Raw genomic sequence first — 121,896 nt, 5'->3', positions numbered from 1 at the left:
GTAGGACGTCATGCTCAGCAATAAAATGGCTGGGGTTGGAGAAGTTTGTCAGGGCTGCTGTTGCTCAGGGACTAGCTAGGTATCGGTTGGCTGATGGAGAGCAACTGGGTTTTTTTTATCACTTGGGGTTTTTTTTTTTGGTTTGGTTTGGTTTGTTTTTTTACTTATTAAACTGTCTTTATCTCAACCCATGAGTTTTCTTACTTTAACCCTTCTGATCTCTCCACCATCCCACTGGGCAGGTAGTGAGTGAGCAGCTGTGTGATGCTTAGGTGCCTACCAGGGTATAAGCTCCACTTGGAATATAGGTGCTACTTCTAATAACACAAAACAGAATTTACAGATTTGGTGACTGTATCTGAGTCTTGTGCTGGTAGCAGACACTGTATGCCATACCATTCTCTTCATATATAAAGGCGGAAGAATCAATTAGAAACATTTCTCACAAGAAGTATCAAAAATAATGAAGCAGAAATTGTTTATGTCAAGCTGAAAAAACTAAAAGTTGTATAGCCATCTTTAAACTTAGTGTCTAATTTTTAAAGTGGGTAAAAATACAAGTTGGCCCATCTTTCATTAAGTGTGCTTACAAGTACCTGTTATTCTTCCCCTGACATGAATGTCTCTTAGCAGTCCATTCCGCAGCAAAACAAAGCTTTCTAAATGTTTTTTAATGCTGTTAATGACTTGTGGTCCTGCACCCCAGAGGAGGTAAGGGAGAAGTATGTGCCTCAGAGCATTAGAAAATATCTAAACTAGCTCTGAACAAGCTGCTTAACCACTGGAAGGCAACAACGCTGGAGCACTGCTCCCCTAGGCATCGTGCTGTGCAACCGTACCTTCCTTGGCTGAGCCTGGTCTTGAGGAAAAACAGGTCAGAGCTCCTGCCTTGGGCTGGAAGAATTGCTGCTGTTCAGCAGGAGAGCAGCACTACGTACAAGCGCTGTTGTTTGCACGGACAAATGTGCCTCTCAATTTTTTTCTGAGTAAAACTGAGTACAAGGAAAGGTCTCTATCCGCTGCCAAAGCTTCCAGCTGAAAAATAACGCTATAAACAGTGGTGGTGGAAAGTGTCATTACTTACATCACTCATTTTGAAGTACCCCGAGCCTCTGCGGGAGCAGGGAGTTCACAGTGCCCCAGCAATGACACCTTTAGCCCTAAGTTATCCTTGGGTTTTGTGTAAGGGCACGGGGAAGAGATTTAGTTTGAGCTTTAGAGGGAGGTAATGTGAAAGTTAACTCTGAAGATAGTTTGTAAATGAGGCACTTTAGAGATCTGTGTTGAACAGTTGGTTGTTGGGTTTTTTTTTTAAACAAGAAAGTATTAGGAAGCAACTAACGATCTGTGGAGAACTTCTATCATCTAACACTCCCTAAGACATTACACCTTGGGAGAGTACATACGCTGTATCTCAGGAGATGGTGTAAGATCAGAACTATCGGTGGAGACATTTCTCAGAGAGACAGTTACTTGCTCCAAAAAGGACACGGCAGTAGCAAGCAGACAGAGCGTTTCGTTTCTGAGGATCCTGGTTCCCCGTATTTGGAAATGCAGGTAAGAATGGAAGGTCCCAATCATTGTTTGAGCATCCTGGGCAAAGTATTAACAAGTCAGCATCTCTCCTCAAGTCCTGGAAGTCCTGGCAGTCTGGGGGTTGTAGGATACTTAAGCACAACAGGCATTTGGCTGCTAGGAAAGCAAACGCTGCCTGAGCCACCACAGCAGCCCGCCAGCTGGAAGCATCCCACGAGCCGCCCATTGGCCCACGCGATGTAGCACGGTATTACTTTGATCAGCTTTTATGTACACAAGACTTGTTTGTACTAGAAGAGTGACTTATATGGTGAATACCACCGCTGGGAGTAAAGGATCGTTTGCTTATTTTACCCTGAAAAATACAAGCAAGTAACTGCTAGTTTGATTTAGCCTTAGCAATAGCTTCATTTTCTTTGGTGTAAGCCAATACTCGTGTGTGTCCATTCCCTCCCTTTCTTCTAGCTGCTTTTATTTCCAAAATTCTACATCCTCAAGAAGGGCAAGCTTAGTTCAATTTGCCAGGCTTTTTTAGTAAGAAGCATCTGTTATTTCATTAATTACCTTTCTTCAGGTAATTAATGAAAGCCAATGGCTTTAGCATCTACTATCTTAATTGGTGGATGTCACTGTTAATTCAAGTAACAGATTTCTGTCCTTTATCTAAAAAACTGGAAGAAGTTTATTGTAACTTAAAATAGCTCCTACTCCACATAAGAGTTCAAGGCAACTTCTGGGATTACCTACTACTTTATAGGTTTTTGCCAGCTTGCCTTCTACAACCACCCAGCATTTCTCTTCCTTTATGTAAGTGAACTTCAGAAACTATTTTTGGACAAGGAGTGGAACAATAATTTAAAAAAAAAAAAAAAATCCACAACCACAGGAGTTGCATATTTGTTGTACTGATACATTCCAGGCTTGTGTGGTTTTTACATTTATATAGTTTACATTTTGCTTGACCCATAAATAACACTTGCAAGATTAAGAGGGCCATAGTTTAGAGAGTATTTACATAGCCCCACCATGCATACAGAGCTTTTAATACCTAGTAGACAAAATTAAGCTGTTTTGCACTAAACATTTTTCAATATTTTTCAGCTTAAAACCCCTGACTAAAATACAAGCAATATTTCATCCATAATGCTGCTGTTAAATCCCTAACAATCTAGTTTGATATTGTAACAAACTTCTTCAAATTCAGGGATACAAAAATATTCAGCTTTTAAAATTTTAACTGTACAATATGTACATTAGTATTTGCACTGTTAAATTATGAATACATTTAAGCCTATGAAATACTACATTATAAATATCAATGTTTTTTGATTTAGAATTGCAGCTAATACATTTTAAAACCTGGATAATGCATTTGAAAAGACACAATTGGGGAGCCTAATCCTTTAAGCCCTTATGAAAGTATTTGTTACGTAAGTAGATTCATTGACTTAAATGGGGTTACATGCCTGAGCAAAGGACTCCAGCAGTTGTACCTCTCTTTCACTGCTGGGGGGTGGGGGGCACGGCCTAAAAACCATCATTGCTCATTGGCAGCTAAATCCAATTCCAGCAGCTGAATTAATATCTTCCTTTAAACAGGCACAAAAAAACCCCACCACCCTTACAGAGGGATGGCATTCTTAAAAAGCTGCGGAAGGAAAAACATGAAAGTTAAACGTATAAACCATTTACTGCTGCTTTAGGACACATCAAGGCCTCAAGCATTTCAGCTCCCACATTCTGATTTTTGCCTCCTTAACAGTGGACTCTTTGGAAAAGGAGCGTTTTCCCAAATAAAAAAAAAATTCCAGTTTTTGTAAGGAAACTTCAAGGAGGAAGAGTGAGCTTTATCAATGAAGAAAAAGGGCACAGTACAGGGCCTTCTTTTTCTTGGTGGTTAAGAGGAAAAAGTCAAAGATCGCCCTGCTTGGGTATAGCTACAGCACAGGACTGACAATTGTATTTATTGATCTTTGTTGAATCCCCTCTCTCAGATAATTCGACATAGGTGAATAGCGAGCATAAAATAAAATGTCTACAAAACGTCTGTATCGAGAACTGCAATAACAGTATTTTGACAGCTGAAACATAATATGTAAACCTAGCAATATCTGAGCAGATCATCATTCGGCATGGTGACATTTCTGAATGTTACTTGTACAATGTAAACTCTGGCAGGGTTATCATTTACACTGGCAAAGCATTAAGAACCTTAGCAACTTGCCTAAGTACAATTATTAATATAAAAAGATGTGGTTCAGACTGGAGCTACAGAGTTGACTGGTCTTCCAAACTGTTAAAAACAAATTAAGAAATGATGCAATTTTTTCCTTTGTGTCCCCTCTTCTTCTTTGATTTGGTTGTCCTTTGTCCAAACTGAGAACTAGATAACGCAGTAGTTGGACCAGAAAGGTCATCTGTATAGTATGGATATCTCAGTGATCGTGGCTGTGGAATTGGCTGTCCTAGAAAATATCCTTCCTCTTCAGAATCAGATGACGAGGATGAAGTTGAACACCAGGAGTCATCTTCCTCACCATACAATCCAAAAAATTTATCAACCACCTGATTCCGCAGTGCATAATCAGACCTAGTATGGGCATATTGTCCATACAGCTCCGCATTTTGAATATATGCCCGAATCTCACGTGAGCTTCTATTTTGAATAAATTTTTCATGATCCTGAGGGGAGTAATAACGAAATCTCTCTCTTGGAGAGCATCTTCTTTCTGTGGCCAAGTTAAGTGCATTATCTGAACGAGACTTCCTACTTCTTCTACGATGATGAGAAGGCCGATTTCCACGCTCTTCAAAATGGTAAACGCGCCTACGTGTCCTTTCACTCATTGGAGGCTGACGTATTTCAACATTCTCGTAACTTCCATTATCAATAACGTCATCTGAAAACTTCACTTGCTGCGGTCTAGACTGGGATTTAGATCTTCTCAGTACAGGCATATGCACTGGCTTTTCCTCTGGCAAGACCTTTTCCTGACACAACTCTGAGCTCAGGCTCTTCAGGGACTCTGTGCTCCGGTGGAGCATTGAAGAATTCAGAGTTCCCATGTTGCTCATTTTCTCACAGTCCTCTACCTCCAGTTCTTGGAAAGTTTGCAAAGAGTAGAGAGATGGCCGTGGCTTGCCTTCTCCATCCATTGAAGCCCCTGTGGTGGGAATGGAGACAGGAGGAAAAGAAAATGAGGACTATTAGAGAGGTAAGTATTGTAACAAAATAGTAAACATTCCTTTTCAGTAAAGCAGACCTTATTAGTGGTTTTTGGAACTATTATCAAAAGGACTAGCTTCACAGAAGAACAAGCTTTGTTTTGACTTAAAATGTTTAAGTATTAGCTCTGATTACCAAAGAATTAGCTAACATTAGGACATCAAGAGCAGAAGAAATTTAATGAGTTTAAAAATTGTAAACGCATACAGCTAAGCCTCTAAGAAAAAAGAATTACTTAAAATTATTCTACAGTCCATGCTTGCCATTTTTAAGGCTAAATATTTCATGTTTCTGATATCACTTAATTCAGTATTCCAGCTGTTGCTACAGGAAAGCTAGGCTTACTGCCTCGCAAAGAAGGATCCTTACCCTCCAAAAATCAGCAGCAGTAAGCTCGCCTGGTTTACTCCTGGTTTGTGTCCAACGGCCCTTCACTCCCACAACAGCAATGTCCTCTGCCCTGTGACCTTCCCAGTTGCAACACCTCTAGTTCTTCCTCCTCCTCCTCCTCCTCCGCCCCCTGAACCAAGCTCCCCTCATCAATTCCTTCATTACTGCTTAGGCAATGCAGCATGGGATCGGGCCTGAGCTACACGAGTAGCTACAATAATTCAGGTTACAGAAAGAAAGGAATGGAGATGAGGATAGGACAACTTTTAACATGGGTCTCTCATACCTAACTCCCAGGTTTGGGTTTTTTGTAGGAAAATAGGAAAGGAAGGTTAACACACACACACACACGCACGCACACACTTGGCATATCTGACTTTTATCCCTTTGGCTAATTTCAATCACGTTTGACAAGGAGGTTCACAAAAGTGGATTATCAGTTTCTCCTTAGTCAATGGAGAAAGATAATCTCATAAACCTCATTTCCTAAGGCTAAGAAGTTTATGATCCTTTCAGATTTTCTATATTTTTACAAGCAAATCAGGAAATTACCTAAAGTGTTTTGCAGATTATCTTTAACATCATCCTAGTATGTAATGCAACTTCTTGTACTTAAGGTATGGGAAAAAAAAAAAATCTTCATTTGCTTAAAGCGGTGGTTTGTGTATAACAAATGCATAGTTCAAGACCATTCTTACTCTGTTTAACATTATGGATTTTTTTTTGTTACAAGCAAAGGAAAGGGAATTCAGAAGAAAAGGAGAAGAATTTAAATAGAATTTGAGTAGCAGAAATGTAATCTTGTGGAAGAATATGTGTGTGATAAAAGCCATTGCCTACTTTACATGCATCTCTTGCTAGTAAAGCTTTTTAGAAATCACAGACACGAAAAGTTCAAAATACTCCAACACGCATGCTTTGGTTGACCTCTCCATCAAAACCAGTCATTTTTTCCCCCATTACCTGTTATGTTAGACAAAGCCAAAGAATCCATTGAGTCTCGAACACTTTGCTCTTGCTGTTTCAGGTCAGACAAACATTCAAGCGAACCTCCATACCATGGAGTTTGGTCGTGTTTGTATCCTGACGCCCCGTGTTCCATGTCTAGCTCCTGGATTTTCCTGCTGCTGGCAGGGCCTGGGTGGCTGCCATAGGCAGAGTCACCCAAGCCATCTTGTGACTGGGCCCAGTACATGTCTGACTGATACTTCTTACTTGCTAGGCTTGGATTATTTTTTTTGAAGTCCAACTTGCTCTTGACCATGCTGTCAGAAATCCAGTGTTCGCTTGATCTAATGTCTACTTCAGCGGGCTGCTGGAAGAGGCTTTTATCACCAAACTTCAGAAGAAGTTGAGTCATGTAGTCTTCGTGTTCAGCCCATTCTTCAGGGTCTTCAGGCATTTCCTGCTCTACTCTTCCTTTCCAGAAGTCTTCATTAACAAAGCTTGCCTCTTCCCTTGAAAGGCTTAAGTCATCCAGCTTACGAGAAAGAGTATCGTCAGCATTGCCTGAAAGGCCAGGAAATTTGTAATTGAGGGCCGGTGAGAGGAGGAGAGACTGGCGGCACTGGTCGGCTGACCGGCTGCTTTTTCCCATGCGAACGCTCCTCCTGGAATCTCTAGATCGAGCAGACTGAAATGCAGAATCGGAAGAGTCGGAGGCATGAACATCCTCTCCCAAGCTGCAGGTTTTTGAACAGTAAATCTGCCCTTGCTTTGGAAGGAAAGGGCAGCCAAGCAAAGAGGTCTTGCACTGAGCACAAGAAAAGCAAGTCTCTGTGGCATGCCAGTGTTGTCCATCATAGGTCATCTGAGCATGGTCGACACCTGGAAAGGGAGAAAAACCAATGCTTTGGGTTTCTCAAAAAAATCACTTGCAGAATCCACACTTCTGGAATGTGAAATAATTTCATAGATTGGCTTTCCCTTATATATAAGTAAGTTTAATGCTTAAAAAGGACATACTTACCAATGTGTTCCCCACAGGTCTCACAGTATTCCGCATAGAGAGATTCAAAACAGTTACAGCAGAATGGTCGCCCATCCTTCATGATATATCTCTGTCCACCCAGGATTGTTTCACACTCGAGGCAACAGAAGTGCTTCATGTGCCAGTGGCGACCCTCAGCTTCTGTACACTCATCAGCAAAAATGATCTTTTCAGAGATAAAAAGTAAACTTTTAGTTAAGTGGCCAAAACCTCACCTTGGGAGTTGTTAAAGCATGCAAAATACCCTAACTGTGCAGTTTGCATGCTAAATTTATTTTTATTTAGCTGCCTTTTGAATACAAAGATAGAAACAACACTCTCCCAGAGCAACTGCAGCATTCTGACCTTTTCTATAACAAAAAAACCCAAAAAACAAAAACCTGTAATTTTTAAAGAAAAAAAAAAAGAACATAAGAACTCAACCATTAAAGAAGCTGCTATCACGATGATATTTTGGAGTATTTGTACAGATCCTTTTTCTAATTCAATCTACAAGATTCAGTTCTGAATACAAAGAGGCACGTGCTTTCTAAATACCGTCACATTGCTTGTAATATTGCCAATTTGACAAGAAATGAAACACCTCAGCCTTCAAACATATCCATGTAGCCAAGTCCTGACTTCCTAAATGAATGCAGCTGAAGTTAGTAATTGCCCAAGTGATGCAGTTTGTTAACAACAGGAGTGTAGATTGGCTGTAAAATGTGAATTATTTACCTCATCGCAGGCTGAACATCGAGGTTTGAGAAGTTCAGCGTGGTGCCTGCCACAGTGAATTTTCCCATCTTGGTAGAAGTAGATAAGGTCAACGAGCAGCTCATTACACGTGAAGCACACAAAACATGAGGGATGCCAGCACACACCAGGCCCAGCTCTTGAGGCAAAAACTGCAACTTCACCGCCGTTTACTTTTGTACCACACTAGGAACAAAACCAGAAAGTGAACACGCTTCCCATCCCAAACTACTAGCTTCTAGCATTTAAACTATATTAAAACACCAAATCCAATATGCAGGTTTTAGTCCAAAATTCTGACAAGAGGGAAAAAAATATTCTCAATTTTGGTCTAGACAAACCCTGCATCAACAAACCTTTTGTGAATAGAAGTTTATTTTATACATAATAACATTTTTTAAGCATATGCCTGTTTTTGACCTGTCATTACTTTAGTATGAGTCAGCAACAGGGTTTTTTGGGTAGGAAATATATCAAAGATTCACTTCATTCCCTGTATCAAAGGTTGTGTTTTGCTTAAGCAAGCACTACCTTCTTTCTATTTACATGCATTTTCAAAAATACTCTTTTTTTTGGTGTTCAAACATAGACAGAGATAATCTTACACATAATATTGAGATACTGTAAGTTTTACGTTATTCAGCCCACTAGCTGGCTTGTGGCACCAGTAGTATTACCTGTTCACAAACAGCATGCATCACTGCTCTTGAGAGTAGTTTAATAGTGCCCCGGCCGAGTGCCTCCTTTTTGCGCTGAGAACTGAACATCTGCAGTTCCTTCTTTTCTTCTTCACTTAAAGACTGGCAGTATCTCACCTTCCAGTGAAAATGCAGGAGAACTTATTTTAGATACTGAGCTTTTAAAGTAACAGATTAATAAGTAAGTGCATATATGCAAGAAATTCATCAGGTGTGCTGGCAATCATTAAACTTTTCCAACTTGTCTTCTCTACCGTCTTAACATTTAGCTAATATGGCATGATACAAAAGTAGCACGGAGAGAGATTTTGCATTACAGGATAAAAAACCCACCATACTAAACTAAGAAGTTGTCTAGGCAAGAAATAAGATTTTAAAAAGCCAAACCAAAACCTGCTGCCATCCTAAAATAATGGAATGGACCTAAATCAGCCATAACATTGTCCTTTAGATTTATGGTTAAGTGCCCACATCTAAGTATTGCAGTATACACAAGATCTTAAGTATTGCCACCCCCGCCCCCTTCCCTTACAAAGAGCTTGTTTGTTATTTCCACTTCTACTCCAAATTACACTGCATATCTGAGATGCAAACCTTTTACTATCACAAAGCATCCTTTTTGTGTGCTACAATGCAATTCCAGGAATTTGTAGGTTCCTGGTAATTGGTGGGTGGCTGCAAACACTATAAAACCAACTTGTGTTAAGTTTATTGCAGTGACACCAGCCTCCCTAACAAGCAAAGGCAGTGTCCTTCCAGACAGCTCTTATCTGCACACAAGCCAACCGGACAGCTAAACAATGGACTCAGTGTACACACCATGCTGCTTTATAGGTCAGATGCCACGGTTTAGGCCTGTAATAAATACACGGGTAGGCAATTCTCCACGTAAAAGCCGCCAGGGAGACCTAAGCCCTGACGGTGCATCCTAAATTGTTTATTTACCTCATTATCGTGGGGTGGCAGCTGATAGAGAAGTTGTTTAATTCGGTGTTTCTCTCCAGGGCTGTTAACGTAAGGGACCTTCTCCTCTGGCAAGCAGGCGAAATACAGCTGGACCTGACCAGGAGGAACGGAGAGTTCAGACGAAGGGACACACATTACCCAAGCACCACAACCGTCCTTCAGCTACTGTTTTATCTCGGGTCTCGTTTACGAAGGAAGAAGGTTACGCTACATTAGACCTGTGACAGGGTTTCTGCTGGAAATATGAGACCCAGATGAACCAGCTCAGCAAACCTGAATTGTCTCTGATAAAACTAGCACCCAGCTGCTGAATTGCTTTTCTGGAATGCAATTTGCAGTGACAATTAGGGGGGTATCATAAATTATGCACATTTAATGTTCTCATTATTCCCACCCCCTTCAGGGCTGGTCAACAACCTGGTGGAAATTCCAAGTTTCCCCTCTGCAATTTACCACACAAGGCATGAAGCTTTCCAGAAAACAGCCACTATATAAACAAATTTAATTTGCTCTCTGCATTTTACACATTGTTGAGACAAAAGCTGTTTTGTAGTCTCCTGCTGATCAGGTTCACCCAAAGCATCAGCTTTCATTGCTTCCATGTGGGCTTTGGTAAGAAGGTGGAAACATCCTTCCCTTGGGAGGAGGCTGGATCCAGCCACATTTCAGTCAGATGCAAATTAACTACAAAATGTTCACAGGCTGCATGTTTTTGATGAAGAAATCAATATTAGGTGTACACACCTAACAATCTTCAGTCTTTTTTTTTTTTCTTTTTTTTTTTTTCGGAAGAAAATTATGATAGGAAAGCTGTAATGAACACTATGACAAAGCCCAATGGCAAAAAATATTTTTGTGGAACAGCTACAGATTTATTGTTTTTCCTATGCAGTTTCCAGCTTGTCACGAGGCCTGGGGCTGTAAATAAGAGCTGACTATTGGCAAAAATATTACTTGCCATCCAGATTGAAATAACGCTCAGGTCAACAGCTTATTACTGTGCAAGACAGATGAAAAAGAAGCAGTAATCAGTCACTTGACTCAGGAAGCAATCAAAATTATATGAGAAAGGTTGTACGAAACATGACTTGGTCTTCATTTAACCAAAATTTAAACATCAGAAGTCTACTGTAAGCTCACTTACTACTGACTGTATTTCAAGAAGCTGCAGGAAAAGATAACAACATGCAGTAAGAAGTGAAGCTTTAAAAGGTACTTCACGCCCTTTTCTCAAGTTTATTGCACTGTTCTCAAAATAAGTCATTCTTCTTGGGAAAAAATCTTTAGTGAGTTTAAACTAGCTGGATTATGAGGATATTTTAGGGCATTTAATTGTGCTGGCAGAACGTTAGCTTGCTGTTTGCCTTAAGGTCTGATTCATCAGGATTCTTATATATGCTTAAGTAAGCGATAAAAAGAGTTTCCCTAAAAATAGCGCATTATTTGCCATTCCTGCTGACTTGTTACTTTATTCATGATTAAGAAAATCTCCGCATAGCAAAAAGGAGGCATCTTCTGCACCTTTATAACTATGGACTGTATTAGCTTGCCAGCTGAAGGAGGCTTGCTCTGCCTCCGTTAGCAGACACTACAAAGCCACTCTGTCCATTTAACACTCAAGTCTGAGATCTGGATATTACTGAGTACACAGCTTCAGCACAATCATCAAGTAAATATAGCAATAAATCAAGCAATATTATCAAGTAAATGAATACCATGAGAGGTTCATTTTGATCTCCCACAGCAACTTGCTCATCAGTAATTTCACTTTTATTTCCATTACTGTGATGTTATAAAGAAGAAAGAGGAGAGGGGAAGGAACAGCCCAACCAACCCATGAGTTTCAGCTCCAGAGATCGTACAAGAGAAATCCTGGCATGAACAAATGGCAGGCATACAACTATTTAAACAAGCATAAAATATATTACTACTTGTCACAGTGACAGAACACTTGCGTTTATGTGCGCTGTAGTAACATACATGTTCTAGATGTCAAATGCCTAATTATTTAAAGAGTTGTACAAGTGCAGTGAGGTACTGGCCAAGTAGCACAATACCACAAGGTATGCTATGAGCTTTAGTTTAACATAATAACATATTTCAAAGAGAAAGCAAATTTCTATGCTGCTTTTAGACTTGACAATACATACCTCTGTGGCACACATTCACTGAAAAATATTGACTGGGAACCTTTTTTTGGAACCTAAAACTCCTCAGTATTGAGGATTTTAAGCTCCCTAAACACAGCCTCATTGGAATAGGAAACAAAACAAGAAGAGTTCTAGACGAATTTAAGTTTTCTACATTATAAGAATTTAATTAGACTTGTAGAGGCAGCATATCACTCCCTTAGACAGTCCTTACAAGGCTTATTTTAAAAATGCAGAAGCACAGTTGATACCTGCTCTGGTCTGAGGCCTGGGGGTACCCAGGCATATTCTTCCAAGGCACAGCCAGAGTCATCGTCCGAAGTTGAGCTTCGCTGACACCCGAAAACGAGATTGTTGGCTTTGGGCTCCATCTCCAGTGCCATAAGTGTGAAGCGTTAAATATTTCAGCTGCACCTCATCAAGCAATTGATCTGGAGAAAGAGATTAGCAGAGCTTTAATACACTTGAACATGCAACAACTAATTATCAGTGTAAATGATCTTACAACAGTTCAGTATTCCTTGTGTTGCCCAGAACAATAAATGATTGAAGCATCATTACAACTTGCTACAAGCAATTCAAAAATGCTTAAGAGAGCTATAAAAATAAAACTACTCAAGAAAAAGAAAACTAGACACACACTACCACGTTTGGCAACCACAATGTATTTCAATATTAACGCTTGTCATCTTTTACACTTCTGCTTGTTTCACATCACAGGTTATATGTAGGTGTACCTAGGAAAGACTCATTGAGCAGATACCAACAAAAGGAATGAGCTCTTAAGCTCAACACGAGCTCTTCCAGAAGTCATTACTACCACCAATCTAGTAACACAAAAGACATGACAACCGCTTGTCAAAAACTAAAGAAATTGTTGTGAAAAGATGGTTGTGCAAGTAGCATCCTGTTTTTCACAAGGTAGGCACAGAGCAGTGAGCGTCTGCTGGATTCCTCTGAGAACTCTGTTTAACTGTATCGGAGCGGAAGGGCGTTGGTCCAGTTAAATATCTGAAAGCCAATTAGGCCAGATGAGGCTCTGTAAAATACATCATGATTGTTCTGTTAATTTAAAACCCTACAGGGAGATGCTTCTGTTGATTCATGAAGCCTGCAAAGCTTAATATCAGTGGGATCATTTTGAGTCACAACTGGCAAAGAAGGCTCTCACTAACATCTGTAGCGTTCCGCAGTAGAAAGCTTATTAAGATAAGTATCTTACATTAATTCTAGCAGTTCTTAGGAAATTCAGACAAGGAATTTCAGTGAAATACAGATAATCAAAAGCAAAGAGGATATACCCTACCACGACAGACATCCTGACCACTGGGGTTAGAAACAAGCTTGCTTTTACAGTACCACATTACACATCAGCTGTGCCTTCCCCATTTTTGGCAATTCTTTCACCTATGCATCTAAACACAGATGCCATTTCGTCAGTACTAGATCTGAGCTGTAGAAAATTTTAATCTCCTTGACATATAACCTTGCTGGTGGGTCTTAAAGGGGAGAGCAATCTAAAAACTTCCCATGGGTCCCACATTACATTGCCAGTCTCATCACCACCATATTAGAGAAAATAAGTTGCTGCTAGGTCACAGGTGGTAGAAAGATTTAAGACTGCGTACCCAAGTATTCTGCTAGTTACTCAACAGGAGTTTCTCCTCCTTCAAGCATGAGGCACTGGTTAGTGCCAGGCTCTGTTGATTCAGTACGTAAACCCAAACCTGTTCCATAAAAAGTGGCCACATGCATCCAAAGCTACAAACTCAGTGAAATGACGATATTCAGTATTACACAGTCTATCAATCCCCATTTTCAATACGTCTATACATTCCCACGCCCAATAAAAAGAGATGGGATTACTTAACTCTTCCGCTGGGCTAGTGCTCCAAAAAATTAGCTTGTTAACTTTACTCCAAAAACTTCTGGTTCAAAAACATACACACTATTTTTGGTGCACTGCTAAGATGCCAACACACTTCTATTACACTGCATAGCTGCACTGTAGTAAAAGATTCATTTAACACCTGATGGGGCAAGCAAACCTGCCAACCTCCCCTTTGAGAACAGGCTATTTCTACAAAGCTTGTGAGCTGTCAGGCAAATTTCTGAAATCTTACTCTAGCTGAACAACTGAAGGTTAGCAAAACTGCTTCCGAGCTTAGCATCACCATGTCACAATCTCTGCCAAGGAAGGTGAGAAAAACCAAACTCAATCCTAAACGCTCAATCCTATATATTTAAAATAGAAAGACAGACATCCCAGTACATACTAGATCCCTTAAATTAGCTTCCTTCAGAAAAAAATGATAAGACAAGTGATACAAAACTGTTTCCCTTCTCCACGTACTAGTGGAAATGAAGTCAAGCATCAGGTATGTTTTTGTTACTGCTTGTGTAAAACTGGCGTACGAGGAAGGAGGGACAGAGGAATACTGTGACATAGTTAAGAACTCGCTCTAGCAAAAAAAGGCAACAGTGCTCACTGTTGCAGATAGATGGGGATGCTCAGGTTGGCAGCTTGTGTCCCGCATCATCTATACCCAATTCTTAAGCGTAAAACCACTATGAGTATCACTGAGAAACCCAAGTCCTTCCAAGATGATCTTAGCAGCAGATGAACTGTTTTACAATTTCCCTTCAGAAAGGGGTAGATATCTGGTTTACAGTAATATGCCACTCACTGACACCTAAGCTGCTATTTCCAATTCTTACAGCACTGCAACACGAGAACTTGTGTTGGTCAAATTATCACTTTTCAAGAACTGACTCCTGCCCAATAACCCAGGAATAAAAGCAGTCACTAGGTGAAATACCTTCACCAACACTTCATTAGGCAGCCCGACCTCAACCGCACCACAGAAAGCAGATCTGAAATGTAATTCAGGCAAAGAGACAGGTTCAGCACTGCCAGTCCCCAGGCATTCGAGCAGGGTGTACCCCCGGCTCGCTCACACGATACCCAACGCTCACAAGCGCAAAGGTAATTCAGTAATTGCTTCTTCGTATTGATTGTTCAAAAACCTCTCTCCGTAAAGATCAAAGATTAACTTCTCTGACTTACTTTCTTCTCTTGAAAGACAAGGAAAAAACCCCAGAATCTGAATGCATGAAGACTTGTTAACCTTTCTGAGGATTTTTGAACACTAAGGCTACATGCTACTTCTACGTGGCAAAAAGCAGCGCTGGGTAACATTGGGATTTCAAGTATAACGAAGGTACGTAAGTGCGAGAGCGTTGCCTAATTCCAAAGGAAGACAAGGCATTGGTATGAGAGAGAGACCACGCTGCTTTTCCACGGAGACGGATCCTGCCTGAGTCGCCTCTGACCCATCCATTTCAGACAGAATGCGGTCCAGCTCCAGCAAGAGAAAGCCACAGACTCACAGGCCCATTTCCCGGTGACACAGGGCAGGTTGAAAGTATGGCTAGTAGAGAATAAAGGAAAAATACACCTCCCCTCCAACTGTTAAATGCAACTTTACAGTCAGGGTGCTCCTCCCCAGATAAGGCAATTGGAAATGTTTAAAGTGAGGTTCATAAATCTCAATGAACCGAGATTACTCAAAGGACAGTGTTCACTTTAAAAGAAAAACGCTACCATAGAGCTAATAGTAAGCCAGCTATAAAATGACTGACAGCACACCATATATCAATATGGCCATGTCACAAATATCATGGTGTTGCTGACAGTGAGGTTTCTGAAACAGCCCAGCTTAACAGCAGGCTATCTGCAGAACTGTTTTAGCAATTACTTGTTTAGGAGTTCTCCTTCCTCTCCTGCTCAAGTGTAATTTGGTTTGCTTTTTAAAACTACAGGGTTCTTCCTCCCTGCCCCCCAGCCACACTCATCCTTCAAAGTGATCCGTTTAAAATGATTACATCCTAAGGAAGATTCAAATGAATATAAACAACAGCTGAAAAAATAAATGCTTTCCGAGGGATGAGTAGAAAGGTGGTCTTTCTCCTCCTGCCACGACATCTACAAAACACAGCAAGGATGTTTTGTTTTGCTTTCTTAAAAGTCTGTGGAATGTTTTGAGGTTTCGGCTCTGTTCAAATACTGCCTCTCAAAAAAAAGCTTCATAGCCTACAAGGAGGTATTTCACTGGCAGCTTGACAAGTATGAATAACATAATTGAATTAAACAGCTAAATATCATTTAAAAAGAAAAGCAATTAATACCTTTTTTCCACTGATGTATTAAAACGACCGTATTCTGACAGAGGTCTTAGAAGCAAAGACAAACTACGCTCCTAATTACAACAAACCTATTGGTACACAAAACATTAGGGTATCAGACTTGGAGCAAAGCTGTTGCTGAACCCCATATGAAGTTTATCCCCGTGCTAGGATTTCCAGCTCACTGATTATGTTCACCCCTGACCAGATAGAAGAGGTCGTGATTTGTGAGCACAGTTAGACAAACATCTCCTTGCCCATCCCCTGCTGTTTTACTCTGTCCTGCAGGGCAAATTGTTTAACAACTTTTTTGTTAGAAGGCTTGTTAACAAGGCTATAGGGGATACAAGATGCATATCACATGCATCCATTCACAATGAAGGCTCAACGAGTTAAGATTAGCATGGCCAGCCCATTCACCTGCTTATTTAATCCCTGGTGCACGATAACTACATTAGAAGAGCAAGGGTGTAATACAGCAGCAATAAGCCACCACAAAATAACTATTAATAATTTAAAGACCATTTCCAATACGTCTTACGGGAATGATCAGAAAGCCCCATTCCCTAGCTACAGTACAAATAACCTATTTACGGACAGCTCTGTACTTGGGAAATCTGGATCCGCAGTCGATGAGCAGAATTTGTGTGGGCACCAGCCCACAGCAACTGCTTCAGCTGTTGGGTCCTTCCAGTAAGGAGCTATCCAGAGCAGGGGGGAAAGGAACGAAGCCTGCGTACTTGTTCATTCAGCAGGCCTTTAGATGGACCCTAGAAGCAAGAACTGTTCTCCCTTCCATTGGCCAGCCCACAAGCACTGACAGAAGAATGAACTGCTTTCCTCCTCTAGCATCCTAGCGCAAAGATCACTTTCCCAACTGGAAGCCGGACGATCCTTCTCGGGGTGTTTTCCTTGGACGAGCTATACCGCAAAGACAGGCTACCTGCGTTAACAAAAGGAGGAAGCACGGTGACAAAAGCATCGCCCCACGCCAACACCTCGGATTTGGATGTCTTACGCTCAGCGCTGCGCAGAACACGACCGCAGGCTGCAGTTCAGCAAGAACCAAACCTCTAGCCGAGGAAGCGGTATTCTCACGGATGCTTCCCCCCCTCCTCTCCTTAAGAGGGTGTACAGATTTAGAAAGAAAGAAATCTTGCCTTTTACAGTCTCCCATTGATTTTTTTTTTTTAATTCTATTTTAAACAGCAGCCAGACTTTACTCCAATGTACACATATACTCAGGTTTCACCCCGTCACCTGTTGGCTCCCGAACAACACCCTTCTTTGTTAGGGCTCACAGCCCTCATTTGAGACGAGTTTCCAGAGAAAACACTTCAAGAAAGTGTTCAATAAGTCACAAGACTGGAGTTGTAAAAAAAAAAACAAAACCAAAAAAACCCCAAAACCAACGCAAAAACCTAACGAAATCCCGCGCACAGCCCAGCTTATCCTGACAGACGGGCCGGGACGATGCCTTCTTCAGCAGGCAGAGCTCCCTCAGGGATGGCGGAGGGGGGGGGGGGGGGGGGATATTTCCCGTCCCGCCCAAGTTTCAAGGACGTGACGGTGGGTCAGAGGCTCCCCCAGCCCCCCCCTGGGTCCGAAGGTACCCCGTCCCCCACCCAGCCGCTCCGGCGGAGAGAAGGACACCCCCCCCCCCCCCAAATTAAATTACCTCTTGACAGCACCGGAACGGCGGCGGAGCCGGGAGAAGCGGCTCAGCAGAGGCGATGCCCGCTGAAGACCCGACCCCGCGCTCCCGCTCTTTTAAACCCAGACCCTTTCCCCGCTCCCCCCCCCCCGGGGCGTCTGTAAGGACGGACAGACCCGCTGAGGCGTCCGCAGCTCCCGGCTCCGCCACGGAGAGCGGCTCCTTTCCCTTCCCTTCCCGGGCAGGTCCGGAGGAGCGGCCAGCGCCAGGCACAGCCCCACAGAGGAAAACGGGGGGTGTGTTGTGGAGGGGGGGGCTCCTCCTGCCCTGTCCCGCCTGCTGGGAGCGCGGCGGGAGAGCTACCTGCGCCGCCCCCCCCCCCCCGCCCTCCTCCTCCTCCCCCCCGGGGCTGCCAACCGGGGGTGGGGGTGTGAGCAGCCTCCCCCTGAGCGCCGTCCGCCCCTCACCGTTCCTCCGGCGGGCGGGAGGAATTTCTCCCCCCCCCCCCCCCCCCCGCCATCTTCCCTTCAAAGTGCTGCCCGAGGCGGGGGAGGGAGAGAAGAGGCGGGGGGGGGGGGTAGCCGCTCCTGCCACCCACCCCCAGGCAGGAAGGGTCGCATCTCGGGGGCAAAGCGGCAAAGACACCCCCCCCCCCCCCACGGGGACCCCTTATCTGGGGGGGCCCCGCCGTGCAGGACGGGGACGAGGTACTTCGCAGACACTTATCGCTTCCCCCCAGGAAGGGAATTTGCATGAATTTAAATTCACTCTTCCAAATTTGAATGACTTTGCCCGCGGGGTGCGAAGGGGAGCCGGCCCTGAGGGGTAAAGCCGCAGAGAGAAGCATCCCTGTCCCCATCCCTGTCCCCCCCCATATGCCTGTCCCCCATCCCCCGTGCTCATTAACCATTGCCAGACGCAGCCAGACAGAAAGGCAGGCTGATGGATCCAGACCAAGGCCGGGCTTATCTGATCTCAAGCCGCAAAGCCCATCCTGGGTTAACGACGTTAAAAAACAGCCGATCCCCATCACTAAGCCGACCTGCCGTGAGATGCGCCCAGAGACCTCGCAGTCACTCGCAGAACCAACCGTGGGTGAATGAACGAGGTCCCGCACGGATCCAACCCTGTGAAATCAAAGCTGCAGTCTGCAGCTCCTGCAGCGGGGGGGGGGGGAACCAAAAAAAAAAAAACCACCAAACCAAACCCCCAAACCTGCTTAAACTCCAGCGAATTAACCAGCTCCAATCCTTCCACACCCCATTTCCCTTCCATAAGCAGTTTCGCTGGTTGTACCACCTCCGTTCTTAAACTGCTAAGTTGTTTTGAGGTCAAAGTTGGCCTATCACTTGGATGAACCAGAGATTTTGTCAGAGCTTTTGTCAGTGCCTGCTTTACAAGACCCAGACTGTTTCTATTCTGTTTGTTGGACTGAACAGACCCCATCTGGTGGCCAGCTGAACATCTGCCAACTCCATTCATCATTAATCAAAAATGGAAATGTCAGGAATAATGTTTATTCTTCCCCACTACACGACTGAATTAAATACCAACAATTTGCATATATTGTCTACTCCTTTTCCAGGGGTGCCTGACCTTTTCTCAGTAGTTCCCCGCAGCAAGGGCTCACCGCGTCTGCACAGCACATTGCAAAAAGGAGAATCTCATTTGGGGACTTCTGCAGCACAACCAACTCAGCGGCTGCAGATGAGTTTGCAAAGTTTTCCTGACCTAGAGCCTACCGAAGCCAAAGAAGAGATGCTCCCTGACTTTACCGGGCAGTCAAACTGTCCCCGATCTTGCTAACACTTTCCCTGACACTGAAGTGTTTGAGGGCCTACAGAGATAGTTGGCTGCATTGCTCTTTTTTCCCCAGATTTTTCTGGCTTGAGCACAGAAACTACTATATTGTTCCAGGCAATGCACTTACAGATTATCAGGCCAAAAACAACCATTGCAATCTTCTAGCCTGAACTCATGTGGTCATACGATTTTCCTGAAATTACTGTCTGCACGAACAAAACATTTGATTTTGATTTAAAAGTACCAGCAATGAAAAACCCACTACAACTCCTGTTAAATCCACTACAGCCCTTGTTCAATTGTTTCAAGTAGTCAATAATTTTAAACGTGTTTGTTTTTTTTTTTAAATCTCGGATTGCTGCATTTCAGTGCTCAAATGCTGGATAGTACCATCCCCTTGAACGTTAGGCTTAAGAACCAGCTATCGTAACTCCCCCCAGGCATTCGCAAATTCTGAAAGTCATTCCTTAACTATCTCCTTTGATTCAGGCTACTTTCCACAAGAACAAATGTGTTGCTACGATATTTTTTTTTTTATTTTTACACAACAAATACGACAGCATACATACTTGTTATCCGAAGCATGAACCATGCTACAGAAGTTGCCTTAAAAAAAAAAAAAAGCTAAAAAAAGACAGGCACAAACCAACTTGCCCTTTAAGGCATGTTACAAATTCTTGACTGTGGCTGGGTAGAGCTGATCCTTCAAAGAACCGGATGCTTCAAGGGACCTGTAATGGATATAGGTCCTTTTGCCCTAAGGTATTAGCACAAATTTAGCCTAGGTAACAACTTTCCTGTATTACTGACCAGGCCAGGGGTGTTCTTCTGGCCTCTAAGAAATACCCTCAGCTGTATCAGTGTGGTTTCCCAGTTCGCAATTATCCACATCAGGGAACATCCCCTGAGATAACACTGGTAATTGCTACCTTTGTTGGCAATCACAGAAGAGAGACCAAGGAGCAGAAAACGCATTAACCTCTTGTGCTTCAGAGGTGGCTTCTCTGGGTAGGACAGTGGCATAACACCCACCTCTCAAGCCCAATTAGTTCTGTGGATAAACAGAAGAGTTCATCCTCTACATCATCACCCTTTAATGATCACCACCTCCACTGCAAAAGTTTTAATTAAGGATCATGTCACCTGTTCATTTAAAATAAAAAGTCATGAGTCAGCTATGAAAGGTGAAAGTATGCAGTAAGGTGAATGGAAGCTAGAACAACAACAAAAAAAATATCTGAGTAATAGTTCTTCTAGAGAAGTCAATGAGAAACCTATTCAAAATAAACCAGGTTTCATGTTTTGAAACAAAACCAACCAATAAAGGTTTTGCATGTTTCCGATAGCACACGAGGAGCCCACAGAGCAGGAATTACAACTGCTCCCCAAGGGTTTAGGCACAAATCAAAGCCCACCTAGCGCAGGCGGGTCCAGCCCTTCCGGAATCTGAGGGACAACGACCAGACCAGGTATGGTCCTGCCTGCAGGCTACAGCACAGGGAGCTCTAGGACCTGTTCACAGCACCAAGGTCCTTTCCACCTTCAGTGGTCCCAGGTCTATATGCCCTTGAGGGAGTGAAGAGGCCAGGCTAAGGGATGCGGTTTCACCAGGGTCTGAACTGATCTACTGGAAAACCCACCCCAGTGAAAAAACACCAGTTTAGTTCCTTGGATCTGCCGGTGTTAGCACAAGGGAAAAACCAGGACCAGCTCCTAGGAGGCTGGACTGCCGTGGAGCTGTGGGCTCAGCTGTCCATTTCGCTCCCTCTCTCCTCTGGGCGAACAGGGAGTTGGGGGCCTTGCAAACACAAGGGCAAGGGGGTCTTGCTTGGCTGATGCATAAACGGCCTGACCTCCAAGACCACTTTACGGAACGCTCCAATACAAGTGAAATTTAACTACGTTCACCTTGGTGCGTTCAGATACCCCTACGGACATCCACCCGCATCTCTAGATATTTGAACGTCTTGTCAAACCTGGCCCTAGGCCTCCTCTTGCAGGTTAAGAACATCAGTGTGGAAGTAGGTGCCTTTGTAGGTGGGAACCGTTTGCACAGTTCTACCACTACATATGATCCCTAGGAGACACCTGACACGCTGGATGCCCTTGAAGCAAAGCTGAAGCCTGGAAGGACCCTAATGGGCCACCAGAGCAAGGCCACCCTTCGTGCTGCTCTGTGCCTACAGCCACAGGTGAAACCTCCTCATGCTCTCCCCGTTCAGCACCGATTCCTCCTGCCCACGCGAACAGGGGGAGTTTAGCACCAACAGCGGATCGCCACGTGCTGCTGGAAGCAGAGGGAGACCAGTCCCCTTACTGGTTCATTGGGGCCTCTCGACTGTGTCGCTGGCTGGTGTCTTTCTGTATTGTCTTTTTTGAGGCTGCAAAGAAAGGGCATGGAGGCAGCACCTCATGAGTTCCGATGGCTCCAAAGTCTGAATCTTTTAAATAACATTTAAAAACATAGAGAAAACCAGCTCTGTAGGAGACATGCAGGCAATAGACAAGAGATGATATGCAACAGAGAGGGAGAGCTATAGGGCTTAAAAGGCAGCATGCATGTGAAACGCAACATGTTAAAAAAATATGGGTAAGACAACTTTTGCCCAGCACAGGTTTGTGACTGAGTCAGGGTGCTCGGTTTCCACCCTCCTCTTTGCTGCATTCCCTGTGATCCTAACAGTCTGCCCTCTGCCTGCCTCAATGTCGATGGAGCAGTGACAATGCCCCAAACAACTTTAGAAAGCAAAGGAAAACTTCCAATGGAAATATTAACATCAGATAACAAATCAGGAGACAATCAAGTAGCACTAGACAAGTAATAATAATTAAAAAAAATGCCCATTTTTATTTTCACCCGCCAAACAATGGCATAGGGATCTGCCGAGGCATCCGGCAACCAGGCATCAAGGAAGGCAACAGCACCTGGACAGCTTGTTACAGAGAGCTACACCAGCTACCACGGGCATGCAGACTGGCCAGCATCAGCAACTGCGTGTTGGGAATGAACGTCTAAGAGAGGTTTATTTTATTTCCTTTCCTTTTCTTAACGCGCTCAGAGTTGAAGACCAACACACCTTTTAAAACCGCGATCCTACTTTGCTCCAGCAGCAAAGAATTAAAGTTTCATTAAAATGCCCTTCCTTGTGGGATCGGGCTAGGACTTGCTCCTGAACCAACAGGTCTGTTGCCATATCTGGAAACTCGTAACCCCACAGGCTTTTCTGAAGACAGTAATCTTGATTTTATCATAATTGGCTTCACGCAGCCCACAGTCGCACAGGGCAGAGGTAACCACCCAGGTGCCCACAATACCACTGCAACCGCCAGCTGACGGGCACGAGCAGGGCTCTCCTACCCACATCGACACCCTCAGTTAATTAGCACCCCATTTCCCAGGCTGCACAAGGCACAACGAAATGCATTGCAACAACATGCGCCTGCAATGCTTTGCCAGTAGCAGAGGCTGACGCAGGGTGGAATCGCTGCCTGGGTTTTTAATAACACCCCAGCGCAAACACCATTATGCAATGGGGAAGGTGTTGCAGAGCCAGTGCTAATGCACTGTTTGCTTATTGAGGGACTTTTCAGGCAGGTATTGTGCCAAAGCCTGTGCGGATGATGAATGATGTCACTCTTATCTGTGTCGAGCTCCATTCTCAGGCCTTGCCTCTGAAGAACTCCTCACAATTTATCTAAATTGGTTTGGAAATTGGTTTAGATTAAAAAAGAAAATGGTGCAAGCTGTGTGGCTCTTCTACTATGGTCCACACACATACACACACATGAAGGGATACTCACCCCAGGAGTGGGGCATCCATGTAAAGAAACTAATACTTAAACTAATATTTAAACTAGTATTTAAAAACAAATTTCAAACCCTTTGAGTACAGTTTTGTTGCGTGAGTAATGCTCCCGTTACACTCAGTCTGCCCTGTCGCTGGTGATGCTTTTCAACAGCCTAAACTTAGGGACAAAAAAACCCCAGGGGATTGAGTTTAAGTGAAGGCAAAGTTTGACTTGGAAGATTACTACTGCTGCTGCAGCATTATATCTAGAGAAAACAAAATTCAGTTTTAAGCCAAAGATGAGATTTGCAAAGGTTTGTGGTAATCTCCTCTTGCTTAAAATCTGCAGGGGGAGGGAAATCTAGCAGGTACCCAGCAGAGCACTACATTGCCATTTTCCAGAAGCCATACCCACAGCATGCTACAAACACAGGGAAGAGAACAATGCTTAGATTCACTGTTAGTTTATTTTACCAAATTAATCTCGCAGGCCCTCCTCAAGGCAGACAGTGATGCAAGGAGGATGTAAAAAATGTCAGGTGGATAACGAGATACATTACATCTTTATTAGCTTTCTGTAGTGCAGCAGTTGCAAGAGAAACAGAGAGACTACCAGATTGATGAGCTGTCAAGACTGAAGGCCACAAAACTCTACCAAAAGGCATCACCAAAAAAAGGTAAGTGTTTCAGTCTTTTGCATAGGAAGATCAATGGCTAAATAATTATCCCAGCCAGGTAAGCCTGGGCACAGTCCTCTCACTTCTTGCTCAGCAAACAAAAACCTGTCTCAAAGCTGGGCAGGCTTCTACCTCAACAGAGGTTCATCACTCTTCTATCCACCCAGCTCATGCTCTTGGCTACTGCTGTTACTGTAGCTTGCTTGATTTTTATAAAGTTTCTTTTTTCTTCATGCTTAAGAAGGCTTGTCATGGGCTAGGCAGCATCCAAATGACACCCTGACTCGAGACACTAATGCATAGTTTTAAAATTAGTTTCCATGCTTTGTTGCTGCCTTAAAACAGGAGGGATACTAAAATCTCCTCCTTCCCCTTCTTCTCTCCTACCCCCCCCCAAAAAAAAGAAGAAAAAAAGAGAAGAAAAAAAAAAGTCCTCCACCTAACTGAAGTTCCTTCTATGAGAGCCATGAAGGTTTCCCCCTCACTCCCATGACTTTTTTGAATGCGTTAGAAATCTCCACAAGCTGGCATCTTGCTAAAAAAATTTCCCACTGTCTTGTTTCCCAATGGAAGTGCTGTAACATAACCCATTACCCCAAAATGGGCACCAAACCAGCCCCTATTTACATGCCTGGGCAAATAAAACCCAATGTTAAGGGGGTTCTGCCCTTAGTACAAACTTCACCTTACTAACATTAATCTAACTGTGTATGACCAAATAAGATGTGGGGTAAACATGCAAGGTTTAAGCTTGCTGTCTCTTTTCCTAGGAGGGTTATGATTCAGCACGTTTTCTGGGAAACCCGAACAGGCTCTCCGCCGAACAGAGTGAGGAATGATGATTTGGGAGTATCCTGGTTTCAGCTGGGATAGAGTTAACTGTCTTCCTAGTAGCTGGTACAGTGCTATGTTTTGAGTTCAGAGCGAAGAATGTTGATAACACTGATGTTTTCAGTTGTTGCTCAGTAGTGTTTAGACTAATGTCAAGGATTTTTCAGCTTCTCATGCCCAGCCAGTGAGAAAGCTGGAGGGGCACAAGAAGTTGGCACAGGACACAGCCAGGGCACCTGACCCAAACTGGCCAACGGTGTATTCCATACCATGTGACGTCCCATCCAGTATAGGAAGTGGGAAGTGGGGGGGGGCAGGGATTCGCCACCCAGGGACTGGCTGGGTGTCGGTCAGCAGGTGGTGAGCAATTGCACTGCGCATCATTTGTACATTCCAATCCTTTCATTATTGCTGTTGTCATTTTATTAGTGTTATCATTATCATTATTAGTTTCTTCTTTTCTGTTCTATTAAACCGTTCTTATCTCAACCCACGGGTTTTGCTTCTTTTCCCGATTTTCTCCCCCATCCCACTGGGTGGGGGGGAGTGAGTGAGCGGCTGCATGGTGTTTAGTTGCTGGCTGGGGTTAAACCACGACAGGGAGGTTACATACTTTTTTTTTTTCCCCCTCCAAGTATGATTAGTTTTTCTCTGCTGGTTTAGCTCCCAGAACTGGTTTATTGCAGGATGAGTTGAGCGCAATTGTCAGTATTAGGGAGGGGATGGGAGGAAAGCCCAGAGGGAGGGTCCCACTCCTGGTCAGTAGCTAGCTATTAAAACTACACTGATATATCAAAACCACATCAAAAGGCAGCCAGGGAAGATGGCTTCACCAGCACTTCTCTCAATTGCTTGCCAAGTGCCCTTGGGATTATGGACACACAGGTATGAACAGAGGAGAAAGATTAGGCAGGAAGTGCTAGATCAGTAAAAACCCCAGACCTAATAGAGTCACACAGTCCAAAGGCATTTGAAAGAGTCAAATTTCTCCTCCAAGTATTCCCTTCACCACAGACCTAGATGCTTAGGATTGGGTGGTGGAGACATAAAGCGTTCCTTTCCTTCTCTTCATCTCCACTGCACTTGAAATTCAAGGCCAAGTGTCTGTTCCAGATGCGAGTTATGCCTGGTTTTCAGCAGGCAATAGGGAAGATCTCAGTTAAACTGTTTCTCCCTGTTGTAGTAACAATTAAATATCTTGCCAGTTGGTGTGGAAAGGGTAATGACTGCTGGCTAAGAAACATAAGTAACTGGATTTCTATTTGAATATTTAAGTCCCCTAAATATCAAGCTTCACTTCATCACCAACATGACATTACTATAGACAAGTCTGGAGCCTCCGATATGTGTGTCTTTCCTTAACTGTATTTATAGAAATGTTTGCAGAATAAGCATATTTTCAGAGTAAAAGATTTTAGATTATTCACAGTAATGAAAATCCTTATGTATGAAGCACACAGTACAACTGAAGATTGTTTTAAGAACACTCAACTGGCACTCTTGACATGAGTGACCTTTGTACAAGCATCCATTTATCCTTAAGTCCTTACGGTACTGTCAGCTGCTGAAACAGCAACTGCTTGACAATACCTGACACCTGATATTCAGCTGGCAGCCTCCAAGCTTTAAGCTACACCCACCTGGGCTTGCCAGCATGTCCCAGCTTTTCTTACCAGCTTGCTCAGGAGGATGGATTCCTTCAGATGCGTAGCCTTGAAGTAATAATGCCTGCCTTTGAAAGAGTACCAGAATTTAATGGAAGTGAACAAGTGCGTTTGCAATCTACGGCCATAGACAACGCATGCTTCTAGAACAGGCAACCTCCACCCCCATTTTTAAGAATATATTTACATTCAGCCACTACGAAGTGAAGCATTTCATCATTGCTATGAGTTCCAACATCAGAGGTTGAGGGAATCTGCTCAAGTGTCAGGCCACTTTCACAAAGATAGTTCAGGATTAAATTCTGCAGTTTCCAAGGAAGAAGTTCAATCATTTTCAGGATGAGACAGCAGAAAAACATCCAACCTTTCCACTACATAATGCTTCAGTATCTTTTAAACAGGTTTTGAAAGCAAATATTTGAGGTAGCAATGTGAACTCAAGGCAAAACCCCAAATTGCGACAAATCAGGTTTTGTTAAGTAAAACCTGTGAATATCAGAGCTGCTTGATCTGGCTTCAGATATGTCTGACAGGTGATTTGTCAAGACATGGCATTTTTACAGATCTGAGAAATGGCAATTGTCACATACAGAGTCTATAAAAAGTCCTGAGAATATTCATGTATGTTTAGTGTTAGTTTAAGTTTTCAACGATTTAGTACCTTTAAACTTGTGTATTTTCCTGACTTGCTTTCTTGTCTACAACAATTATTGCTGAGACAAGATTAACTCTTAGACAATTAGTAAGCAGAGGAGAGATGAGAATAAGTGTTTCACAACAGCCATATACACATGACTCTCCAGCTTGATGTAATCTTTGGATTTTTGTGTTACACACACATCCCTCCCTCCTCAGTCATCATCTACTTTCTCTTCAGTGGTACTCCTTCATAATTCTCCTTCCCTGATATGCAGAAGTAATGAGTCAGTGATAATTCAGTGATAATTACATTGTTTTTGTAAATGCAATCAATTGACAACTGGCCTGGACTTTACTTCCACATCGTAACAAGAACTAGAGTGTTCTGAAGGTACTCTGAACCTTGCACCAGTCAAATTTTAAAACAAGAAACACTTTTTCCAACAAAGAGCAGGGTGGGGATTTGGGCAAGAATCACTTTTTAGGTTTGGACGATTGGCTTTCATCAGCAGATATCCTGCCCCACACCTCCAGACTGGTGTAAGCTCCATTTACAGAAAGAGCACATTAAAGAAGAGAAAAAAAAAAAAAGATAAAAGGTTTAAAAAGACAATCTAGTTAAATTAGCTCCAGTTTCATTAAGGAGACTTCAGTTACAGAATGGAGACTCCTGACCTTGTTTTGAGCACGGCCACTGCTTTCTCAAACAGCTTGGTGCCATTATGCAGTCAGATTAGAAAGTCCTTCCACAATCAATTCTTGGTGTGCTAATCAGATAATATCTAAGATTTGGCAAGACTTAGTTACCACGCAAAGGTCCAGAGAGGTGCCCACTCAGCGGGAGTGAAACCAGCTCTCGCAGAATTTTACATAGCCTGTTTGCACCACATTAAACTACAGAAAATAAAGAATGTCCATACCAACCCAGACTGGCTCTGTGTCGGGACCACAGAGCCTCCAGTGTTACTCGGCTTCCTCTTGTAAATGAGGTTAAGGCTGGATTTACTTCTTCTCTATGCATCACACCGGGAAGAGTATTCTTGGAGAAATCTGCATAGCCAAAACCAGCTTGTAGTGCAGGGTTAGAAGCATGCACTTGGCACCGTCTGAAGTACCCAAGCAGGTGATGACTTGTTAAAATTGCAGCTAGATCAGCTCCTGCTTGGTACCATGAGACTATGCCACCATCACTGATTGATTCTTCAAGACATGAATGATCGAGTGGCATCAGCTGTGCCACTGGGATGACACACCTGCAAGAGGAACAGACATCACAAATGAGGAAGAGGAAGAATGCTGGGGGAAGTGGAAGAGGATGGCTAGTACTCTGCAGCTTAGATGCTAAAATAAGACCTTTGTACCTAATTACAACCTTATTACTCAGCTGTCACAACTGCAATGGGCAGGTTGCCTCCTCTTGATTTCTCTAATCTACAGGAGACAGTGGAGCTAATGTAAAAAGGTCAAAAAAACTGAATCAATACACTGATCACCCCAGCAGTGGATTTTCAATGGAGAACTATTAGCATGCAGTGAAAATGACTGAGGTAATTTTAGGAGATGCAGTTATCTGTAGCTTTTCCCCATTAAGCCTTGTAACTCTCTCAGTGAGAATTTAAGAGCATATATACTTCGACTTCTGTGTGAAGTTAATAACTGCACAAGAGACAAACAGTGGAACAAGCCATTCACATCTTGTACTATCAACAAATAAATGCTGGAGAGCAAGTTTTTGGATCCAACTATTACCTCTAATTACACCTATCTCTATGAATAAATGAAAACTAGTTTGCATTTTTTCCCTGATCATTAGCCTCATTTACATAAGTGTTATGAGGCCAGTTCTTTATCCATTAGCGTGAATTAAGCGATACCCTGCTGGGTGCAGGACTGTTCAGACATGCTGACTGCGGAGCAGCTGCTCTCCTCCTTTGGTATTGAATGTTGATTAGCATCATAGCACGTTGACACACTGCAGGGCATATCATGTGTCACACTATGGCATACAACATTTAATGAGAACCCAAAGCAAATCCCATAGTTTAGAAAGACAATCTCTGTGCTGAACAGCAAGGCAATAATTAAGCACATGGTCTGTCTTGGGAACGACTGAATCCCTCAAACAGTAGGCATTCATGTTTTGGGACAACACTGACTACCTGAGGCAGAGCTGTACAGTTTTTTTAGTTATTCTAAGCAGTACCAAGTGTACCCACTGCCAAATTATCAAATCTAGCCACATTTTCCAGCAAAACACTTGTACATTACTCTTGCAATTCTGATCTATGAGACAGAACAAAGCTTCTGTATCATTAGACTTATACAGAACATTTAAAGAAAGACACGGCAGCTATGAAAACAGTGCACGATACAAAGTCAACTCCTCAAATACTGATCAAGGTTTAATACAGATCTCCAGTGGAGCTTTTACATTCTTTGTCAGCTTTCCTCATCTGAAAGATGGGTTGACACCACCTTGTCTTGCAAAGACTCATTACTTACTTGAATGCTACTTTGACAATACTGTAAAATAGTGCATCATTGTATTATCAACATTTCACTACTTTGACACTATTAAATGGAAGCAAAGAAAAGCTTTTCACAACAGTGGAGAAGTTAACGTCACAACCATTCAAATTTATGGAGAAACTCTGGTTATTTTACAAGAAAACATGTTTCACGATGAGAGGTAACGACACAAGAATGCTGAAAGCACTGCTGCCTCAACTCATCCGCAAAGCAGCATCCACGAAATACAACAGTTAGTTTGTTCTGAATGACTGGAACTTGATTAGTAGAAGTTTCAGCATGTGCATCTTTTCTCTAGAAGACCAATGCAGCAGCAGAATCCACTTTTACAGCTAAACAACATGTTTTGCTCTGCATGGCGCTCTCTTGCTCCTAGGCACTGATGTAAGCAAAACAGGAAAATCCCTCTGGGGAAGAGCGGGCCAAGTTTGGTCACTGGAGTTGATCTAATTACCATCACAGTTGTACATCTGTTTCAAAGAGCAGAGCTAGAACCCTCATATGAGAGGTGTTAGAAGAAATTAGACATCATTAATCAGAAGAATGATGATGAAGCATAAAACAACCCGCTATTTTTTCTGTGCTGTTCACAATACAGTGACTTTGCAGGAGAACATCATAGCATTAACAAGGGGCCAAAAAGTTTTACATCTACAGCTCAGTCCACGGACACAGCTAAGAAGGGATACCTCACAACTCTATTTGAAAAGATAAAGGAAAAAAAAAAAATCACGAAAGGTCTCCAAATTGCATGCTCTCTTCTTTTTCTTCTCCCACAACTCCAGGGCACAAAGACATTTTTCAGATTTGGTGGAAAGAAGCCACTTCAGAGGCTGGGCTTTGTATTAAAAGAGGCCTTGCCTTTTAAACTGAGAACAGACCTGGGTTATGCCAGAGATCTTTATAAAATGGGTTCCTGGTTTTGATAGCATCAGCCTCCCTCCCCATGACCTCAGTAAGACTCTTTGCTAGAAAGCTTCAGTAAAGAGTAAGAGATGATGCTACCTCTGCAGCAGTATTGTAAGGCAGCGATGCTTAGCTTTGTTTCTGGACAGACCACCGATCTCAGTTCGGTCTCAGAAAGGGTTACCCATCACAGCACTTCCTCATCTCAGCTCTTCTTTTTATACCATACCCTAGATTAACTTCTCACGTACTGCCTATGCATAATAATCTCACTGCATATTTATCTTGTAGGTGCAGAATGGTGTTCTGGGGACTCCTGTCCCGCTGTCCCCTTGGAGACAGGGAGTCACCAGAAAGGAAGCCCCCAGGAGCAGCCTGGGTGGACAGCTATAGCATGCAGGTCACACTGAGCACTTTTGCTAGAGGACAGTGCTGAGAGCCTTCAGCCCCCAGCCCAGGGGCACTGGAGAGCGCTCACGTTGGAGCATGCATTGGGAGGACCAGCGAGACATGAGCCACGAGCTTTTGGTGCAGCTGCAGCCTGCACAGTCCCAAATACAGCCAGTCGCTACAGCCAAGAAGCACTTAAGAGTACCTCAGCCCTCCTTTAATGGGAAGGACACTCCAGCCATCTCTGCACCAGTAAATTAAACAGGGCCAGGGCACAAGCTCAAGCACTAGTCTGCAGTCAGCTACACCATCTCACTGGTGGTACGCTCCACAGCGTGGTTTTGAGTAACTAGCACTACTGGACACAGTGTGTGGGACATAGGAAAGGCCATGGACCGTTCCTACCAGGTGGGCCAGAAAAGAGTTGGGTTTGGGTTTCTCCACCCTCCCTCCACAGCCCTCCAACACTATCTCAAAGAGGCTTTGAGAACCACTCAGCCCACGCTTTCATGTCATACCCCAATGCAAGCAGCACACACCCTCAGCTCCCTGATGGGTGTTTCAGATATGTTGAATGGAAAAAAAGACAATCCACCAAAGATGGAATGTCTCTGCAAAGGGCACGTGTGTGATGGGGTCTACAGTGCAGTGCAACTATGGGCAAGGGCTAGGCAACATAGATTTGGGCAGTCTGGCACCTGGTCTCAGGGTCAGGGGACCACTTGATGCTAAATGAAACACTCCCCAGACAGCTGTAGTCTTGGGCTTCTGAGAAGTCTTCCACTGACTTTAATAAACACGTTTAAAATGTGGAATAGCAGAGTTAACTGCTGCCGTCCCTCAATTTTTAGGCTTACATAAGGTTCCTTATAAAACAAAATTTTGGAACTATGATTTACTCCAACCTGAGTGCTGGAAGTAGTCACAAACTTTAATGCAAAATATCTATGTTATAAAATACTTTCAGAAACTCTTTTGATAGAAACTTTCTGGTAGAATTGAATGTTTAATAAAAATAGTTTTTAGCTATACACATTGGAGAAGCAAATGCAGAAAGACCATTGTTACAAGACTGAAAAGAAAACAAAATTAGATTTGAAATTACTTTTTGGAGTTAGGAGGATTTTTTTAATGCATCTTACACTTATAAATGAACTCTAGAGTAAATGCAAAGAAGCAAAGAGACTTTCAATGTCACTCACGCAGACATTAATTTCAGAGGATACTGCTGTTTTCAATCATGTTTAACAGTGTTAATTTTTTCTCATTATCAGCAAAACAAAATAAGTACATGCTGAGGATAAGGAAACAGCTTTGTTTATCTTCAAAATCATGTGCTTACCAGAACTAAAGCATGTATTTGCCATATGTCAACCCCTGCCCCCCTTCTTTAAATTACAAATTCATTAATATGGCACAGCAGTGCTACATTGTTAGCATGGAATAAAGCACATTTTAAAGAGTAATTAAGTGGGATAAAACTACTTGGAAGAGAAAGGTTTTCCACTGCAGCAGTGTTTTAGGGAGACCAAAGGGGAAACCTGACACGAAGGAATGTCAGCCTGAACTTGATTAATTTGTACTCAGAGCAATGTATCCCGTCCCCCACTGCAATGGCAGCAGCTTCCCACATCGCTTCGCAATACCCTTCCTTACAGTTACCTTTTGTTCTATAGGTCATCCACCAGACTGATCTGTTCGGATCGATATATTTAATAGAGCCATATCTTCCCCGTTAATGTCTCAAACTTTGCAACTCAAGCCATCTGTATAGGATGTGTAGCCTGCCAGAGACGGCTGCTTTGCCAAACAGATTGCACGGGCTGAATATGCAACATCCCGGTCCAGAACATGCGAAGTCAACTCAAACACTCCTGCAGCCTTTCCACAGGACCCACACTGTGGTTTCCTGGTATGGTCATACTGGAAATATCAGTAGTCCAGGACAGGGACATAACAAGGCTCAAAACCAGGTCAAGTCTGAATTTTAGTTTCCTTCTCTTTGCTTTTTTGGTACTGAGATTTGAGACAAGAAGTCTAATGATTCAGTTTTATGGCTTAGAAAAGCCTGGAAAAGCTTGAACCCTGCTTTAAATGAAAGCAGATTCTCACCCACACAGAAGCCTAGTGCTTAACAGTGGTTTGCTTACAAACATTGTTATGTTGTTGAGACGAATGTATCTATGAGGTTTAATGTAGAAGAGGGCATTTATTTCTCTAGTGAAATGAAAACAAGAGTTCGTTAAATATATTTCCTGACTTTTTTTTTTTTTTAAATGGTAACAGTGAAAAAGAACTTTTTATCTCTCCTGTGAAGATGCTAAGAATATCCTCACAATTCCTCTCCTTTCCCTTGGGAGTTAGGATGCTCAGCAAGTTTGGCTCTTAAATCAACATACGTTTGTTATTTAAGTTACATTGCCATTGCTTCCTTTCTGTTCTGTAAGAGCACAGCATGGCTATTCCTTCCAAGCCTGGAAGCAGCATCTTTAAACTGTGAATATTACATTACCACACACCTACCAGACTAGAGAGAAAACACTTTTGCTGCATAGAAAGACTGACAACTCTAAACATGCTATAATAAAAAGCAAGGCCTGATAAAAATTCCATTACTTATCTGGAAAGATTCTTCCCAGTTCAAAGGGTCAATTTCCCAGCAGGGCACCAGCGCTTATCAGCCAGCTCTGCTGAGCCTTTCAATTGCAAAGAGAAGTGTTGCCTCCAACTGGTATGACAATGGCACTATTAAACAGGCACTTCAAAGATATAGATGTTGTAAATGCTTTGATTTTGCCAAGTTCTCTATGCCATCACTATCCAACAGACTTTTTCATGCAGAGGTCAGTCTTCACTAGGCAAATGAAAAGCAGGTAATAAAATAAGTCGTGTGAAATGCAGCAAATCCATCACATGCCTCTACTCCCAAAGCAGGTCCCCACGTTTTCCTAGGTACAGAGAAGCCCGTACCTGACCACGAGAGAAATGAGGCTACTATAGTATAAAGTTCAACTAACCTGCTGTAGCAGGGAGCCAGGGCCAGTAGGACTTGCTTATATCCCACAAACCTGCAACCCTCCTTCCTGCAGGAGAAAACACGCAGACGGTATTACTAAGGAGAACTTGCAGGAGCAGACATTTGGAAGAGCAGATCTATTGATTAGTTGCTTGTCTGACACACCACCCTGGATTCATTTTAAGCCGGCTGCCTAGGCAGGAAAGCCGGTACTCCCTTGGATGATTAAAGAGACATGGGGTTTGTTCGTTATCTTGCTATATGGAATGAAGGCGAGGAGACCGGGCACAGTCAGCATGGACTGACTGGTCATTCTCCAGTTATCACAGGATCACCAGATACAGATCACACATGTTAAGGTGTATACGTGGTCATCCAACATCTGCCAGTTTGCATCAGCACTGGATGCACATACCTTTATCTAGATCTTGGATGACTAGCCTCAGACCTTTCCCAGCATTTGATCCGTGACCTTTCCTCACACATAAACCATATGTTTTACGTAAAACTCTCCTGCCCTGAGAGCAAGAAGTTTGCACGTCATTCATCTTTTAAAATTCCTTTTCACTTAGCTCTCTCCCCACTTTCTTTAGAGCAATGTCCCAAAGTCCCAGCCTTGTTTTTTCAGGCCAACCATCTGCTTGGATGGAGCAGCATCCTTTGGAAAGTGCTCTGCAATCTCTTTAGAACCTCTGCAGCGCAGCTCCCTCGACCTGTTAGCTTGTAACCCTTGGGAGACCGGTAACAAGATGTGCCAGAAAAGATTGCAACAGCAAGAAGCTTCATTTTCACATGAATGAGGACATGACAGGAAGTTTTTCAACCCAAACCATTTCCTGTCTGATCAACAGGCCGTAGTTTACACATAGGAGTAAATATGTGACCCACAGCAAACCAAGGCCATTGACTCTAAAACATATCTGTTGAAAGCATAAACAGACTATGATTAAATTAAGTTTTAACTCTAGAAAGCAGTTTAAACTCAGATAGGGGTTAGATTCAATCTTCACCGGAGGAATTGCCCTTTTTCTAGTTACTCTAGTTCCCTTCAGAAGGGAAAAGGAAATTTTCACTTGGACCTCCCATGCTCAGTTTATGTAAGCATGGTTAAGAAGGGCATGGGATGCAAACGAAAGCTATTACATTATCACCTGCCAGCCAGTTACACCATACCAGCAGAGCCCCACATATTTTCCACCTGTCCCAGCAGCAAAGCTGTAAGAGCAGTTCACGCCAACGCGTGACACCTTGCAGATGCTGCAGTTCCCTTGCCTTAGCCAACGGGCAGCAACACAAGTATTGCCCAGTGTGCGCCTGTAACACAAGGCACATTGTAGTTTTAATAAAATTGACCAGGGCAAAATAAAACCCTAATCTCCACTGTTGACAGGCTGATGTGGATTTAACACGCAAGTTATAAACAGTTTTGTCTTAGGGCTTCATTCCGTCTTGGCTAATGTATATTTATATACCTTCTCCTTCCATGCCCCCGGCAGCAAAGAAGTACAGCTTGTGGTTGTGACTTGCACACACATAGGCTCTCTTCCTCTCTTTTGTCCTCTCCCTCCCACCTCCCTTCTACTGCATTATATTTCAATTAGTCACAACAGTACAGCAAAACACACAGCTCTCTGATCTTAGATGATCTTTTATCTATAAAGATTAGTACTTGCCTTCTCTCTAGGAGGAGCAATCTTTCCAGAAAGAACCTGCTTTTCAGAGAAGAATAAAGAAGAAAAATTGGAGGAATTAGGTAGGAGATGTTTTAAATATTTATGCTAGCAATGCCTAATAAAAACACTGGTCTTGTTTCCATCAAATATATTCAGAAAGGACTCTCTCAAAGCTTAAAGACAAGCAGCTGTGCCTAAGTCTACACAACCAGCACATATACCAGCAGTCCCTTCTCTAGAGCTGCCCAGTTTCTTTAGCCCTCAGCACTTGAGTGTCAGAGGCAACCTGTACAGGTAAGTCTTTGTGCTTCTATAGACACATTGTTTTAGGTGTACACGCTTTGAAATAGGAAGCATTTCAATACCAAGCAATACACCTTGGCCCCAGCAGCTGTGCTTCCCCAGCCACCCACTACAGCACTCTGCCAGAGGATGCTCTAAACCTGTGCCCAAGGAAGGGTTTATTACTCCAGTGGTTGCCAAGGACCATCCATCCATTTCCCTCCATCAGCAATTAGATGCAACATACTAATTTCTCCCTTTAGAAGAAATTCTAAGCCAGTATTATTGAAAAATGATCCATGATCCTCAGGGATCTAACAGTGGTTAGTAGGCTTTACAGGAAGAAGAAAGCTAGTACTAAGACTTCAAGTTTAGTAAGCACTACATGCACTCCAGAGCCATGGGTTTCCAACTATATTGCACACATCTGTTTAAAACAAGTCACTTACAGGGCATTTAATCATCATGCCATTGTGCACTGGTTTTGGCAAGTTTTAAGTAGATAACTATGGGACAGCAGTCTAAGATGCACATGTGATTTTTAACTCGAGAACAGTTAGTTTAATGCCACTCTTCCAACGCATACATAAGCAGGGACCTGACTGACAAAACAGCTCTATCATGAAAAGATTAGTTAAGATCTCATCAGTTAATATCTAGATGGCTCTCCTTGACAACACTGCTTTAACTGCAGTGCAACCTATCATTTTGTAACTTTACTTGAAGAAACAAATACTGATAGAAGATTTTGCGATGTTCAACTTATCCTAAAACATCTCTTTATTGGTCCAAGATACAGGAATAAGTCTGTATTAAAAATACCACATGTACACGCCTAACTTTATAGTGTAACATATAAGCAAGCCAGGATAGACCTGGGAACTGAACAAAGCAAGATTCAGCATGTAAGGGTTTATCAGAAACTGATGGATTAGGTTTTCTAAAATAGTTACTACTGATGTAGAAGAGCTGATTGCTTCATTGATGTCATCATCTTAAGTTATTCCATCACCACCCATTTGGGCTTTCTCATCACCTTCTAAGCACATCTCCCTAAGAAAAGTCTTGCTGGAGAGTTATTTCGCAGCGTTAGCAAGAAGAAAGTTTTACATCCTTGTTTGCAGTTTAAAGTTCACAGCTGCCCACTGGTTTCCTGGGAGAGTGCTTCAAACTGGAAGGCCAGGCTAGTCCACCCGAAAGTTTGGAGGGTTCAAAACTTAGGTATGACTCCAAATGGAGTCAGTGAAGAGCATAAGGCAGTAGGCAACATGCCCTTTGCCATATGGCTGCTGGGCTCCTTGCCAGTCATAGCTCAAGAACCAGTACTTGAAATGGTAAGATACAAAGAGTTACAACCACCTCAGACAGACCCCTGAGCGCACGCATCTGCAAAGACGTGCGTGCCTACACCGAGCAACAGATCAGAAGCAGAGATTCATGAGCTAGTGGAGACTCAGGCTCATAAATCCACATGATGCAGTGCAGCTGGATATTCAGCTTGGGCCAGCAACACTATAGCTGCATTTACACAGCTCTTGTGCCGCTAAACTTGGATGTCTCTATTGCATTCCCCCACAGCTTCTGCTTCCAAGGAAGTGCAGCCAATCCGGGAACACTGGGAACACACATCTGGGGTCTTGAAATGCTCCAAGCCAAAGCTGACAGGATGAATCACCATCTTCCTGCCAGCTAAAGGATGGAAGAGATTTAACAACCAACCTCCTCCCCCATCCTAACAAGCAGCTGTGATACCCAGGAGCAGAAGGGGGGATTCAGGTGAAGAGGAGAACTAATGCAGACAGTCTGGATCTGGAAACAGATGCTCACCGAAGAAAAAAAAAGATACCTAAGAAAAAAGAAAATGTTCAAAGTGCAAAGCTGTTTAAGGGTAAATTTCAAATAAGACTTCAGTCCTTGACAAAAAGCAGAGTAAGCTCAGAAAGGATTGTTGCTTTCAGTTAAATCTTTGAATATCGGTGAGGCTATGACAGCTTTAGATGCAAACAGCACTGATCTACCAAATAGCCTGAAAATTATACTCAAGCTTTATTTTAATGATGTCCAATGGGATAAATAAGCAGCAGAGTCAGCACTGGCAGTGTTGGGAAAAAGCCAACACCAACGCAGCAGATTGAGCCAGGACTCAGAAATTGGGAAGAAAGCTTCTCAGGGAGGCCCACAGCCCTAGGCCAAAACACAAGGCACTGCTGCGCAGAGCAGGAAAGGGAAGGGAAAGGCAACAGAAGACAACTTCCATTAAGCCACGTAAATCACTGGAACTACTTACAGGGAGTGAAAAGTACTGGGAAGAGAGGCCTGACCGCATACTGCAGGCTGTTTGAGACTGCTTTCCTTTCCCTCCCCTTCCCTTCCCTCTTTTTTCATATTAAAGAGTTAATATGAAGCAATACAACTGTGTTTTCTTTGTTTTGCCCACTTGAAGTGCTTTCCTTTTGAGCACAGAGGGCAGGAGGCAGAGAAACACCACCATGCTGTCCTCCCAATTCTGCTCCCCATACCCCGCTGTGCTAGTCTGGAGGACCCTGGTCCCCCAGGCTCCAGCAGTGCCAGGAAAAGGGATGGCAGGAGCGGGCTCCATGACAGCATCTGCACTTCCAGAGGCTGCCCTTGCAGTGGACACACCGCTGGGGCAGAGCCACCTTCCCCCGAAAGGCAGAGCTTTCAGAACAGCAAGCCAGAAAGCCTTGGTACACCATGGTTAGAGAGAACGGGCTGCTCAATGGAGAACATACTCTGCTATACATGCAGCCTAGCACCTCCTGTTCACTCCTCTGCCCAGGGATGAGGGATAGCCAGCACCACCACTGGGCTTTGCATCAGATTTCTTTCTGCTTAAGACCTAATGGGGCTTCAGCTCTTGACTATTTTGTGATGGCAACAATATCCCTGGCAGCCTGCCTGGCAAAAGGAGGACCCTGCCCCATCATCAGTCTTAGCATTCAAAGTGACAAGAAAAGCCATCTCGGTTTTTACAGCATCACTGCAGTACTGACCCAGACACACTCCGTCTCTTTCATTTGAAAGGATGTAAAATGAAGTAACCTCAACACTCTGGTTACTATTCTCAGGACAGGATTCAGAAGTGCAGGGAGGCAAAGATCTTGAGCCAGGACAACAGGCCACACAGACTGTGAGCTACAACAAAGACACACTTGGCTTCATGCTCTCGCTATACATACATGCAAGATATACACTGCACTGCGTGTGTGTATGTATGTATACACACACAGATAGGCAAGACTATATGCAGGCAAGATGATTCCAGAGCACTTAAGGACACAACAGTAGACAGGCTGAGACAAGTAAGTAATAACACAATTTAGAGGAGCAAGCTGACAGCTAAAAGATGCAAAGTAGTTTATTCTAAAAAGTACCTCCATCTAGTTTATGGTGGAATAATTCATTTTGTATTCAGTAAAATTTGTTTCTGGAATAATTCATGCAAACAGGCTTCAGATAGCTTTCTTAATTATTTGTGTGGGTACAAGGTGAGTTTGACCTGAAATAAGCTAACATGAAATCCCCACCAAGCTTAACAAGCCTTAAATTGTTGCGTTTTTTCCTTTATTTTATTCTACGGCTAGAGCCTAAATAGCTACAGCTTGTATAAAGCCATGGCTGCTTTTCTTAAAGTGCTAATCTTGTAGCCAGGTGACACAGGTCTTCCAGCCACCTGATTTGCTGTACTCCAGAGCTCTGAACCAGACATGGACTGTTGAAGGAGAAGCAAATCCTCTTCTACTTGGACCAAGAACCATCCACAGAACTTCCATTTCATAAAGTTTCACCAACAAAGAAGAAAAAGGTTAACCTCTCTCTTTGCCAGCCCTGAAACAGGCTTACTGAGTATGCAGACTCACACTCATTCTGGCAAGCGGCACGAAGATCTGTTTTGTTTCTACCACAACTCTTGCAGTCACTGGAAAGCCTGAACACAAGCACGTATCTGTGACCACATTTTGCTTCACCAAAAATCGTGGGCAAATTGTGGATACTCCTCTTCCCAGCAAGAGAGAGATTTCTGGAGCTCATCTTTGGAACTTTGTCTGTGCTGCATTTCCAGTGCATAGTACTAAGCACATATGAATTAAATTGTCAAGTAAGACTACCTCCCCTACCTCTCCAAAAAAACCCCTCAAGAAATCCTGCATCTCAAACCACAACCTTATTAAAAAAATTAATAAGTAAATAGTCAGAAGGGTGTGTGCAAGCCACTAAACCGAAATTCCTAAACTCTAATCCTTTCCAACAATAAAACTTTCTGCTTCTGCCAAACCACTTGGTCCATCTGTTTCACTTTCTTTACTGTAAAAAGGAGAACATGGCTTCCTCCACCTCACAAAAGCAGCCTGTGGACTCGACATTTATAGTGTCCTTTTCCGAGTAAGCTTTTTCACACTAAAGCTTCAGGTTTTGTCTAACAGAAAGCTCAGGTGATTGTACAAGCATTAGTTCTTGTGCCATTGTCAAACACAGGATTATCTGCGTTTTGTTCTTGTTGACAAAATGGCTGGAAAAAAAATTAGGTATTGACTTGGATTTTCTTGAGGGTTGAGGGGTGGAGGAGAGCACTTTCCCACATAAAATGCCACTACTCTCTTGAAAATTCTAAATTCTGAAGAACCAGAAAAGCAGTTCAACTGAACTGCTTCCAGGTTTCAGCATTTCATTTGAAAGATCAACCTCTTTCCTGAGAATCCAGAACTTGGAGAAAGCATAAGTACGTATTTAGTCTTATGTCTTCTCATCATGAAGAAAAACCTAATGTAATAAAAGGAGAATTTCTTTTTAGTTAGTCAGTAAAAAACTAATTAATAACTTTTAATACTTCAGTGATGTAAAATTTTGAAGAAATTCCATTTCTGGTCCTGTACCTTGGTAAACCTTCAAAAAAAACACATGCTGTGGAGAACATGGCCACTGGTCCATCAAGATCTAGGCAACTAATTGAACACCCTTCATACCTAAGGCAAGAAACAATTATTTAAAGAAATGATACCACTTAACTGCAACCATTTTTAGGCCTCCTACTTCGAGGTATGAAGCAAAGGTGGCTTGAGAGCAACTTCAAAAATGTCTTCTGCAGGCTACCTTTAGAGGAATTGTTCCTGTGGGTAGATATATGGAAATCAGAGTTCCTGCTCCTCAGGGTTTCATATGGAAACATTTACTAAGTTATACCAGCATAAATGGCTGTAAAATATCAGAACAAACCTTCTCCTTCAACATTAGATACTTCACCTCAGATTTTATTTGTAATTAAAATGTTCCACAGGAAATAATAACCATAGCCTTAATTAGGTAATTAAACCTGTTCTTGAAGACTTATGTAATGCAAAAGAACAATCATGCAGATGGAAAAGTTTAAACCTACTAATTATATGCATGCACAAGTTACAAGAAAAAGCTTCTTTCTTAAATCTCTTTTTTTAACTTTGGCAAAATAACATGTTCAACAACCAGCTGCTGTGCATCTCAAGTGAAGAGCTTACTAATGCAAACCTTCTATATCACAGTGCTGCACTAAAAGCCACACCAACTAATTCTCATAGAATTAGAAGACTCAGAGCAAGTAAATCGAAGATTCACAAAAAACTTAAGTTTGCTTTCTAGATCCTCACATGCTTAGATGTGCCAGGAGTTCAGAATAACTTATCTCTACATCGACTGTAGATGTTCCTTCCCCACCTGCCTGTCCCACCCTTCTCCAAGATGAGTGGTAATAAGGATGTCTCAGATGCTCATGAGGCAGCTATTAAACCATCCGACTTTAGAGTTATAAAAAGTACAAGGATTAAAAAGGGTGGGGAAAAAAATCAAGTACAATTATTTTTCTTAGTGGATAAGTGTTCATACAGTTGTAAATGAGCTCTGAAAATTTAAGACAAGGATTTGCCCCATGCTGAGGAGCCTTACAGATATTAAAGGGATTTTAAAATGGGTGCTTTTCATTCTCTTTTGCAACTTGTTGCTCAAAATATGTACAGGCCAAGTTGGGATCTGCATTTCAAAATTAACTTTCCTATGATTAGCCTGTGGTTTCATGAACATCTGAAAAAGGATAATTGCAGTTATACCTATTTGTATAGGAATGTACTTCCCTAAAGCATTTAGATTAGTTTACACCAGTGCCTCAAGTAAACAGGCAGTGGTATGTTACAGCAAGTCAGCTGGTTCTCAAAAGCTTTTTAAATAGTCTTGTCTTTCCTCACAGAACTTGGACCACAGAAAGGGAGAAAACATTGGTCTTCCACACAGCTCCCTCTGCTGATTAGAACTTCATACTTTGTCACATTGCAAAAAATTCATAGAAGACCATTCAGCCATACAGATTTTATAAGAGGTCAGAAATACTTGAATGTTATTATATAAACATTTAAGTAACAAGTCTCAGGGCAGGGCAGCAGAAAAAAGCATCCAAACAAGTCAGCCTTGTGTGCCCAAAAGCTACTCAGTTCCATGAAACCCCTGGGGGAAAAAAAACCCAAACAAACCAACAACAAACCAACTAAATTCACATCTCCCAACTGAAACAAAACTAACCATACTGAAACCTCATGGAGAAGTCCAGTTTTTCAGAAGCTGGGACAATAACAATGCCAAACTTACTTGTATTTACTAGCCAGGTTTTCCCAGAAGTGTTGAATAATTTGAGATTCTTATCCCAAGATCACATAGGCATCTTGGTATCAAGAAAAATGCAAGTCATCTTGTCGATAAAGGAAGCAGCAAATAAAGAAAAACAGAAAACCAAGCAACTTCCCTAGGTCCTAGATTGAGTCCTATCCCCAGAGAACAGACGCTACCCATCACATTGCTGTATTTTTTGCAACTTTAAAATGCTTATATTTTGCTTTTCTCTTTTCAGTAGAAATTTGCCTGAGTTTAAACGTATAGGTTTTCATTTACGAATTGAAGGCTGATCTCTCAGCATTAAACACTGATGAAAGTTTCACCAAATATTAAGAACTAAAAAAAAAAAAGTTATCAGCCATTTTAAGACAATCTTACAACAATACTTTCAAATACATCACGTGGTGCACTTGTGCCTGGAACTTAAGAATCCTGACAAGGATTTCACTTGAAGCCTTAGGGGCTAGAAATTGCAGTTTCCTTCTTTTTCAGTAATATTTGCTTATACAAAGTCCTAGCAACATTTGTTACTAGTAAAGAGTACAACTAGATAGAAATCTACTTAGAGAAATCCATATGTGGTGAATACTCCATAGATCAATCAATGTGGGTCTAAATTAAGAAAGTCATCTGCAATGCAACAGAGAAGACAACACAAGAACAGTAAGAAGTTTTATACTAGTCAGTTATCTGGTTTTAATTTGATTTTAGAAAAAAGTAATGGTTAATAACCCACTGCCCATCAGAAAAACACTAAGATTTTCTTTGACCTAAGAAGCTACAACTGTAGACAAGATACTCAGTAGTTACTTCACCTGACCCAATCAGCAAGGATTCACTTGCGCACATTTAGATGACACAAGAGTACGGTGGTGTAAGAATTGTGATCATCAGCATCTGTATTAAAACTTTGAAATTGCAATTCATGGCCAGGTTGTATCTGTTCTTTCAGCTAAGTCCTGTATAAAATCTATGTATGCCTTAACACTTTTTTCATGTTATAGTTCTCTCCATGCAGCACCTAAGACTCTTGAGGTGTGCTCTCCTCACTTCTTGCAGCATATTAAACAGACAGTGGTCAACAACTGCTCTTTGAAGATGGGTCTTCCCAAGTATTCATCTTGCCGCTTCGATTTAGTAAAATAGTCTGTGTTTATTCCTGCCTCTATGGGTCCCCCAGTCTTGTAACTGGACCACGAAGTACCAAAGAGTGGATCAGTAGCCCTCCTTTCTCTCTTCCTGGGAGTGACACGGACTGAAATATCACTGGCTTAACAGCATGAGGCCTCTCAGCATGAACCATTATTATTTTATTTTAAGATCAGTGGAAGTAGCTACTAGGTGTAACAACGCCTGTAGAGAAATAAGAAAACCATGCTTCGCAGCTGCTTATGCTTCAGGCCAAAGGCTGTGTTTCCAGCAGCACGACAACCCCACGAGTGCTTACCTGGCTTTTGTAGCCAGGTTCTGGTTACTGTAAGGCCTTTATCTTGGCCTTCCACAAACAGATCTCCAATTAGAGGCAAGCATGCCCGTATACATCCATTTTTCTTACTGTAATTCTGTTCAGAATTCCTTCCCGTTTAAGTTTTTCCCTACAGGTATCTTGAAACTCATGAAACAGATGCATAAAAATTCCAGTTTTAAACACACTTCTCCCAAGGAATACCAATTATCTCTAGCTTCAGAAATGTTGATGTCCTTTGGGAATGGCTAGACAGAGCCACCTCCTGGCTAGACACTAAACAGAACTTCTGTAAATATACACCTTTATGTCTGTGAACAAGCTATTTGTCCATTGCAAGAGAAATCCTTTGTGCAGATTCAAGGGTTGGTTTCAAAGAATAGTCTTCATATCTGCGTACTATAGTTCCTCAGAACAATCAGTTAGTAAGTACTTAGATGATGGAGAACAACACACCCTGTTTGCTACTAGGTTTCTGTAGAGTATAGACATGAAGTTAACAGCAACCCTGGAGTAAAAAACCCAAGCCCTAAATCTCTCCTGCTCCTTGAGAAACACTGACACAGCAGTAAAGCTTTATCCACTTGTCATTAACAGAAGTCCCAGAAGAACATCCACGGTCCAGGAGACAAATCGCATGCAACCCAGTCAGTACTATGAGGCATCCCACCCTGCAACCCTGTCTGATTTCCTTAGGCACAACACAGGGATAATTAAACTCAGTTACCACGATCAATTGGTAAAAACAAGTAATAGCTATCTTTTGGGGATCTTGTTCAGGCTATATGATTAAGTTAAAGTGATGAGATAGTTAGAAACTTAAATAGGGTTAAACTCATGTTGTGGATTTGCTTTTAAAAAATAGAAATAATAGTATCCTTAGACAGCATTCCATCTTTTGCTTTAGTAGGTTTCAAAGCTGTAATTATTGCTTCTTAGACAGAAGTCAGTATTAGAACGCTTTCTAAAACCTCTTCTCTGCAGAATATATCTACAACCCATATGTTAGAGTAATTTTCCTATTTCTACCAACACGGAAGAAAGAAGTGAGCATGGCAAACAAGCCTTCTTCAGTATTTGAGCATATCTCTAGATTCCTTGTTAAAACAACACCCAGGACACCTAACAGATGTGAGAGGTTACAGATAATTGAACAAAAGCCACTTATTTAACAGTTTCTGTTAGTTTTCCTCCCTCCTCAAAAAAGGTATTTCCATCTCTTCTGAATGGTTGCAAACATTGACCCACCTGTAAACATAAACAGTGCAAACACTACACACACATTAGGGCGGGTAGGGAAAGATGCCACAATCATTAGGCTGAAGCCTAGCAGCATCATGAAATATAGTGGAATAAAAAACTTGCCATGGCAGTGAGAGCAATCTGTCATCAGTATCTTCTCCAGATTGTGAGTGCAAGCAGTAAGCAACTGCAGCCCCTTGAATCAAACTTTATTTTATATTGCACCATTGTAAGCCCTCACCTCAGAGGGACTAGAGGCTTTTAGATCCTAGTTTTAACTACAGCTGAGCAACTATCCTTCTGTTCCCTTATTAGAGGCATATGAGGCTCAGAAGCCTCTTAAAACGCACTCTTCAGCCACCACTGTGGTGATCTACTGTCCATATAATCACTTTCAAAAGATTTGTGGTTTTGACCCTTGAAGTGAAAATGCAGCTTTCTCTGTGAAATCCTCATTACTTGTCCTCAATACATAAGCTCTTGCAGCAAAGGAGACATTCTGAAGAAGTGTCAAAACACAGCGTTTCCAAAGTCTTGGTTTTCCTGCGTACCACCATTCGTACGATGGCAGGAGCATTGGCAACAGGAGCGGCTTGTGGCCCTGCGCCAGCCTGGGAGCCGTTTCAAAGTGGATCACACATACCAGGATTTGGGGATCTCGGGCTAGAGCAGTGCGTGACCGAGGTCAACAAAGTGAAGTAGAGCACTTTGGTCCTGCACTAAGGCTGCCGTCCCCTCCTACACGGGTGCATGAGCAACAGCTAGATCATTGGAAGCATTTCACATAGGCAGTCTGGCAAGTCACAGATGTCACTTTTAAGCAACACAGACATTATTCATAGCCAGTCACTGCTTGCTATCTACAGATAACTGATTGCATTCAGACCAGATTGGAAACAAGGTTGGCTAAAAAAAAAAAAAAAGAAAAAAGAGCCAGACAATCTGTTCTCTCAGAGCTCCAGTTATTCCTGCACGCAGAAAGTGGGAAAGACTTCAACAGCCGGGACCTACACTTTAGCACAATAGCTGCTCAAAGTCAAGAATACTGCAAGATAATGCATTACTAGCCAAGTGCTGTACAAACCTCAGCAACTAGAGTTTGAGTCTGCTTTTTACGGCAGCCGGAGAATCTGACAACTTGGTTTTCCAGTCCTTACCTGCTCTTTATTTGTGTAATTTTTTTTTTTAAACATTCAGACTTTCTGCACACAGTATAACACTAGAAGAGATCACGAAACAGTTCAACTGGCCATGTGAAGATGCAGGGACTGTTTTGCATTTTTTAATTGCATGAATAAGTCTGGTGCTTTTTTTTTCCTTCTTAAGATTTATATTTACAAGAGTACACAGGAAAATTTAAACACAGTAAGAACAGCACAGAGTATCTACATCAGCTCAACTATAGGTATCACCTGAAATGAACCGATTTCTACACCTATTATATTCTTGGCTTCTTTGCTAAAGCATGGTGTGGTATACTTATTACACAGCTGCAATCAGGATCTCCCTTCCCTAGGAGCAGAATATAATGAAGTTACAATTTTTGGCAAGTACTTCATAGCCACAACTTGCCTAGATCAAGTTTAATCTCTGTTTAGTTCAAAAATTTAGGAAGTTTGTTATCACAAGTTTTTGGGACTCTCAATAACATACTGCAATCAAGAAGTTTGCTCTCTGAAAGAAGACACTAATATTTTTAAAATGTAGTCGTGTTCACAGTATTTAAAAACACATTGAACTTACTCTATGATTTTTTTTTTTGGTAACTTAACCATTAGATCACAAAGCTGAACTACTAACAAAATGTTTTATGCAGGTATCTATAAAAACAGAAATTCATGTCAGAGCACCATCCTTTAAATAAGTCAGTTAACTTTAATACTCTGTAACACTTCTCTCTTCATTGAGGAACTCATCTCTGCCAATACCAAACCCCAGTACTTAGTAAAGCTGAATGAGGAAGCAACACAGTTCAGCACTGCACTTCTCTACGAGCCCTCAGATGTGGGACCTCCGAAATCCTCATTAAAAGCATAATAGTGGACACACAGTATGAATGCATTGAACTTTTTTTTTTAAGCCTTCTTGTTTTTCTACTTTTGTACACCCAATGTATACAAGAAGCTGTTTATAAACACCAGACCTGAGTTTGCATTTGTGGGTACAATACAGATCAAGTGATCAAACTATGGATAGAACACACAGGAGATGTTTACGAAAGCATACGGCACAATCACACTGAAGAGAGACTAATTTTAGCATTCAAGATCTAGCAAGTTCCAGCAATTTTTGGAGGTTGATGATTATTGTAAAGCATTCCTAAATCTCTTGCCGCTATCCTTATGCGTATCAAGATCAATATGACACAAATGAGACACAGAAAGCCAAACTCTCTTCCTTTGGAAAACGTAAACTCAAGTGCTGGAGTCTTTTCCCAGCACTTTCAACAAAACAAAACAAAAAAAACCCCAACCAAAACCCCACAAACCAAAGTAAGTTATAGTACCCTAGAAAAAGACTCAGAAGATTGGATGGCAAACTAAGAACCTAACATGCCATTGACTACATACAAAATATTTTGCTGATTTTTTTTTTTTTTAAATTTGAATTAATTCCATCTCACTGCCTAACACACATTAAAGAAAGGCACTAGGGAAAAAAGTTGTCAGATTTTATCTACAGGAAAAACATTAAAAAAAAAGTCTGTCATGTAGGAGACTTCAGCTTTACTAATTACTTCCCTCATCCTAGACCTAGAAGATCTGATGATATGCCTTTTTTTCCCAGGGCATGTACTCTTTACCTATCATTTGGGTTTAGACCCATTTTTATCCACAGTTTAGACTGAAACCCCCCTGAAGTGGCTGAGATCTACCCAACCCACCCTATACTCTACCCCCTCCACTGGGGAGGGGCAGTAAATTTTGGCAAAGAGGCCAGGGGTGACAGCCATGCTGATGCAGACAAGGCAGGCAAAGGGTTCCAATCCCTAATAACCTTTGCACCACCAAGAGCAGTAACCACCCGTAATAGCGTCCCCAACTATTTTAGTACATGCCATCATCTCTGAGGACCATCTGACTATTAGGAAAGTTGTAAAAGTGAGCCAATAAGAAGAGCAGAAAGAGAGAAGTGGTGTACCTGCAGAACAAGACAAAGCAAGACACATGAGAACTGGATAACTGGGGACTTTCAAGCCACAACTTAAACGCATTTATGTTTGGGATGCTGCAGGGACTCTGCCTTCTTCCTCTGTGCTGACCACATGCAGCCTCCTTGTACCAACGCTGGCACTCAGCTGATCACATGGTGGACCTGTGCAGGAATTTAAACAAGCAGAAAGCTAACTCTACCAAAAGAAAAAGAGAAAAAAGTGAAATTTCCTGTTGATTTGATTCTTTAAACCAGTTCACCATGAGGTCAGACAAGCACTTATGCCACTGCAAGGGGAAAGACAGACCACAGCAGCACATTTATCTAAATAGTGCTCTAAGCCAGTGGAACTGTGCGCACTTTTCTGTTCTCAAACTATCATCGTTGCATCTGTATGTGTGAATCCACTTTCACATTCAGAGTGACACCCCAAATCTTTCTCTTCTTTTGCATTTGCACCTTGGGGTAGGGGAGGAGGAAGACAAAGATAAATTTACTGTAGGTAGGAATTAGCTGTTTGTATTAGTTAAGAGTACTGGAGTTTTAAAGCATAATGTATGAACTTCTATAGCCAAAATATCTGAACACTCACACTCTTTACAAACAAAATTAAACAGGGATTAACAATTTACAGAACGAATCAGAAAGTTTTACTTACTTATCTGGAACAATGTAAACTGACTGAACAGTAATGACTCACATGCTAGACAGTAACACACACACAAGAAAAAGTGCGCTCTTCCTTTGGAGCTTGGATTTGAGCATCAGTGCAGAACAGTGGAATTCCTCAAAAGGATGTGTTTTCTCTGCGTGGCCACCTTACCTACCAGTGCTTCCTGGCAATAGGCCTGTTTTGCTCAGATACCTTGAACAGTTCTCTAACCATCCTCAGACACCCAGCAGAGCCATAGGAATCAAAGGACAGCCTCCGTGATAATCCCCACCCAAATCCAATTTCCACTAAATTGCTGTAGATATCTTTGGGCATCTGAAATTTCAGAGTTGTTCTTTAAAGCATAGCTATGACTTATCAAACTTCCCCTTTACTGCCAAAATACCTGGAAGGAATGCGCACACGTAAAAATTTTGTCTGAAAGGGTACGAACATGCAACTTCAGCTGCTTGCAAGTGAGCATGATGCAGATGTGCCAAATATAAAACCAAAACAAACTCAGAGGTTCAAGTTGAGCTGCAAGATTTCTACTCATTCAGAATGAGCAGCTTCTCAACCTTATTTCATACCATGCAGGTTTAGGAGATTACAATCTTTGCCTTTTATTTATATTTTCCTCTGGAAGTACTCTAGACTGGCACTCATAAGCAGTTGCTTCTGAAGACATTCCTGATCTTGTAACATTTTGAGAACAAATCCCTGACCATTCATGGGCCATGAATATGAGTAGTCTGCTGTTCCACATAATCATAGAATGGTTTGGGTTGGAAGGTACCTTGAAGATCATCTAGTTCCGACCCCCCTGCCATGGGCAGTGACACCTTCCACTAGACCAGGTTGCTCAAAGCCCCATCCAACCTGGCCTTGAATACTTCCAGGGATGGGCCAGCCACAACCTCTCTGGGCAACCTCTTCCAGTACCTCACCACCCTCACAGTAAAGAACTTCTTCCTAATATCTAATCTAAATCTACCCTCTTTCCATTTAAAACCATTAGCCCTCATCCTATCACTACACTCCCTGTTCAAGAGTCCCTCCCCATCTTTCCTGTAGGCCCCCTTTAAGTCCTTGAAGGCTGCTAATAAGGTGTCCCTAGAACCTTCTCTTCTCCAGGCTGAACAACCTCAATCCTCTCAACCTATCCTCATAGGAGAGGTGCTCCAGCCCCAGATGATCTTCATGGCCCTCCTCTGGACTCCCTCAAGCAGGTCCATGTCTTTCTTACGTTGGGGACCCCAGAACTGAACACAGTACTCCAGGTGGGACCTCACAAGAGCGGAACAGAGGAGCAGAATCATCTCTCTTGACCTGCTGGCCACACTTCTTTTGATGCAGCCCAGAATGCGATTGGCTTTCTGGGCTGTGAGCACACATTGCTGGCTCATATTCAGTTTTTCATCTGCTATTACTCCCAAGTCCTTCTCCGCACGGGTGCTCTCAATCCACTCATCACCCAGCCTGTATATGTGCTTGGGATTGCCCCAGCCCATACGCAGGACCTTGCACTTGGCCTTGCTGAACTTCATGAGGTTTGCACGGGCCCACCTCTCAAGCCTGTCAAGGTCCCTCTGGATGGCATCCCTTCCCTCCAGCATGTCAACCGCAGCATGACAGAGCTCAGTTGTCCATCACTTATGGCACACCTCTAAACAGCAACATGAAGCCTGTAGTTCATTAATACAGCTTCTAAATTAATATTTTAGGAGGTATTTTCAAAAGAAAGCCAATTTAGAGCCTAGTTGAATCTTAATCACCTTCTAACAACGCTGCAAGATATTGTTACTCAAGTGCCACTTTGACAACCATGCAGCCATCTACTTCAGCAACCTGGCACCCATGAATGAAGCCAGCCATATGAACAGGTCAACATATGCTTTGCAACCGATCATGATGCGGTACAGCACCCTCGATGAATAACTGTAAACAAAAGGGAAGGAAAATTGGGTTTTTCTATTATCCCCATTCTTCTAGTGGGAACACATGATTTACTAAAGACATTCTAATTTATGAAGATACAATTTGTAGAAACACTGCTTTATTTACTAAGAGACCTGCTGCATGCTGCAGATATCCAAATGCTGCACTGACACAGGGTGGTCCAAATTCAGTTGACCCTGCTTTGAGAAGGCTAGATCAAATGACCTCCTGAGGTTGTTTCCAACCAGAACGATTCAACAAAAGCTCCTGTACTTTCTCATGTGGGGAACACAGTGAAAAACTGTGCCAGCTCTCACACAGGATTTGTATGGGGGTTGACCTGACACAAGTAAGCATGAATGATAAAATAAGTCTTAAGGGTCCAAAACTCAGTTTTCCAATGATCCATGGGTGCAAAGACTGATGTTTTACAATTGTGATCAAACTCCCCCATCCAGCATGGTGGCTGCTTCAGTTTGGTGAGAACAGGCTTGAAGTGCTACAGAACTTTCCTCCATTAAAATGAATTTGTAACATTTTGAGCATGATGTCTCCATTGTATTTGCTTTTTTAAGCAAACTATAGGTGGTGCAGATGTACAAGCACTGCTCATACAGTAACTTTGTTTCCTGATGAGTACAACACCCTGGTTAAGTTATCCTTTGAAGCGTACAACTCCCACTCAGGTCAGAGCTATACTGCCATTTCATTACCAGCTGTATTGGGTCACTATAATCTTGTTTCTGTTCAAATGAAAGGAGGAACTGTTTGAAAAGTAGATAAGGTAATTACTTTCTCTTCTCCGTCTCTCCAGATTCTCAGTTAGTTGATCTTTACCTCTTGCATCTTTACTGTGTTCCCATGAGTACCATTCTCTTGTAATCACCACTGTAATCATCAAGGACTCAAGTCCTTCAGTGGGACAAGAGTAGACCCAAGTCTGGACCAAGTTAATCAGTAGCAGGAAAGAACATATGCAATACTTTAGATGGAAATGAGTCTTGTTATTGAATAAGTTTAAAATTAAAGATGTCCTCCTGACAGACCCTACTGATAAGAAAAAAGGACTGGGGAAAAAAGAAAAGCACACTCACACTTGAAATTCTTCAATTCTTGAATGGATGCTTTAAGTACAGATGGAAGAAATGTACTTTTGGTGGAATAAACACAATCTTGTATAAATCTGCCAAAGTAATCAGTACTTGCCAGATGTCACTTTATCCCAATAATTTAAGACATTCCTTAGCAATGGTGCAGTAACATTTTATGGGACAAGCCAAAAGCAAGTCAGATGAACAGATGCAGCTTAAGCATAATCTATAAATTGAGTATGAACAATTCAAGAAAAAAAAATGGATTTTTTTTAAGTGACATTTTTTGCCTTCGTTAGGGTACAGATGTTTGATTAAAGATGTATTTGGTCTTAAGGGAGAAGCTTCCAAAGACATTGCCAGTAGTAGTCCAAAGTTGTTAAGTCTGATTATTTTTACATAAGGTAAATTTGCCCAAGAGTTGCCTTCATGAAATATCAGCTTAGAAGAGTTAAGAACTTCAGAGCTGGAAATGCTACAGAAAATGGCCTTTTTCATTTGTTTAGATCTTCATTTTGTTTTATGAGCTAGGTTTCCCAGCGGTACTACATACTTCTGTGAAGCATTTTGTCCAGATGCTGCCCTGATGCACCATATGGTGGCTTTACAGAAGCAGCTCACAAACTAGGTCCATCAAATGAACTCAGTCCTACTGGGGGGGGAAGACAGCCAGTGGCACCAGAGCTATACATTCTATGGAAAGGGACAGGGAATATCTTAGGTTTTCATTAAAAAATGGCTTTATGAAACAAAGAGGTGCTGTGTGGAGACAGCAGTCTGCAGTAGTCATTCATGTAATGTCAGCCCTCCAGTGAACTAACTTGAGCTTCCAGAAGAAAAAAAAACCACCACAACCCTGTCCTTGCTTTTCAGTGCATTTTGTCTTATTTCAAGAAACGTTTCTGACATTTGGTAGAAGCTTCAGTGAAGGGGATAGAGCTGTCTATCTTTTAAAGAGACTTTTTAAGATTGAAGCAACACTGAGATGAGAATAATTTTATTTACATCACTAGGCTTTCTTAGAGCTAACAATCCTGCCAAATCTTAGCTTGCTTTCATCACAACACAAACATTGAACTTTGGAATATCAACTGCAAACTGTTGCCTGTACTGTCAGTTTTTTGTATTCCTGTACTACTCTTTACATATCGGGGTACAGACAGCACGTTATCTACTTGGAGGTGAAAGAAGTGTTACCCAATCAATATTAGCTTCCAAAATTTACGCTAGGAGACTTAAAAACAAAAATCCCACATGACCACAGCCTGTCATCCCCTGAAGGCATGTGTCATGCTGCCAGACATGATTAGAATGTGATAAGAAAAGAATTTTAAAAACACTAAAGATCATGTACAGGAAGCAGCTTCAGGGTTATGACTTATCAATCCAATCTATTTCTAGCTTTGTAATTAATAAGAAGTGGTCAGTCAGACAAAACATTCCGTTAGTACTTGCAGTAAGACTTATGTATATTCTAAGTTCCAAATAAAAGTATCTGTATTTTTAAACGCAAAGCATATTTGTTAAGAAACCTTAGTCATTATAAGGAATAAACTGTTCAAAAAGTAAGGGCCAGTTCCATTCCTCCCTTGTTCTGAAGGTCTCTCTATTTGTCAATCATACCCATTACTGGGCAAAATTATTTCTAGCTATTTGTTATTCACACTCTTTTGGTGTAAAATATGGGCAACTTTGATGCTTGAAGGCAGTTTCTTGAGCAGGTTGCTTAAGACCAAGAGGATCACAGGCATTACACACTTTATCATTACATACTGAATCCTGAAGTGCTCCAACTGCTGCTGATGTTCAAAGGACTGGCATCTCAGATGCAACTACGTTGTTTTTAAAAGTTCTTTTTTTTAAACTTATCATTCAGGCATATTTGAAGCTGTGCATCATCTGATGAGAACTGAATGCTAATGCAATAATAGTCAAACATTTGGGGCTTGGTTTCCTTTTTAAAAGCAGTACTGCATCACCGAGCACTTCTCTATGGCAATTTTGATGCCTCGTGATCACACAATAAAACTAGCATCAGGGCTGAGCAATGCTTCACTCAAAGCAAGGCGTCACTTAAGAGACATCCCATTTTCTAGAAGCGCATAGGAGTTGACCCTTTTTACTTTTCAGTTGGGGGTGGTGGTGGTTTGTTCTTATTTACTCGCCCTTTGCCACTGGCTAATGAGTACTTCCCAGACTGCGCTTATTTGTACATATTCTGCACCAGTAAGTCCTGCAATTCAGAAATGTATTTTTGAGAGTCTCTCATTACACGTTGAGTTTCAATCCATTTTAACACTTTATAAGATGCTCAGCACCACAGACCTAACTCCCTGTCACCCAATGGCCAAGTTACATACTAGGTAAAGTACACTTCATAGCAGCTCTTGCTTCTACGTCCTTATATTGCGCTTTTGCCCAGTCAAGAGACAATTGGCAATGTTCTCTGTTCAAATGCAGAACAGGATGACAACAGCAATAAAAGAAACCTTACAGAAGGCCCAGGAATTGCTTCATTTTTTCCAATATGAGAGATTGGACAGCGTGTTCCCATCAGCAGCTTACTCCTCTAACAAACCGAAAAGCAGGCGTGAACGACATTAAATAGGGACTGCTAGAGACATACAATTAAAACCTGACATTCTTCTGCAATTATAGCTTCTTAGGACAGAGAAGACAGTAGCATCATATAGAAATAGCTGTATTTAGAGTCCGCGTATAAATTCGTCAGCAACAAACAACTGGGAGGAGAGGATGTGGAAGAGAAAGGCAGAAGGAAGACAGAAGGATTCCTCGAGGAGGTTAAACTGCTGCCACACACAAATACCCCGTTAAACACTGACCAAGGGTTTGTGTGCCATGTGGGAGAATGTTAATTGTTTACAGGTACTCAGGGCTGGACGACTTGGATGAATACCAGGAAGCAGCGTTGAGAAAGTCCATTGTACAATTAAGAAGGGAGAGGAATCGCTGAAGGAGGCACTTTCATTTAAGCCCATCCTGCTAGTTCCTAACCTAATTATTTACCACTGAGGGTTTCCTTTCCCAAGATTGAATTCAAGGAACAAAAAAACACCCCTGAAAGAATGTTTTCTTTCTCTTGCGGGGAGAAAGGTACAACAGGAGACACGTCTTGTTTGGTGTAGCACTAACCAGTATTTGTAGAAGATAAAAAAAAAAAAAGCCCTGGTCCATTTGAGAACGGCTTCAACACCTGTCACTCAGGTGATTCATTATTAGCACCTATGTCTCACAGCCCCATCAGAAGTCCACAAAAGCTAGCAACACTTTTCATGTTAACAGGATAATGCTTACAAGAACTTAGCTAAAAACTCTCAAACCATATGCCTACAATTCTGAGAAATGACCGTTCCCTTTTTAAACAATATTTTGGTCAAGTTGGCCAGATGCTTGAGTTCTGCACTGCCAGCAATTCCTCCCCATTTCTTTTCTACAGAAGATGTTCTGAATGCTTATTTATTTTGCCTGAGTGTAACATCCCACCTGAAGTCTCAGCGGCCTCCTGAGGTGCCCCTTCTCCTTCCAAGGCCTTTAGAGGGAACCTGTGGCAGCCACAGCCCGCATCCCAAGCAGGATTAATCCGCAGGCCTGAATTTAGCACCTGCCCATCCTTCCTTCAAAAGGAGGACCAACAGTTACTGACCCCAAACAGCTTCTTCATGATTATCAACAAAACACATTTCTCCGGCAGTCTGGGGCAGGCCTATCTTGCTCCCATACCTTCAGGACAGGCTCACTTCAGCGCAAAAGCTCCCCAGGAATGAGGGCGATGAGGAAGCACTCCTTCGGCTATTCGGCAGAGCCCATTTTTTCCTCCCTCTGCTGTCTCCAGGCCTGGCTAAACTAGTTTGAGCAGCTTATGGGGGGGGGGGGGGGGCGCCTAGAGAAAAAACATCAAAGTGCTTGCTTTTCTTCTGTCGTCTCCTGTGCTTGTGGAGGGGCTGTTCTTAGGCTCCTGCCTCCGTCTACACACTCCGACCACTGACACCCTCACGGAGCTGCCACCGCAACAACAGGCAACACACATCCTCGTCCTGCCAGAGGGTCTTCTGGGGAGCGAAAGCCTGCTGAGGAAAAGCTCGCTCTCCAGGCACGGAGTGCCACAGCCTGCCGGGCTCCTGCCGTACCCCTCCGGTCAGCTGGGGCAAGCCGAGGCCGAAGGCTTCGTTTCACTTCACATTCTCCAGCTCTACCTGCAAAGTCACATCCACTTTCTCCCGACAGCAAAAAAAAAAAAAAAAAAAAAAAAAAAAAAAGCAGCGAGATGTCACCCCAAAAGATGTGCATCTAAACGTATCTTTGAGTATATGGGCTGGGACCTGCAAGCTTGTTCCCTTTTCCTTTGGGTTTCAGTACAGTTTTGGACAGTGGCAAATTAACACAGAGGCACAGCAAGCAGAGGAACGGGGGAAAAAAAAAATTCCTCCATTTTTTGCAGCGGCAGGTTGCCGTCTGTCCTTCAAATCCATTTATTTCACTCATTTCAAGCAGGATTCTAATAATTTGAGGGAAATGAAAAAGCACGCTCTTTATTTTGCTCCCAGCGTCACAGCGAACAGGTCTTTTAGAGGAATCCGAAACTTCACTCTTGAAATACAGTCAGGCAGAAGCGCTTCGAGTGCCACAAAAGCACACCGAGAAAAAAAAAAAAACCAAACCAAACCAACAACAAAAAAACCCGCGGCGTCGCTTCCAACACCTTCTCCCGTAGGACCGGCTTCCCACAGCGCCCGGCGGCGGGCAGCGGGCTCACCGCCAGCCTACGGGCGCCATCTAGCGCCGCTCCCCCTCTTTTCTGCCCCCGCTGCCCCGAGCCGCCCCTCCCGCCCTCGTTTCCTCTCAGGCTGAGGCGAACGGCGAAACGAGCTCTCGTTATCGTTCTGTCCGGCTAGAAACGAAGCCACCATCACAAGTCACACCAACTCCGTGCGGCTGCAACGGGTGAGGCGGGGAGAGGCCGTGGCCTTTTTCCACCAGGCCCCCACGGGAAATTGAGAGCGGCCAGAGCCCTAACACCACAGGCCCTGAGCTTTCCGTACCCCATCAGTCAACTAGGACACCTGCCACCATCTTGGGTGTCTGGACACGGCATTTGCCTGACCAGACGCGGCTGCTACCCTCCTCATCGCGACGGCCTGCCTCTCAGCCCTTCCCTGGGGTCACCAGCTGCAGGAGAGCCCAGGCAGGCACCATCACGCTAGTCTGGTTTTCTTTGCAAAACCAGAAAGGTAGTTGGAGCTCAAGCCCCATATTTCAGTATTTAAGTGAAAATGTCCAGGACTGTCACTAACTCTACATATTTTTCATCTATGCAGTTTCAAGGTGACTGTCCTCAAGCATCTCTCCTGCAGGCAGCCAGCACAGCACTGACTTGAGATCCACCTGCACCTTCTCAGGCAGGTACACTCTGCCCTCCATGTTGTTAACACGCCTTCCCGTGCCGGCCCAACAGCTACAGAAACGCTTCAGTTTTGGAGATGCGGATCTCAGGCTTTCTTATAGAAGTGTGCTTGGTGCTCATCTATTGCGTTACCGGTGCAGCGTGTGCAGACAGGCTCATGTGTCTTCCAAGATGTTTTTCTTAGGGGCCAAATTCATAGCTGTACCAAGCTGTGTGCATACTTCAGTCAGAAATTTAGAGACAGTTGTTTTGCAGTGTGTCCTGCTGGTACTTATTTTATTCCGCAAAGTATCGCAGAACAAACTAACTTGCAAGTGAGGGCTGGAACTGTTCCACAGGAAAGAAAAAATTGAGGCTACCAGAATGCTGTTAGACATCAATGTTACAAAATTGTCTTTAGCTAGTAATTTTGGAATGCTGTCAAGAAATAATCTTTTCTACGTACCCTTCCACAGTGTACCAATTTTTAATCATTTTTACCTTCCTTAAACAGGACACAGTTGGATAAAAACTAAGAGGCTGCTGGCATTATTTAAAACATTGCTTTACTTCACCCCCCCACCACCACTTTTGTCCTTAACACATGCATATTCTTAAAGAGTTTTAAACACTTTCTTACAGTGTACACTATGACATGCACCTGTAAATAAACAGAAGGATTACTCAAGAGTAATCTATTCACACTCCTGACCCCATACATTTTTGCTTACTGCCACAGAAGACACAGGTGCTAAGCATCTATCAGAGGCCTCTTGTCAGAAAGCATTTGTGTGAGAAAAAGCTAGCTTTTAAAGATGCCTGGAAGAGGTACACAGTGACCTATTCAGTAGTCATAGTTTTTAGGATACCTACATACAAATCAAGACTGCAAGCAAATGGCTCTGGAATGATTTACTAGAAGTACTGCTTCCTAAATTTTACCTTGGGTTTATTGCTACCTCCAAAACAGATTTATGTCTTGCAGAAGTGTTGCACCATCAGGTCTGTATTTTGTGGTGACAACCCCTCAAAACTCTCTCTAAACAAGTTCAAGCTCTGATCTCCAAATACATCTCCATTTCCTGAGGTCAAGTCTTATGCCACCAGTTTCACAACAGGCAAAAAGTTACTTAAGTCTCCTCAGAGACTTTAGTCACCAACCTTATTACATGATACTGTCTTTGACTAGTTGTCAACCACAACTAATAAACAGCCAGAAGCATGCTCTTCTATTCCCTTATCTTTTTCAATGGAAGCTGCTTCATCCATGAAACCGATCAGGTGCTTCATATTGCTTGGCAAAGCTTTCAGTCCTTCATCAAGCTTGCTGTATATACCAATTTGCATTGGAGACTAATTTTTCCAGATATTCTCATACTCCAGCCACAGCACCCTTTTGTTTCTCTTGTACCCGAAGATGACTTCGCACACCAGACCTTATGCTTTGAAAGTACTACCAAAAGTAGTTTCTCTTCCAGACATGCATTGCAGCCTCCACAGTAATAACTCTCAGAAGAGCTTAAAAATGCTCCAGGAATGGTATAGCAGAATGAGTCCCAAAGCTATCAGATTAAAAAAGAGTAAAACCTGCCACCCCCTACACATCTCTGCATTCAGAAGGCTGTCAGTTCCCTAGTCCGCAACAAGGACTGCTCCACCAGAACAAAGCTGAGAAGCTTCCAGCTGAGAAAAGTTTATTTGATCAACAAGCATACATATCCCTATCATACACACTTCTCTGCCCCCCCCCCCCCCCATCAGCTATAGGCAAGCACTACTGCACACAATCACAGCAGTTCACAGCAGCAGTGGTTTAGTCTCCATCATCATGCTACCTCACTGCTGGACAGCTATACTTCAAAAAAGCCACAGTTAAAGCAACAATCAATTCACTATGATAAACGCTCGAGTTTTCCCATGGTAAGTAATGCAAAACCTAGCAAGGACACAGGAGAACTTGCTATTGGAATCAATAGCTGTAGTCAAGAGGTTGGAAGCCCGTTGCGCATCACCTCTGTGACTGGGAAGCCACATTGAAGATGGAGGTCTGCAACACGACAACCTCGTGCAGCACAGCAAGCTTCTGTGGAATCTTCTGTCCCTGGTACTTCCTGATACATAAGGCCACCACATACTAGCTAAGCAACCTTGTGACTTTTTTGGGGGGAGTGGTGGATTAAAGTTGAAGGGAAAAGCTCAAGGACTGAACAGCACAAGAGGCTAAACACCACAGGGTTTTCACTCTCATCATAATCAAGTTAGAGATAAAATTTAAGCGATAGACTAAGCCTACCACATTCTTCAAGTTTAAAGAGACTCCCTTGTGGACACCTGCGATTTGCTACTCAAGCAGGAAACAAAAATTCAAATAAACCAATAGATCTACTCCAAGTTAGAATACATTACAAGAGTCAACTATTTCACATTATTTTTTTAAACTATAAAAAGAGGCAGTCAAAGCAACGTTTCAGTTAGGTAGAGAATGCTGCATTAATTTCAAAAACTAAATAGTGGTAAAGTTGGAGTCTGTTGCAGTGGTTAATGAATGAGGTGACTGTTTTCAAAGATATCCACACATGTACAGATCATAGCTAGCATGAACAGTTTTTACAGCACTGCTGTATAATCTCATTCAGTTATTTGACTACTGATGGTAATTAAGGACCAGAATCCATTGCCAAAAAATAAACAAATGTGAGCAACCACCAAAACTTAGGCAATGGCAGAAATTGTGTGTGGCTATTCCAGGTTTATTGCCAAGTACTTAGCTGTTCAGAGAAAATCTGAAGTTAAAGTAAGTTCTTGCGTAAGTACAAAATCTAAGATTGGAGCCAAACACTTTACAAGCACAGGAAAAACAACAATAACCGAGAAAGCCTGTTTATGTAGAATTAGTATCTTGAACCTGGATAATGAGGAATAAGATTCACAGGTCAGAACTACAACAAGATTCACAGATCGGAACTACTACAGCAATAGAAAACCACAAAGAAAGTTTAAGTTGTATGGATAGAGCCAATCCAGCCTTCTTTCCTTCAGGACTTGCACTAGAATACAGCTACACCCCAGACTTTTTGTAGGATCTGACCCTAGTAAGGTAAGTACTTTACCATGCATATTGCTTGTTAACTACCAAAACTCATGTAGTAGTACTGAGGTATTAAATCAAAGAAATGTGCATCATGATTAGGGGTGCTAGCTGTAATGTATTATATATGAAAATGAAACATTATGTACGAAGAGAAACAAGCATAGCAACTGATATCTACAAACTAAAGTCACAGTGGCACATTGAACAATTTTAGGTTAACCAGACTCACTTAAAAATAGAAACCAGAGGCTGGGCTCTTCTCTCACCCCATTTTACATGTCTTTACTTCCATTGATTTCAAGTGGAGTTCTTCACAATTTATGCCATTGTGAGAGGAGAATCAAGCCTTGTGTGTTTGAAAGGAAACAGCAGACATGTTTCCCACCAGAGTGTAGGGGGAGATTTTTAAAAAAAAACATAAGTATATGAACTGTGAAACCAATAGAGTACACAAGCGAAGGCAGGCAAAGAGGCTCTAGCTGGGGGTGGTGGTGGGGAACTTGCAGCTTATCCAGGGTTTTTTGAAGACTTGGGATTGGTATTAAGAAGTCAGAAGCCCAGTCATGAAACCAGCTTTAAAATAAGATTTTAGAAATAAGTATTTTCTTTCCACAGACACCATTGATTTATATTTTCCTACAGTTATTCCATAAAATGAGGAGTAGGTCATTTTCTTTGCTAAGGACAGAGACTTTCAATTCCCAGAAACTGGGAGGCTGGGGAGAGGCCTGAACTATTTACATCACTAGAAATGGTGCCTAACCATCACTCACACCCAAGCTCAAACTGATGATCTTCCAAAACCCTCCAGGATCATCCGGACAACTAATATTACAGTAGGTAGAAAGAGCACCACTCACGACTGGAACTCAATTCAGACAAAGGACTAGATGATTTACAGGTGACAAAACCACTTCATGGTTTGGACCCATGGCACAACAGAAGCTGCAGCTTTATGGTCTATTTTTTGGGGTAGCAGCACATGGTTAGGAAGCTCCTCTTTCACCACCCTGGTGAGCAACTCTGTGTACTAACACAATCCTTGTACCAGTCTGTGCTGATTTGGGAAGCTCACTTAAAACAAAAAGCAAGAAAACTCCCAAACCCACAAACGTTTGCAAACCACCTCCATGTCCCTGCTCAAGCTGCACCAGCACAACTAAGTGACAGTGCAAGGGAAATAACTTGAGTATTTTACAGACGGAATACAGACTTACTATATTGTTTTATCAGGTTTATATACCACAGAAATGCAAGATTGAAGTAATTCATACTCATTCAGCATCCAACACTGACAGAATATTACTGTAACTGCCTGTTTGGAAATGCTTTTCCCCCCACATGTGCACAACTGGTGCCGCAGCTCACATACTGGTTTGTAAGTCTCCCCCTGCACTCCAGTAGGAAGACGTGCCAGCAATTTCCTTTTAAAAACAAGTCTAGATTCCCTTCTCACAGTTGCATTAAATATTGGCTGATTTAATACATGACAAAGCAGGAAGAAGGTAAGTGCACAGAATTGCATGAAGGAGAATGACTGCTAGCTGCAGAAAAAAATGTTACATAATTCAAGATATACCTGCTGATTTTCATGAGACCTGTTCTTTCAAAGCATTAGTCTCCTTCCAGAGGCCATGGGAAGGCGGAAAGAGACCCAAGAACAAACACATCTGCCCTTGAATATCCAAATTTGAGTGTTTCAGAGTTAGTTTAGATGCTGAACACTGACTTACACATCAAAGTAAGGGAAAAAAAAAAAAAGCCTTACATGAACAGAAGCCTGGTATCACCTCAATTCCTAAAATAAGGCCACCAAGTATACCTTTCTACTATACCACAGTCAAAGCATCCTCATCATAGCAGTACCTCTTTACAGCATCAGCTCCAGGCTAATAAGACATCAACTAATAGGTCAAAAAGGTTCATAAACAGCTACAGTACGAGACAGACAGGGAGACATTAAAAACTAACCTACCAAAATTACAGCCTAAAAGATGGCAGATTCAGAACTAGGCATAGAGCTCTGAGTGTCGGGAGATTTTGCAAAGGAATCTGAAAAGCAATAAATCTGCAGCAATGAAACAGATGCCTGCTTGTCACTGTGGTCACTTCAGTTCAATCAAATACCTGCATTGCTCAAGTTCAATATGTTAACAGCTACCCTGAAACTGTAAGAGCTGTTCTTGCATGAAATCAAGAGTTTTATATAACTGGAAAAACATATATTGAGAAAGAAAAGGCCTATTAGCCTGGACCACTGAACTACAGTTTCACACCACCTGAAATCCCCTGGAAAGATTGTTCAAGCAGATTGTCTGTATAAAAGGTCAGGAGGTAAAGCTTGACGTTTACTAGATTCACAAACAGCTAAATCAACCATTCAGCTCACTAACCTTCTCGGCAGCACCGTGAGCGCTTCCACAGCTTTTTGGCTGCTCGTGCTTGAACGCAACAGTGGTGCATACGGCTCCCTCTTACCATGCGGATGCTCTCTCCAGCCTCACCCTAGTACACGGCTCACTTCCCCAGAGCCTCCCACAAAAGGGGACTCACACTCTCTGGGATCCAGCTGCAGAGAAGAGCTGCCATAACACAACTGCTTGCTTTCTTAGGCAGTTCACATTTCTCCTGACTAGTAGTGGTGCCTCCTAGTAGACACCGTCTGAAATCCAAACCTGCACCGAGCTGCTAAGAGGACAGAACAAAGCTGCATCCTGGGTAACAACATTCTTACCAGGCTGGAAGGTATGTACTTTTCTGGTAGATGAGAGCCTGGTCTGCTTCCTACGTGTTTGGCAGTACTCTAAGACGTTTGTTGGCTATTGGCCTGCCAAGCTGTTTAGGCTTATAAGTTCCTTTGCACTCTCTTTATACTATTAATTTTGTTAAATGTAAACATATCCTCTCTGTATCTTATTCCCATATTCCATATGCACAGGACGAACTCATTTCAGTCCTAGGATGAATGGGAACTCAGTATTTATCACACAGATCCACCATGCTTTGCAAACAAGACTGAAAAAACCCCCTCTCGCAATGAAGTTATCCATATGATCTTTCTGATGAGCAAAGCATGAGGAAACAGTTCAAAGCTCTCAGAAAGCCATATGTATACTTTTACAAAAGACATCTGCAATTCACTAGCGAGATTCTAGACCTAGCATAATTCATTTAGCAGTCTGTATACAGAGATGCAAATACACTAGGTTCAGACATTTCTTCAATAACTTCAGAAAAGTCGTTTTAAAGTATATAAATATTCACACTTTGAATAGTCATCTCAGCATGCGAAGCTTTTATTTTTCCTACAAAAATACCGATTCCTGCAAGGAGGCTGAAATAAAGTAAAAATACATTAGTCCTAAAGTATGTACACAAACACATGCAATTTCTTTACATAAACACTTTTGAACTTCTGGGTGATTAACTGTAACACTTGATTACAAAAAGAGATCTTTAAAAAACATCTTCACTAATCACGCACTAATTTTTAACATACTTGAAAACAAGTCAGCTTTTACTGTGGTTAGACAAGTCGATCCAAACTTCAAAGTGCAAGGCGGCTTTCAATTTGTGCCACGGTTATTGTGCATTCGTGTTGCTACAGAAATGGGCCATGGGTGAGGGCAGTGTCCGACTAGCCCATGCGCTCGACAGGTTGAGCAAGAGTGCCTGGGTGCCTCGGTGGAGCCTCTTGCTGAGTTAGCACCACCTCTGTCACAGGAGTACTTCGTCCATGAAGAGATTAGGGGAGGATAAAATGGGTAAAACTGAACAATTACAGCACTTATGTCAAAGGTGGTTTACATTGCTCCAATGAGGAGCATGGGAATACAGAAGAGATGTGCGCTTTGAGGAGCAGTGCACCAGTATCTGTCTAGATACGTTTAAAGATTCAATTGCACAATTCTTAACAGGCAAGTTTTTAATTTCAGTCTTTTTAAGACTGGTGAGAGAAGATGCAGCTTTCCTACAGAACAAGAGGATGGAAGAGTCCTACCACGCAGCATGATCTGAAGTCTACCTTGCTACATTCATAGCTGCATCTATGTTCTTATTTTCTTTTTAAAACACTCAAACACCTTCAGAAATGAAGACGTTTGGACAATGAAGACTCCCTTTAAGAAAACTTAAGGGACTAACATCACCCTGCTTAAAAAAAAAAAAATCTCTAAGTTTATTATAAGCATCATGATATTGACATGCAGATTTTTAATCATGCTGGTTGCAATTATACAAATCAGTGATCAAATCCACCAAGAAGTCAGTTTTCATATACACCACATTAACACAAACATTAGACATGGATTTGGCATGTTGCCGTCAGAGAAGCCTAGTTCTGGAATCATGTAATGCTAAGATTGGGGCTACTTGATGCAAGATTAGAAGGCAACAAGCTCAAAAAGGTGGTTATAAAAACATCACAGGAAACAAAATTTATTTTAAATAAAAGCAAAGCAATCATATTTCAATATTTGGATGGCAGTTGGAAATGCTTTTTTGGCATGCAGCTACTCCACGAAGCCAATATTGTGTGTAACTGGAAACATTTCAAAAAACCAGAATTGTTACTAAAGTCAAAGACTGTAATTGCAAGCTGTGGGATCTGTGCTTAGATAAAAGAGGGGCAACTGAATAAAACTGTTACACATATAAACCTACAAGCACACTCCATAATACTCTTATCACTTTATTGCCAACTCAGTGGAACTAGAGAGCAAGGCGGGGGGGGGGGGGGGGGGGGGAGAAAAGGAAAATGAAGGAGAGAAGCACACACAGCACAACAGCAAGAGCCATCAGGTGCTATAAATCAATGTTTCAAACACAAACCTTAGACAGGAGTACATGACTTTGGTACAGAACAACTGAAATAACACAGCTCCAGCTTTTGTTGATGTGTAATCCACTGGAAATGAAAGGCCTGCCTGAGAGACTGTCTACCCCAGGTTTACTAGCTAGCAAAACAGTCTGAGCTTGATAGGTTCAACATTATCTTGAAAAGCAACTCACCAATCTTACAGTTATATTTAAGAACTTTTAAGGAGTTAGCTTTCCAGGCAGAGTTCCAAGAAAAGGTAAACTAGCAAAAAGCTGTCATTTACAGATATTTTAAAAATACTAAAAATGTTTGTATTGGCTCATACCCCTTGTATCTGAGCACTTCACTCATTTTGTACATTTAAAAAAGCCTCCTTGCACAAGAACGTGCTTGAAGTACTGTCGGTTTGTGCTGAGAAGTCATTTGCTCATTTAGTTTTGCCAAAAAAATGTATAATGTATTTAGCGCACAATACAAACAAGCAAAATACAAAGAGGAAGAGTTATAGCAGATCACTGGTGAGATTTTCTTCAGTAACCAGAAATATCCTTTGACAACGAACCAGCAGCCAAAGAGCTGTTTCTGTAAAAAACCACGTAATTTTGGCAAATATTGTGATCTGATAGTCCATCTGGGAATTTCTGCCAGAAGTGCCACGACTTCAGTGTGCTATCACTTGCAAAACATGTTTCTTCTCATCATTCTTCAGCCACAAGGTGGGAGGGGGAAAGATGAGCGACAGCTGTGCTGTATTCTTCCAAGCTGGTTCTTCCCACTATACAACTCCTAATCCAAACAATTTAAGCACACAAGTAAAAGCTACTCATTTCTGTAAACATTTCCAGGACCAGGACCTAAGCATGCATGGCTTACACCAAGCATTTACTAATGACTAGAGCTAACCCCAAGTTTACCTCCATTCAAAGAGCATAAGCAGAAAACAGTGCTGGCCAAACTGAAGCTTAAGGCTTAATACAAGGGGGTAAACTGATACCGATATAAGTCACTTGGTCATTATGCACCCATCTCGATCAAGTATTCTTAATGCAATATTGTATTATACAACAATTTTCCCAGAAACACAAATGATGCTTTGTAATTATTAAAAAAAAAAAAAAAGTAATGTTTCAGAGCATGTTTTTATACCCCAGCAGCAGGGATCTCTTTACTTTAGGATAAGGTAGTGGTAGAAAACAGAAACAAAACCCAGCTTGTCTGTTTGTTTTAAATGGACTTCACCACTGCACATACAATTAACTCCAGAATGCACAAGACAGCATCCAAAGCAAAGAGAGGCTTTAAATTTAAGCGCAACTCTCAGCCTGCTCGGTTAGAAGCCACGTATAGCAGCCGTTGACAATATATTACACAAGATCCGTATTACAAAGCAAAGGACTTTCAGGCTAGGATACAAAGGCTGCAGCATTAGAAAGGGTCAAAGCAATCTGCAAAGACATAATATGAACCAAAGCCATTTAAATTACTCTGTAAAATGGAGACGTTCATTAGCATAGAAAAGTTTCACAGGAAAACAATGACAAAGTAAAAGCCATCTGATTTTCATATGCTAATTAATTAAATATGCCAAATGCATTTAATCTCTTATTATAACCATAGGGGGAGACAGACCAAACTCTTGAAGTTCTGAAAAGCCAGGTCATTAGCGTGCCAAGTCGTTCTTCAGATCTCCTCCTTATATACAAATTTACATTCCCAACTTATTATATATGTAAGTAAAACCTGGCTCCCCCCCCTCCCACCCCCTCCATTTCTCCTTCTTTGGAAGACACTTGCTACCTCCTACTCCTACATTCTAAACGGCTTATTAAATGTTAGAAAGAACTCGTCTGCTAGGAAAAAAAACAACAAAAAAGCACAGAAGCCGTTTTGCCAAAAGCCTGAGTTAAATGCCCCAGTCCCCCTAAGATGTAGCACAAGCTAGTTGAAAATGAGATTAATAACATTCTTGCACATATGCATAAAAATCCACACATAGTTTGTCATCTTTCACTTTTAAGTTCAGATGACATTTCTAGCCATTTCTTGCCTTTCCAAACAAGAAAAGGATTCTGATGTTTACGTAAGGTTCTTCTTGCTTAATAAATCTTAAATCGAAACAGATTTTTTTTTTTTTAAACAATTACCTTCTTCAGAGTTATCATACTACAGGATATTAGGAAAAACCAGACTCTCCTGTTGCTTTTACCCACATCTGACTCCAATCTTAATAGTTTAGCTATTAACCCTGTAAGGTCCCCACACACGCACACCTTGCCCAGTTCATGTTAAAATTTTTATGTGACTGATCTGAGCTTACTCATTACAAAACCCTTTTGTTATACAGAAAGAGAGCAGCTCCGTGGACCTTGATTTACAGGACACAATTAACCGTGCTGTTGGCAGAACCGCACCAGCCCTGCTCATCCGGGGCTCTGCAGTGAGAAATGAAAGAATCTGTCACTGCAGGCAGACTAAACTGCTCTCCTTCTCTCCTCTCCCCTTCCTTCCCTTTCCAAGCCCACTCTGACCTGCTGACATTTGGCGATGAAAACCCGGCCGCTGTCATACACCCGTGCTGTAGAGCAGCAATACAAGTCACGATAACTCCTCCTCGAAATAATAATAATAATAACTAGAGCTAAAGGGGGAAAAAAAACCCCACATCCTACTAGAAAATCTCAGTAGTCACTCCGAGTTTACCATGCAAAACATGCAGTTTAAAGACCTCGGTTACCAGCTAAAGAGCGAAACCGGGGAACTTTGCCAGCAGCAACGCTAGCCATTTATTTTTGCCACCTTTTACGTTTTAGCACGTAGGGAATATGCATTGTTAACCTCTAAATCCTCTGTACAAACATTTCTCAGAGAGCTTGTAAAATATCCCCCCTCCCCGCTGCGTTTCCTGGCTCTCCGGTTGATGGCATTTAGAAACACTGGTACCGGCGGGGGCTTTATTTTGCTTTCCTCGGCCCCCCCGCCGGGGTCCAATGACAGATTCCTCTCCAAGGCCAGACCCGGTCCCCCCAGAGCTCAGACTCCAAGGAAGGCGACCTGGATCCGGCCCAGCCCGGCCGGATGATAGATAAATGGTGGCTGAATACATATGCCGGGGGAAGGGGGCTCCGGAGTGTCCGCCGCCCCTTCCAGAGCTCTCTTTTCCTTGAGGAAAGCTCCCGCATCCTTCACCCTCCTCTTCGGACCGGCGGCCCCGGTCCGCCGCGCTTCCCGCTGCCCCCCCCCCCCCCCAGCCCCGCTCTCCCCAGGCCCCGTCCAACAACTCCGGGCAGGACGGCGCTGCCGAGTGCCGGCTCCGGGCTCGGGGGGCTCCTCACGGGCACGTCCCGGCGATGTGAAGCCCGGGCGGGGCGCAGGACCCCCGCCGCAGGGCGGGATGCCGCGGGAAGGGGCTCCGCCGCCACCAGCGGTGGCACGGTCCCGGCGGCGGACGGGCGCCCCGCCGAACCCCACCGGGCGTCCCGCCGCAGAGCTGCTCATCCAACCCCTCTCCCTTCCCCGGCGAGCCGCCGGCTTACCGAACCACGGCGACGTATTCCCCGGTCGGCGAGGGGCGGCGGGGTCCCGTCACATCGACAAGCGGGGGAAGGCGGGGAACCCGGCTCTGCCCCGCGGAGTTAGCGCCGGCGGGACACCCGCATCGCCGGGGCAGCGTCGCGGAGGGGACCGACCGACCGACCGCTCGGAACCTCCTCCTCCTCCTCCGCCGCCGGCAGCCGCCGCGAGTGGCCGAGCCCCGCGCCCGCTCCCCGCCCTAATGGGGCTCCACCGCCCCGCGCCCGGGACGGCGACATGCGCGTTCCGCCGCGCCCATTGGCTACCGCCCGCAGCGCCCGCCAATCGCCTTCGGGCCGGGGCGGGCGGGCGGCTCGGGAAACCCGGCGGGGCGGGGCGGGGCGGGGCGTGCTGCTGTTTGAAGCTCCCGGTTTTCACAGGAATTGTGAAAACCCCGTTTGTCCCCCCAATTTGGGAAGGCCGGGGACGGGCGGGCCGCCCCGTCCGTCCGTTTCCCGCGGTCAGACGGAGCTCTGAGGCCGATCGCCGGCTCTCGCCGAGGAAAAGTGAATTAAAAACTTGCCCCGCTGATCCCTGCGGAGGTAGGCATTGGAGCCCGCTCCGGCTGTCTTTGCGGCCCGCGGGATGGTCGGTGGGTTGCGCATCCCCACCGATTGCCCCCGGGGCCCTTGCCATGCCCTCGCCCTCTCCGAGAGATTTGGCACTGCCCAAAGTAAAGCAACCCTGGTGTGAAGGTAAATAAGATGGCAGAACGAACGGGGTAGGCGTTAAAGGGACACGGAAGGAGCCAGGTAGATATTTAAATCCCGTCCCTTCTATTCTTAGGAGCACTTTTGGTATCAGCGTAAGCCATCGGAGTTTGCAGCCCCTGTTTCAGTCACTCGCACCTCACGCCCTTTAGGCAACGTGAATTGCGCTCCTGGTTCTCTAGTGGTCTCGCAGTGTTTAAATCCTTTATGAAAAAAAATCAAGCAGAAAGATGAGTAACAATGAAGACGCTTAACTTCGTGCTCTATTTTTTTCTATAGATGCAAATTGCAAGGTGAGGTAATTTTACCGGAGTGACTTCTAAGCGATCACAAACTCCCCCCACTTGGTGAAACAAATGTGTTTGGAGCCGTGAAAGCTTAATATAAAGCTGAAATTTGGTCTGTTGTCTGGCAGTGTCTCTCTCGATTCCCTGAACAAGGAATTATTTGAGGTTAGGAAATGGCAATTTGCCCTTCGTGTTTTGAAGCACATTGGGTTTTCCTGTGTTAGCAGAGTAAGTTTCTTATCTGGAATCCAATCTGGTCAAAATCATCTTTCTGTATGTGAAAAAATAAAAATGTATCTTACGGGAAACAACTTCAGACTACAATCCTAGGCTACATCTTTATTACCAGCAAGAGTGTTAAACCTACTTATCACCTTAAAAGTTTCAGCTGCAATCCTAACCCTGGGTGCTCTGCTCTGCTCTTTCCTTGCAGCCTGGATGTAGTATTGCCATCGCATTGCTGAACGCTTCCTTTAAAATCTTAACCAAGTCTGAAAATAAACACTTCCAGATTGCATCTGCATGGAATTTTTTGGAGAGAAAGCAAAAAGATGCTGGTACAGGCAGGTGAAACTTCAGAATAGGCAGCCTCCACCACTCTTGCCATCAAAATGAATTTGTATTTCTCCTGTAATTTAAGAAAAAACACGAAGGATGACGTAGAAGTGTGAAAAAATGAACACATTCTAAAGGGAACACGAAGAAAAGGATGGCAAAGATGGCAAAAGGGCTGCTTGTAGCCAACTACTGCTATGGAGCTGTTTGTCCCTTGTCCTCTGTTCTTCCCTGCCACCTCCTCAAGCATTTCTGTAGCACTTATCTCTAAGATCTAAATACATTTAGACTGTGCTGGCAGCATTGCATGATTTCCGTCATTTACTTCTTCCCACTTCAGGTTCCAAAGGCATAGGAAATAAGATTGCTTGGCTTTTAAATAACCTTGTCAAAGGTGTTTACAGTTGTATATTAGTAGATCTGAATCTGGAATGAAAGAATTTATGGCCAATGCAACTCTTTCAGGTTGTATATCTGTTTATCTGATCCTCACTTACAAATGCCTCTAATTAAGCTATAAACTCTTAGTTTCTACTTAACCATATGGGTAGCCGGGGAAGTTTGCTGCAGTAATGTAATTTACCTGTTCTACAGCCATGTCTGCAATGCAAATCCAGCATAACTGCTTTAATAGTGTTACAACCTGCTCTCTTTTTCACAACATGGACAGAAATAAAGCATGTCCCCATTACCAAGTGTAGTCCTGATGAAACAGCACAGTCAGTTTTCTCTTTGGACCTACGGGACTTTGTCTGTGTCAGGGAGAAAATACTCCCATAACCCTGCAAACAATAGGAAATAAGATAAAAAAATAAAATCTGCAAATGCAAGTCCTGGGGAAGGGGCTATAATAGTCTCCATCAATGTTTTTTGCACTTTCCGTGGGAGCTACTTGGCTCTCCTGTGACTTCATTGCATTCTACCCTCACCTACCATTTGCAGTTTTTAGTTGCATGCACTTTTCATTCAACTTGAAGTCTGGATAATTTGAGGATGGGGACCACTCTGCCACTGGAGTGGGTTGAGAGATGGTACAAGGAAAACTGGCATGTAAAAAGGGCCCAGAGTTACAATATCTGTTTGTATATCTTAAACTTTTATTAAATATTTCAAAAATACTTATGCAAGAAAAACCACATAAACTATGGATAAGCAAGTTTAAAAGGGGCTTGAGTCCCAGCTTTGTTACCTTAACACAGTAAAAACCCCAGCTTCCTTGGGACTGTTACCTATTGTATGAAAAATGTATTCTAAAGTATGTTCTATATTTAGGATTTTTCTCTAGAAAGTAGTGCTGACAGTTATCATGAATTTCCTGTAAGAAATGCAATTTTTGGCCTGTGTTGCAGGAGCTTAAAATTTAAAAATGTGAACTATGAAAAGTTTTTGTGTGATTTTGAAGTAAAGGGAAAAGCATCCATATAGATTCACACAGGTGCCCTGGAAGGAAATGCCTAGAGCAATCCACCAGACCTTCTTTTCCAATCCTACCTCTTCCAGTGAACACTTTAAACATTTCTTATCATCTTGAAAGTATCCTGTGTTTTCATATTGAAACCTTACATACGGAGTTGCGACCGCAGCTGCAGGTAGGTGAACAAAACCAGCTCCTTAGCTAGGTAGCAAAAATATAATCTAGCGCTGATGTAGCTTTGAGGCTGGCCCGATTTGGAAGAGCTGGCTGGAGCAGATGGTCCCTGGAGGTCCCATCCAACCCTGATCCTATGATCTAGAGCTGTTGGATTCAGCCAATACAGAAGATACAGGTCAGACTGTGCTGTGGAATTACTAAAGCAGTTTAAGTCTTGGGGAATAGAAAAAGGCCGTGCCTGGAGATGGAGAGCTTGAGTGAAGTATAACGGTCTTTATACTGACATTAGGCCACCCCACAGGTGCCTACCTGGTGGTTTTACCGTGTATTTAAAACAAAAATTTGTGTTAGATTAGGGGCAAGATTTTGATTATTTGCAAGGTCAGACTGTACTGTTTTGTTTCGGTTTATCTTTCCTCTGTGGTGTGAAGCATAGGCCAGCTTTATTGGGGGATTTTGGAGGAGGAGCAATGCTTTGATTTCTGCTGCTCACTTGCTACAACACTGTACATTTGGTTTATAGTTTCTCTTTTTATTTCTTAGTCTTTCTTCAGGAAGGGAGCCCACAATGGGTACAATGGCCATCCTTTTCCTATTTGCACTTCTAAGTAGCAGTAGGAATGCCTCAGTTTCCCTGTCTGCATGCAGAGAATAAAACTGTCCTACGCCACATGGGTCTTGTAAGGCTTAGTTAATCTTTGTGCAGCACTTGAGCTTTTCAGACAAAAAGCTGTATAGAAGCGCATCAATGATTAATATCAACAAGAGCACCTTGTTCTAGTTCTGCATTGGGTATTTCTGGGCCACTTCAACTGGAATCAAATCCTGTGGGCCGGCAGAAGCGATGAGGCGTAAATTTTCAAATGCTGGTTCTTATAAACCCAACTCTTTTCTTTGGCTTGTACCCAGCAATATGTTCTTGATCAGTTGTACAGGTTTGGCTTAAAAAACCAAGTCTTAATAGTGAGTTTCCAAAATGTCGTTGGTTAAGAGGGTCACTTTCCCCATTACCTTAGCAGGTGTACGGCTTTCCTCCTCTGTATCCTCAGGAGTCTCAACAATCTACATCAGACCTACTCCGAGTGCTGGGTGCTCTTTGCAGGGTAGTTGGAAACCTGGTCACCAGTCATTCAAATCAGCCATAGACTGAGGAGTACTATGACTCCATCTTAGCGTCCAGGTTTGATTTCTTTTCCTACGTAAACCTGGGTGTAACATGCGTGGAGGGAGGGAATTGCATCCTGATGTGGAGTCAGGACAAAGCTGGAATGCATGCTTGCATTTGGGAGAGAGGATGGCTTCTCAGGTTTTCCAGTTCAAGTATTGTTCCAGGCTACAGCGTTTCCTTTTCTGATTTATTTTTGCAATAGTCCTTTGTTTTTGTATAAGAGCTCTCCTGCTGATTTTTGCCTGTTTTGTTTGTCTCGGCCTTATCCTATAGCTCCATAACTTTTGCAGCTATGTGGTCCTTCCTGATCTCTGTTTAAAAGTCAGCCGAATCCTTGCGTGGCCAGATGAAAAAAGGTTCTTACGGATTTAATTCCCAGGCATCTTCCCTAGCTGTTTAACTCTCTCTGTCCTCTCTACCTGGGCTAAAATGTTATCCTTAAATGAAGGCTTCACGTCCTGCCTTTGATCACAGACTTCTCCATTGGTTCTTCTAGCCTAGTTATCTCCTGTGGACTGGGATAAAATGGGCGACTGAACTGAGATGAAAAGATCAACATTTAGTTTACAATACATGTAAGTAATCCCAGTCCCGTTTCTGAGATCCACTGCTGTGCCTTGTGCTCCTTCCCACCGGAGCTGGAGTCAGTCCCGCTAGCTGCAGTGAGCTTTGGAGCAGCTCTTGGAAAACATCCCAACGTTTCTGTAGCTATTCCAGCCGTGGCTGACTGTACTCTGCCTTCTGAGAGGTCTCAGATGAATCTGGTTGTATTGAAGAAATAATGGCAAAACTCCCTGCGTTTCTCTAGTTCCAGATGAATACTCAGAAACCTGGTGGTCCTTTGCATATCTGTTTCCCGGTCCCACAGGCATTAGACTCCTACCTGTGTGCCTGGGAGGCTACCATGGATTTTTCACAGCGGTTTCCCCAAGAGTGTGGTGGCCATTTCATTGCCTGGAGGTGTTTCTGTTTGAACAGGAGACACCGAGACTGAACAACCTTCTGTTGTCCCCACTTTGAGGGATGAAACAGCTTTGAGAGCATATGTCTGATCCCACATCCACCGAGACACTTGATGATTAGCCGTTTCATAAGATCAACCCAGATTTATAAGTACTACACAGAAAAAAAACTTGATAGAAGGCAATAAATATTATTTTGGGTAAATGCCCGTGATGATTTTAAGGATCTTTTGTTCTTATTAAATTAAATTTACTTAAAAATTACACTTTGAGAAGCCAGGGTGTTAGAAGTTAACGATAATACACCATACCATTTGTCCTTTTCCATCTCTATAATGGCACAAGTGTAAATCACAACCCTAAATTGATTAGCTTTTGTTTCACTGTGTTACAGTTTTAACATTATTTAAACAGAGTTCGTTATTTAACTGTGCAGAAGATCTTAATCTTTTACTTATATGTAAATTGCAAAGTACAATCGCTAAACAAATTGATTGAATACCATTGATTATTCATCAAATAATTGTGACAAATCATGTAATCAATTATTCATCATCCTCAGAGAAGAATAGATGACATGAAGAATAAGCTGTAATTAAGATAAAACAGTATTGGATTCTGTACCAATAATTTCTTTTGAAATTACAATTCTTGCAATTAAATGAAATTGAAATTAAAATGTGAGTAGCCTGATTGAGGCACTGAGTAATGATTGTACAAAAGTGTAATCTGCTAGAGCCTATTCATGTATGGGGGGACAGTCGACATTTGCTGCCTGAAATATTTTCTATTTTTCCCCATGCATTACTTCTGTCTAATGCAAGGATGCTGTTATGATTATAGATTCTAGTGTCCTCCATTATTATGTGACTGATGCACCAGTTACAAAAAGTAAAACACCTTCTTAAAAACAAATTAAACATTTAATTCCCGTGCTAGATTTATCTTTAGCCTAATTTGTGTTTTTTCATACTAAGTGCCACACAGAATCTAGATTCAAAATGGACGTGGATAAATTCACATTGCTGTAAGAATTTGGTTTTGAAAATCTTATAGAGTTTTGACTTCATTCATTGATTTATTATTTCCATGAATACAGGACCTGACCTGGTGGACATTTAAATCAATGGGAAAATCTCCTTTTGTCTTCAGTCATGTAACATACCTGGAAAAAGTATCTCTAGGAAACAATAAAAACATCAGCATTAGTCTTCATCAAAACCATTCTTAATGAAATAATTTCTCAGTCAATTCGACTCAGGTAAAAGTGAAGTCTGATTTTGACAGCAGTCCCCAACATTTGTGAATGCTGTCTTGAAATAGCCAGCATTTTTTTACTATCACGCTAAAAATGAAATGGTCTTCCACCTGAAAAAGTAAACTGGAAGGTCACTAATGTAGCAAATTGTGTTTCTTTTTCAAATTAAAAAAATATTTCAGAAGGACTGATAAAGTTAGGGGATTTTTTGATACCAGGGATGAACTGCTGTCTAAAAGTAATCGTTATTCAAGCTATATAACTGAATGCAGCTACTAGTTGCAAATAATAACCTCACATGACATTGTTTTGATGCTGATAGGATGAGTGTGGTAATACACAGAGTACAAGTATTTAGGTAGATTTGAAATTCATGTACTGGGAATAGGCTTTCAGTTATGATTAGGCCTATGATTTCAATATGAGTTGTCTCACAGTTTTTTAGGTCTTTTTTTGCCTCAGTGACATGCATTGTATCAATCAGTTCAGAAGCCATAAAGGCAAAGTTTGCAAGTAACATACACGCACATGGAAAAATGTATTCCATTGCCTAAATAGCCATTATTTTGAAAAATGAAAAGGGGGAACAGAATTCAATCAGATTTAAATAGCATTTTAGCTAGACCTCTAAAGTGAGGCAGAAATGGTAATGTCATCAGAAGTATTTCTTTTCTCTCTCCTCTCTGCTAGACAATATACGTTTTATTGGGTCTTTATATTAAGTATCAATGAATGAATGATTTTCAACATTTGTTGAAAGTAATTTCGGAAAATAAATGTGAAAAAAACCAGACCCAAAATAAAGTAAAAAATACTCAGATTTGTATTACCAAAAGCATACAATAAATTGCTTTCTGTGTTTTAAATGCATATCATGTTTTCAGTATTTGACGTTCATTATTCAAATTATTTGTGTTCCCATGTATTAAGCTGCATGGTGTTGTTTCTATTTTCTTATTGGGTAAAGGCACTATGCTGCTAGTATGTGCACAGAGAAATTTAAGATTCTGCTTCCTTTAGCAGTTTGCAATGACTTTGAAATGCATTTTCAGAAAACGTTTGAGTTGTAAAACTTGGTAACATGGGAGTTCACGGAAACATAAAAGCCGCGAGTAAATAAATCAAAGGATGTTTTCTGGAGATGGTAAAGAGCCAGAAATCCAACAGAAGGAAAAGGGGATAATGAGTGGGCAGCATTTCTGAAAATCAGAAATGTTTACAGCATTTGAATGCTTGTTCTTTTTTCCCCCAGTATTTGCCAGATTCAGATAACAAGTATCTTCACTGAAGACGCAACCCAAACAGTTGATCTATTTTTCAGGTTTCTTCTCTTCCGTGGAGTGTCACAACACGATTTGCTATAGCCCTGACAGGTCCCTTTAGCACTAAGTCTCTCTCTAGGTCTAGTTAGAGGGGAGTGTTGCCAAATTTTTGTACTTCTTCATTCTCCATCCTGTAAGGTTCATTGTATATTAATTGCCTCTGTGAAGTGTCAACAATTAAGTAAGCTGAGGTACTGGATGTAAAAAGGCATCCTTGTTCCTTTGGAGGTGTCATTTTCTCAGGCACTGCCTATCTTATCTGTCAAGGCTGACATGTGAAAATATGTCAAGTCGCCTGATTTGTCAGCTAAATATGCCTTATATTTCTTTGCTTGCATTTTATGTAGTTAAACCTGATATAATGGAAACTCCAGAAAGTCAAAACACTGGAGTCAGCAAAGCAGGATTTGGCAAACTCACACTGAATTATTTGGCCAGTTTAAGGTAATTGGGAAGAAAATTTCTCAGGACTGACTGCACTCTTCAGATTGTTTTGAGATTCTCTGTAATAGAATATGATCTTATTCTGTACATTCTTTAATCGCATCAGAGGAAAGCACCTGAGCCAATGCACTTAAAATTGGGTACAAAAATTACAGAATCACAACCTTTTGTAAAATCTTCAGCACATTTCCTTCGTACTTAGAAAACTATTTTCTTGTGAGTGTGTTAGTTGGGATCCTTTTCATTCTTCTCATTGTACTAATCATGTGAGAAATTTGCTCACCCACAAAGATATCTTACAAAGTCCCCATTCTTTCATCCAGCGGCAAAACTGTATCTTGAAATGTAATCAGCGGGAAATTTGTCAGGATTAGTCAGTACTTGTCAAATCTACGTTAAACCATGGCAATATCTCACTGACCCCTAGCTCATGATTTATCAAATGTAGCTAACACACACACAAAATGAAAACAGATTTTAAAAGGGGGAAAAGAGGGATGAAATGGCATTCATTAAGTGAGAGCATTTTCTTTTCTTATCTATGTGGTTTTGAAGTTAAGACTTGGTCAAAGACATTGCAGACAATACCAACACAGTGAGGAGAGCACTCTCTTCAGAAAATTTGTGTATCTGCATTGGTACTTCCTAAAAGGCGGCCTTGGCTTGGAAAATCGAGGGGGTGCATGCCAGTTGGAAGAGGTTCAGGCCCAGATCCACATAGCTGATGGTGGAGAGCATGATTCCCACCTTTCGTATGTCAGCCTGGTCACCAGAACACTAACCTGAGGCTTGGCTACCTTGCTTCTCTTCCACAGCTTAAGGGCTAAAATTCCTACCTCCTACCTTGCAAGGGAATGACCTGAAAACCCTGCTGGAGAGGCAGGGTGGTGGGCAGGAGAGTGACCATTCATTTGACCAGGGAGGGTGTAAGAGGCAGCGGGATCGAGGAGGAATAAGGAAATACAGGTACAAGAAAACACAACTGGAGACCTGGGATTATCTGCCTTCCCAGCGCTGTTTCTTATTTTACTCATGACTGTTTAATTCCTGCTGTGTGAGCACCCTGAAGTTGGATGGTGATACAGCTTTGACTGGGGCAGTGAAGAGTTTTGCTCTCCCTTATTCCCTTTTGTTACTCTACTCAGGGAAATTACTTCATCCTAGGCCTGCCGCTTAGCCAAGTGCTTTAAACAAGAAGGTATTAAGTAAATAATGGATAACCACTGCTGGACATCTTTAAAATAATGAAGAGCGAGTCACTGAGAGCCAAAGGGATAACTTAAGCGTCTAAATCCAGATGAGGTTTCAGGTTGTCATTCATTAAATCGCTTAGGCAGGTATCTGGGAAGTGATTAGAAGAGAGGTGGGATCTCAGTTTTACCTTGTTCTATGACATTTGCTATTAGGTTCCCTCCCCTGACATACCATCCCCACACCACCTGCTCGCTCAGCACCTCCGTTGCTGCGTGTGTCACTGTCAGGAGGTGCCCGCCAGGACCTGGTGTAACAGATTCCATTCCAGCAAGAGAGCATCCAAAAATGAGGGGTGCAGTGCTGCGTCCAGAACTGTTTTTATCAATCTGACTCCTATGAGCAAAAATTTTGAGCTTTCTGAAATCTGATTTACTGTCCACAGAAATGGAAGAGAAACATGCTCCTTTGTTTTTGTTTCACAAACAAAAGTGAAATACCAGGTGCAAGGTAATATATGAGTATGTACAAAATGTATATGAAGTAGCGGATGTGTTTGGTGCATGAGTTTGGACTTGGTAATCCTGGAACAACCGGTTTCTCTCTCCTTGATTCACAAAAAAATGAAGGGGACAAACTCCTCCCTCAGATACTCACCCATGACTCCTGCTGAGGTCAGTGAGAATTGGCTGTGTTACTCTGGAAGAAGAATTTTGCCTGGAAAACAGAATCTAGTAGAAACTATGCTACTCTGTTCACTGCTGGAAATTTGCTGGCCTTGCTTTCTTTACCTGCCCCCCCCCCCCCCCAATTCAAATGGAAAAAGTTGACCTTGTGCACAGGTACCTTTGAGATGCTGAGTTACTATCAGTGTGCAAAATGAGCCGCCTTCGATGCAGGAGGCTTGCAGAAGGTGTGGTAGAGGGTGAGAAGACAGTCTGCCAGTAAATACATTCAAGGAGGGGGAGATGAAACAGTTCAGAGAAATCTTGAAACAATCATCAAAATCAATCCCATTGGGGGATATTGTTGGACGTGTTGCACTTCACTCGATTCCTTTGACTGATTCCTGGTTACACATCAATGTGGTGGAGAGCCCTGCTCTCTGTGACTCTGCCCCTGAATCTCTGAGATGCATGTGAGTCTTCATGCCCCACGTGCAAGATCCAAGTCACAGAGAAGTCCTCTAATGGGAATTCCAGAGATAAAAAGATGTAAATAACTTAAGTACAATTTCTTTGACAAGTACAGTAATAATGAAAGATGTAAGGGTGCTAATCCAGTCCCTAGGACCAAGTGATTGAAGAAAATATATAAAGAATAACCTCCAAGCTAAAAAGGGTAACCAGAGCCTACTGAGCTTCTTGCCATCATCCTATCTTGTCCTATTGCTGCTCCACTCAGCAGTAGCAAGGTTCTTAACTGTTACTCCTATTTCATAGACAACCTCCATTTTCTCTCCCTGCCATTTTTCAGGCAGCTGTCTCTAGATTGCTAGGTTTCCTAACTCTCCTGAGTGTTTCATCCTGATTTCATGTGGGACTTCTATATTCTTTGCTCTGAATCTCATGGGGACCTCCACTGCCTGGATGTTTTTCGTAATTTCCCAGATACTAAAGTGTAGGACACACCATTGCAATTTGGGATGCAGCAACACTCTTCCCCAGCTATTCCCTCTTCAGCCTTACTCAGTAGGCTGGACCTAGTTTTAAAGATACTGTCATGTGGAAGTACTCATTGTGCCTCATAACTTTGACTAGGTAGAATTTATACTCATAAACAGGTAACCATTCTTCCTCTTTCTTACCTATGCAATGCTGTAGTATCAGAAAGCCAATAGATTACCACAAAATAGACATAGAGGAGCTGGGTCCGTTGGAAAATGTGAAAATGTTAAGTTCAAACCCAAAGCGCACATTCATCTCAAAACTGAATTTCCATGTGAGTACACGATCTTTCATAGGAACCTCTGGGTTCGTCTTAACTCATAACAGCTATGTCATCCTGTACAGTTTTCATTCAAGGAATTTGATCCATGCTCTGTGCCTAAATGCAGGGGTGAAAAATGCATTGTTTTCATTTAGATTTCCTCATTTTCTCACTGGTGCTGGGGTAACTCCAGCAGCTGCTTCTAAATGGATAGTATATATTTATACTAAGAACTACAATAAACTGTCTCGGAAACCGAGGCCAAACTTCAAGCTTGCCTCTCGTGTGAACGAGTGATTAGCCGATTTTACTACTTGAGTATGGAACTGTGAGTGTAACTGATAGCTGCCTGTTTAAGCACAGCTTGGTCACTAAAAGTAATGAGAAACAGTGATAAAGTGGATATTTTATGAAAGGGAGTGCCAGGGAATTCCTGGTTGAAGAGATAAAAGAAGTCACTGGAAAGCAGCTCTAGACACAACACATCTGCTGCTAGGGCGATACGACTGGGGCTGCCCGGGAGAGGTGGGAAGAGATAGTTTCACCCTATTTTAAGACTTCTTGGTAGGAAGAGCGTGTCCAACAGCCACTGAGGTCCCAGTGGGGTAAGAGGTCGAGTCCTTGCATGTTGCCTCTGCCATGTCCCCAGCAGCCACGGGAACCCAGCACTGGGGGAAGCCCACAGGACTCCTTCCCTCTCGTGCATGAGCTGGCGATCTTTTCTGTCGGAATGTGGAAGAGGGAGAACCCCATCTTAACCCCACAGGAGCGAAGAAGAAGAGGGGATCAGGAAAAGACCCAGCAGTTCAGAAGGGCTGTGGGCCTTGCTGCCCCATCGCTGCTCTTCTCATCTTGCTGTCTCAGAAGAAGGCATCTGCCAAAACCTCCATCCCTCTTCAGGACAAGGAGGAGGGGAGGGGGATGAACCCTCCCTGGACTGACCCCGTCAGACGTGGAGCCTCCGATGCTGCAGAAGGAGCAGGGGTGATGCTAGGTCAAGAAACAGATGTGAGGCTGGCGGCTCAACTCATCTACAGCTGGAGAAGGTGTGCTTGCTTTCACTCTCTTTGCTGCTTGCAAAGTTAGGTTGTAGGTGTGGGGATGAACGTCACTGAATTGAGGTGAAACTGAGGGAGACGGAACGCTCAAACGAAGCCACTGTGAGCTGACCACAGGTGGGGCTCCCAAGTGGAGGTCTTGTAAAGAACTTCCAAATGTACTTCTCCATATTCTTTGTATTTTGGATCTGGCACCACTGTAAATATCGTATGGATATCTGGCAAGGGAAGATATGATCTAAGAATATGATCTAAACTTTCTAATGAAAAATGAAAGAGCCAGAAAAAAGCATCTAAGGATTTGGGAGCTCATCACATATTGGCCTGGGGTACGAGTCATGACTTTTAAGCGCTTGAGGTTGACAGGAGTAGGCAAATATTGATTCAAAGCTCCAGGGTGTAATGTGACAGGGAAACGCTCCTTTGAGATCACTAATATATGTCCTGGGGAAAGGAGCACATGCTATAGCTTTTGGAGAGTAAGCGAGAACATCCACTAATTGTGCTTTCCTTCAGGTTCCTGTAGGAATAGGGGTTTTTGTTTTCTTTTTCCCCAGCCAGTTTCTGTAGGCAGGCCAGGCTTTTTAAATTCTCTGTACAATCATAATGCAGCTGTAGTTCTGGGACATATCACCGCACACACTTTTCCCCCTGGTATTTCAGTTAGACTGGAAACTTTATTTTCTTGCATTGAAAAAAAAAAAAATTAAAGTCCTTGCACATAAGATGTATCATACACAGTCTTTGAAATCACAAGGTTTGGGAGAGGAAGCTTAGCTGGAAGATATTCAGCTGAGATGAGAAATAATGTCTACAATAAATTTCATTCTCAATTTCTCCCTCTTTTCCAACACACAGCTTTGATAAGAAAGGATAGGACATATAATTACCCATTTTCTCTCCCTGTTCTTGCATTTATACTTATAAAAGCTGTATATTTTGGAAAGCCTGCAATGTGGGAAAACAATAAAACATTATGTCTGTTTAGCCAGAAAAAGACGATATTAAAAATCTCTGAATGCTCAGATGAATTCTCAGCCTGATCTAAAACAGAACAGAGGGGGGGGAAAAAAAATCACCAGAGTTTCATAAATTCTAGGTACAGCTTTGACAGAAACTGTAGTATAGGGGCCAGATCATGTGCTTTGCATCACAGCGTCAGCAGTTTCTGGCCGTAGTGTGGGCATATCTGTTCCTAGAGAGAAAGGGGTGTGCCTGGGAGACTCTTCTGGGGAGCTGATCCCCTGCCTGCTGTTCTGATCTCTTGTGGCTGAAATAAACCTGGAAGAACATTTTCACAATTAAAAATTACGCTGTTAAAAAACCAGGAGTATTCCCCTTCTGGTTTTTGACCAGCTCTAGCTGTTACTAGCTGATGTAAGGCTAAGCCTGCCAGGTGTGTGGTCTGCGAACGCAGCCAAGGATCTGGCCTGGCGTGTCTGACTCTGGTCCGAGTTACGCTGGCGTATGCCGAGCAGGACCGAAATCTGCTAGCGGAGCCGCAGTAAAGCCGGATCAGGCTGATCTGTGCCAGAGATTTAAATAGCGGGAGGCGAGAGCAACGTGGAGAAATAGCTGCCTCCGACTGCTCGCCCCCACCTGCGATACGACCAAGAGTAGGTGTAGGTCCCCGGGCAGCGTTGCCCTCAGCTCCCGCTCCTGCAGCGTGGGACACAGATGTCTTTGTCAGTGGGTCATGGTGCTGCAGTTACAAGAGCATCCTCTGTTAAAAGAAGTAATTTCCTCTCTGTTTGGGCTCCCGGGGCTCTTAAGAGTTAATGTCCTGGAATTAGATCAGTTCAAAAAGAACTTGATTGATGAGGGACTTGTACCTTTATGACCCAAAACCAAACCAGGATTTGGTCTTTGGTCAAATGCTACATTTGTTATGGAAGATTTTTAGTTCTCACATTCGATCTAACTCTATGCTCCTCAGCTAATACGCAGCAGTTCTAAAGCACAGTAGTGTATCAGCGAGTTTATGGTCTCAAGCAACCTGAAAATGAGAGCTATATGTTGCAGTAAAATATTGACATGAGGTGTTCTTTTTTTTTTTTTAATACAGGCTCCAGGTCTTTTGTGTTTAATGTCTGAGTAAGATATACGATACTAGGAGATGCAAAGTATAAACTCTAGCAGATTCATATTAGTTAGAAAGTATGCAAAAAAAGGCAGTACAGAATGTCCATTGAGTACAATGGAAAATCCTTACGATAAATCAATTCCCAGATTTCTTCCTTACTGCTCTTAAGAACAAGTGGTTTAAAAGACCAAACTCCCCAAAACCCAGTTGGGAAAAAGCCTATTAAACTAGGGTGGGGAGAACTGAAATCAATCTCCTCAATTAATCCTCTGTTTGGACTCCTTTTAAAGCTTTAGCACATGTTATTTTTCTTTAAAGGGGGATTTAGTACTTGGGCAAATGTTCCCACATATCAGCAAATGTAAAGTCACTTCTTTACTTTTTCCATAGCCTTTCCTGATTAATGAGGAAAATTATTTTTATTTTGAATAAAGGTCTATTACTTCCTGATAATTTTCATGCTTGAACCTGATCTCTGGTAAACTAATATAAATCAGGAGCAACTTGGTTGAAACCAGTGAAGTAAGATTAGCATGGGAGCAGAGCTGTACCCATAATAGTCTTGCAATAGATCTCTCTCCTCTCTTAAATTTCTGCAAAAGTATGCAAGCCAACAGCATGAATCAAGTATAATTAAGAGCAGAATTTAGCCCAAAAGGTTGCATGTAAGATGACACGCATTGCTGTGGCAGCAGACTGATGTCGCATGCACACAGAAGTCTTTACTTTCTTCCTGCACCAATGAGAAAATCCAAGAGTTGTGAAAAAGAAAGCAATTATTCAGGAGTAAACATTGAAATCAGTCATGGAACAGTGTGGAGAATACACAGTATTACTGAGCAAGTAAATTGCAGTTTATATTACTGGTGCTTTTTGAACCTTTGCTCCAGTATGAAACTCCTTCTGCAAGAAAAGTAATATGAAAGACAAAGCTGCAGCAAAGAAAATACATTAACTTTTGCAATGGTTTCATGTGTTTTCTTGCTATTTAAATGTAATGTTTATCTAATAAATAGTATTTCAGTGTTAAACAGTAACTCTCTGTCCCATTTTGAAAGTCAGAGCGTCCTTCAGGAGTTGCTATGATGCCTTTGAAAGCAGTTTTTCTCTAATGAAAAGACATACTATGTCACTGGAACAGGGTCCCGAGGAAGGCTGCCCACCACTTTCAGCCTCTGGGTAATCTGGCCTCAGACACAACCCTGTGTCAATCTTTCTCACTTGCTCGCTTTCTTCCTCGTCTGGAGTAAACTAAGGAGTACCTTGGAAAGAAAGTTTATCAAGACAATACCACAGTCCAAAGTCAAGCCATTAGTCACTGCATGAATAGGTTTTAAAAAAATAAATGTTTTTCTACTGCTTTTTCCGTGGGGCAAAAAATAGAAATGATTTTTCACACTTTCAGGTCTTGCCTACTGAAGTACAGTGCAATATTCATGTCTTTACTTCATTAGGGCTACTTACTTGCTTAAAACTATGTGTGTGCTTAAGCATGTTGTTGAATTAATGCCGTAAGTGGTAGCACCCACCCCCCCCTACGCCACAGAAAACAAGCCTAAAGAAAAATGAAATGACTATTCTGCAACTGTGAGGTTTAAAAACAAGCTCCTCTTCTAATTCTTAAACAGAGGAAATTAAATTCATACTTTCCAGTACGGTTAATCCTGAGCTGTTTGACATATTTGAACATTAGCCATTTGCACTGGGGTATAAACTGAGTGTGGCTTTCAGAAATGCACTATTCCTGTAGACTGTTGATCCAAATTGACTGTCAAAAGTTATCTGAAGAATTTCAGCAGCTGACCTGTTTTATCATGGCCACCAGCTGCTATAAGCTGTAGATGGTGATGAGAGCTTAGGTGAGAGAAAAGAATATGGAGAGAAGTTAAAAGACAGGAGGGCAGAGAATCTTTGTGAGCTCTTCAGGTCTTTGGCCCTCATTTCTTGCTCATTAAAGAGAAATTGTGGCTGAGCGGTACCTACTGAGTTGGGCCCTTGGGGTGGAGCCATTCAGAGAGAACAGGGGAATGGTAAGCTACAATATTTATTTCAAGCAAATAAAATAAAGGGTTATACACTTCATGCCTTGTGTTAAACTGTTCATAATCCAGAAACAATAAGGATAAAGCTGATTAAGCCAAGGTGACTCAAATTGGGATTTGTCTCATAGGACTTTAGTATAGATAACCATGTTTAGGTAGCCAACAAACCCCCTACGCAACTACCGGAGAGAAAGAAACATTAGAGTAAAAATCATCTGGCCATCATTAGCTGAGATGCCTATTTCTTTCTGTTAATGGTAAAGGGAACTAACTCAGATACAGTCAGATATGTTTCATTAGGTGAGCCTTGTTCTCTTTGTTTCTAACTGTGGATTAGGCAAGAGGAGAATAAAGGAGTTAACTTTTCTAGATTCCTCAGCAGATTTCGATTTGAGGTTCCCAAGTCCCTGTAGTTAGCAAGACTTGTATAAAAGGTCACCTTCACTGCTCACAATGTGATTTTTATTACTAGAAAAAGGTAATCACTTAGGGCAACAACAGAGTACCAAAAAATATCCAGCTGTTCCCTTCTTCCATTGCCTCACTCTTTTCCCAAGCTGCATTTTTTATTGTCTCGAACAGGACAAAAAAGAGCATGAGAATGAATTAAGACAATGAACAAGCACTTTGCTGAGCAAGTGGGAGATGTGGCTGAATGTTAATATATATTTTCTGTCACCACTGTTTCTCTTACTCCTTCTTGTCCACTCCAAGCAAGGGGAATGCAATTGGCTTATCATGGCAATCTTGAAATAAGTCTCCTGATTTATATGATTGCAGCACTGCTCTTTTGTGTCATAAAATTCCTGTAGAAGTGTGGACAAAATGGGTAAATACTTACTGGCAGCAGTGATGGCGTACTTGTATCTATTATCTAAAATCAAAAAGTCCTGGAGATAATGGTGGCCTGAACTTTTTTTTTTCAATGTTGCACAGAGGAGGGGATGGAGCATGGGAATGGGACAGAGGAATTCCTGAGATCTGAACTCCGTTTGGATGCTGAGTCTGTGGCCTCGGGCTAGTCTGGCCTTTCAGTACTTCAGCGACTGACACCCTATAAATACACAAATAATAGATAGGAACAACTTAGGTCTGGATTTCATCCTGGCCTCAGAAGGCATGAACCCAGGAGCTGCAGACAGTAGTCTCCTGACAATCTGCCTTACAGCCCCTGAGCCACAGTACTGAGTGCTGCAGTCACTTTCCATCTTATTCCTAAAATACCTATGCAGCAAGGCTTAGAAGTGGTACATCATCCCTCTGCCCACCTTTCCTCATCAATAGAATGGGGCTAATAATAGAAATATTTGTCTTTTACCTGTGCTTATTTACAAGACTGTCAAGACTTAAATCAATGACATAATAAGCAATAAGCCACTATCTTTCCAAAAGTTGTCTGAAATCAGAAGTGTCAGTGAGCCAGTGACCAACAAAACACCACGTGCCAGATAGCGAACATCTTCTGTTGGTGAACAGATGCTCACACAAGGGGTTACACTGAAGTCAGCAGAGGTTCACACAACTTTTGGCTATTGTGAGTAAGGGGACCACGGTCTGGTCCTGTATTGCTACTGATGTTAGAGCAATGTTAGTGATGAAAGATGTCTAATCAGTACTAAAGAACTGTGAGACTTTAAAAAAAGAGAACTATTTAATGACAGATAAAATTGTGAAAGGAATGAAGGAGTGATGTAGGAAAAAAGTGATTACTTAAGATATCTAACAAACCGCTGCAAGGGGTTTTGCTATAATTATATAGCAGGTTTAATAATACATAAACTCTGATGTTCTGTTGGAATTAATTGATATAAAGCATCGGTGTGGATTTTTTCCCTCCCTCTCTTGCTGGTGTTTGTAATTCAGAAGAATGAAAGGAACGTGATTACTAATTGGGAAGAGTTCAATAGGTTACATTTTCTGAGAGAGTTGTGCTTCCACAAACTCGTTGTGGCCAGATCCTCTCAACCCAGCCCAGACAAAATTCCCAGCAAAACTCAGCATTAGCGTGCTTCAGGATTAGGTCTTGTCTTTGTTACCTGCCTCTGCCTTTGGGGTCACTTAAGGTTGCCTGTAGCCCCAAGTGAACGAATTACTTTTAAATAAGAAGTTTCTTTGAAGCTGCAGCACGAAAGGGGATATATAGTGGATTACGATACACTACACATAGCATAAAATCACCCAGCACATACCAAAAGAGCTGAACTAAGATGCAAAGCTCAGCCCGAGACTCAAAGTTCACCCAGTCTGGGTAACGTCAGTGCCGAGAGGACTGACACGGTGTTGCGTTGCCTGTGGAGCATCGCGCAGGAGGCTCGGCCCGGGGGAAAATCAGGAACCGCTAACCTCATCTCCTCCTGCCATCAGCACATCCCCTGGTACACGAGGGCAGCCCAAGGGATGGCACCTCTGGATCTTCTGGTGTGGGTCGCCAGGGCAGCGACAACGGGGCTGCATGCTCCGGCTGGTTCTCGCCCTCTTCCGTGGTAGCTGATGTCTTCTCATCATCCACGCCGCACACATACTGATACATCCCCACACTCCCTTGCTCCACGGGAGAAAAACAAGCAATGAATGATAAAATTGTTCTCTCCGGACTCCTCTCCAGCGTATGCTTGTATCCATTTTGTGGTATGCCTTAGAGAGCAAGCCCTGATGGTGTTTACAGATCCATGTCCATAGTGCTTATTGCTAGCACAAATCTGCCCTTAAGCCGAGAGTTGCATTAGAAGGTCACTGTGATTCCTTTATCTCATATAGCAACATAAAGCAATCACATTGTGGTCTTAGGTCCACCCCAGGTTGCTTTTAAGGACCACTTCTAGTCAAACAGATCTCTGGGGCTTAGAGATGTAAAAGTAGTTTACTTCTGTAAGAAGCAGAGGCCAGAGGCCGAGAAGCTCTGATCCCTTGGGAAGTGAAGGCAGGACATTTGTTTGCCGAAAGGAGAGCTGCTGGTTCGCTGTGTTTGATTTGCAGTCTCCTGCTGAGGCAATAAATGTTCAGAACCGCTGGCATCATTATGTGCTGCTTCTTGAAGTCTTCACTGTACCAGGAGCCATGCAATGCATCTTAAAAGGTTGACAAAAAAGAGCTTTGCTTCCAGCCAGGACAAGGATAAACAGTAGAAACAATTAAAATCTGCTAACCTGCTCTGGAGTTTTCCAGAAACTGGTGAGGTAAAATGCGGTGGCAAAATAAATGCCAGCTGCTAGCTCTGGGTGTGAGCGAGAGCTGAGCGTGAGCCCAGACAACGGTGTTGCTCTGCGGTGAGCGCGGTGGTCCCACTTCACCTGCACCTAGGCAGAAGGGATTTCTGGTGCTCCTGCATCCCTGACTGAGCGACACTGCAGATGCTTCTCCAGGCATCAGGGGAAGCTTATCAGTCTCTTCACAGGACACTGACTGTTATTAAGTGAATTTTGCCCTGCATCGTTCAGGAAACGTGTGGATACTAGTCACCCAAATATTGTCCAATATGTGCTGAAGTAGAGGTTGTAGTCTGTAAGGTATGCTGCTCTAAGCCTCTGAAATCCCATCAGCAATACGTTTACTCTGCAGCTGTGTCTTCATGTAGTTCAAGGGGAAAAGGGCTGGTTGTACAAATTGACTTTATAGGAAAAGCCACGCACGCCTGAGTAATCCATATTGTTCATGATTCATCTTCAGGTGTGAATGCTGCCAGCTAGAGAGCAAACTTTGGGTTTATACATACTCTTCATGGATGTGGTCCTACCATGTGTGAGAATGATAGGGGCTGTTGTAAGAAAAAGCTCATGTTGTACTTGCTGCAGTGCCTTGAAGTTCACCCGGAATCTGCCGTGGTCTTTGTGTAATAGCCCGAGTCATTGTAACAGAAGCAGATTTGGGGATAGACTCGCACTGCATGGCCGAGGCCCTCTTTTGACCTCCCAAGGTTGCTAGAAGGAGTAATACGTCAGATAACCTGCTCGTCACTTGTGCCTAGTGTTGGAGTACTGTTTCCCCTCTGTCTTATGTGTAGAGGAACTGCTAAGCTTAGCATAAAGAGAGAAACGCAGTTATAGCACACATGACTAACATTAGAAAATCATTCGTGAGGCTTTCGCTCACTGAAAATTACAAAAAAAAACCCCTCAGGCCCTTGAGACAAACACTTTGATGTAGCTTGGGAAATAACAGAAAAGCTGCTCTGAGTGCTGGGCAACCCACCAAGAGTTCATAAGTTAATAAGACTCAAGAAAGCATTACTGTAAGCAGCATTTCAGTTTTGGGCCTTAAATTAAGCATACATTTTCCATAATGAAGAGAAATGCATGCCTGGGATTTAAAGAAAATGCGAAGAAGATTATGGGAATAGGGCATAGTAGGAAAAATTTCCCTATTATGCCTCGTGCTTCTCTGCACACTAACATCACCAAAACCATCAACAGTAAACCCCAAGATGCTGAACTTGTCTTTCAGCAGCGATGGAAGGTGTTCGGTCTGGGATTGTGATTTATGGCTATTCTAGTGACTAAAATGGACCATGGCCTCTGAGGGCATCGAGTAGCGGCCCTTGGCATTCTGAGGGCAAACAACACGGCACAGCTCAAGCCGCAGTGTTTTTCCTCTCCAAACAGGGTGGTTCCCCCCATGTTGCCAATTAGGAAGAATCCTTCGTAAGGACTCTCGCCCAAATGAGAAGAGTGTGAGCTGTGATGGACAGAGATCACAGAGAGCTTGCTAACAGCTAAACAGAATGCACAACCATGTGCAGGTATTTCAGCCTGGTCCTGTTGAAGTTACTAGAATAAACCAATAAAAACTGAGACCATATGACAGGTCTCCTACAGTCACATTTGAGCGATTTGCTGATGTGTCCCATGGAAAGTCTTTGCATGATATCATCAAAAAGATTTCCTGAGGAAAAATGGGAGTTCACTGACTCCATCTTTTTTGTTTGTGGGGTTTTTTTTTATTATTTATTTTAGGAGTTTGGATGACCCCATTATTGTACTACTGAAGTCACACTGTTCAGTGTGGACAGCCTCATAACATCCTGTGTGATAAGGGAAACTATTTTATGAATAGGGAATCAGATGCAGAGTGGGAATTTGTAGTTAGATCATCAGAGAAGAATATCTGGAGCATCCTTCCTTGAAATTGGATCACTTTTCTGCTGCATTGGTTCATCGTTTTTAGTTCTAGAAAAGATAACAATCTATTAACTCCATGGAAATCTCACCAACCTTTCTAAAGATCTGTAGAGCATACTTCAGTATGTTCCTGGTGATTTAACCTCTGGCTCAGCCAGACAAGCTTGTCCTGTATTTTCAACTACTTTAACAAGACAACGATATTTGAAATGAAAGATTTTTAATTGAATTGCCACTGAATCAATAAATATTTCAGAATAATGACTTGTGAGCATTCTTCTCAATAAGTCAGTAGATAATCATATCAATGTGTGGAGATAAAAGGAATGTTAGTGGCACAAACTAGGAACTTATGTCTGAGCCGTGTGGGCACAAGGTAATGCTGGGACTGAAAGTAGGTTTAGGTCCAGCCTCAAATCAGCATAACGTATTCTAGAGATCCAGTTGCTCTTTCAAAATCAAGAGTTTTGAGCAAATTGGTCTGTCTGAGAAAATGCTTGTGAATACGTATGTTGCTGTGTGCTCTTTAAAAGTTTGTGTCTTACCCCTGAAAGACGGCAGTGAATGATCCCTAAGTGTGTAAATAATTTCTAGATCTACATAGTCAGTTTTGGGATAGAACACTGCTGCGTTCTTACAAGCTATTTCATTACTTTTTAATTAATTTATCTTCTCAGCTACTTAATCAAATGTTATTTCCAGCCATGAAACTGGATAGGGGCTGGTGGAGGTTCACATTTATTTGACAGATCTCGCTTTTGTGGCTTTCTAGATGACAAATTAGTGTGACTTTTGCAGTGCTCTGGTGACTGTAGTGATCGAAATATACTTTCCTGAATTCACAGCACCTTGTTTTCCTTAATGCTCTTCTTTGTTTGAATCTTTGAAGACATCTGTACATAATCTTTTCTACAGGTGTTCAGCTGTGGTCTCATCTGTAGAGAGACCTAAGGAGGATTTGTGTTGAGCTGGTCTGCATCTTATCCATTCACAATATGCTAGAGAATGTCTAAGAAATTCACTGACTGATATCTACACCTGATATTTGGACTAATGTAAATGAGCTTTCAAAGGCATAAGCAATGCTTTAAGATTCCAGTGCTCAGGATGTTATGCTGGCTTTTTATATCACCAGGGACATCACTAACATGAAAACTAAAAATTATTCATGTTATGCAGCCACTCAAAAGGAGTGGCGTGATAAACAAGGGTGCGATACACATTTGCTTTTGTTTGATATTGGCCAATGTTTTGTCTTGCATCCCAGCCTTCTGACACGTACAGCTATTCATAGACTATGTCAGAACTGCCTCCTTCATTAAATTAATCCTGATGTTTGTATCTGACAAAGCTGGAAACCTCTTCCAAATTATATTGCATCATGTATCTTTGAGATATTTTTCTTCACAGTGTTTCAACATTATTTGTATAGTTCAGTACCTGAATTGTAGATGCAAGTAGAAGCTTGGTCTCCACGTGTATCTTAGTGTCTGCTGTCTGCAACCCCAAAATGTGAGTCATGCAAAGAAGGTTCTATAGGGAATTTGTGATGGAGGTTCATGATTAATTTTATATTTTTTATATGAATAAGTCTTGGTTATCAAAGATATTAAGTATGATTTTAATACTTCTAAAACTAAGAATCCCGCTTGGTTTAAACCCTTCAGAGATGAAACATGGCTGACTATTACTTTGAATAGTATGAGCTTTTTAGGTGAAGGTTTTGTTATCAAACAATTTCCGGTATTTGATTCCAGTAAAGGAATTGTTTGTAAAGGAACCAAGATTTTAGAGCTCATCTGAAAATCTATATGGGTGTGCTCACCAGAAAAAGAAATCCCTCTGAAAGTATGGATATATGAAATCTGTTGCTTAGATGTGTTTATTTATGTTGATTCAAGATTTGCTAGGAATGGAAATGAAATCTTTAAAAAATGGTAAATAAATCAAAAGCTACCAACATTTTGTCAGACACACATATTTCTGCTGATCACACAATAATAATGATGCATTTAAAGTATTTTCATCAATGGACTTACCCCTTGGGACCAAGGAAACGTTTGGCCTGTGGTCTGTTGTGTACCAAGGACAAACAGACTAAAATGGTTGTCTTGGTCTGATTAAGCCTGTTTCAGAATAAGAGTGTGAAATCTATGACTCAGCTACTGGTTCTTTGAACAAAAAAGTAGAGAAAAAATACTTAAACAAAGTGCTCAGCTGTTGTTATGGTGACACATTAAACTATCCAGTCATTCTGGTTTGGATGCAGAAGCAATTAAAGATGTAAGGAAGGTGTGCTCCCATTTTGGAGCACTTCAAATCAAACTTTCTGCGAGCTGTAACTGAGAAATATCTTTAGAATGAGGATGAGAATTGTCACAATAAAATAAAATACAAAATCTACGTTGAAGTCACTCATAAGCTGGGAAATACCAAAATTAAGATGCTTGTTCCTTTGCTGAGCCCTTTGTATGTTTTTCTTTACATGATCACACACCTCATTTAGCAGATACTCAGCAAGCACCAAATGAGCAATTGAAGTGCTCCAAGGAAAGATCTCTCTTCCAGGACAGCAAGAATAGTGCAGGGTGGTACCAAACAGTGCCTGAACAGTATAGATAGAGCGATCTCCCTCACACTCTTTTGGGGCAGTTTCTCTATAGCAGAGCTGCTAAGTGCATAGAGGCACCAGCGGCATCTTGGTGACCATAAGACATGTGTATGCGTGTGTGCATGTGCGTATACATAAATACATATTTTTACTTGAGATTATTCAGTGTAAGGTATCTGAAATATGAAGGCGATGTTGCAGACTGATGTTTTTATAAGATGATACTGAGGGTATCAGTTATATGCTTACATGTGAGCATGTACTACGTGGCTTGCTGGGAACCAAACCTCTCCCAGTAAGCAGCAGTTCCTGAAGTAAACCATCCCCAGAACCGCACCTGGCTTTTGCTTAGGGAGCACCACTTTTTTCACTTGAAAAGTGAACCAACATATGAGCAGCGTGGATAATCGTGGGCCTAAGTGATTTGAGGAATCCTCTGCAATCCCATGAGACCAATGCTTATTTCTGATAGTCAGTCTGAATGACTGCCCCTGGTGAGTTGGGCATTTCTCCTTTGACTGAAAAAATCTGTTTTCCTAGAAAACTGACTTTTACACAACTTGATCCACCTCTATAAACGTGGTTGTCAAGAAAAATGGTAAAATAACTGAGGAATATTCACACCAGAAGCTGTAAGCTGCTCAAGAGCAGCAGGAATCCTATAAGCTACTCTGTATTTGTGCTGTGCAGTGAACCTTGGGACCACATTACTGGCTGATCCCAAAGTGTTACTTTATTAAACATCGCCACTATGAAATTGTCATAGCAATAAGATGGTGGTGACTCTGGAGGTAGTGGCAGTAGAGTAGCTGCTGCCATTATTTGTGCTGTAACCCCTGTGTGGATGAGCAGGGGATTTAAACACTTTCATATGGCATCCTGATGGTAAAAGCATTTCCCTTTTGCAGCATGTACGTGAGTTAAAGCATTTTTAAATATAAAGTGGAATGCAAGAGGAATCCTTGCAGCTCTCAAGTACAGCGCAGTCTACGTGGGGAGAAAATGTATCAGGACTCGAGATCCCAGCGGAGTCAGTTCTGCTAATGCAAACCATGTATGGCTTTGGTTTTGCAATTCTGGGAGCAGGTATAGTTTAGATCCTAGAAAATACTGGGTGTAATTTCTGTCTAAAATAGAATATTGGGGGGCAAAAAGGGGTTGGTTGCGTGGTATGTCTGAAAGTTGGGCAGCTGTCGAAGAAAGAAGGAAATTGAAGAAGCAGACACCACTGCTAGTCATTCTTACCGTTCTCCTAAAGAAGCAGCCTCGTCCTTGGCTTCAGTGGATCCAGGAAGGGCTCAAAATTTGTGTTGTGGTCTGATAACATTCCAGGCCAAACACGTGTCATTTCCTCGGTTAGCCTCTTCAACTCCTCTCTTTCAGGGTCGTATTAAAGCACTTGAGAACGTGTGCCCGTGGTTTAGCTGAGCAGGAGTCAGCATTCTCCTCTCTGAGTACAGGACAGCAGAGGAAGAAGAAGACCAAACGAAGAACCTACCTGCCTGTTGCTGTCGGTTGCAGCTCTCTGAGACTGAAGGGAAGGGACAGGACACAGAAAGGGTCGCGGTCAGGCAAAGGACTCAGCCTAAGAACCAGCGTCTGGCAGAAAGCCTAAGTTTCAGATTTGTGAGAAACTGTCTGGGGGAGAGAAACATCTTTACACGAGATGTGAAACAGGAGGGCCTGAGGGAGGCTTGGAGAGAAGCCCAAGAATGAGCACAGCCTGCTGCAGTCATCGGCTCCGGTCCGGGCCTCCCTTCTTCCACTCGCGTGAAACTATTTCTATTGTCATTAAGCCTTAAAAAGCTGTTGTGTATCTGGATGTGCACGTGTGTGTGTGCATGTGTTTGCAAAAGTGACATGTTTAACTTCAGATCTGACGATGTGCCTTTGGCAGATTCAATGTAAAAATTAACTTGCTCTGTGCCTTTTTTTTTTTTTAAAAGAATAAAACAAAACCAGATTGAGCTTTTACACTTAAAGCCCTAAGAAAATCATAAAAGTGAATTATGGGGTGAGAATTAATCTTTAAAGGAAAGCTTTACACTGGAGTAAACTTGGAACATTTATACATAAAATATTACATATAACATTTATGTGTATAAAATCTGCTGAACTGGCCAATTTCTGACTATTATATAAACTTTATGCATTTGAGAAAGCAGACTTTCTTTCACAAAAAATAATTTGTTCTAGCTTCTATTATAAAATAATAATCCCTCGGTATCAACACTTGACGCTATTGTCACAAGCTGTCTCCTCTGTGTGCTGTTTGGTTGAATAATTTGTCCTTTGTAGATTGAGCATGAAGTGCATTGGTCTAGCAAGCTAAAAGCACGATGCAAACCAGGAGAAGAAAAAAGATAAGGCTGGGAAGGGAGCATGTACTCCAGACGAAGGACACACACCATTTTGGGGTGCAGAACTTGCATCTAAACGACTCCACATTCAAGGTTAGCTTGGAGAGGGAGTCTGGGTCTGGGCAGATAGTGAGTCCCCAGATTTAATCTTCCTGACGTAAGACAGAGCCCGGGTTTTATGGCTACCCTTTGAGGTGCCTCAAAGAAGGGGCTGGGAGAGGGTCCCCAGGGAAGGCAGCACGCAGCAGCATGGAGCTGGGGACCCGAGAAGCGCTGGGAATCCTCCATCAGGAGAAAGCCTCCCGTGCTCCCGCTCTTCCCTGCGCTTGGCTGCTTCGGCTCCCGAGCACGCACTCGGCAGCCTGGGGCTGGTACCCCCAAGGGATGTCCTGAGGGAAGACTGTGAGTGGCAGCCATACTTCTCCAGCATCTCCAGCACGGTCCAACTTCTCCAGCATCTCCAGCATGGTCCAACAGATGAGTACCACCTCCTGGAGCAGAGAGACCTCCTTGGAGACGGTGGGTTGGCTTTCCAGAGTAACTGGACTCATACAAAGCACTGGACACACGTGAAGCGAACGGACCTGGATAGATAAAGGTCCTCCACTGTGCGCAGTGCTGTCCTTATGAGGAAGGAATGATAGAGAATGAAAGAAAATGCAACAGGTATCAGTGCTGGCAATTCGCGTCTGGATGTGCTTAGGTAGCACAATGACAAGGTCTTAGAAAAGGCAGTGCATTGCAGAATAGCCTGCAAAAGCTAATGGGCATAAATAGGCATTTCTTAGCCTATCTGTAGAAAGACTGGCTATTTTTGCAGGTTGTCTAGTATTGGGCTACTCCACAGCAGTTCATGTGAGATCTCTTTCTGCAAATCCACTGCTTGAAAGCTACAACTTGTTCTTGCAGAAATTATTACAAAATTATATAAAAAGTAGATGAAGGACAGAGACTGTTCACAGAATTGTAAGCTGTAGAACTGTTAATTTTTTTCTTACTCAAAACTAGAACAGAAACTAAGCATTTCAGTGCCCTTAGAGAAATCCAGCATATATGATCTTCTCTAATTGCCTGCTAGGGAAAAGCTGTGGTTATGAAGCAATCACTGATCTGATCCCATAGCAGCTTTTCCTAAGTCAAAATACACTGTTTTCTTTTCACTTTGCAAGTATTGCATCGTTTTAAAGAATTTCAGAATGTCCTTTTCACAATGAAGCAAGCATCAACACTGGATTAACAGAATCAAGGTTTATATCCTGGAATGATAGGAAGAAAATAGATGAAACATTTAATTGAATTGCAGATGTTATGTCTAGAAGAGCAAAATACTCTGAGAGTAATTGAGTAGGTTGCCATCTACACTAAGCAGAGATTTTTGAAACAGAATACATATGGAGAATGCAAATGTGGAGAATGCAAACATCTGTGTTGAATGTTAGTTTCCAGTGGTATCAAGGAATACACATGTTTTTCTTAGATTTTAGAACTTAGTGGTATCAGTGGAAATAAAATACAATGTCTGATTATATTGCTGAAGTCAGCAGAGGAAGAATGCAGAAGAATCTTATTCTTCTTCCTGAGAGACATCTCTAATAAATCATTAGTGGTATATTAAAAAGTAGATTATAGCCATGGGACTAAGTGTTTTCCTATTCACCAAAGGAATAAAAAAGGAGGATATTGAATTATGAACAATATCAATCGGCATTTCAAAGTATGAAAACATCAAAATGATCTGTATCTTGTTCAATCCCTTAAACTTCAGAGCATTTTAAACAACATTTGGTGGATAGAAAAAGAGAAGAGAATTTTTTAGGGAATATTTGTAGTATTGAAACTATAAATTATGCTTTCTAGTTTTCTAAAACAAGCAGTTATTCTGAACACTGAGACGTGATGATTGCGTGGAGTCAGTAGTACATCATCGAATTTTAGCTTCTCAGGTAAGAAGAAATATAGAATTGCAGATGTTATATTAAATCATTCATCTTACCATTCATTTACATTTCAGCTTGCAGCACAGAAGTCTGAATAACTAAGAAGATTTTAATTAAATCAAAGGACAAAGCATGACAATTTAATGACCTGATATGAAACCTCATATGTTTCCATTGGCCCCAGGAGTCTTCTTGAAGAGAAAACAGTAAGAATCAGATTTTCTGATCTGTGTGGGCTTGGACAGCCTGTTCCCAGGAGCAATGACTAGGAATTGGGATTTATTTCCTATTGGTGCTCGAACCCCACCCAAATTGCATCAATTCTGGATTAAATAGATACTGCAATTATATTAATTAGGCAAACATGCCAAGTTAATTATGAAAGTTATCTTCTTTGTTTGACTGCAGTAGAGCCTTGTTAGGGCCCAGCCACATTTTCTGGCTTGAGATAAAATCAACGCGGCAAGTCTTGGTCTTTTCCGGTTTTGAAAACAAAACAAATGATTATTCATCCCCTCTTTTCTGTTCACAGCGAAACCATCTCTGTGGTTTAATTCTAGCTCTGGCTGATAACACACCAATCTTCTTGACACACTAAGAAGGAAATGGCGTTTGGATCGCTGCTATGGCTTGGCAGGAGCTATTGATGTGATGCCTGCACTTTGTCAGATGGCTCGGGAAATTCCACAGCCGATACTCAAAGCTCTAGTTCAGGCAGGGATTTCCAATCCCTGATAAGTGTGAAGTTCACAAGAAGTTAGCCACCCTACATTTTCTGCATCTGGTGGCTGTGTCAAGGCTTGCATGACATATGCTGGTGGCCAGAGCTCCACTTAACACCAGACATCGTTACGACAGTCTGGGACGGTGAATGATTTGACTACCTGCCTTCCTCTTATTGAAATGGAAGTTGAGGCCCCTTACTAAAGGTGGTGTAGTAGCTGAACCTGATGTAGAAAATACAACCCAAATACTAGAATATCTGGTTATATAAGTATTGAAATGACTAATCAGGTAATATGAATATGATTCAGAAATCATTCCATAAAATTAATTAATTTGCTCTTCTTTTCAAAAAGACAGGTTTAGAAAACACGGGTAGTTGGGAAATGCTTTATTTAGTTAAGAAAAAGGAATAACGAGTGGGGACCTTGAAAAGTTTCACTATATTTGAAATATACCTGGAACTGGTACAATTGAGGGCAATGATCAATTGTCTTCTACAGTAAAGTTTGGTTTAAACTAATCAGCTGAGGTTTCATCAAGAGAATGTGGGTTAGGAATACATTTTCAATGATCAGCATACCCTGATAGTACAGGAACAGCTATCTGGGGAAGTTTCAGCCTCTATTCTATTAGAAAACTTTAAGAACATGTTACACAAAATTTTCTCAGATGTGTTCTGTTTGTATTAGTTCTTCAACACAGGAGAAAGTTGGATTCAGACCTTACTTTTCTATGACTTGAGGATTCTAAAGGAAATGGCCAATATTATCCAGGAGATTATATTGGATGGACATAAAGATCCTTTCTACTATATGAATTTGTTTATATTTTATGCATTTATCCCATACATAAAGACAGGAGTTCAGATCCAATGCTGTTGATTTGAAGAACATTGTGTTACTCTATTATTTTATTGGCTTAGTCAGACTCCCAGAATGAATCATTTTCTTAGCTTAAATAAGTCAATCACATCTGGAGCTGGTCAGAATATTTTCAGTGAAATGAAATATGTCACTTCATCAAAGCCAAAATGTTGTATCAACATATCAGTTTTGACAAATATTTCTTGAGAAAGTTTTTGCCTGGGGTTCCCTTGTCACTTTCGGCCAGAGGAGAAAGAACTTGAGCTGAAAAGATCAGGTTTTCTATCCAGACACAGACATTTCATAACAATTTCCATTTGCAAAAATGTTTGAGGGGTTTATTTTCATTCCTCTGAACAGTGAAAACAAATTCTGAAACCTCAAAATTTACAGCAAAATGGAATCCTTGACCTCTGAAAAGCTTTAATCACATCTGAGCATACAAAATGCTGATTCAGTAGGTCATATTTAGAGGATTTAGGTATACCAGAAGGCACAAAATCAGGAAACTGTAAGAAATGTAGCCATAGCTTGATATTCGTCTTCTTTTTCCTTGAAATAGTATTCATTTACCAAACAGCATGTAAACGTCATTGAATTTGACTCTTGCCATAAAGATATCTCTGCAAAACATGCATGATAGCACATTCTATATCTTTCACACCAAGGATTAGTGAAGTGCGCAGCAAAGTCCTTCCTAAATGATGTAGGATACAGATTGGGCTCTAGGTGATTAAAGGAACACTAGAAATCTGTTTTCTTTAGCTCATTTAAAATTTGTGGGTGCTTCAGTTATTCAGTCATGGTTAAAACATTTCGACTGCTCCAAGGGAAAAAACCCAAACCCACTTGTACCAGCTGGAACAGGAGGTTCCAGCGCGCCGGTGAAGCTCATTAGCGGCTCGATTGCATTCTGGAAGAAATGGGCACTGCACATGACTGTGCAGGAAAGAGGAAGGTACAGCTGGGGCAGACGCTGCCCTTACCTTCCCCGGCTGGCATTTTATAGCCGTATTTCTGTAACCCATTTGTAGCCTTTAGAAAATGATCTTGCAGAATATGTATTTTAAGTAGTTATTATTAAACAGAGCAACACCTGTGACTGGAACACATATAGTGACTTTTTCAAAATGAAGGAGACAAAATATTGTAACAAAAAGAGATTCTGAAGTTCTACTGTATGAAACAAAGCCTGTAAAAAACCAGTGGATTAAAAAAGCATTTCTGAATGCTTTCTGCACTGCATCTTGAGAAAGATCATTTCCTTCAAACACGAAGGAGCCATGTGTCAGTGGAGGAGGCTGAAGTCTGTCTTCCAGTTCTCACACAAAATTTTCATAGTGATATCCATGGGCACGCGTGTACAGCAGCGTACGTGTGCTCCCCACGTGTACAGACCAGTACGACCAGTGGTAGGAACGCCTTCAGAGAAGGCAGCGCTGGGGCTGAGACCCACCTTGGGGTGGAGGAGCCTTACCAGAATAGCAGGACCACTACTCCTGCCCCGTCGTCTTCTCCACGGGTGGGTTATGCCAGAAACTGCTGAGGGGCAGCAGAACCGGCACGTGAGAAAAGGCTGTTGGGGGAAAAAAATATTCAGGCGATATTGATTTCAGGAAAGGGAGCGCTAATGCTGCACGGAGCCAGATGTGTGACCACATATACGCATGTGAGATTGTTCCTGTTATTCTCTAAGAGTCGAGTAATACTGCGTATCAGTAGAGCTCATATTGCAATGCAGACGGTAATTTTTCTGTAGGGAATTGGTTTAATCAGTTTACAGAAACATTAAAGCATAAAGTGCAGTTTTTCAGTAACCATCTTATAATGAAGAATATTACTGGATGAATTCTCTGCAAAGAAGGAAAAAATCCACAGCTCTTATTTTTGTCCCCTTGCAGTTCACCTTTAACTCGGAAGGTCCGGAATTTTTTTCTTAAGCTGTTTTTACAGCAGAAGTTCAGATTTTAAGGAGTCTGGAAGACTCCATTTTATCTGTAGAGCTAATGGCACTGTGCTGCGATAAGACTTGAAAGTGAAAGCTGAACAACAGAAAGGAGGAGAGATTAAGGATTTTATTTCGGTTGGTACATGGATTAGTTTCAATGGATTTATGGCTGTTGTTTACAATTACAGAGCCAACTTCACTGATGCCTGTGTCTCTGATTTAGTGGTACCTATTGCCAAACCACATCACTGAGAGCTCTGGTAAGGCTTCAGAAGCCTTAATAAAGAGAGTGCACGCTGTTGGCAGCCTCAGCCTAAAAGCCGGAGATAAACTGAGACTAGAAACCGATGTACAGCTTCACCTTCTGGCTCTCCAGAAACTGACAACTTTATACTGTGTTTTTGGCCTATCTTCTTAATATGTGGAAATAAAATCACAGCTGTTATTTTGTCTGAGACTTGTAGATCTACTGCTGAGCGAGAGGGTAATTCTTATTTCTTACACATGCCGCTGCGTTTGTTCTGATTGCTTCTTTTTAAACTAAGTTGCTAAAAATACATTTATTTTCTGATTCAGAAGCAACAGTGAACAATGTTCGTGAAACACTCCTAAAGAGGAAAAAAGATAAAATCTTCATGCAGCTGGCAGGATATACAAGATAAAGTGTTTTTTAAAAGGAATAATTAGGGAAAAGATCCTCTTTGCTAGAATAATTGAATAAAACCTTTAATACAGATGATAGCCAATGACTCAGTGAAAAGGGAAACTTGAATTTTAAATATTAAGGACAACATCTATCTTTGCCTAGATCTGGACATTATTGGCGCTCTCCATAAATCATCCTCTTTTTAATTTAATATGAGCATCTGTAAGGTCCAGAGATAAATTAATTGCTGCCAGATTTAAATAATATGCTTGGTTTCAGGCATTTCCTGGGGATTAATGACAGGTTAGGGGGAGCCGAGGGCCTAAAGTTCAGCCAGAAACCATTAACCTCAGGTTATCATTAACCTCAGGAAACACCCTACGTCTCAGCCGTGTCTGCTTCTACAGAATGGAAATGAAAAGCGTAATGCCATGTATTTCTTTTAGGGGTTGATGCCATTCCGGGTGGTACATACGGAGAATTTTAACAGCCGACATTCTACCTGGTTAGATGGCACGACTCAAAACGTGTGCATCCACTTGGCTTATCATGGCTCCTCCAAAAGGAGGAGTTTAATGCCAATGATATATTGTATGGATGCCTTTTGTTTGGGAGCCAAATGATAAAACCGTGGAAGCCCATGGAAACCAAGGTGTGCGTTAGCATGGGGTGGGTTGACACTTGGAGGTCAACGTTGGGCTTGCACATGCACCTTCCCTGGGCGTGCGGAGCACATCTTCTGGTCCCTGTTCTCAGCTGTTGCGCAGCAGCATTTGGGCGCAGGGAAGCGGGCCTCATGTTTCTTAATTTAAGCAGTAGAAAATTGTGTCTGGAGGAAAATTTCAGAGTTCCCAACTTGACTTATTAAGATCTGAATTTTGACCTACTTTAAAATTGCAGAGACCTCTGGAGACGTAGTATCTGGATACAGAAAATAAGAACAATATTTATAGGAAAGATTTTATGCATTTTTCAGCCTGAAGCTTTCCAAGCATTTTACGAGCATTTATTAATTAACACCCACAACATTCCTGTGAGATAATGTGTTAGCCCTGCTCCGTGCTAGTAATGACATCAGAGATGACACCAGAGGAAATCTGGGGAGGGAGGAAGAAGATGGCACCACAGAGGGATGGGGCTCTGAGAATTCCCACTTCTCCCTTGTCTCTGCTGTGGACGTGGGGCATATTCCGGGCTCTGTCCACACAGACAGGGGAAATTGGGAGCTGAGACTAGTGCTGTATATAGGGGCTTGGAAAAGTATCGCTATGAGATACCATTCTTATGAAAAAGAAGGGAGCAAGTTAATTTAAGCTAATTTCGAAGCACAGCCAGTGTGTGTCAGAGAGAGGGAACAAGTTGCTGGAGAGACTATGGTGGTTTTCAAGCACCGGTCCAATGAGTACTTGGGCTATGGACAGGTTCTGGTGGGCTGTAGCAGCTACTCAGGTGTGCAGCGGGGTTTGGATGTGTCTTTCTAAGCACCAAATTCCCTTACTTAATGTTAACCATGTACAAATTGGTGTCTAGCTCGAGCTAGGCATTTAGGCTTCCTCTGTAGTCAACATAGAGTCTTCCATAGTTTTAAAATAAGTGTCTAAAATACTTCCTTCCTTTGGAATTGCCCAGTTTTTCCCACCGATTTTAGTGTGGGATTCTAAAAGGCCATTTTTCAAACAGCTGAAGTTAGTTGGGGTGAATACGAGAGCAGGAGAAGGCCTGGATAATCCCAGTGAGGGGACAGCAAAATGTCCTGCTGGCTGTTAACTGCATGAAGACTGTGGGTTTGGGGACTGGACAAATAACCTATATTTACACACAAGCACACATACACCAGTTTGCCTTAGGCAGCAAAAAGGCCGCAAGCTCATGTTGGCTTCATGGAGGGAGATGATGGATGAGTGCAGAGAGATACACTGGGAACAACACTTGCAACACAGATTAATCTTAGTGAAACTTGGTATGCTGACAGGGCTGCTCTTTGTTTTCTGGTCTGTTCAACTGGGTTTAGCTCAATGTTCATTTTTTATGATAGTCCTTACATGCACAAATCTATAGTATTGTATATAGCTAGATGGTTTGTATCTGCTTTTCATTATAATGCAACTTCTCTGTACATTACTAAAATATGTTTTAATATATAAATCTTATCTAGTTTATGTTTTTGTAGCCTACATGTTACTTTTTCTTTTTGCTCTTTATGTTCAGATCTTCTTATTACCATATTTTAAATGCTTCTCCTGCCAGGCTGCTTTAATTATGCTAAGGGCAAAGCCCACTCCTTTAAACCTTTGACAATTCTGCAGATAACTGTAAAGCACTTTTTCATGGATTTTGGTTGCTAAAAAGAAATGGCACAGCTGTCTTTTAAAGCACATTAGGTCAAAACTGTGGCCAAACTGCAGCAGTATGACTGGAAAAAAGGGCTCCCTGGAAGCTGGTAACAGAAGAATTTTCTAAAGAAAGAAAACTTCAAATATAGAGCACACAACATCTTTCCAGAAGCTGGCAGAAAACAAAGGATTAAACTTAACTAAATCTCTCTCCTGCTTTTAGTCCACAGTTGGCTGCAAAGAAACAGTATTAGGCCAGCTGTACAACACAACCTAATTCCACACAAAACATAACAGCAGTGGGCTATGGAGAGTTGGAGTCTGACTTTCATGTGGGCCGGTGGGATAAGATATCTTCGGTTTACTAGAGCTTGTGAGGCCCTATACTTTTGATTTTAGTAAATCTTGCCGTATTGGAGCTTACTGAATTGAAGGACAAAATATTCACACCGCTTTCTGCTTGCACCCAAGGAAGGAATGTGAAATCTCCTCATTCTGTCAAATACCCTCTCCTCTACCCGGCCTTTAGTGCTATTGGAATTGCTCACTTTTGCAGTTCATCCTGTTTTTCACAATACTCATGCAAGTCTCACAGAGGCAGGCATTACTAATCCAAGACGGATGTCTTCTACTGCAGTTCCCAGAGTGAGTAATGCCACGCTGGTCTCTGTGAAGGTGGTGAGGCTTCTCCCCAGGTTTTGGAGGCCAGACAAAAACTCTGCTGTGTAAGCAAGATGGGGAGAGTAAGCAATGAGGCACAAGAGCCCCTGAAGGCAGGGATGGTTAGCTTTTTAATGCTTTAGTCACTTTTTTTTCCCAGCCCCACTTTTGGAGGTAGAGCAACAGCTGTGCAGCGATACCATCCCTCAGGTGGAGTTGCCAACCCAGTCTGGTCCTACACTTCTTCCTCTTAATTCCTCTTCATACAAAAGAGTGCCCTGATCGGCTTGACCATCCAAAAACCCACACTCTCATGGACCAGGTCAAATAGCCTTTGGGCTGGCAGAGGGTCACACCTGCGTGATGGCGTGCCGCGGAAAGAGTTGGAGGTCCTGCATTCCCAGAGCTACTGGGAAATAAATCCCTTTTTGAGCAGATGGAGAGCAGAGCTACATCTGAAGTAATACTTTCTATAGAAAATAGAAACCCATAAATTGAAGAGACCCACTTCCAAATCCAGCATCAGATCTCTAAATCAGAAAGCGGTCAAAATATTGCAGTTATTTTTTGGAGATGATGCTTTAGGACTAATTTTATAATTTCTTTCATCTTTTAATTCCTTTTACCTAAAATGTGCAATTTATGTCTATATTGTATACATGCCTATATGTTACATACATGTAATATGCATTCACTCTGAAATGGCACTCCCCAAATCATTCTCAATTCCTATGATAGCAGTATCATACAGGCAGCTAAATTAGCGTATTAGGGAATTTCAAAGATACTGATTCTCAAAAAGGGAAGATACATTGTCACTCATTCCTACCCAGGTCAAACAAGTTATATAAACCACCAAATATAGTTTACAAATGAACCATATGCAAGTAGTCTAATATTCCAGTTTCATGCATCCTTATTTCAATTGTCTAGAACTAAAAGCAAAAGGATACTCGATATCATTAAAAATAAACGGAGGTTATAATTGCTTAAAAGATTATAGCATAAAATTTGCATGACTGATGTGCTGCAAAATGCAAGAGGGATTTGCTATACAGAATTTAATGTTGCTTTGCTTGTAGATGCAGCTTGCATTCAGGCATATCAAGAAATAAGATCAATTTAATGGTTTATTCATTCTATTTAACAGAATATATCCATGGCCCATCATCCACATATTCACCTGCTGTCAGCTGCTATTGAGCTCTGTAATGAACAGCTGTGGAAAGGGCAAAAAAACGTACAACAACCTCTGGCTATTTGCATTTAAGATACTTAGTTCTGTGTGAGAAGAATGACATGTAATCAACTAGGCACATGGGTAAAAATAGCAGACTCCAATTCTGCCTACCATTTTTCTCTTCCCTTAGAGATGTTTACAAAATTCATGAATTATTTGCATTTTGGCTTTCAGAACAACATGCAATTTTGATAGGGCAAAGGGTTAGATTCTGTCAGTCTTGTTTCTGAGGGGTAAGTGGAGAAGGAAAGCACTTCTCGGCGTGCACCATGGGAACAGAGTCTGAGCTGTGCTGTCAGTAGATAAAGTCTCATTAACAGGTCAGTGATAGAGAGTGATGCCCACGCAGCAAGGGCAACACCTCGAAGAAGAAGCAGATTTAGGTATCAGAGTAGTAACCGTTGGAGTTGTACTGCGTCGGTAATGGTCTCTGTGGAAGGAGGTGGGACACCTATTAAAATCTGGAGGAGGTGTCGCGCAGTGACTCTCGGAGCATCTCTGCCTGAAATGGGATTGCAGGTCCCTTCCCTCTGTGGTGCATTCAGGTTGCTGAAGCAGTCCTTGAAAATAATGGACACCAGCCCTGTGAGGGCCCTGAGTGACTTCAGAGAGGCTGAGAGTGCTCCTGGCTCCCCTGGATTTCAGTGGGAGCTGGGACCCAAACCAGAAAGCAGGAAAACAGGAGACGGCGAGCGGCAGGATCCCCTGCCTGTGAGTCCTGCTGTTGGAAGCTGAACAATAACTAAGTCTGTTCTCAGATAAAATTCTCGTAGAAGTTGCCAGGCATCCGTCGATTGGGAAAATACGAGGGCTCATTTGATACCAACAGCAGTGCTATCTGCTATTATCTACTACGGGTTAGAAAATTGTATTTTAAAGGTTATTTACTAGAAACAACAGGAACATTTAACTCTCCAGTCATAGTCAGTAAAATCTGGCCAAAGGAAATACACCCAAGCTTTTCCAAATAATAAACAAAGATTCTTTGGTTGTGTGCCTTTCAAGTTTCCTCTCAGCTTGAGGGTATTATGTAATAGATGGAAATAATAAAAAAGATACAGAGAAAGTGGTGTTCCATGAACCAATTTGCAGGAGACCATGTGACTTTGATGGTTGGAAAAATAATAAGATTACAGTGGAAGCTTGTAAATATTAGGTGTAGCTTCTAAAATCCTTTTTAACCAGTCAAAATGATGACTAAATCATTCCGAGAATCTGGAATAAAAATATCAGATAATATAAAGCATTTATGGCTTTACTAAGTAGAAGAACCAGTCTGATCTGAGAGTTAAAAGCACCATAAAAAAGGTCGAATAGCCACCTTTCTGCAGCCACTTACACCAAAATGGCTTCATTTTAAAAAACAAAATTTTTAGACAAATTTGCAGTATACAGTGAAAATCAAGAACATTATCCGTTTGGAAAACAGTTGAGATAATTCTCTGGTTAGTTGTAAAACTAGGTTACTGTGAGCATTTCAGTAAAGAGACTTCTGCAAGCATGTGCAGAACTGCATGAACTGAAAAGGCCATTTTCAGAATGAATCGTCCCACTCTTACCAGTCCGTGACCTGCAGATGGAAAAGGCAAAAAGCTTTTTGACATAGAATCACAACAGCAGTGTCTCTTTTCCTCTGTGGTGTGATGCTGAGTGGAACTGATGTGATTTCTTTCCCTTGGAGGCTCCATGCACAGCATGGGAGTCCTGCATTTGGCCCCTGCCTCCCCTTCCCATGCACTGAGGATGGTACCCTGCTCTCTTCTGAAGGACATGGCCCCAAACTAAAGTCTTAGCATCTGGGCGTCTTCCTCCTGGCATGTGAGCTGAAGATCAGACGTGTCCTTCACCATGTGAGAGGACAAGGTGCTGCCTGGTATGTTAGAAAAACATGGGAGGATAATCAGGAGGAAGAACTGAGGAAGAGTTGCTTGATTCTTCTGCAGTTTACAGAGCCTGAGAATAGCTCGGCTCATCTGGATAAGAGAAGAAAAGCACAGGGTAGATGTTAACTATCTTATATGCTGGAAATAACTGCAATGAAATCAAAAGATCTTTTTTTAGTGTGAGTAAGGTAACATGAGAGGCTCTGGGTATAGAAGTGACTTACTCGGAAGCCCCGTCAGACCAAACAATTTAAACTTCAGATATACCATGAGATTAGTGTCAAAATATTTCTGGCTACAAAGATGGAAATGCAAAAGAGAAATGGCAAAAAGCTTCTATAAACAGCTCGATATCCAAGTTAATAAAAAGTGCCTGCTAGCTTTATTCCCAAACGCAACTGAAACCCAGATCAGAGCTGGGATTTAGGGGTTTTTGCACTGCTCTCCTCCTGTCCCCAGCACAACCCTCAGGACCCAGGCCCATATTCACAGTCCTGGGCTCAGAGATGGAAGGAGGTAGAGCCTGAATGCTGTCCAGTGACTTGAGAGCCTTCTTCCTTTTGCAAACTAAACCAGCAACAACCTGGCCTCAGATTTGTCTCTCAGGTTGAGAAACCCACAAAAGCAAAGAAAGCAACTTACATGGAAACTGGGACCATATTCCAGCCCCAATAGCTCCTTTGGATGCTTTTCCTTTTACGAGCACAAAGGTCAGGAAATCAGCCTGGATTCCAGCTGCTGCTCAAAATGTCCATGCTCCCGTGGCTTCAGCTCAGACAATTAATGCTGCTTAAATGTCCCCGTCTGAGGGCGGAATTGGTTTCTTGTCTGGGTTAGAAACCAGACATGAGCTGTATGCCTCAGCTCCACCAAAGCCATTCTCCTCTCCATGGCCCTTATGTGCAGTGCCTATAGAATTATCAATCAACTGCTAATGGAAAAATAGTCATGCAGGCTGGCTTGCTCCATGCACGGTACTCCCCTTGCATACCCCGTCACACCCGCCTTTTGTTTAAACATTTGTAGACTGAAACATCCTGTCGAGCCCCGTTCTGTGGGAGAACATATTTGTGAGACAAAGCAATGCTGTGGTCTACCAGGAGGTCTATGACTCTCACAGTGAATTATTCACTACTTTGCTGTGGTCTACATGCCAGGTCACCCGTGTTCACAGCAGAGAATGAAGCATTATTCATTATCAAACCTTTGGTTTTCTCTTCTAGGAGGTTCTTCCCCCCACCCCCATTGCCCTTTCAGGTTTTAACAAGACATTGCATTCTTTCAGACTTCCCCTGGGCAGCAGTTTTTTGCACTTGCAGAGGTACGACAATAATAGGTAGAAAGCCAGAGCAGTTGTAAATTGTAGCAGTTAATGTCAAATTGATGGGGCAATGATCAAATGAAGTTCATAACCACAGAACGCAACCTGGGGGTGGAATGCTGTTTCAAAGATTGCTAATGACAGGGTTATAAAATCATAAAATAGAAGGCTTTTTCCACTGTGAAAGTTTGAAGGAATTTATTTGGCTGACCGAAGGTATTAGCAGTGTTAGGGTCAGACTTTTATAAGACATTTAGTGCAATTGCTAATCAATGAGGAGACTGACCGGTCCATTTTGAAAAGGCACCGAGGGAACACCACCTGCATTGTGTTTCTACTCTTGGACACTCCGAGTGCACCTTTAATGATCTTTAGGTCCTCTAGTATGGTGCTGTTTAATTAGAAACTGCTGACACAAAAGGAGAGCAACGCTTGACTAAAAAGAGCAGTTTTGGGGATTTCAGATCTGCCTTTTAACCACCAGCATTCAAGAAACCAAAGCAGTGGGCAATGTCACAATGTTAGCACAAGGGAAAACGTTTATAGCTCGTCAAAGCTGGACAGTACACAGCTGTATCCCAGCTGGGCTTTCCAACCACAGTGCTAGAAATATCTCAGAGAGGAAAAAAGAGGTTAGATCCATGAAAATATTGTAAGATAAATAGGCATGGAAAATATTGAAGACATCCCACTGCAGTTTACATAGGGAAGTGAGGAATGAACAGGGCAAATGAGGCTTACACTTTTATAGATGGATCCTTCTGTATTTTCAGATTTATTTGTTTGTTTGTTTATTTTTGTGGCTTCTGCTTCAGTTATTGAGAATAATCTGTCACGTGATTTATCATGCTCTCCTTACTTGTTTGTGCTTATCTTGGTCAAGAAAGAGCAAAGCCAGAAAAAATGCTTAGCTTGGAACTGGCCTTTTTTCCCCTCGTGGCAGAGGATGGAAAAGGGGAAAAATCTACTTGTAAAAGCTACAACATGACCAGGTTTTCATTAGAGAAGGGTTAACACCCTCAGATTGACACACAGCCTCTAGCAGCTAGACAAACTTCTTGGCTTCCCTACCACAGATGCCAGCCTTGGTCATTCAGATATATGAATCACCTGAGTCCCTAGAAGTCCACACCTCACAGAAATGGGGCTCGTCTCTTTGCACAGTCACTGTGTTTGGAAAGATGCAGGCGCAAAGCAATTTCTGGCATTGTTCATTAAAATCAGCTGTCCAATTTCTGACGTGAGGGAGGACCGTGCCAAACAGTAATTTTTCTTTCACTTCCAGTCTTCCTGCTCCTGCCCTATTGCCTACTCTTCACAGCGGGGCTTCTGAAGCTGGAAGACACCTAGAAACTGGTTAGGTGCTGTTTCACTGTGCAGCCCTCTGATTACTTCTTTCCCTGCTCCCAAAGGCTTGGCAGCATCAAACTGCATCTTTTGCAGTTTGTGGCCCTTTGAATTGGATGACAATCATCTCACAAAATGCACCCTTCCGAAATGTACCTTCCAGTGTTGAGATTCAGGTCTTTAAAGGTTTTCAGGTCTTTAAAGCCTGTTAGGCAACTTTAGATGCTGCAGACATACCCTTGTGGGCTTTGCATTGCCTAAGGAGTACCCGTGATAGCCGTCACCTCCACAAGGCTCTTTTGCAAACTCTGCCAGATGCTTACTGGTTTAAGTTAGGTCTTCATATAAGGGAAGAAAAACCACAACCCCACTTTTCTCCATTAGTATATAGCATTAGATATCAGGCTCCTGTGTTGAGACCATAATACAGATGTTCTGCTGCGTAGGTCTACTTGGCTGATACATAGCTAGCAACCATTTACATTGCCTATTAAGAAATAGATCATCGTGAGACAGCAAATAACCCAGGGCTGGGTGACATCAGGTGGTGCTAAATTAGTTGTTGGTCAGCTAATCATTCTGGTATCACACAATTTTGTACTGCGGATGCCCTGTGGAAATGGTCTTGGGAGAACAAGTAGGTTGAGAGACACAGATTGTAACCTGGTTGTGATTTTTGGGAATAGAAGGCAGCTGATTCCTTCAGTGCAAAACCTGGAGAATATTCTCCTTCTAGTAAGTAATTTATACTTTGGCAAAGAATGCTCGAGATCTACAGCATCAGTGACAACAGCAAGCTGCCTGTTGCATCTTTCCATAACATCTGCTACTGCATTCATCAGCTGGTGATGTTTTCACAAAAGTGAGCTGTGAAATGGATTAAAATGTTGATGTAAGAAGTAGCATTATGCTTGTAATTAATATTCCATTGTTAATATTGCATTGAGGTGAATGAGTGCAGGTCACATATCAAAGCTGTTGTTTTCGCAGTGTTTGGAACATCAGAGAACTGATATTGGCTACCTGACATTTTCCTTTACTGTTAATTATGCTAATGATTTTAATACACTGAAAAAGAAAGCTTAGATTTCTGGAGCAGGAATATGTGGCTGATTTAGAAAGAATAACAATTATGTTGAAACATATGAAGTGATGGTGTGGCATTACAAGTGACCATGCTAGAAATCCTAAGGAGGAAGGCAATTTCAAATGGAATAGGCAGCCCCTGGTTTATTGCAGGGATATTGGATATAGTATCTCCAATTTTTCTATGTTTGTTTTTCAAGTTCTTCAAGTCTTGTTTCAAGTTTCAAGGTCTTCAAGTTACAGTGTCTGGAACTGACCTGTTGTTTCTTAAATGCTGGACTTTGTGAGTAACCTGGTAAGAATTTTATCAGGTCATCCATCTCATGCTTTGTGAACACAGAAATCCGGAGTCTTGCAATCTGTGAGTGAAACCCATTTCCTAGAGAACATCCTACTTATTCCTGGTTGTCCAGTGACAGGACCAGAGGCAGTGGGCACAAACGGAAACACTTTTTCACTGTGAGGGTGACCGAGCACTGGCACAGGTTGCCCAGGGAGGCTGTGGAGTCTCCATCCTTGGAGATACTCCAAAGCCGGCTGGACATGGTGCTGCGCGACCAGCCCATGGTGGCCCTGCCTGAGCAGTTGGGGTTGGACCAGATGACCTCCAGAGGTGCCTTCCAGCCCCAACCATGCCATGACTGTGGGATTCTGTCTTTTTCTTCAGGTTGGTTTTCAAGACCCCTTACTACCACAATGTCCATACCAAACTGCTAGCTGATGGAACGTGCCCACCGGTATTATTAGGATCTCTTGCTTCTCTTCTTAAAAGAGCACGGGCCCAAGTCTCACTAAGCCAAGCTGTCCTGCCATATGACCTTCCTTTTCGCTGCTTCTCCCTTTCAAGCCCTCTTTGTTTGCTTGCACCAACTTGTCACATTTTATTTTGAGATCCTAAAATATTCTGGGAAGGACCTATTTCTCAGATAGTGTTTGAACAGCAGGTAGAACTGGGCGTCCCTAGTATGACAAGCTACTGCCAGAAGAGACGGTGCTGTTACTAAATGCCACCCTGCTGGGCATATTCTTGAAACCAAACATCTTCTCTAATTAAATGTAGATCTTCAGCATTTTCTCTTTTGCCTTAAAAAAAACCAAAAAAAATGATTAAAAATTAATTAATCCAGTCTTTTTGTAAAGGCATGTGACTCAGCTGCACTAAATTAGGGTCAGGTTTGTGCCTTCATGCTTCTTAGCCATGTTACATCAGGAATCACAGGGACAAACGCCATTTTTTTCAGGGCTTAGAGGCTATAGGAGCAGTCACGGAGTTTAGCATGAGTAATGAAAGTAAAGCTGTGTTAAAAAGTTCCCTCATGTTATTACTTGGCAGTTCATTAAGATATACCTTGTTTACCTGCTGCAGCCTGCACACCAGATTTAGCTCTCTGCAGGAATCTGAAGGCATCTAACGTGAAGAAGCTGTGAAATGCAATGGAAAACAAAACACTTCTGCTTTGTGCTTTTATGAAAAGCAAGGTACTTAAACAGTGACTGAGAGCCTGCTCATCCCTTCCAGATTTTTCCCCATGGCAGATACAAGTGTGGAACAGAAAAGCAGAAAAACAGACCGGATGATCTTTACTTACTGGCAGGCTGGGAAACATGGTACATTTCCTATTCAGCTCTTTGGGCTTTCTGTGAGACGGTATAATCTCCTTTGGCTTGTTAACCACTGCTGAAGCAGGCCAGAATTCATCTGCATTCTTGTGCTGCTCAGTGACCCTCCAGTGATGTCAGGTAAGAACACAATTTTAATTAAAAATCTCAATTTTCAAGCACATTTCACAGTTAATACATGGCAAGAAATTCTGACCAGCTACATTATTTTGCTAAGTAGTATGGGTTCAGCTGTCGTCTTAATCACCTTTGAAGCAAAAAGTCACAGCTTCACTCCTGAAAAATGTGACTTCACAGAACAAAGAATACATGAACGGCTGATCTGCTGTACACACCAGGAGTTCCCCATTTGGAGGAAACATCAAGTGTGTGAGAACAAGAAAACATCCTGTGTTTAAAGATTTTAAAAACCCATGATGGCAGTGTGATATAGTGTACGGCAAATTGCTATGTAGTATACAATCAATTGCTGATTAAGGTGTTCCCAAGTTATTTGTTTTACTTGTTCAGCTTTTTTAGGTCTTTATGAGCCCATCACAATAGGCACCCGTGAGACATCAGTGACTTTATCATTAGTCCAAGGTCCTCAAGATCTAGGAAAGCATTACCCACCCTGTTATACCGAGCGGCATGAGGTGTCACGGCCCAGATCTCCAGCTGGTATAACTGGTCCACAGAAGCAGAGAAACCTCTCACAGAGCTACAAGAATTTGCATCCACGCATCCAGGGATCACCTCAGGTTGCGCAGAAATCCTGTGGCCCAGCTGGGAACTGAATTCACATCTCTGAATTGCGGGCTCAGGTTCAGCCTCCTCACCTGCCCACAGTGCCTGTAAATACTGTTAAATATTTATTTTGTCCCTTCACAGGCCATCGTGCTCTCAGTAAGGATGGTTGGCTGCACATGTCAGCTCCAGCTGGCCCTTCAAGAGCTTGCACAGTGAATGAGGACCTTTCTTGCTCAACAACCGTTCTTCCACTTTTTTTGACTGTGTTGTGGTTGACTGCTCCCCCATCCAAGGCTTTTCAACATTTTCAATGAATCAAGAAAAAGCAGTTCTGGGCTGCTTGCAACATTTAATTCACCTTGAATAATTTGGTTTCACTTTGGGACATCGTAAAAAAACCCCAAGGGCCAGATTCACAAGAGGAATGGGGTAATCATGAGAAGCTGGTATTAAAGCTGTTCCTCCCTCCTGTGCCCTAGATCCCAGTGCTGGACATTCACTCATATGTGGGAAACCTTGGGTACGATTGCCTCTTTGTCTGGTCCACAGCAGGAATTTTAACCCCAGGCTGCCCCACTCAGAAAATATCGCAAGTGTTAAGCTGCAGTGTGTGCTGAGGCAAGGGTCTCATGACTCTTCTGTTCTGGCTGGACCCATTAACAACAAAAACCTAAATATTTATTGGATAAAAAATAATATACATATCTCTAAGATGGTAACTAGGTCATTTGACAAGGGGAAGTTCAGATTTTTAGTGGCTGCTTCAGTGAATGTTTATTTATGAATATGAGCGGAAGGGTGTCAACAAGAGAGAATAAATGAGCCACATCATTACCTATCGCCCAGACCCCAGCACCAAGGAGCTCTCGTGGGAAGCTGTGCACTTAGTTATATTTCTGACCTGATGTTTGTCCTACCTACTGGACAATACAGTCTTGGTGTGAGAGTGGGGAAAGGGGCCATTGGCTCCTCTCTGAAGTTTATACTCTAGGAATTCAAACCAGAATTTGCAAATCATAGAATGGTTTGGTTTGGAAGGGACCTAGTTCCTATCCCCCTGCCATGGGCAGGGACACCTTCCACTAGACCAGGTTGCTCAAAGCCCCATCCAACCTGGCCTTGAACACTGCCAGGGATGGGGCAGCCACAACTTCTCTGGGCAACCTCTTCCAGTGCCTCACCACCCTCACAGTGACAAATTTCTTCCTTACATCTAATCTAAAGCTACCTTCTTTCAGTTTAAAGCCATTACTCCTTGTCCTATCACTACACTCCCTGATAAAAAATCCCTCCCCATCTTTCCTGCAGGCTCCCTTTAGGTACTGGCAGGCTGCTATAAGGTCTCCCTGGAGCCTTCTCTTCTCTACAGCTGAACAACCCCAACTCTCTCAGCCTGTCTTCATAGGAGAGGTACTCCAGCCCTCTGATCATCTTCATGGTCCTCCTCTGGGCTCGCTCCAACAGGTCCATGTCCTTCTTATGTTGGTGTCCCCAGATCTGGACGCAGTACTGCAGGTGGGGTCTCACCAGAGCGGAGTAGAGGGGGAGAATCACCTCCCTCGACCTGCTGGCCATGCTTCTTTTCATGCAGTCCAGGATACAGTTGGCTTTCTGGGCTGCAAACGCACATTGCCGGGTCATGTTGAGCTTCTTGTCAACCAACACCCCAAGTACTTCTCCCCAGGGCTGCTCTCAATCCATCCTCTGCCCAGCCTGTATTTGTGCTTGGGATTGCCCTGACCCATCTGCAGTTTTGGAGCAGACTAACTATTCAGCAACAAAAGTCATCATCCACCTCTAGTTATACGATTGCTTTTAAAGTAGAATGCTGAGAGAAAGCAGTAATGTCCACCAGAATGTAACACCCTGAGCTATCTCTGGCCCAGTGTTCAGTTAGGCAAAAAAAAATTAAGAAAACATCACCCAAACTTGCAAGATAAGGATGGATGACTGGGAAGGTAATTGTCAAATGTTGAAGGCTACATTTTCCATTTCTTCCCCCTCACCTGCCCTTCCCTGCCAGGGGACTCAGAAAAATGAGGTTTCTAGATCGTAATCTCCAGAGAATTCCTTATAAACCCCTTGGATAGGTTTCAGTTTTTAACATTGTACTGAACCAACTGTTATTCTTCTGAACAAAGAAGCAAAAAAAAATCAAAAGCTTTCAACTAGGTCATGCTAGTATTATCATGAGTGAGTGTGAGTGGTATCATTTCACACATACTGCATCTCTCAATTAAGGAAAATGCCAGACTTCTGTTAGCAAGACAGCTGGTGGTACTCAGTGACTAAATATAGTACTGTCATCACCTAGGAGCACAGCCAGGACATTTTAATGGTTGGGACAACTGATATTTTGGTTTAGCCAAAACAATTTTTAATCATATGCTATTATTTTAAATAACCAGTGTAAGAAATCAGTGAATGAATGTATTTTAAATATATTTTACTGATTTTATTTATTAAGTTGATTTTCAACTAATATGCAACCGATTTTTAAAGAAATTACACATATTGCGTACATTTGGGATAGAAAAAACAGCTAAGTAAATACAGCTGGCATTCAGCTGATTCTCTGATTGTCTGTACATTAGATAGACTAAACTCCTTTAGACAGTCTTTTTATTGTGCGTACAGTCCCTTGATCGGTAGGGCTTGGGTCCTCCGGGGAGTGATTATTAGGGATGGCTCCATTGCTCAGGAGAGGCAAAGCTACAAGTAAATATATGTAGCGCATCTTAAGTGGAGGCTCATCCAGTTCACCCCATACTTGATGAAAATGCTTTAATCTGCAGTTAGAGCTGGATTAGGTCCTAAATTCTGGCAGTTAGCAGTGAATTTACCTTCCTGAAAGAGTCTTCCAGGCAGAGGGAAAAAGATTTCTCGGTTCTCACCTCTCCAGGAATGTCCCAGGCATTTTGTGTTTTTGTGTTAGCACTCTTTGTACATGCTGTGGACGAAGCCAAAAAAAAGATACACAATTAGGTATTCCTAAGGATGAATGGAAACAGCTTTCTGCACATAATGCTGTTGTAACTTTAAGGTCTGTAAGCCTGAGCCTGCCAGGTTTACAAACAAGGGCTGTGCTCATGTGTAGCTGGGGCGCAGAAATGAAGTGTCTGTTTCTTCCCTCTTTCCAAAAAAGATTGGGTTTAGGTCTGGTTCAGCTATGACTGAGTAGGTATCTCAAAATATTTATTAACAGTTTTATTGCTTTATTTCTGCTGCCAGTTCTAAACAATAGGGGCCAGGAACACCAGGTTGGTTTGTACTTATATTAATCCATGGCTGTCTGCAGACATACCTGCAGAGGTATCCTCTGCAGCCAGTGGATTAGAGAATGAGTCGTTAGTCCTGCTACGTGTTGAATGTGAGCTGAAAAATGATAATGCTAGATAGCTTTCTCAAAATGAGCTACCAGTGCGAAAACCTGACTGTTTACCTCTGTGCTAAAATTAGCAACAGGTTTTTTCAGCATCTATCTTTCATTACCTTCCTTAGCCAGAGCAATGAAGAGCATTTTAACATTAAGAATGAGTTGAAATCTTTTGTGTGTGTGATTAAAAAAAAGAGATAGAAGCTAGAGAGAGAGAGAGAGAAAAGCTTTAATACATCGCAGAGTACTTTGTAAGGGCAAGCTTTTTATCCACGCAGTCAAGGTAATGTGGGCAGCAGCAGTGCAAATTTCCCTCTTGCTCCCTTGCCCAATTTCCCCTGCAGCCTTGGCCCTTGCGGGACTGTTTTGCCTTGGATCCACACCTGGGTGAAGGCTAACTCCGGCAGGGCCACCAGCAGGCACGCCAGAGCTGATCACTTGTTTCGGTCACTCCTTACTTCAAATGTGAACTTAAGAGCTGGTGCGTATCTCGCCGCAGAGCACAGTAAACGGAGAGGTGTGCGTACGCTTTGTTCTGTCGCTGCCGCTCACCATATTGTTTGCATCCAGCCGAGGGGGCTCAGCTGAACAGGGAATAAGCTCATATTTTCCTGAAGGCGACAAAAGCACTTTGTGCTTCTGCTGGTAGCTATCAGCACAGCCTCCCTTCCTTAGGCCCTGGGGGAAACCAAAACTGTATCAAGCTTTGTAAGGGAAACAAAGTTCTTCTCTTCGTTGCTCTCTACCAAGGGTGTTTCTCTGCTCTGTTACTGGAAAAATAACAATAATCTGGAGGAAATTGTGTTTTCTGCTGCCCTGGTGCTGTTGCGCTGGCTTGAGGGGAGAGCTGAACTGTACGTGCAGCTGCCGACATCTGGGAAGCACCCCTGCCTGCTCACCGGAGAGAACCAAAGACCTCGGCTTCTTCTGCTCTTTTCCTCTCTTGCCATTGCAGCTGAAGAAGATCCTGGAAGATTTAGTATCAGTGGTAGACAAGTTTTGCTTTTGGATTATTCTCTTGCTTGAATAGTTTTCAGATAGACATCTATAGCAAGGACGATGAACATATCCTTCTGTTGAAAAGCATTATTTTTTCCCACTCATTCATTCTTTGTTCACTGGACAGGTTTTTAGCTATTATTGCTTTAATAGCTCCAAGTTTGTCACAAAAATACAGTACTGTTTGCGAATGATGTAATAATTACAATCATAACCAATAAATCTATCCTTTGTGTGATGCTGCTAGGCTTATCACTCAGGTTTTAACCTTACTGGAACTGATAACTTCAAAGCTTTAGTCGGTAAATTATGATAGCCTTTTCTCTTTTAATAGAATTTTTTTCATTACTTCCATGCTAAATTTGTTATTTTAAATAACTTTTTTTGAACACAACAGAAAGGTGTAACTGGGAAGCATTAATTTGTGCTTGAAAGGTGTATTTAAATTTTTTCTTTAAAATGAACACAGACTGTGACCTAGTTTTTATAAACAGAGAAAGCAGTAAATGCCAGATCTGAAAAAGTGGATTTAGCTAGATAGTATTCTAACTTTTTAATTATTTTTTTGAATATAAGAGATGATTTCACCTATTTACATACTGCTAGAGGCTAAGGGGAAAAAAGCATTCATCCTGAGCTGAGTTCAGAGAGTCTGCTTTGCCAAAAATAAAGCCAAACACATTATTATACAGGCCTTCTCAAAGTCTCGGCAGCATCAGGAATACACTTGAAAGAAGAGGAGCTGGTCTGGTTCGTCAGTCTGGCAAGTACCAATGGCAAAAAGTCCATCGTCTACTAAACAATACGTACCTGCACAGTCAGTCCTACAGCCGTGAGGGGGCTGCACAGCATTTCCACTCCCAGGGCCCGAGCCCCTGTTAGTGCCTGAGCCCGTGTTGGCTCTGCTAGGGAGAAAGGCAGACATGGGAATGAGGAGGTGAAATATATCGCAAAGATGATTTTTCTACATAATATTAAATTTGCTCAGCATAAAATTTTACAAGCATATCCTGGACCACCCAAAAGCTGTAGTGATTAATCCAGAGATCTCCCTTGTCCTTTACATGATTACTTTTAAATGTTCATTCACTGCAATATACTTTAGATGGTTAAACATAGCCACATGGAGCGTGTTTGTAAAATACGTGTGTAATCTAAAGTATACATGCAATCTAAAAGCTTGCTTCTCTTGTTACAGTAGAGCTCCAGACATAAACTCCTTTTTTCAGGAATTCAACAGTTAGATGGAGAAACCTCTCCAAAGTTGAAAACCAAGAATGATTAATTTAAAAACCTGAGACACAAATGCAGACTTGTTTTTAATTTACTAGACTGAAAAACACTTAGCAGGCCTATCTTTACAACTGATTTTTTGGCAGATAGTTGGTTAACTCTTGTAGCAATGGCCTTTTTGAATACCAGAGAAAGCACCCCATCAAATGGACGTAATTTGTTTTATGGGGAGGGGGGAAAGATTTGGTGCATTTTCCAAGAAAAATTCCAGGGCTTAAGCGAATATGTTCACCTAGCAGTTACACCGACATGAATCGATATATAAACCCATATGTGTAAGACAGCTATGAGTACTAAAAGTAACAACTCTGAGCTATTAAGACGTCTAAGTGTGTCTTTACATAAAAGCCTTAAAGACCTGCACAGGGAGTCATTATAGTGTATTATGTCAGGACCTTACTTACTCAACATGTAGAAGTCGACACCGACACTGTCAGCTGTGATGTAAAACGCTTGGAGGCTAGTTTCACAGGGCAGGCATTTCCAAAGAGTTCAGCGCCCACCAGTTCCCACGTAGGCAGCTAAATGAAGTGATGAAACTTTAAATGCTCTCAGCTTTTGTGGGAGCTGGTAGATGCCGGGTGGATTTAAATCGTAGGCGCTGAAGTCCTTTGAAAAATCCAGCTTTCCCTGGTGTAGCCGCGCTGGCTGCTTTGAGCTCCCCGGAGGGGTGATGAGGGGGACCGTGTTGGGCACTGGTGACCTGTGGAGGTGGCTGCTGAGGAGGGGGTCTTCTGAGCCCCCACGGGGATTTCTAAAGCAGGCTGAAGGAACACCCCCTGCTCTATCTGTAATGTCCACGCCATAGCACAGAGTTAGGGAGCTAATTAAAAAAGAGAAAGCTAAGGATTACCTGCTCTGGAAATGTCCTCGCTCAGATCATAGGATAACACTGTATTTACTGTGTGAACACGGTATCTGCCGCAGCAGACTCTTATTCTGAATGGCTTCAGACATCCCATTCCAGTACACATGAAAGCCAGCATAACTCACAGAATGCCTTTTGCACCCTAGTAATTTTATTTTAAAAAGATGCAAACAAAACAATGTGTTAGATTACATCCTGGGACTGTTGTTCAGATGTTTTATGCTATTGCTCCAGCAATAAAAGGCACATTAAACTCCTGAGGCCAGAGCGAGCCTAGCTATTTTCGGCACCTCTGGCAGGCTGGAGCGGAGCCGAGGCACCTAGCTGCTGGGGAGCCCTTCGGAAAGCCTGTCCCCCACCGCGGCCGGCTGGCCCCTCGCTCTGGACCCGCAGCTCCCTGTGGGGGCACAAATATCCCCGTCACCACCGGAGATGGGCTTTGTTCGCGGCATAGGAGGGGGAGTCCACAGAAGGAAAAGCCATCAAGGGCTGTCAGACCCAAAGACACCAGCAATTACGCCGCCGCGAGGCGCTTTCTGAAGAGGAGGGTACAGCTTTGCCCCTCCACCCCCAGCTGACCCTCTCAGTGGTCAGCAGTGTCTCCTGGTCAGCATTCAGTTCGAATGCTGTTTCAGAGTTAATTAACCCCATATTTCCTCCTGGTCGACTGCTTCACCTATTCAGTTGTTTTCCCATCCTAAGTCGTGGTGACGAAACCTCCTTCCCTGCCACGCACAGGCGGGTACCTACTGTCTAGAGTAAACTCTGAATTTTAGATCCCAGCTGGACAAAAATATCTATGTGCAGTCTTGATTTAATTGCATACTCTGCAGAGGAAACATCGCTATGCCTGGCATTTCTGTTGGCCGCATCTAGGTAGTTCTGCGCACAGCATGGGAACATTAAATTGCTCTTTGGTACTGATGTGTAATGAAGCCCCAGTGACATTGCACTTAATACATCCTTAATTTTGGGACTTGCTAGCATCTGTATGCTGTACTTTGCAACTTCAGTGGTCTTTTTCTACAATTTCAGGGGCACATGTAATAGAACGATACTGTGTCTGACTGATTTGAGTAATAGATGTGTGACCTGATGCATCTTTCTCCTGTCTAATAGGAGATAAAGTCGAGATAATTTTTCAGTATGCTACATTAGGATATTATTTCATGACAGTCCATCGCAGAGATTATTCTACATTCTTTGCAAAAAGCCATGGAAAAGTTTGCCCCCCTGCAAATTAATTGTAAGTTACACAGAGAGAAATGGATCTTCTGTAGGTAAAATAAAAAGAAACACAGGAATGATGACTTGGAAGAAGAATAATTAAAGAAGATAAGGTATCTTATTCCTTCTCAGGCTCTTTCATCTTAACTGACATTCTAAGAAATGGGCAATCTGAAATCTATGATTTATTACCTTAGAAGTTTTAGGACTTGCCTTTTTTTTCTTAAGCTTTGTCAGATTTTAAACTTCCACGAGATTCTGCCTTAAGTCCTTTGAGAATTAATAAGCGAAATGTTCCAGTTGCA

The 121,896-nt window shown here is 42.3% G+C and overlaps 1 protein-coding gene across 3 annotated transcripts; it reads right to left on the bottom strand.

The window, feature by feature from the left end:
- Positions 1 to 2,425: 2,425 nt before the first annotated feature.
- On the bottom strand, positions 2,426 to 68,932 carry PRICKLE1 (prickle planar cell polarity protein 1). 3 transcript variants are annotated; one of them, XM_052790257.1, is made up of 9 exons: positions 17,555 to 17,634; positions 16,617 to 16,819; positions 11,943 to 12,122; positions 9,521 to 9,634; positions 8,555 to 8,692; positions 7,860 to 8,063; positions 7,122 to 7,308; positions 6,116 to 6,979; positions 2,426 to 4,700 (listed from the first exon to the last, which is right to left on the bottom strand). In XM_052790257.1, exons 3-9 carry the CDS (start codon positions 12,072 to 12,074, stop codon positions 3,844 to 3,846), a joined length of 2,496 nt encoding a protein of 831 aa, XP_052646217.1. In that variant the 5' UTR covers positions 12,075 to 12,122; positions 16,617 to 16,819; positions 17,555 to 17,634; the 3' UTR covers positions 2,426 to 3,843. The 3 variants fall into 3 exon arrangements, with proteins under 3 accessions (XP_052646217.1, XP_052646215.1, XP_052646216.1); XM_052790255.1 differs by lacking the exons at positions 16,617 to 16,819; positions 17,555 to 17,634 and adding an exon at positions 68,768 to 68,932; XM_052790256.1 differs by lacking the exon at positions 16,617 to 16,819 and having other exon boundaries at positions 17,555 to 17,672.
- Positions 68,933 to 121,896: the final 52,964 nt, after the last annotated feature.

This window comes from Harpia harpyja, chromosome 6 (genome assembly GCF_026419915.1).
Source record: "Harpia harpyja isolate bHarHar1 chromosome 6, bHarHar1 primary haplotype, whole genome shotgun sequence".
Lineage (NCBI taxonomy): Eukaryota > Metazoa > Chordata > Aves > Accipitriformes > Accipitridae > Harpia > Harpia harpyja.
Note: the sequence above shows the minus strand (reverse complement) of the source record. Positions and strands in the feature narration are given on the sequence as shown.

Bases quoted from the DNA above. Each gene is read 5' to 3' on its own strand.
- PRICKLE1 (XM_052790255.1), bottom strand. From the start codon at position 12,074: ATGGCACTGGAGATGGAGCCCAAAGCCAACAATCTCGTTTTCGGGTGT. The intron at 9,635-11,942 runs GTATCAACTGTG...CCTCCTGGTCAG, and splicing joins CAGGCCTCAGACCAGAGCAG to GTCCAGCTGTATTTCGCCTG. The intron at 4,701-6,115 runs GTAATGGGGGAA...TTCCCACCACAG, and splicing joins GGCTTTGTCTAACATAACAG to GGGCTTCAATGGATGGAGAA.